We start from the raw sequence: 144,179 nt of genomic DNA on the forward strand, positions 1-144,179 counted from the left end.
AGCAGAGGTCTCCAGTGAGCTCTGCTCCAAGCTTTCTGAGCCACCTCTTCACTGGCCACATGACTCAGCAGTTCCTGAACTACTTAGGCCAGACTTGCCAGTACCTTGATGCCTCTTCATGGAGTCACCCTTGGCTCTCTAACCTGGCAACGTTTACCTTGTCCCATGCCTTGCGGCCTCCAGGTCTGCTCTTACCTTGCATGTTGCTCTGCGGCCTATCTAGGCTTCTCCTTGCCTTGTGGCCTCCAGGCCTTCTCTTACCTTGTACCTTGCTCTGCAGCCAACTCAGGCCTTCCCTTGCCTTGTGGCCAATCCATGTTTCTCCTTGCCTAGTGGCCAATGGGCCTCAGTGTTCTCTATTCTGTGTTGCCTTTGTCTAGTCCTTGTCTGCCTTGTCTGGTCTTATCATGCCCTGCATAGTTCAGTTCCTACTACCTATTCCCTGCCTTGCCATTGCCTTGCTTGCCCTAGTCTGTATCCAGCCCCAGTCCTTGTTCAGTATCTCACTACTCTCCTGTTCCCGTATCCAGTCCTCAGATCCAGTCTCGTCCAGCCAGGGCTGGTGCTAGGTTTTTTGCTGCCCTGTGCGAAAAATTCCTGTGTTGCCCCCTCCCCGATTCATTCAGTGCCTGTCCCGGGCCCATCAAATAAAGCCCAGCTCCATCCTGCAATCTTTATTTTTAAAAACTGACAAGACCCTTATGCCCAGATCCCATGGATAAGGAAGTGTATTAGGTGTCCTAGGCAAACAGTCTTGCACACATGCTCCCTCCCCCCCCCCCCCCCACACACACACATACACACTCCCACACCCTTTACAAACACACACAATTAAATTATGCATTTATAACAAATTTTACATTAAAAAGAACATTCAAAAGTAAAGTCTTCTGAGGCAATAATACTTACAACATGCATAGTATATTTACATGCACTCCTGTGGTGCCGACCAGAAAACTCTACAAAAAGACCCTTGGAGCTCCTATGGAATTAGACTTTTTGCAATACATGCTGGATGTGGGCTTGGCCCTCAGAAAGCCATGATTAAACGGAATTACCATTACAATACTGTAATCCTCACATACAAAAACAACCTTAACAACCTTATCTATGAAAAGGCAACACTGCACATATTACACCAGGCCCTAGAACACCAATAAAAACTCTTATTAGGAAACCAGGCTGCTATCTAGCCCTACACCGAACTTACATGCCAGCAAAATACCTCACCTCAGTCACAACTGCAGAATATAAGAACATAAGATATGCCATACTGGGTCAGACCAAGGGTCCATCAAATCCAGTATCCTGTTTCCAATAGGGGAAAATCCAAGGCACAAGTACCTGGCAAGTACCCAAACATTAGGTAAAACTCGAGATACTATTGCTTATTAATTAATAGCAGTTTATGGATTTTTCCTCAAGGAACTTATCCAAACCTTTTTTAAACCCAATTACACTAACTGCTGTAACCACATCCTCTAGCAATTAATTCCAGAGCTCAACTATGCGCTGAATGAAAATAACTATGCGCTGAATGAAAATAATTTTCTTAGATTTGTTTTAAATGAACTACTTGCTAACTTCATGGAGTGCCCCCTAGTCCTATTATCACACAGAGAGACCCTGACCAAATACAGAATAAAGAGATCAGAAAGTATAAACTGAAACGTGCTGAGAAGCAATGAACTGCAACCCACAACAAGCCAGCCTCTACATGCAAAGCAACAATAGAAAAATAGAAACATGAAATAATAAAATCAAGAAATATAAAACAATAATCATAATAGTAAAGTCATATTCATAAAAAGAATATTTCAAACTAGTTAATGAATACAATATCGAAAATTTCCCAAACACCAAAAATTTTTTTAAAAATCTGATGAATAAAAAAATTAAATTAAAAAATGTTCTATTTCCCCCTAAAAAATATTTAAAAAGAGTAGAATCATCAAATTATACCCAATAATTTAAACTAATAAGGATTTAAAAATCTGCTCTCCATACTTGGGATCTGATTTGCAGTCACCCTGAGATTGTCGTGGTTTGGGGGAGGTAGGGCCGCACAAATTTTATCTTCTCTCTCACACACATGCACAATAACACATTCATTCTCGCACATACTCCCTCTCTCTGAAATACACAGGATGTCATGATTCTCTCTCACCCTCATAGATACATTATGTTTGTGTGTGTGCCTGTGTCAGCCTACATGGGTGACAGGGCCAATCTTTTGCTCTCTCACACACATTTTGGACCTCTTCATCTGCCACGGGCTCCAGGGAACCACAGGCTTCTTCTTCTGCCGCTGGCTTGGAGGCAGTGACTTGGCAGCACTGCAGGAGATCACTTTTGCTGGCAGGGAATAGGAACTCCGTCAGCATGTTACTTTATGCCACTGAGGGACCTTCCTGTACCTGATCTTTCTGCTTGGGGGGGGAAGGAGTGGAAGTTGTGCGTGCACTCATGGGCCTCTCCTGTCTTTCTTCGGCTGCTGGCTGGTTAGGCTCCGCTGCCGGCCTGCCACCTCCCTGGTTGTGCCGCTCCATACAAATGCACACCAGGTCGCTCCGAGCCTGTGTCCAGCCTGACAAGCCCTGGACTAGACCAGCTTCCAGCTGTTTCCAGCTATGATGTTCTGCCATGAGAGAGAGAGAGAGAGAGAGAGAGAGAGAGAGAGAGAGAGAGAGAGAGAGAGAGAGAGAGAGAGAGAGAGAGAGAGAGAGAGAGAGAGAGAGAGAGAGAGAGAGAGAGAGAGAGAGAGAGAGAGAGACTAGCCATAATGTCCTCTCCCTAGATAGGTATTTATATCCCTATGGGAGGCCCACCTAGTAACTCGAGGTGAGGTTTAGGTATTAGTGTAGGGGGTTAGGGGCCACTTTGACATTCAAAGTGAGAAAGACGAACAGAACAGTAGTCTCTTGTGAAGATTTGATGATCTTCAGAGTGAGGAAACTCACTCAAAGATGAGATTTGTGCAATGTTCTCTCGACTTAGCTTGATGGAATCTCTACCTGGGTAACATCAAGCTAGGTCGAGAGAACATTGCACAAATCTCATCTCTGAGTGGGTTTCCTCACTCCGAAGCTCATCAAATCTTCACAAGAGAGCACTGTTCTGTTCATCAAAGTGGCCTCTAACCCCCAACACTAATACCTAAACCTCACTTCGAGTTACTAGGTGGGCCTCCCATAGGGATATAAATACCTGTCTAGGGAGAGGGCATTATGGCTAGGCTAGGCTCTCTCTCTCTTTCTCTCTCTCTCTCTCTCTCTCCCCTAAAACTAGGCCTCTGAGGAGACATCAGCATTAAACCCATGTAATAGGACATTGTAAACCCACCCCTAACTCCCCCTCTTTTTCGGATTTGCATCACACCATACGATATGGTGCTATCGCATGCACATTTTGATAAATGAGGGGGTTAGTTTACTAAATGTTGTAAATATATGATATGAAATCAGTATAGAGAAACAATATCATAAAGAATATCAATACAAGCACACATCACAGTAGGCATTACATAGATTAATGAAGTAAATAAGATTGCAATCACAGAGATAAGAATAAAGAAAAGATATTATAAAAAGAATACTCTCCTCTTAGGTCCTTCCTGCTATGGAATTGTGTATTCTCAAATTGAAGGGACTGTATGAAGCTGGGAATTCCACACATAGAAGCTATTTGCTCTCTTGTTCGTGGCTCATTCAACATCGTACCATTGCACACAGCTTTATATATATCTTATTCTCTCTGATTTTAGTTCAGTGTCTTCAAGTTAGGTGTTTCAATGTGCACCCATAGCTCTGACATTAGCTATCCCGAGTTGTCAAACTATAGCAATTAAGACGCACAGTTACAGTAAGATTTATGGCTATAGCTATGGCTATTAGGGAGATATCCTCTACTAGTCTCTTGAACACTGGCTCTCATCAATGATCTCTCTTAGAACAACAAATGTTAGAGGAACTAAATGTCTCTTGCCTCCTATCTCATCAGCTCATCAGTAACATCCAGAGACAGTGTGCTGAGACAGTGTTTCAGGCTTTAATAATTCTTATGCTGAAACTGTGCTAAGCTATGTCCAGTGTACATATTGACACACATTTATCAATTTATTGGGGGTTGTTTTGATGTATTTATTTATTTAAAATCTTTTCTATACCGTCACTAAGTTAAATACCATCACAACGGTTTACATGTTGGCACATAAATTAAGGTGGTTGAATGTGTACTGTAGTACATTCTAACAGGTGCCGCAAAAGGTACAGTTACAATATATCATAAGAAAAAACAATCAATTGTTTAGTGAAGTAGGTCATGTAAGGTACTAATCACAAGTAAAATTCCTATTCTCTGTGTTTTACAATTGTTTGTTGTGAAATAGAGTTGCTCATTCTGAGAGTAATGCAGTGTGCTTCTGCTCTTCTGCCTATCCCTGTATATTTTCTATTCTCCGGTCTCTTTATAGAATGCTTGTTTAAAAAGCCATGTTTTTAAACTTTTCTTAAAGGTTTGAGATCTCTTTGTAATCTGATCTCTAGAGGCATTGTATTCCAAAGTGTGGGGCCTGCTAAAGATAAGACCCTCTCTCTCACTTGGGTTAGTCTCACCGTCTTTACTGAAGGAATGGGTAAGAGAGCTTTATTTACTGAACGAAGGTTTCTGTGTGGGACGTGCACTCTTAGTGCTGTGTTTAGCCAGTCGGCTTTTTCATCATGTATTAGTTTACATATGGTACATAAGGCTTTGTATTTTATTCTGTGTTCGATGGGTAGCCAATGTAAGTCCGCTAGAGTGTCGGTTATATGGTCTCTCCTTCTCCACTTTCGCATTACAAAGTCTTCTGAAAATCTTAACTAGCTCCCTAAAATAATGATGGATGCATAGCCACAGTAGGCCTCTGGGGCCTGTAACCCTCATTTTTGGCTCTCATCCCCACCCTTAGCAGCAGATTAAGGTCACATCTGAGTCACCCCCTTAACGGTGCAGCAGTTAGATGTCCTGGAAGCACTGAAATCACTGCCAACCCATGATTCCCTGAGCCTTCATGAGGCTAACTAGAATGGGAAACACTTCTGCCCAGGGCCTTGACATGTGAAAGTTTGAGGACATCAAAGTCTTTGTATATCCTCTCTCCTCTCAGCCCTTGCAAAGTTTATGAATGCCTTGGCTGGGTGAAAGCTTGTTATATAACTGCGCCTCAGAAGCCTGATAGATGAATACCTGTATAAAGTAGTTGCCTTAACCAAAGTGAGAGAGTGAGACACAGCGGAGACAGGGTATGAAGAGAATAGAAATACAGGTTGACAAAAATGAAAAGGACTTTGCAACTGCTGCAGGGAAGACCTACATAGGATGGGGTGGTGGAGGGTTGCCCATAGAGCCCACCCATGTTAACCTTAGGCCCTCAAACAATTCACTTCTGGCTATGCCCCTGGTTAATGTCTTAGCTGAATAAAATTTATCTGGATACAGGAGACAGATAGTCAGATCTTGGGGTCTGTCTGGCTAACTCAAAGTTGGCTGGACAAACCCCTTCAAATATGTCGACTGTTCTGGAAGTTGGCCATGTTTCTTGTGAAAACAAGATGGGCTGTCCTTGGCAGAGTCATTTTCCAGTGGAAAATTGGCAGCCATCCCTCCAACAGCACACAAGCTGCGACTGGATAATAAAAGCAAATCACAAGTTAATATTGCAAGTAATTGCTTAAGAATGAGTTAATTGGCATAATTAGCATTAAGCAATCCATAGACACTGCTTCATTTCCAATTCAAAAAAAATCTTTCCGCAACAATTGCTATATTCTCAGGGGTCGATCTTCAGAGGAGTGCACGCGCGTCCATGTGCGCGCAGTTCCAGGCGCGCGCACATGGGCGCGCTGATTTTATAACGTGCGTGTGCCGGCGTGCACGTTATAAAATCAGCGCGTCCAGGTGCGCGCAGTTCCAGGTGCGCGCACGTGGACGCGCTGATTTTATAACGTGCCTGTGCCGGCGTGCACGTTATAAAATCCAATGGCCGCTCTCACATGCACGCCGGATTTTAAAATCCGCACGTGCATAGGTGGTGGGCAGCCCACGACTCGCGTCCACGGGGAGGGGGAATTTTACAAAGCAACGCATGGCGATGCAATCAAGCCCCTCCCAGCTCCAATCAAGGAGCGGACTGGGAGAGAACTTTCCTGCACCTAACTCTATCCTTCCTCCCTCTTCCCACCCCCTAAACCTACCCTAACTATCCCAAATTTTTTTATTTGAATACTTACTGCTCCTCCAGAGGAGAAGTAATCTGCGTGTGTGGGCCGGCTGCCAGCGCGCTGTCCCGGCCTGTCCCCCGCCCTGCCCCTCCCCCCAGACACCGCTTCCCGGCCTGCCCCTTTTCCCTTGGTCTGTACTTCTGCACGTACCGGGGTTTAAGCGCGTGGCTGGGCCCATTGTAAAATGTGCGCAGCACGCGTAAGGCCCGGCCACACACATAAACCCCAAATTTTACGCGCGTAGCCCTTTGAAAATGTACTTGTCAGATTTTTAGAATCTCAACTTTGTCGCATTAAGTAAAAATATCTGCATTTCCCAGACATCCAAGAGCTGCCGCTCTGAGCCAACTGCCACCCTCCTGCATTCATCTTTCTCGCTGTCTTTAAAACAAGCAGTGCAAAGGCTCTTTCGGTAAAGTGGTACTGGCATATTCCTATGAGATTATCTCTGGGCTCTGCCATCCACAGCATTGCTGGTAAATAAGATGAACCTTGTGAACGTCCCAGCTGGGAAACTTTGCATAGTGAGGCTGGGAATTGAAAAACGAAATAGCAACAGTAGCCCATACCAGGATCCCAGAGCACACACATAGGTCTTATCCACCCAATTAAACTGTCAGCTCTTTTTCTTTCTTAAACTACTTTGACAAAAACAAATGCTGTGGATGTTCCGTTGCAAAGCAAATAAATAAATACATCACTCAGAGCCAATACACTCTGTAGTTATGTGTCCTAGGGAAAAAAGTCATTTAAAGAGTAAACATTACAAAGAATATGCAAACAGTGCAGTCCACACCTCACTGAATAAGTGTCACCATAACAGCATAATATTTTACTTAAAACTCCTTATTTTTGTGCCTTTTCAGAATATCATCTGTATGGCTGCTTAGAAAGCAGAGTGTAGGAGGGAGCCCTAAGCATGTGCCTTATGTATAAAGGGATGGATCCAAAGTTAAAATTATGTTAGCATACAACTTTTGTAAATGTGATGTCTACTAACACTTACAAGGTGAATTTCCAAAGGAGTTATGCGTGTAAATGTAACACAATATCATAGCAACTTTCACAGTGATACAAGTAAATCACAAAATAGAGCACAGGCAGCTGAAGAGCAGATCTTCATTAGCGCTCTGCACAGGTCACACTGATACACATAAAGCAGGAACACAGCACAGACAATGAAGAGTGCATCTTCATCGGAGCTCCACTCAGGCATCACACTGACACACATAAAGCAGGAACACAGCACAGACAATGAGCTCCGCACAGGTCACACTGATACACATAAAGCAGGAACACAGCACAGACGATGAAGAGTGCATCTTCATCGGAGCTCCGCACAGGTCACACTGATACACATAAAGCAGGAACACAGCACAGACGATGAAGAGTGCATCTTCATCGGAGCTCCACTCAGGCATCACACTGACACACATAAAGCAGGAACACAGCACAGACAATGAGCTCCGCACAGGTCACACTGATACACATAAAGCAGGAACACAGCACAGTCGATGAAGAGTGCATCTTCATCGGAGCTCCACTCAGGCATCACCCTGATACACATAAAGCAGGAACACAGCACAGACGATGAAGAGTGCATCTTCATCGGAGCTCTGCACAGGTCACACTGATACACATAAAGCAGGAACACAGCACAGATGATGAAGAGTGCATCTTCATTAGAGCTCCACTCAGGCATCACACTGACACACATAAAGCAGGAACACAGCACAGACAATGAGCTCCGCACAGGTCACACTGACACACATAAAGCAGGAACACAGCACAGACAATGAAGAGTGCATCTTCATTAGAGCTCCGCACAGGTCACACTGACACACATAAAGCAGGAACACAGCATGGACGATGAACAGTTCATCTTCATCAGAGCTGCACATAGGTCACACTTATATATGTAACGCAGGAACACAGCATGGACGATGAAGAGTGCATCTTCGTTAGAGCCTCACACAGGAATCACACTGATACACGTAAAGCAGTATGACAGTGTGGATTCTGTGGGGAAGACTTCTAACCTTTATAAAAGGAAATGTCTCCATAAATAAAAAAGAAATAAAGAGGATCCTTTTCAAGCTGCCTGCACTGGCCCTAAGCCTGTGTATACTTTTTACCTGTGGTCTTTGCACCAGTTTTCAAAGGGAATGTTTGCGCTCTTTAAAATCCACTTCTACCAAATCACCATAGTATTTTCTGCACTTTTTAGAAAAGAAATTGTAACCCACTGCCAATGACTCCCCCCGTCCCACGTCCGTGACACAAAGAAGTAGATGTTCAGAGCGCTGCATGCGATAAAACTAAGGGATACTTGCAAGGCCGGGCCTGTGCGCGTGCCGAGCACGTTTTAAAATCGGACCGGCCCCGCACATATCCCCCGGATTGCGCAGAAGTGCGGGCCGAGGGAAAAGGGGTGGGCCGGGGGCGTGGTCTGGGTGGGGCCGGCCGGGACAGCGGCCATTAGGGCCTGTCCTGGGGAAGTGCAGGCCAGCAGCCAGCCGGCACCCGGAGCCTACGACTGCTCCTTACAGCAGCTGAGGAAAAAAAGAAAGAAAAGGTAGGGAGGAGAGGGGAAAAGGGAGGAAGGCCAGGTAGGGCTGTGGGGAATTTCCCTCCCAGTTTGCTCCTTTATTGGAGCGGACTGGGAGGGAACTGGGAAAAAGGCAAATTGCATCTCTGCGCACAATTTCAAAAATGCCCCCCCCCAAGCACAGAAGAGCCCAACCGCCTGCACATGCGTGGGAACCAGATTTTATAACGTGCACGCTGACGAGCGCCTGTTATAAAATAGCCCCGTCGAGGTGCGCATGCTGGGAACTGCACGCACATGGACGCGCGTGTGCCGGGAACTGCACGCACATGGACGCGCGTGTGCCGGGAACTGCACGCACATGGATGCGCGTGTGCTGGGAACTGCACGCACATGGATGCACGCGTGGGTTTTTTTAAAAATCTACCCCAAAATGCAGTTTTGGCCATGGTGTAGCACACATTCACCCTTTGTGGCAAGAAAAGACTTGTGAATCCCAGACAGACACTCCCATGGGACACCTATAATCAGGCAGGCTGTGAGACAGGTCACAGCCTGGCATCAGGGCGATCTCTGGGAATGATGGCTGGGGAGGAAGCCGAAGCAAAACAAATGGATTAATTGCAAGAAAAATAAAACACTTTTTTTTTTTAATAGCTGCTTCAGTCTGTGACAGGGCAGCCAGAGACAGGGCTGGCCTCTGCTGTAGGTCACACAAAATAAAGCTTCTTTTGCAGAAAGGTGCGGCTCCTGTCACGTTTTCAAGACCAGGTGTAGCACCGTACGCTGGCTTACTGGGGTTTCCCCGTCACCAAGGTTAAGGAAGTTAAGGCATGAACCAGGGAGACAGTATCAGAAGGAAAAGGAACTGGTGGAAGGGAAAGTCACTGTTATTACACTCACAGAGAGGGTGGGCTGCAAGGAAGCTCCTCACAGCAGCAGGCTGGGGACAACAGAGACAATCGGGGGGGTGGAGACTGGCTGAGATCTGCAGTATTGTAATAAGAAGGGGAAATGGAATGGCTGAGGCTGTAACAAGGAAACCAGGACACCCACTCTTCCTCTGGAGCCCATGCGTGTAAATTGGCTTTTATAAATTTATCTAAGAGGTTGCAAGGAGAAAAGTGCAAGCATAATTTGAGTACGATTGTGCCTTTCCACACCCTCCCTCTAGGAGGAGTAACCTAGTATTTGGAGCAGTGGGCAACGACCCAGGAGACCAGGGTTCAACTCCTGCTGTCCCTCCTTGTGACCTTGGGCAAGTCACTTTACCCTCCATTGCCTTAGATGCTCATTTACTAAGCATTTCCCCCATGGACACAGAATGGGAGAAAAGCCTTAGTGTAAATCAGACCCTTAGATTTCCCTGGGGACAGGGAAATACCTGCAGTACCTGAATATAATCTGCTTTGAAGTGCTGAAAAAGTGGAATATAAAAACCTAAATAAATAAAAATAGGCATTCCAGTAGGGGAGCGGAAAGCATTTGCACACATGGGGTGGATTTTAAAAGGGTTGCACACATAATATACGCGCTTAATCCTTTTAAACCCGCTCCTGCACGCGCCGAGCCTATTTTGCATAGGCCCAGTGACGCGCGCAAGCCCCGGGCCCGCATATATCCCGGGGCTTGAAAAAGGGGGCAGGGAGTGGGTGGGAAGTGGGCGGGTGGGGTGGTCTGGGGGTGTGGCAGGGGCGGGACTGAGGCATAGCGGCCGTGCCGGGGGATCGTGCGCCGGCACTTGGCCTGCACACGCAACCTACGCCTGCCCAGAGGCAGGCGCAACTTATTTAACAAAGGTAAGGGGGGGGATTTTACATAAGGCTGGGGGGTGGGTTAGGTAGGGGAAGGGAGGGGAAGTGGGGGGGGGAGCGGAAGGAAAGTTCACTCTGAAGCCGCTCCGATTTCACAGCAGCCTCGAAGGGAACAGGAAAAGCCATGGTGTTTATTTTGTAGGTTTATAGATCAGGAAACGCCATTTCTTGCAATATTGGAATTTCTGATTTTGGCTTTTGAGAGGCAATCGGGAGGTGTATTTTATATTTTTGAATCGAGCAGCAAGCACACTTAAGCCCAAATTTTCAAAGCCCAGTGCACGCAAAAACCGGTGGATTCACACATGGCTAGGCCAGGCGTGCGCCGAGCGCATTCTAAAAAACACCCTGGCCACGCGCGTATCTCCCGATGCGCGCCAAAGTGCCGGGCTCCTTGGAAAGAGCGGGCTGGGGGCGGGGTCTGGGCAGGGCGGGGCTGGAGCCAACCGGAACAGTGGCCATTAGGCCCTGTCCCGAGGAAGCCCGTGCTGGTAGCCGGCCGGCGCGTGCAACTTTCTTCTGCTCAAAGGAGCAGGGAAGTTTTAAAATAAAAAAAAAATATAGAGTAGTTAGGTGGGGTTTGGGGTCAGGGTGGAGAGGGGGAAAAGGGAGGAAGGGTAATTAGGGAAGTTCCCTCCTAATCTGCTCCTTAATTGGAGTGGACTGGGAGGGAACTGGGCAGAGCCTGATAGCGTCGCCGCGCGTACTTAAAACAATTCCCCCCGCATGCGAGTCGCGCATCTGCGCGTTAGTATTGTATTTTATAACATGCGCGGATCGCCGCGCCCATTTTATAGAATCGGCACATAGACGCACGCATGTTTTAAAATCTACCTCTTAGAATGTTTGGTGATTAAACTTTATATATTTTTATGTTTTTAGATTAATGAGATCAGTTAGACTATATGAAGCATGAGATACGATGAAAAGGATTAAGAGGTCTACTTAAATCATTGAAGCAATGCACCTTCTAGCAAGACCTTGTGAAATACAGCACCCGTCTGGAGATTTAATTTAGTACATTTTTCTTTTGTGAGGGGCAAGGATATTAAGTGTAATTAGTTTCCCCTGAAGAAGCCTAATCGGAGAAACAGTCGGGCCCGGTGTTGGGGAAATACCGATGACCTTTGTTGAACAGGGATTCTTACTGTGTTCTAATCACTGGCGATATGTATGAGTGTGCGGGGTATAGTGACATCTAATCAATGTCATTATTGAGTTTAATTATTGTAAGATTACTCTTGTATTATAATTAAAATAAAGTGGAACATGTTTATAAATTGAATTTCATTTATTTAACACACAATTCCTTTTTCTGTATATTTTTACATAGGCTTAGACAATTCCCAGTGCGGGATGTTGAAAATTGCTCTCCCTGTTAGCAGTTCTAGCAGATTCTGTTACTTTGCAAAATTAAGCTTTGGGTGACACAGGGCTATTTAAGAACATTAGTTTTCAAGCGTCACCTAGAGGAAGCCCAAGTATGCTCTTCCCAACAGTTCTAGGCTAGATTTGTAAATCAAGCCTAATTGTGGCAAGCTCTTTTTTTTCCTCGTTTTGATATGGCAGGCTCTTTGGAGGCTGCATCTGCAAGACCACATTGTGCATCTCCTGTAGGTCTTTCCTTTTTCTTTCTTGTTACAAAACAGAAACAAAATCCAGTGGTCTGATGAAAATGAACATTTCCTTCACAGCACGAAAATATAGGTTGACAAACAAAAAAAATGTAAAGATAACCCCTTTTTACTGGGTTGAGAATGCGGTTCCTGGCTCGCTTTTGGGATCAGTTGCTTCCTCTTGTGTAGTTGTTGTGCAAGCTCATTTTGCAGTTTCCGATTAGTGCATTTGCAAATATTTGATGCCCTAGTTAGAACTGTGTGTTATTGCTAGAAGATTGCTTTGACATCCTTTAGGGATGTTGTTGTTGTTCAGGTCCCCTACCTTTTCAGGGAGTTTTGCTTATTTGGGTTCTTTTCAGATGGTTGGCGGTGGTATCTTTCATCTTGGATCCAATCCTCTGTTCACCTTGCTCCTCCACTTGAATGCAAGGAAATAAAGGCCAATACATTCAGAAACATAAAACATATGCACTGTCATACTCTTGTACTGGATTCACATTCCTTTATCTATCGACCTTTATTTCTACACAGTCAAGGAGGCTTCAAGGCCAAAGCAGAGTCGTGCCTCTGATACAGTTTTCCTCGTACTACAATATCTCCTGCGGCTTCAGTTCTGCTGAAGGGCTCGTTTGCAATTCACCCACATCTTTCTTAATCAAGGTCTCTTGCTACCTGTTCTGACGAGTTAGGGCAGTGTCAGAGTGCCTTACCAGCAGGAATGTATCCTGTCTCATATCTAGACTTTCCCAGAAGTAAAGGTTTCTCTAGCTATGCTTTATTCATTGGGCCCATGACTATACAGTCAATTAAGAAAACTAATTGCCTAGTATTAGCAGAGCTGTCCCATGCCTCAAACCCTTCTTTAAATGCATGCCTTTAACAGCTATTTTATTTATAGTCAGGGGGAAATGCATGCAGCGACCATTCCGCAGCAAGACAGTGACATCCAGTGTTCAGTAAAAGTAAATCCTGGCTGCAGCTTTACATTTCTTCTGTTTGTCTGGAAAGATGCGAAATACCAAAAACCAGCCTCCCATATTTAAAGATGGCACCTCAGCTACCTGTAGAGTTGGCCTTGGGAATTGTTAGAAAGGGAATGGTGAATAAAACGGAAAATAAAACGGAGAATAAAATGGAAAATAAAACGGAAAATGTCATAATGCCTCTGTATCGCTCCATGGTGAGACCACACCTTGAATACTGTGTACAATTCTGGTCGCCGCATCTCAAAAAAGATATAATTGCGATGGAGAAGGTACAGAGAAGAGCGACCAAAATGATAAAGGGAATGGAACACCTCCCCTATGAGGAAAGACAAAGAGGTTAGGACTTTTCATCTTGGAGAAGAGACGACTGAGGGGGGAAATGAAAGAGATGTTTAAAATCATGAGAGGTCTAGAACGGGTAGATGTGAATCGGTTATTTACTCTTTCGGATAGTAGAAAGACTAGGGGGCACTCCATGAAGTTAGCAAGTAGCACATTTAAAACTAATTGGAGAAAGTTCTTTTTCACTCAACGCACAATTAAACTCTGGAATTTGTTGCCAGAGGATGTGGTTAGTGCAGTTAGTATAGCTGTGTTTACAAAAGGATTGGATAAGTTCTTGGAGGAGAAGTCCATTACCTGCTATTAAGTTCACTTCGAGAATAGACACTGCCATTAGCAATGGTAACATGGAATAGACTTAGTTTTTGGGTACTTGCCAGGTTCTTATGGCCTGGATTGGCCACTGTTGGAAACAGGATGCTGGGCTTGATGGACCCTTGGTCTGACCCAGTATGGCATGTTCTTATGTTCTTATGTTCTTATGTTCTATACATTTCATGCGTGTTTTAGGAGTTGGGAATATGTATTTCTATGGCTTATTTCTTTTGTATTTTGAGAAACAGAAAAAGTTAGACCTTTTTGATTTGAGCATTTTACAGGCATTGTTATTGGTTCTATAATATTAGTAATATGTTGTCACTTTTGGTGAGCCTAGTCTAGTCCAGTTGAACCAATGGCCACATCCATCTAAGCAACTGGAAGAAGAGCATTGCTCCCCATTGGCCGCCCTACATTTTAGTTAAAGCATGCAGCTCTAAAGCTTGTGTTACTATATACTAACTAGAAGAAGGCCTGCAGTGGTCATAAAGGGAAGTGCAAGTTTGCCAAAGAATCCTGCAATTTAAATGTGTTACCTATTTGTATCTTTGGTTTGCGGTTCTCTCAAAACCTTTTACGCAGCCTAAACCTGGGTTAATCGAGCTGCGACATCTACTATTCACCCTGGCTACCAAACCTACTCATTGCCGCAACCACTGGAAGCACAATCTGTAAACTTCTTTTTTTCAAAAGGTTCCTCCTGCTCTGTATCTATGGCAAAAGTGTTTTGGAAATAAAGTCCTCTGTGTTTATCACAGTTTAAAAAAAAAAAAAAAAGTGTTTCTTTCTCCCAGCCAAGCATTTTCCAGTTTCCTGCTGGCAAGCAGGGCGTAGTCCTAGCATCGGGCACTGAAAGTAGTGAACACCCATTCTGAATAATACAAAGCAATAAACGGATTAGGCATTAGGTAACAAGAGCAAGCAGAGGGCTCTGAAGTAGCAGGAGAACCTTCTCTAAGTCAAACTGTGCTGAAGCCCTAGTCAAAAAAGGCAGGGGCATAAGAACAGAAGAAGTGCCAGGGCGTATCAGACCAGTTGTCCATTGATATCCCCCCCAGCATGCTTTCTACAACAGTGGCCAGTCTGAGTCACTTGGAAGTAACCGAATTCCAGCCTCTGACCTGGCACCTCTGTGTGAGGTCACAGCAAAGCAGCAGGAAAAGCGATGCAGTTCCACCATCATCAAGGGAGTGACGGTCTCGCTTCTAGAGATGGACCCTAGCGGATGGGATTAGCTCACTCTTGCAGTATTACAATGGAAGGACACTGGAGCACTGTATCACTCCTTCTTCTCAGCATTATTGTTAGAGAGATGGAGGTTAAGCAAGATATGTAAAAGGAATTATTTCAATGCCCCTACTTCTATTGTAAAATACATCAGGAGGACGACCCTCTATGTTTCAATTTAACAGATAACTCATTTTTGTAATCTTTTTACTTATTTTATTATTTTGGGTAAGAAGTTGAGTGAAAAGTGGCATCCCTAGGATGCGTTTAGGTGGGGGATGGGAAAACAGTCCACATGCATTTGATTCACACTTTTATTTTACCACTCAGCCCCCGGCAGCTGCAGCAGCTATCCAGTCCACAGACCATTGGGATGCAGGCACTTGCAGCTTATTTTCAAAGGGAAGCTACCTTGGTAGGCTATTGAAAATTACCTCCATAATTCATGAGCGCGTCACGCAATATGGAACTATTACAGCGGTAAGAGGGCATGAGAAGACGAATAATTCCAGCTGAACAATGATGACTGGGAAGACTCGGTTAGCATGCATCAGCTTGGAATATCAGTTTGAGTGCCAAAAGAGAAAAAGGGTGGATAAAAACACAAGAATGCAAGCATGAGTGCATGAAATAAAGAGAAAAATAGAATTACTCAGCTTCCCCATGATCAAACTAGGGAAGCCAATATATAGTCAAAGTTTCACACTGCTGCACCCATCTCCCATCCAATGATAACCAACATCCTAAGGGCAAATGTATAAATAGGCATAGCGAAGTACGCTTATTAATAATGATAATTGATCTATAGACAAGAAATAATAAGCTGGCATTAAGAGAAATGGGATCAAAAAGTGACACACCCTCCCAGTTTTATATATAAAGACTAAAAGCTGTCCATATATCACACTCCCCTCTGGAGCTACATTTCTACACTTGGGAGAGGAGCATCTCTACTGGGGCACGATGGCTTTTCAAGCTGGCAGGGTATCAATTAAGAAAGCTAGTGGAAGGGTAGTGGGGAATTATGGAGGAGGCTTTGAAGGAGGCTTTGGAGGAGAAGGCTTTAGCAGCTTTAGTGGCCACGGAGGAAGTGGTGGATTTGGTGGAGGCCAGGGTGGGAGTTTTGGTGGTGGTTATGGTGTTAGCCAAGCTGGATTTGGTGGAGGCCAGGGTGGGAGTTTTGGTGGTGGTTATGGTAGCCAAGCTGGATTTGGTGGAGGCCAGGGTGGGAGTTTTGGTGGTGGTTATGGTGTTAGCCAAGCTGGATTTGCTGGTGGCCAAGGCGGATTTGGCATTGGTTATGCTGGTAATCAAGGTGGGTTTGGTAGTGGTGGATTTGGAGAGGGTGGCTTTTATGGTGGCCAATTTGCTGGTGGTGAAGGCCTCTTATCTGGCAATGAGAAGGAGACCATGCAGAATCTAAATGACCGTCTGGCTGACTACCTGGAGAAGGTAAATGGCTTGGAGACGAAAAATAGTGAGCTGGAGGTTAAGATCAAAGAGTGGTATGAGAAGCACCATCCTGGAGGATCCACTGGTGGACCAGATCGTGATTATAGCAATTATTATAAGATAATTGAAGATTTAAGGGATCAGGTAAGGATTCACACTTATCAGAAAAGCTGCATTGTACATTAAGCCTCATTAATTTAACACAACTCGTTCATGTCAACCTGTGAATTTTAACATTATCAACATTTTGCATCTGATCCATTGCATGCAGTCATGTAGACCAACTCGAAAAAGGTACCGTAATTCCAAATGTGGCTACTCTCAACCATGAATTTGATGCTTTTACTTAATATCTCACTTATAATCACATTAAGCTTTATAGAGGTCAGAACAAATAACATTTAATTTATAAATAATCTGTAATAAAATGTTGAGAGAAAGGCAATTATGCACGAAAATCCTAAGACAGACCTCCTCCCAGTATTATAATTGACAAAAATGATTTGCCGATCTGAGATTAATATCTGGCGTTCTCATTGTAGACAGCTACCTCAGCAAACTACTGTATTCTCAAAGATTGCACTGTAACATTAGTTCTCTAGAACATGCTCTGAATTATTTTAGCTGGAAAAGCGCGATGCAATGAAACGATGATGATGATGATGGGTTGGGTAGGAGGATGTAGTTGTATTTTCAAGCTAAAAAGAAAAACTAGGCTACTAGCTAATCTGCCCTCAGTTACCATAATGTATTGCCAGGAGCAGCAGTATGACATCTTTTGCTCCGTCCTGTCTTCCAGATCTTCAATTTATGCACTGAAAATGGCATGCTGATTCTACACATTGACAATGCCAGGTTGGCAGCCGACGACTTCAGGCTGAAGTGAGTGGAACAAGCCATTGTCATAATAGCAGCTTATCTAATCCACCCCGCCCCCCTCCAGGAAAGATGAAAGCAACCAAATTCATCTTCTTTTTCTGTGAAAGCACTTTTTTACCAAGGCTACCCGAAATTATATTTTCAAAATCCAAACAAGCCCTAGAATAATGCTAGTATTCCTGTCTATGCAAACTTAAACAGCAAAGGGAAGCTTGTGTGTGATGGTTTCATGCATTACTACAGGGATCCCAATCCAAAGGAGAGTTTTAATGAAGTTAGATAATACATTATCCAACAATTTCTGTATGTAAGAAACACCACAACCATCTCCTTGAAAAAGGTTTTATATGGAGCAGAAAATCTGTACTAGACACAATGTTGGGAATTACAAGAAAAAAACATTCAGTAGATGAATCCATTTCTATTGAAAATGCTTCTTCTTTTTTTTTTTTCTTTCCTTGTTCAGGTATGAGAATGAGCAGGTCCTACACCAGGCGGTACAAGCTGATACCAACGGCCTGCGCAGAGTCATGGATGAGCTGACTGTAAACAAGTCTGACCTGGAGATGCAGGTGGAAAGCTTGAGCGAGGAGCTCGCCTTACTCAAGAAGAACCACGAGGAGGTAGGACTATTTCCTGATTGCTTGCAGTAGAGAGATGCAGAGCAATTTGGCAATGTCTCTCCTCTGTTCTCTAGTGATTACGTTAACTTAACATTCACCTGAAATAAATTTAGGAAAAAAAATATCCCACAAATTTCAATTTTTCGAAAAATAAATGCCCTATACTTTTTTTTTTCTCCGGGTACACCTTTTGGAAATGTTCTCTACTGCCCCTGAGAAAGAAATACCTTAACGTACCATCTGCCTTTTCGTTGTCATCCCCACTCATTTCTCTCCTAGATTCAGAAGAGCAATAGCTGGTTGAGACAGAACAATAAGGAGAGGGGGAAGAGCAGCCATAGACCCTGCTTTAAAAGGGGTCAGGGTGAGAGGCACTTGTTTTGCAACCACCTTTGAACCCATGCCCATCCCATTTTTTTATGCATTGCTCTGTACTGATAACACCCATCAAGTTCTGAGAAACGCCTGAAGCTACAAAGTACAGGATTGTTTTGCTCTGCAACTTGGGCAGATCAAATTCAAAGTAAGAAAAACTGTTATCTTGGTTTTAAGCAAAAATACAGAAAGCACAATAAAACCATACCAATAAATAAACCAAGTTTTTAAATTACATTACATGTCTTAAAGCCCACAATTTTTCCCAGCCTTTAAGTTATGAGACCAACTATTATCTTATAATTAGATTCTGGTTATCTGATTGCCACAAGTAAAAAGAGAAATTAGCTACAACATCTCTACAGAGTATGATGCAATGCTATTTCAAAGATGAATAATATATGAAGATATATGGCCAATAATGTGTACATTTTACATGCTCGTGGAGACTGGGTACAATGTCACAATTATGAAGTTGTCATGGCACTGAGTAAATGATATTTAATCACATAATGCAGTCTGCACCGTACTGAATTTTGGGACAGGCTTGTGACTGCTTTATGCACTTTTCTCAACCTTCCTAAGAGTTCAACAATGGGTGGGATCAATGCCCAGTTCATTTATCAAATACGCCCATTCCTGGAATCTGTTAACTGTTCACAGTTTGGCTACCAACGCTCAAAGATTAGCATTATCCTGAAGATCATTGCAGTCGGGGAAACCATAAAGCCGTCTTCCCCCTAGTCACCCATCCAAATAAAACATGTTGGCTCCATCCACTTGTCACTGTCTGAGAGATGAGAGCTTCCTAAGGTAATGGTGGATGGGTGGCTAGGTACTAATATATTATGAAATATTTCTCATGTTATTAAATTGTGACAGTATAAGAACACAAGAAGCTTCAACACCTGCCCTGTACACCAAACCCAAGTTCTTAACTAAAATGTGAATACCTGATGGCCAAGATGAAAAATTCTTTATTTGGTCCCCTTCTCTCTCTTTCTAGGACAAAAAAGGACTGACAGGCACTACTCTTGGAGACATTAATGTAGAGATGAATGCTACAGCAGGCACTGACCTGCTCAAGGCTCTGAATGACATGCGGGATCAGTATGAAATCTTGGCGCAGAACAACCGGAAAGAATGCGAAGAGATTTTCAACAACAGGGTAAAAAGGGTTTCTCTTCTCCTCTACTTTAGAAGGCAAAGTTGAAAACTGAAAGCCATTTCTTCAAAATTAAACTCGCATTCTGTTTACTCTTTTGCTTTGCCCCCTCAGTGCCGTGATCTGAACCAACAGATTTCCAGTGACATTCAGCAAGGTCAGTCAAGCAAGACTGAAGTGACGGATCTGAGGCGTTCCCTTCAGTCTCTGGAGATAGAACTGCAGTCACTATTTGCCCAGGTCTGTGCGAGCTCACTTTGGGGAGCTTCTCCCGTGCAAAGTTCTAGTAACTGTAGAGAAAAATGAAGTCTTTGCAGGCTATCGAATGTAATCTAATCTAATCTTGCACTCGTATTCCACTTTTTCACCCCAAATGGTCTACAACATGTTAAAATACAATATATAATACAAAAGCTTAAATGCAATGAATTAAAACACAAATACAAATTCAGGCAGTAATCATCTATAGTAGCAATTTTCAAAAGCCCAGTAAAACCTATTAGGTGAATTCAAAAAGCTCGGCACGTACCAAAGCCGGTAGGTATGCACGTCTCTTAGGCAGGCGCATGCTGTGCGGATTTTAAAAAGCATGCGCGTATGTACATATGTACTGGTACGTGGACAAATCAAAAAGTGAAAAAAGGGGCAGGGACTGGGCGGAGCATGGGCATTCTGGGAAGTAAACTTGAAAGGTGCACACAAGTGTTCATGTGCACAAGCGCATTCCAGGGTCCTCTACTGCGTAACTTTACTTCTGCTATGGATGGCGTGGAAGTATTAAAAAGAACTAGGCGAGTCAGTGGGCTTATAAGAGTCAGGGTAAAAGGGAGGCGAATTAACAGGGGGGTCGGGAAGTCCAATCCATTAACTGGACAAACTGGGAACAAGAGCTAGTGCGTCAGCGCACGTTGTTTTTAAAATCCCTCCCAATTATTTGGTACAGCCAGCATTTGCGCACATATGCAGGCGTCCATATAACACTGTGTGCACATGTACGCTCATACAGGCGATTTTATATCATGGGCGCATATGTTATAAAACACCCGCATCCATTCTTGCGAGCCAGCATATGCGCATATATGTAAGCCTGCGAGGCTATTTAGAAATTACCGTCCCTATACCTTTAACCACATATATGGTGGCTAATTTTGTAAAAGACCATTTTTGCAGGAAAAGCTCATTGAAAATTGCCCTCCCTATACAAGTTAAAACAATTAATAACAAAAGTCTACACAACAATAATAAAGCCCCAACACCCAGCTGAGCCTCATTCTGTAGTCTCATTGGAGAAAGTCTCAACTGATTTATACCACGTAAGCATAACAAAAAATTGATTTCACTAAACCCATTGTAACCATGACCAAGACCTACATTCCTCTCCCCTGAGTGTACAGGACACTCCATCTCACCTATGACATGGGATGACATAACTGGCCACCAATGCCCTCGAAGCAGCTCCCAAAGAGGCAACCATCGCTGGGATACCTCTTCAGAGATGTTTCAGCCCCATTGTAGGCAAGCTCTTTCAGATAAAAACCTTTTATTGGCCCAACAAGGGAGGAAGTGAAAACCAAGTGTCTGCATAGATTTATTTAGCGCTTTTCAACTTTGACTCTATTACAAATGTCCTCACTCTTACTGGTTCATTAGGGTAGGCCTTAGGCCCATGATCCACATCCCCTCCCACAAATTTGGACCCAACTAGTGAATTTTCACTGAAGTTACCTTGTCTCCGGATGGATTGAACTAGTTAGTTCCAGCTACTTTCTTAAAAGAACTGAAAAGTACTAACCAAAACCAATGCTGTAGTACATGAGCTTTTGAGACCACTAACTGTAGGCCCCTCCTTCAGATCTGATAGGGGCAGCTTTTGCAGTTCAAAATGCCTGGTAGCAATAACCTGTTTTCTAAGCAGCATGGTTTGGTTACATTATTTAGCACTTATGGGAATTTCTGAACTACAGTATGCTAACGTAAAGGTACAAAGGATAGTTTAATCTGAAGGGCTAAACGATAAACTCCGGTTTTGCTTTGTTCTACGCTTTAAATTTTCTGCATGCTTATTTGGCTATTATCCATTCTGTATGAAGTTCCATTTTAGTTCATTATGGATGTTCATGTAATGGAATGGCTTAGCCTGAGTCTAACTGCCCTGGCTAAGGATGTATTTAGAAGCTAGGCCTTATTTTTTGGACTCACGGTTCTCATACCATCCCCACATCACGTAAGTGTACAACTATGAGAACAGAAGGCGTAAACACCAGATATGCAATGCCTGTGGGGAGGGAGTTCTCACCCTGGATCATGTTTTGGGAAACTACATACATTACTCAAAACATGTTTTTAGATGCATAGACAAAAAGGATATAACTAACAGAGATAGGGGAGGGAGATGGCAAAGGGACAGCTAACAAGAAAGAATCCTCATTGACAAAAGCAACTCAGCTGCCCTAATCATACAAAAAGTGTTTGCACTAAATTACTATTATAGCAACTATTGTCTTTGCTATTTCTGTTTCTTCTGCCTTGTTTTCTGGAATGCAGCTTAGCATTGATAATAAACACTGATAATCCTGGTCTCCACAGTTGTGCTGACTCGGTGTGTGAATGTAGCATGAAGTATTTCATGTACCGTATCCTTCAGGAAGGGAGTCTGCAGAATACTGGCCTTGTGTCTTTCAGTGGAGGATTTCAGCAGAGGAAGTGGCTGGGGGGATAGCGGCCCTTTCTTTTCTTCTGTCTTTACCACAGCCACACACAGAGTAAACAAGTAACAGTTCTGCATGTTTTATTTTGGTAAATCATTTTCCTTATTAATTTAGAGGCACACACTGGCTTAAGATTTATTATTTAAAAATAATAGTTACAGAAAAACCCTTTTTCCAATGGACAAAAATTGTGAATTCTCTGTTTGATGGGCTCCTGTTCTGCCTTCACAGAAAAAATCCCTGGAAGAAACCTTGGCGGAAACAGAAGGCCGTTACTGCATGCAGATTGCCCAGATTCAGGCCAAGATTAGCAGCGTGGAGGAGCAGCTGGCAGCAATCAGGATGAACATGGAGGAGCAGAGTGCAGAGTACGAAGAGCTCCTGAGCACCAAGACCCGACTGGAGATGGAGATCGAGACCTACCGCCGCCTGCTGGATGGACAGGAAGGCACAAATACGGCAATGTATGCTTAAATCCCTCCTCCAAAATTTGAATTCCAAAATTATCACAAGTGAAACAAAAGGATGGTACAGCTAGTGACATCCCATTTTGTAGGTTGGTTATATCTGTGCAAATGTTTGTCCCGGGTGGGAGGAACTGGGATTTAGCAGCTATGAGGATAACCTTCAAACAGCTATGCATAGCAGCATATACACATGTATGTGGCCACACATAGTTTCGCCATAGTATTTTATAAACCGGCAATATTATAAAATACAACCATATTTAACCCGCAAAATATGAGTATATAAATGTTTACATGCAATGCACTGAAACCACATCTATCAATGCATTGAATGCATGTACTTTTCCTACCTATTTTAAAAATATATGTGTATATTTTACATGCGATAATAGAGTAGAACTTCTTCGCGTAAGTCGGTCAATTTTAACATTGCCGCGTAAATTAAATTAACCAGTTTACTAATTAGTCCACAGTTCACCTAATCCTTCTCCGGTCACCAAGATCATCCTCGTTCTTCAGCCTGACTTCCCCAGTTCACTCAGATCTTCCAGCCAATACACAATAAACACATTTACTCTCACTTATGCCAGATAATTAGCAGGGGTAAAAATATGCAAGTAGGCTGGCAAGTGTATGTGCAGAAGTGTCTTATAATAGCAGCTTCTGTGTGTGTGTAGACCTTGCCCCCGCCCCCCCAACACACACACAGAAGTCCCCTTTTTTCGGTGGATATATGCACGAATGTGAACAGTTTTGAAAATTTGAAGTTCACGCGTATGCTTCACATACGCATGCACTGTTTGGAAAATTCACACCACAGTGTCAGTATTTTCACTAGCATGATTTATGAAAATGAAGAGGAGGATTTTACAACAGGGCATGTGGGGATGAAGTTTGGACTTCAGCCCGGATTTTCAAAGCGGACTTACATGCAAAAGGGCGCTCTGAAAATTTGGGGAGCCACACATGGATGCGAGGGAGCATGTGTACATGTGATGGTATACAATTTACGTGCACGCTTTTGAAAATCCAAAGTACGCACATAAATGATTTTTCCCTTGCCCCCAACTCCATCCCGGGAATGATCCTTTCCAGTAAGGAATCTCTTCCATGTATACTTTTGCGGGTGCTCACCTCTGTCAAATTTTCAAAAGCCCATTTATGGGCATAATACCAGGTTTTATAGATGGAAATGCTTTTTAAAATTCACCTCATAATGTATGATTTGCTATTACTATTTAACACTAATTCCCCTAAAGATCATGTGGAGCACCCCCTATTAGACCAGTGTGCCACCTTCATCTCCTCCATATTTCTCTGTCTCCAGCAGATGGAGGTGGTGCAAAACCTACGGCCTTCACCTTTTCTGGAGGTGTTGGCAAAGATTACAAAAAAAACAGACTAAAAGCAGACTACCAGATCAAAGGACATCAGGAAAAAAAAAAGACAAGAGAGGAAAGGAGATCCTCCCAGGGTGTTGGCAGGTCCCAGTGGGGCCATCCCTCCTGGTTGCAGGGTGTGAGGAGCCTGACATGGCTTCTGACGTTATATTAATCAGTCCTAAGTTTTATGAACTAATACTATTTTAGTCAGGAACATTTGATAGTCTACAGCCCTAAATATAGGAGTACAAGTGATTATTATAGTCCTAAGTATATGATTAGATATTATTTATTTCTGAGACTAGATATTATTTATTTCTATGTTAGCCATGACTTTGGCTTTTCCTCCTCCCAGTTCTATTGCCCTTGTTTTATTGTAACTTTCATTCACTTTTTCTCTCTTCGCCTATTGTTCACGTTGATGTTAATGTTATTGCACAGATGTTTATTGTAAACCGATACGATATGATTGGTATCATGAGTGTCGGTATAAAAAAGCCCTAAATAAATAAATAAATAATGTATGCCAAATAAACTGGCATGCATGGATTTTTTCTTTGAAATGAACGCATAAAAGAAGAATTTATTCACAAGCAATATATTAGCACCATCCTATTGCTATTTCATCTACGGCAACAACTGCTGTAGTCCTTCTCTTCTGTCATGGAAGTTATCAGTAAATTATGCCGTGTCTAAGATGAGTATTGACCGAGCATTCCCTCTCGAAGCCATGGCCAACTGAACTCCCAACTCATGAACAGCTGAAGTCGCTCAAGAACTTCATCCAAGTTTTAGGATTTCCTACAGGCATATTTCGTTGCCATCATATTCCCACAGTCTCTTCTGGTCAGGGTTTGTGTTGCCCTGGCGCCACTCTGCAACTTGAAAGTATCCATATTGCAACAGAGGAATCGGAAGACAAGTTTGTGAGTTTGGGGGATTTTCACTCTGAGTTGCACGGTTTTGACACTGCCACTACCTTGCAGTTTCTTTCCCTACTACATCATGTTCAACTTGTAGTAGCGTTAGTAACAAAATAAAAAGGCGAATTTTAAAAGCCCGACGCACGCCAACATTTGGGGATGCCCGAATATGTCAGGCTGGTGGGCACCGAGCAGATTTTAAAAGCCGCCCGGATGCACGCTTCAATACCGCTGCGCGCACAATATTGGACGTTCTCAAAAAGGAGTGTGGGGGTGCTCTGGGGAAGCACGGGCTTTTCGGGGTTTTGACCCGAAATTTGCCTGTAAAAACTCGGGTGCACTGGCACGAGCCTCGGTCGCCTGCCGTGTAACTTTACTTCTGCTATGGATGACATGGAAGTGATAAAACAAAGAAATCCAGGCAGAGCAGCAGGGTTTTAAGGGTCAACGCTAATAGGGGGGAAAGGAAAGCAATTAAACCAAGGGCTTTTAGAAGACCTAGTGGGAACATGCTGGGAAAACTGGCAATGGCATCGGCGCGCATCCCTTTTAAAATGTAACCATATGTGCGGTAGATCCGGCTTTTGCGTGCACAGGCACATGTCCACTTAAAATTAGGCGCCTTTGTGCGGATATATGCGCGTATGTTATAAAACAGCCGCGTCCCTGGGCGCAGGCCGACAAACGCACTCAGTGTGCCCGCGCACTGCTTTGAAAGTTACCATCCCTGGGAATGCTTCTCAATGTACATTTTTGTTTTACAGGTCAGGATCTGGAAGTGGGAGTGGAAGTGGGAGTGGAAGTGGAAGTGGAAGTAGAAGTGGAAGTGGAAGTGGAAGTGGTTCGAGCCGGGCCTTGCACCAAGTTACTAAGGGTAATGAGCTTCAGAAAGGGCATGGTCTAGGATTTTCCACACACCTAAGACACTGAGCTGGACCCCAGTCCTCTTTATAAAGTCACACCCAGCTATTTAGTATTTATAAAGCTGGTTTACTGAGATGGCAGAACTACAGAATCCAGAATGCTTTGCTTCTAAAATCAAATAAAATTATAGCATAAGAATAAAAGCAAGCAATAGTAGCAAAATATGTATGCCCTGGTGCTCAAAAGTGATTTGCCTGGTTGAAGAATTAACTTTTAACTCACTCTGCTTTATTGTCCATCTAAAGAGTCCTTTGAATTCTCTGCTATTTAGCGCCAAGCAAGGTCACAAAGGTGAGAAAGATTACTGAGGAGATTTATGATGGAAAAGTTGTGTCAACCCGGGTGGAGGAAGTTGAAAAGTAAGGAAAGGGAAGATGAGCAAGCTGGATCTTCCTCCTGAAGCTGATGCCTGAGAGCTCCGCCCCTTTACGCAGGGATTGCCTATGGTCGAGAATTCTCTTTTCATTTTACTGGGAAAGGTTCTTTCTGGGAACCTCAAAACTAAAGTGCTTTTTATTTCTCTTTGCCTGATGTTTCAATAAACTTTTTTTCTGATGCAAGTTAATCTTTGTGTCTTAAGCGTTCATTGTGAAAATTAAGAAATTAAGTACAGCGGTATACATATCAGAAGCTTTTTGCATACCGGAGCTAGGAAAGACTTTAGCGCGTGCAGTTATCCCTGAAATCATGTTTAACAATTCTTTTTTTTATTCTGCAAAAATATAAACGCAGAAATAACACAGAATGACGTAGCAACAAAGCCCAAATCATGCAACTTGCTATTTTTGAGCAATCAATACTGCATTGCATTTTTCAGCGACTCCCCCACATCTTTTAGTTTTAAACAGGAACATCAGAGAAATGAAATGTCATTTAATATTTCAAATCTTCTGCATTTGTAGTGTAGGCTCCTCTCCTGACCTCTGTAACTGTTCGAGGATACCCATGGGACCGCTTCTGTGACATGAGCCTGCCATTGAGAAACAAGGATCATGTTGGGAACATTCGATTTATTTGCCTCTGTCCTTCCCTGGAATCCTCCCAGACCTAAAGCTTTTTTTCCCTCATAGACAGTAAGGGCTGGATTTTCAAAACATCCAACTGGCTGATTTGGGGAGTTAACCAGTTAAACGTTTCCTTTTAAAGTTTTTACCCCAGTGACCAGCTAAATTTAAGCACCCAAATTCAGAAGGTGGTCAAATTCAACCAGGCCAACAAAGGGGCGGGGGCAGATCCAGGGGTGTTACTGTGAGTCCTGGCTTTCAGGCAACCCCAGCTACAGGAGTGTAAGCCCACTCACCTAAATATAACTGGCTTGTGCTAATTATCTTATCAGCTCAGCAAGCAGCTCTCATTGCATGGGCCTGATAGTGAGGGTCAAAAGAGGGTTGGACAAGTTTCTGAAGGAAAAGTCCACAAATAGTTATTAGCCAGGCAGACTTGGGAAAGCCAGCTCTTGGTATAACCAGTGGTTAAATTTACATAAGGGGGGTTATAATTTGTTTATATAATAAACTTGCCTGTATCCTAATGACCTGTAAGGAGAGAGAACTGCTAAAAATCTGTCAAAAAAAAGCTGTTACGGTTCTGTCTGGATGCTATGAATTCTGCATGTTCAGTGACGCTGTCATGGTCCCTGGAATATTTACTGAAAATATCGGAGAAACTGCTGGCACTGCAACTGTTGTGGCCAGTGCAGCAAGAAAACAGTATTTGTTTTTGCATAGTGCTGTACTAGATAAGAGACACTGAGCGATAGAGTTTTTTACCCTGTAGCTGAAGCTTATTAGAAGCAGAGCAGCTAGCAGTATGCGTGTAATAAAGGCGCAGCAGAACTGACATGGGAGTCATCAAGCTGGAAGGGACCTGGAGGGGATACGTCCTGGTTTTACAGAGCTCAGAAGAACTTTTACAAGTCTTTAAAAATGGATCTGAGCAACAGAAAAATATAAAAATAAAAAAAAGGCAGATTCTAGGTAGAGAAAGCCTGAATGAACTTCCACTTTGGATTTAAAGCCTCAATTAGATGCTGCCAAAATCCATCTTAAAAATGCTCAGAACTTCTAAAAAAAACACAAAATACAGAAAAAACAAAGAAAACCCCTGAGGTGAGCACAGGTGGTTTGGAGCCCCAGAATGAACAAAAATACCACAGTTACAACAGCTTCCCAAAGTGCCTAAGGTGAACCAGATGATCCATATTGGCCATGTCAGAGATGACTAACTAACCTCATCATGTGCTTTTTGGAGGGGTTTTGTGAGATTTCAGAGGGAAAGTGTGGTGTGTCTATTTAAATAAGTTAGTAATACCATTTTGTGAGTCAGTTCTGGAGGGAAATTGTGAAGGGACTAGTGGACTGATACATATACGTTTCTCACTGATAAAGAAATTTAGATTCCATCTCGGTTTCAAACTATTCCTCAAAATTCCCAAACACCCATTCCTACAACTTGATACAAAAATGGGAGGTATCCATAAGTTAAAGCTATGTTAAAACTGGTCCTAAATGCCTCTTAGAACTATTTTTTGCTGAGGTCAGCACAGGAGCACTGATTTCCCTGGCTGTGCCAGTTGATTTCAGTCAGTCTGGGTTTGAATAAGTGAGAGAACAGAAGGCACCTGGCCAGTTCTCTTCAGAGACTGCTCTGAAATCCCAGAAATACACTACAGTGGAGCACAGAGAGGAAGACTCACATCTCCAGTAAGGTTGTTTATTTATTTATTTTATTTAACAGTTTTATATACCGAAATTCTTGTAAGAGGTTACAAATCAATTCGGTTTACATTGTAACAGTAACAGTGCCTCAGAGAGTGCAATTACATTGAAACAAGGGAATACAAAACTAGGATCATGAATTGATGAAAAAAAAACAAGGGTATAACTCAGTAACAATGTTTGAAATAGCGTTATATTTGTTTTACAAAAAAGGTACAGTCCAGGGTAGGCAGTTTAATCATTATTATTAAATTAACCTGGCTGTATTGTGATGAATTTTCATCAGCCATTGATAGCATTATAAGAGTTGACTGGAAATGTGGCAAATGTAATATGGATAAAGTGAATGATTTTCCAATCACTGTACTTACATATGGCTGTATATGCCACTATTATGTCTTGAATTTTAAGAAACATCAACCTAATAAATGAAGGTTGACCGACGTGCCGCAAATGCGCAGTAGAGAGCAGCTCTACTGCGCATGTGCGGGCGAGCACGTCGGTCTTAGGCAGCGTAAGGAAAAAAAAACATGGCGGCGGGTGGCGGCGGCGGCAGCGGGCGGCGGCGGTAGCGGTGGCGGTAGTGGCGGCGGCGGTAGTGGCAGCGGGCGGCGGCAGCGGCGGCGGCGGTAGCGGCAGCGGGTAGCGGCGGGCGGCGGCGGCCAGTAGCGAGGGAGGGAGGAGAGAGAGGGAGGGAGGGAGTGGGAGGGACGGAGAGAGGGAGAGGGAGGGACTGAGTGAGGGGAGGGACTAGGAGGGAGGGACTGAGTGGGGGGGAGGGACTGGGAGGGAGGGACTGAGTGAGGGGGAGGGACTGGGAGGGAGGCACTGAGTGAGAGAGGGGGGGAGGGACTGAGTGAGAGAGAGGGAGGGAGGGAGAGGGGAGGGAGGGACTGAGTGAGAGGGAGGGAGGAGAGGTGAGTGTGTGGGAGGGAGGTTAGGGGGTGGGGACGATGATGGGGAAGCGGGAGACTGAGGAGGAGATGTGAGAGACAGGGATGGTGAGTAAGTGGAAGGGGGAGAGGGAGAATGAGGGAGAGCGTGAAGAGACAGGGATGTGAATAAGTGGAAGGGGGGAGAGGGAGAATGAGGGAGAGGTGAGAGACAGGGATGTGAGTAAGTGGAAGGGTAAGAAGTTGTGGAGCAGAGAAAAAGAGAGTGGAGGAGGGCTGAGAGGGTGGGGAGTGACTGAGGGAAGGGGAGAGAGGTGGGAGTGACTGAGGGAAGGGGAGGGAGGTGAGAGTGAGGGGAAGAAGGCAGTGGGAGACAGAGGGTGAGTAAGACTGAGTGGAGGAAAGGGGAAGAGTGAACGAGGGGAAGGGGGAGAGAGGGAGAAAAAGTGTAGAAGGGTGCTGTGTTAGAAAATGGACTGAAAACAAAATGTAATGTAGCCCGTTTTAAACGGCTTAACGGCTTGTATAATAATAAGTGATCTTGGCTTTCTCTAACAAGAAGAGGACTACAGCTCTCATAATATATGAGAATACACATATCTTCTAATTGCACTGATTTAGGAGAAGCAGACTCTGACTCAGCAGAAGGTCTAATTTACTGTAGTAGTGAGCTGTGGTGAGAGACAAGCTGGATATATGAAACTGTAAGCTTGCTTATAGCAAAGCTGATAATAGAACCCATTGAGAAAGCTAAAACAAAAAAAAGGGGGTGTCAAACAGCAGAGCTGCTGCTAAAGTGAGAGGAACCATTTTCTTATTTATTTTAGGTGGAAATACTCTGACACTGTGAGTCATCACCTTGCACCAGGTTGAGAATATAGGCAGAGTACACAGAAGTACAGATAATAATGCTTTAATACTTATAATATTCCCAATACAAAAACACTTGTTGGCACCTTCTTAGATTATGTATATAAATATACAGCAACGGGTCATGACTACAGTGCACTGCGGTAATAGTGTAAGAGGTGAGTGAGAGAAAGTGTGAAAATAATCCTCACCATACACGGACAAGCATCTGAATTTAATTCCTCTGTGCTAGCTAGAATAAGGAAATGTAATTATCTTTTATTTCCCACAATCAGTTAGCCCAGTTCCTGTTTAGCTGCCATGAATTAGCACCGAGGGAGCACTCTTAGTACACTTGGGAAGATAAACACGGTTAGAATAGTGCAGGAACACGCTATTTTATTTAAAGAGTATAGACAGGTTTCTCACTGTTCCGGAGACACCATACCCAGTACAGCAGGAGGATCACAGTAGGGAAACAACATCCAGGACCCTCTGGCACTCAAGCCACCTCAACGAGCAGCGTTGCAGCAAGCCACGCCCCCTATCAGAGGCAGAGGGTGTGAAGATTCACCCTAAATAAAGTCAGCTAAGTGTCCACTTGCCACAAAGTCTGGCTAGACTGAAACGTTTCAACACCACAAAGAGAGAGAGTACAGAATCACTGCAGCAGCTGCCCTAAGTAATTGTGCCAGAGACATACGTGAAGAACACGTATTGAAGATTAAATTTCTTCATAGCAGCATTAATTACTAAATTCTTGATATAGAAAGAACAGCAGTTAATACTCAAACCGTACCTATCTTATTGTTTTATGGTAAAGTTAGGAGAACCATTTCTTTTCATTTAAAATTAGGGATGTGAATCGTTTTTTGACGATTTAAAACAATCGTCAGATATATTTTAAATCGTCAAAAATCGTTAGAGCCGCGATACAATAACAATTCCCCTGATTTATCGTCAAAAAATCGTAAATCGGGGGAGGGCGGGAAAACCGGCACCCTAAAACCCACCCGACCCTTTAAAACAGTGGTTCTCAACCTTTCTAATGCTGTGACCCCGCAATACAGTTCCTCATGTTGCGGTGACCCCTCGCCCCGCCCTCGCCCCGTGAGGGTGGGGTGAGGGCGGGGCTTTGGTCATATGGGGGCGGGGTTATGGATGGGGTTGGATTTTAGTGCACACTTATCATTTAATTATGACATTTATAATGTGAATGTAACTCAACTCACCATAGGTTCTCACATGCATGGCACACTGACCCATGATCGTCACGGGGCTAGATGTAAAAAGTACAGTTTGTATCCACAGGAACCCCCTGACCCACAATAATGGATGTAAAGCAGAATTATGACATTCCCCATACAACTCACCCCTACAAAAAAGATATTCTGGTTCTAGTGACATCTCAGTAACAGCAACTCAAACTCCTTCTATTTCCAGGCTCAATAGCCCTACTTATGAAAAGACAGCAGTTTACCACCAATGCATGTCCTCTGAGAAAACACAACAAATAAGACCGATACAAACGCTTACATGCTAGCAAAATATCTCATCTCGGTAACAGACACAGAACCGACCTAACATACTCCCAGGATCTGTAGTAATGCACATAAACTAATCCGCACACAGTTACACCTGTATTATGGAATACACTCAAACAGGAGCAACCCTATCTATGAAAAGGCAACACTACAAATATTAAATCAGGTCCTAAAAACCAATACACCTCTTATTAGGAAAACAGAACTAGCAAGCAGCTATAGATCCCCACACAGAAATAATTGTAAAACTATACTAATAAGCAGAATAAATGTTTCAAAACAGCTATGAACATCCAACAATTAAAAACTCATAAAAACTATTAAACATTCTCCAAACACCAATAAAATATTTCAAAAAAGCAGACATCACACAATTAAAATGGCAGTCAAGAAAAATAAACTTAAAAAGCCACCTTTACTTACCCCCTCCAGCAGCTCTCCTACTCCCCTTCCCTGCAAGCCGTGGCACTCACCAGAAGCAGCAGTAGAAGCTAAGCTCTATACTTATGGTCCTCTTCCTTAGTGCCCATGTCTCTCACACATACACACCATACCAGTCATGCCCCCATGACCAGTTTCTGTCTCTCACACACCAATCATCTCCCAAACAGTCTTTGGCACACACACACCAGTCACCTTCCTGAACAGTTTCTCTCATGCCATACACACACACACAGGCTTCCCACTCCCGTGTTCTACTTACATATACGGGCTTCTCACTCTCATAATCACTTTCTCACACACACACACACCAGTCACCTTCCTGAACAGTTTCTCTCATGCCATACACACACATACACACAGGCTTCCCACTCCCGTGTTCTACTTACATATATGGGCTTCTCACTCTCATAATCACTTTCTCTGTCTCTCTCTCTCTCACACACACACACACACACACACACACACACACGCACACACACCAGTCTCTCACTCCCATGCTTGTTCTCTCCACATGCACAGGCTTCTCATTCCCATAATCACTTTCTCTCTGTTACACACACACCAGTCTCTCTCATTTCCATGCTCACTCTCCACGTGCACAGGCTTCTCATTCCCTGAATCACATTCTCTCATATTCACACACACACACCAGTCTTTTTCTCTCACACACACCATCACCTTACCAAGCAGTCTCTCTCTCTCATGCATGCACACTCACCCAGGTTTCTCACTCCCATGCTTTCTTTCACCCCCACAACACCAGGCTTCTTACGCCCATGCTTTCTCACATACCCAGACTTCTCACTTCCATGCTTTTTCTCTCTCTCACACACACACATCAGTCACCTCCCTGACTAATGTCTCACACTCTCACATACACATCAGTCATCTCCCTGAGCAATCACTTTCATTGTCTCTCACATACACACACACATCAGCTCTCTGACCTGTCAATCACACACAGGCTGGCCGGCTGCTTCTCTCTCTTTCTCTCATTCACTTCCTCTTCTCCCCCGAGCACAAGTGGGAGCTGCAGCAACCTCCGCTGGCCAAGAAAGAAGAATCCCATCGGCCGCGGGAGGCTCATGCTGCTGTCTCCTTTCTCCATTACCGGCTGCTTCTATTGCTCGGGGACCGATGCTGCAGCCGCTGCTGCTACTTTTTCGCGCCGCGCAGCTCTCTCTCCTTCCCGCGCACCGCGATTCACTTCCTGTTCCGGGTCACGGGAGGGGGGGGGGCAGGCGCAGGAAGAAGAAAAGGCCCAGCCGCGGGTGCAGAGCTTCTTCTAGCACCGCTGCCGTTCCCGATGGGCTTGAACGTGCTGACAGCCTGGCGGCAACGGCAGCGGGAGAGACCGGGAGCGCACGACACACCTGCCGGTGCTTGGCGGCGCCGCGGACCGGCAAAAAACTCCCACGGCCCGGTCCAGGTCCGGTGGTTGGGGACCCCTGCTTTAGGCGACCCCTGTGTTTTGGGCATTCGACCCCCGCCGGGGTCGCGACCCACAGGTTGAGAACAGCTGCTTTAAAACAAATCCCCCACCCTCCCGAACCCCCCCCAAAATGTTTTAAATTACCTGGGGTCCAGTGGGGGGGGGATCCCGGCGCGATCTCCCGTGATCTCCTGCTCTCGGGCCACGGCTGCGTTAATAGAAATGGCGCCGGTGGCCCTTTGCCCTTACCATATGACAGGGCAAAGGTAGCGCCGGCGCCATTTTGGTTCCTGTCACCCGACGTCACGAGTGCAGGAGATCGCTCCCGGACCCCCGCTGGACCCCCAGGGACTTTTGGCCAGCTTGGGGGGGCCTCCTGACCCCCACAAGACTTGCCAAAAGTCCAGCGGGGGTCTGGGAGCGACCTCCTGCACTCGCACCGTAATGCCAATATTCAAAATGGCACCGGCACTACCTTTGCCCTCACTATGTCATACGGGCGACGTCGGCCCGTATGACATAGTGAGGGCAAAAGTAGCGCCGGCGCCATTTTGAATATTGGCAATATTCAAAAAGGCGACGTCGGCCCGTATGACATAGTGAGGGCAAAGGTAGCGCCGGCGCCATTTTGAATATTGGCAATACGGCGCGAGTGCAGGAGGTCACTCCCGGACCCCCGCTGGACTTTTGGCAAGTCTTGTGGGGGTCAGGAGGCCCCCCCAAGCTGGCCAAAAGTCCCTGGGGGTCCAGCGGGGGTCCGGGAGTGATCTCCTGCACTCGTGACGTCGGGTGACAGGAACCAAAATGGCGCCGGCGCTACCATTCCCCTGTCATATGGTAAGGGCAAAGGGCCACCGGCGCCATTTCTATTAACGCAGCCGTGGCCCGAGAGCGGGAGATTGCGCCGGGACCCCCCCACTGGACCCCAGGTAATTTAAAACATTTTGGGGGGGTTCGGGAGGGTGGGGGATTTGTTTTAAAGGGTCAGGGTGGGTTTTAGGGTTGTTTTGGTGTGCCGGTTTTCCCGCCCTCCCCTGATTTACGATTTTTTACGATTTAAAAAAAAAAAAAACAAAACCATGACGATCAGATTTCCCTCCCCCCCCAGCCAAAATCGATCGTTAAGACGATCGATCACACGATTCACATCCATATTTAAAATACTTGTTAACTGGGAATTAAAAGAAAACCAAGTTGTATTAACTGTGGAGAACTTACGATACCTTTATAATATTTTCATTACTTGTTTCTCACTGTTTAAACTTGTGATAATAAATCTGAGTCGTAGCTCAGGATTTGTAAACTTTCTATCTGCTTACATTCAAGTGTTTTTCCTATTTGGGTTCTGCCTTCTCTCTCTTCCCTTGGGAGACTCGCTGGGTGGGTTCCGGACCCCTATTCCTAATATTGGGAGACCCGGTAAGAAGGAGAATTCCTATTCTATCCAGTCCCCCTCTGGGCAATTAAAACGGGTGACTCTGATACCACCTGAAGCCCCAATGCTGTGCCAACGCTGCCTCTGCCACCGCAGCGGGAGGGTCACTACGAATACACCCCAGAGGGATGGGGGCTTAGACTGGAAATGATAGACAAGAAACAGATCAATTATTGGGGATCTGACAGGTGCTTGGGACCCAGTCTCAGAGGCAGGATGCTGGGCTCCATGGATCTTGGTCTCACCCAGCATGGCATTTCTTATGCTCTGTCTTTTTGCAGTGAAAAATATGGGGTTTTTTTGTAAACTATGATAATTTTGAGGTTCCTATAGGATAAGTTTTTAAATTTCAGACCTGGCAGCACTGCTTGGGGCTGTCCCTGCACAGCCTCGCACATACTGTGGCCTTCTTCTCCTACTCATCCCCTGCTGTCCTGCCATGGCAGTGCTGTGTCGTCATATTCCTAGGCCCTGCTTGCTGCAGAAGACATTTCAGGGGTGCTGGAGAAAGCACTTTTCGAGGTAGGGAGCAGGGCCATAATGTGAGGACCTACCGGTAACTTAGTGATGGGAAAGAACCTGGAAAACAGGCCCTGAGCACAAATTATTGATGTCTGAGATACTGTGATACTGTTCATCTTGTTATTGGACATAGGACTGAGTGGCACTCATTCTTTCAGCTTCATCCATTGGTACAGCAACAGACAGATAAACTGGAGCACTGGGGAGATTCATGTCTTGTCCAAGATTAGATGACATTGGATTAGGGCTGCCACGTAGAACCCCTGGCATGGTAGTCCTAGATATAAGTTCCCAGAGGCCATTTCTCACATATAAGGGTAGATTTCATAATTTTGCGCGAGCGCGTACTTTTGTTCGCGCACCAGGCTAAAAGCAGACGTAAATCTGTGCGCGCCATCACCCGACCCAGGGGCTGGTCTGGAGGCCTCGACCACGCCCCCGGGCCGGCGCCACGCCCCCGGGCCTGCCCCCGAAACGCCGCGTCACGCCCCCGAAACGCCGCGTCATTTACGCAACGCCCCTGACACGCCCCTTTTACAAAGCCCCGGGACTTATGTGCATCCCGGGGCTCTGCGCGCACCGGCGGCCTATGCAAAATAGGCGCGCCGGCGCGCAAGGGCCCTGTGCGCGTAAATCCAGCCGGATTTACGCGCGCAGGGCATTTAAAATCCAGCCGATAGTGTAACATATTGCTCTTACAGCTTCCAATGATGTTTTAGGATCTCATGGTCAGGATTTCCTGAGCAGGGGGAAGAGAAGTCCTTTAGGCCCTGTGCCTTGCAGAATAAAGTCTTTGTATACAGCACTGATGAGTGCTGATGTATCTATGTATTAGGAAACATACTGAAAGCTGATTTGGTCTACAACAGTACTTTTACTGAAATGATCTACAATAATGACATGATCTTTATACATGCACTTTCATGTCTAGATATTACAATTAAGCTCCATAATAAATGTGTGACCTCTTCAGTCCTTTAATTTATTAATGGATGTAAAAGCCAATTACCCAAATTCTTGTAATTTAACTTTTCCCTCATTTCCCATAGTAAGGGCCAGTTGTAACCTTCCCTCCCTTAAAGTTAAGAACATAAGAACATGCCATACTGGGTCAGACCAAGGGTCCATCAAGCCCAGCATGCTGTTTCCAACAGTGGCCAATCCAGGGCATAAGAACCTGGCAAGTACCCAAAAACTAAGTCTATTTTATGTTACCGTTGCTAGTAGTAGCAGTGGCTATTTTCTAAGTCAACTTAATTAATAGCAGGTAATGGACTTCTCCTCCAAGAACTTATCCAATCCTTTTTTAAATACAGCTATACTAACTGAACTAACCATGTCCTCTGGCAACAAATTCCAGAGTTTAATTGTCCATTGAGTAAAAAAGAACTTTCTCCGATTAGTTTTAAATGTGCCCCATGCTAACTTCATGGAGTGCCCCCTAGTCTTTCTATTATCCAAAAGAGTAAATAACCAATTCACATCTACCCGTTCAAGACCTCTCATGATTTTAAACACCTCTATCATATCCCCCCTCAGCCGTCTCTTCTCCAAGCTGAAAAGTCCTAACCTCTTTAGTCTTTCCACATAGGGGAGTTTTTCCATTACCCTTATCATTTTGGTAGCTCTTCTCTGTACCTTCTCCATCGCAATTATATCTTTTTTGAGATGCGGCGACCAGAATTGTACACAGTATTCAAAGTGCGGTCTCACCATGGAGCGATACAGAGGCATTATGACATTTTCCGTTTTATTCACCATTCCCTTTCTAATAATTCCCAACATTCTGTTTGCTTTTTTGACTGCCGCAGCACACTGAACCGACGATTTCAATGTGTTATCCACTATGACGCCTAGATCTCTTTCTTGGGTTGTAGCACCCAATATGGAACCCAACATTGTGTAACTATAGCATGTGTTATTTTTCCCTATATGCATCACCTTGCACTTATCCACATTAAATTTCATCTGCCATTTTGATGCCCAATTTTCCAGTCTCACAAGGTCTTCCTGCAATTTATCACAATTTGCTTGTGATTTAACTACTCTGAACAATTTTGTATCATCTGCAAATTTGATTATCTCACTTGTCGTATTTCTTTCCAGATCTTTTATAAATATATTGAAAATTAAGTGTCCCAAAACAGATCCCTGAGGCACTCCACTGCCCACTCCCTTCCACTGAGAAAATTGTCCATTTAATCCTACTCTCTGTTTCCTGTCTTTTAGCCAGTTTGCAATCCACGAAAGGACATCGCCACCTATCCCATGACTTTTTACTTTTCCTAGAAGCCTCTCATGAGGAACTTTGTCAAACGACTTCTGAAAATCCAAGTAAACTACATCTACCGGTACACCTTTATCCACATGTTTATTAACTCCTTCAAAAAAGTGAAGCAGATTTGTGAGGCAAGACTTGCCTTGGGTAAAGCCATGCTGACTTTTTTCCATTTAACCATGTCTTTCTATATGTTCTGTGATTTTGATGTTTAGAACACTTTCCGCTATTTTTCCTGGCACTGAAATCAGGCTAACTGGTCTGTAGTTTCCCGGATCGCCCCTGGAGCCCTTTTTAAATATTGGGGTTACATTTGCTATCCTCCAGTCTTCAGGTACAATGGATGATTTTAATGATAGGTTACTAATTTTTACTAATAGGTCTGAAATTTCATTTTTTAGTTCCTTCAGAACTCTGGGGTGTATACCATCCGGTACAGGTGATTTACTACTCTTCAGTTTGTCAATCAGGTCTACCACATCTTCTAGGTTCACCGTGATTTGATTCAGTCCATCTGAATCATTACCATGAAAACCTTCTCCAATACGGTTACCTCCCCAACATCCTCTTCAGTAAAACCGAAGCAAAGAAATCATTTAATCTTTCCACGATGGCCTTAGCTTCTCTAAGTGCCCCTTTAACCCCTCAATCATCTATCAGTCGAACTGACTCCCTCACAGGCTTTCTGCTTCGGATATATTGAAAAAAGTTTTTACTGTGAGTTTTTGCCTCTACGGCCAACTTCTTTTCAAATTCTCTCTTAGCCTGTCTTATCAATGTCTTACATTTAACTTGCCAACGTTTATGCATTATCCTATTTTCTTCTGTTGGATCCTTCTTCCAATTTTTGAATGAAGATCTTTTGGCTAAAATAGCTTCTTTCACCTCCCCTTTTAACCATGCTGGTAATCGTTTTGCCTTCTTTCCACCTTTCTTAATGTGTGGAATACATCTGGGCTGTGCTTCTAGAATGGTATTTTTTAACAATGACCATGCCTCTTGCACATTTTTTACTTTTGTAGCTGCTGCTTTCAGTTTTTTTCTAACAATTTTTCTCATTTTATCAAAGTTTCCCTTTTGAAAGTTTAGCACGAGAGCCATGGATTTGCATACTGTTCCTCTTCCAGTCATTAATTCAAATGTGATCATATTATGATCACTGTTGCCAAGCAGCCCCACCACCGTTACCTCGCTCACCAAGTCCTGTGCTCCACTGAGAATTAGATCTAAAATTGCTCCCTCTCTCATCGGTTCCTGAACCAATTGCTCCATAAAGCTATCATTTATTCCATCCAGGAACATTATCTCTCTAGTAGGGATGTGAATCGTTTTTGAACGATTAAAATTATCGTCAGATAATTTTAAAATCGTCCAAAATCGTTAGAGTGCACGATACAATACAAATGCCCCCGATTTATCGTCAGGGGCATTTGTATTGTATCGTTAAATAGGGGGCGGGAAAACCGGCACACCAAAAAAACCCTAAAACCCACCCCGAACCTTTAAAACAAATCCCCCACCCTCCTGAACCCCCCCAAAATGTTTTAAATTACCTGGGGTCCAGTGGGGGGGTCCCGGCGCGATCTCCCTCTCTCTGGCCATGGCTGCATTAAGAGAAATGGCGCCGGTGGCCCTTTGTCTTTATCATGTGACAGGGCAAAGGTAGCGCCGGCGCCATTTTGGTTCCTGGCTCCTGAAGTCACGCGTGCAGGAGATCGCCCCCGGACCCCTGCTGGACCCCCAGGGGCTTTTGGCCAGCTTGGGGGGGGCCTCCTGACCCACACAAGACTTGCCAAAAGTCCAGCGGGGGTCCGGGAGCGACCTCCTGCACGCGGGCCGTATTGCCAATCTTCAAAATGGCGCCGGCGCTACCTTTGCCCTCACTATGTCATACGGGCGACGGACGCTGTGATGGAAGAAGTTACTCCTGCAGTCAGCTTCATAAGGCCCAGGGAGCTCAGTCACAGACATGTCCAAGTCTTTCTTACAGAGGGAGGGTCAGACCATAATGATGTCCTATACTTCAGCCATGCTTACAGGCTCACCAGGATGGCCACACTAGCCAGATTCTGCTCAGGGTCTGAAGAAACAAAAACCTTTACAATAAACAAAGGACAAGATGTAAGCTCCACAGATGAGGATGAGAGGTTGGATGACTTGGCATGCCTAGTTGAAGTATGTTGCAGACTTGAAGGATCAAATAGTTAACGAACTGTACGAGCATGTCCAAGCGTTAATTCAGAAGTTGGAACTGATTCAGAAACAACACTCTCAACAAGGCATGCTGCGACAGTGAACCATGAAAGTATTCTGCACCGATCAGCAGCCCAAGACATGAATTCAAACAAAGATTTGGGAATTTCAGGGAGCCCTGTGGTGAAATTAAGCTATCTGCTGTTTCATTTGCAACTGATGCCACTGATGCGACATGTCCCAACTGGAGCTGAGATCGAAAATGACAGTGAAGTACTTTTGCAGAGCATGGTACATTTTATCATCAAATATATTCTCTCAGAGTCTTAGCCAAATCTATCAAAACCGGCCCTTCCGTTCATTGCACTATTTGGCAGCACATATTCCTACAAGAAGGTTTTTTTCAGGAATGAAAAACATCAAAATTAAATCAAGATCCCTCAATTCAAATAGACACATCTATCTGGATCACTCAGCAACTCTACATCTAGTGACTATTGTGCAAGCACAAATCATGCCAGATATCTCGCTAAATCAGTGTTTAATACAGTGATGAGCAAGTAAGGAAATAAATGAGTCCTCTCATTTGAAACTTGTTTATAAAATGCACATTTACATTAATAACAACATACATTTCTAATATCCCCTATCTTTTGGGAAATTGCTAAGCAGCTCCTGGGAGTGGGAAAAACAATTGTAATGAGGCCACTCACACAAAAAGGTTGGACATCCCAGTTCTAGAAGCACCATCAACAGATTAATAGGGAATTCAGTCTTTATTATCTAAACACAGAAAAACAGAATCATTGCAGATTTTCCAAAACGGATGTGCAAAACAGTTTGATTCAAACTCAAAGCAGTCAGATTTTAGCCTCAGTTCAAAAAGATCTTCCAGTCTAACAATCAGACAAACCATAAACAGAACTTTGCTATTTCTCCCTCACCAATCCATTTTTTTGAGAACTTTTTAGTCTGTTCTCAGATCACAAGCCAAAACCCTGCCGAAGCTTTATAACTGCAGTATTTGGACGCACCTCTAATAAATATTTGTAGAGTATGATCCATCCCATTCACATCAGAGAGGGAAATCTGCCATCCCTTTGCAAGCACCCAATAGTTTTGAGGCAATAATGGTACGCTGACAGTTGTTGTTCATGTTGAAGCCATAGAACACCTGTTTTCTTTGGACAGACTGACCACAGCAATGACAAGAATGCCAGCAACGTAAGTTCAGGTAACTGAGAACACCACTGTGGACATCAGTCTTCTGGAGCCACTCCTTGCCACTGCATACACTCCAGTCATCTCAGAGGGCCACAGACAAGAAGTCAAAAAGCTGGAGAGAGGTGTGAAAATTTGATTGGGAAGAGGCTTCCTTGTGAGTATCCCTTCTAGTTCCTACTTGATGCCATCTGTGAGGGTCTTACAGCTCAATTGCTGCAGGCATCTATGGTGCAACAACTGTCTTGCAAACTGTTTTTGGCCTCTGAGACTATAGAGGACATAGAAAGAACACATGCAGTGCAATGTTTCTGCAGAATCATGGCGTCGATTGGAACTTGTGAGATGGGCCTTTGTTTGCAATAGTTACAACCATTTGCTGTATAACTATACAGTGTACAACAATGATTGAAAAAGAGTTGTCATTGGTGAACCTTTGGTTTAAAAATATACTTTCTTATCTACACAAATGTGGAGCTTTTTTTTAAGTGCTAGACTGTCTCTCCTCTCACTGCATCCTCTCTCTTTTTCGTTCTCTCCATCTCCCCTTATCCCCATCTCCTGCTCGATCAGCCCCATTTCATCCATCAGTAATTCCCAGTGCATCTTTTTATTTGAATCCTTGAAATAGTGTGAAAATTAAAACATTAACACCTGGTCCAAGACCGGTGTTAAATTGTTGGCCTTAGCAAGTTTGAGTTGGATAGCTCATAGAGGAAAGTGTACCGTGCTATCAATCAGATACTCATTAAGCTCTCATTTTCATATAATTTATTTATATTTGCATGCATGCTAATTATAGCACATACATTGTTATTATTTATTGGTTTTTATATACCGGTGTTCAATATAGAATATCACATTGGTTTACATTGTAGCTGTTCAATATATAATATCACATCGGTTTACATTGTAGCTATGATCAAGAAGTTGAGGTCTTCTTGTTGTACATTATAACATCAACATACCATCATCTAGTTCATATTTAACATTGTGTTTGTAACTGCATTATAACTTCAGTAAAAATGTATTGAACATTGTAATTAACTCTTATTTCACATTGTATTTGTTCTTATTTAGCATTGTTATCAAGTCTTATTTAGTATTGTAACTTTAAACTTACTAATTTCTTACAAAGGGGATTAAACTGTAACAGTAACAAGAGTATGGCCTATGTAGAGTTTTGTTATTATGGTTCTGACAAATTCTTACCCAGGAGATTGAATGAAAAATAGTCATGACATGAATGTTGAGTTAAAACTGTATGTCCGAAGGGTTATCCTATCGTGTGATGTCCTCAGAAATGGGTATTAAACGTTTTGTTGCGAAGGCTTTTTGGAAAAGCCATGTTTTTAGTTTTGTTTTGAAGGTTTGCATTGTTGTCTCCAGTCTTAGCTGTGTTGGTAAGTTATTCTAGAGGGTAGGTCCGGCTACAGATATAGTGCGTTCTCTTATCGTGGTCAGGTAAATTGCTTTTGGAGAGGGGATGGGATGAATCCTGTGTTGTTGGAGCGGAGGTTCTTTTCTGGGTTGTGGAAGTAGAGGGATGTGTTCATCCAGTTGAAGTTGTCAGTGTAAAGAGTTTTGTGGATGAGGGTGAGGACTTTGTATTGGATTCTGGATTGAATGGGCAACCAGTGTAGGTTTTTAAGGATAGGTGAGATGTGGTCCGATCTTTTACTGTTTGTGAGTAGTCTTGCTGCTGCGTTTTGGAGTAGCTGCAGGGGTCTGAGAGTGGATATTGGGAGGCCAAGCAGGAGGGCCTTACAGTAGCCCAGTTTGGAGAATAAAAGCATCTTCTAAGATTGGTTTAGCATGCACACTAATCCATTAGTGCAAGGCACGTTGGGGTTCATATTCAGCTGCTAGATGTCTAATAAAATGTATCTGGATAACTCTAGCAGGATATTCAGCAGCATGAATACCTAGATACATTTACCCAGCTAACTTTAGGACTGTTCTATGCCATGACCAGAGTAAGCCAGATAAATTATCCATCTAACTAAATATCTTAATTCTGAATAACTTATCGGGTTAATTTCATCCAGAAAGGCCCCAGAATACCTCCAAGTTATTCAGCTCAGTTTTATCTGGCTAACTACTTAAACAGATTAGGGATGTGAATCGTTTTAGGACGATTAAAATTATCGTCCGATAATTTTAATATCGTCTTAAACCGTTATGGAACACAATACAATACAGATTCTAACGATTTATCGTTATAAATCGTTAGAATCGTGAGCCGGCACACTAAAACCCCCTAAAACCCACCCCCGACCCTTTAAATTAAATCCCCCACCCTCCCGAACCCCCCCCAAATAACTTAAATAACCTGCGGGTCCAGCGGCGGTCCGGAACGGCAGCGGTCCGGAACGGGCTCCTGCTCTGAATCTTGTCGTCTTCAGCCGGCGCCATTTTCCAAAATGGCGCCGAAAAATGGCGGCGGCCATAGACGAAAAAGATTGGATGGCAGGAGGTCCTTCCGAACCCCCGCTGCACTTTTGGCAAGTCTCGTGGGGGTCAGGAGGCCCCCCACAAGCTGGCCAAAAGTTCCTGGAGGTCCAGCGGGGGTCAGGGAGCGATTTCCCGCCGCGAATCGTTTTCGTACGGAAAATGGCGCCGGCAGGAGATCGACTGCAGGAGGTCGTTCAGCGAGGGTTCCGGCGCCTCGCTGAACGACCTCCTGCAGTCGATCTCCTGCCGGCGCCATTTTCCGTACGAAAACGATTCGCGGCGGGAAATCGCTCCCTGACCCCCGCTGGACCTCCAGGAACTTTTGGCCAGCTTGTGGGGGGCCTCCTGACCCCCACGAGACTTGCCAAAAGTCCAGCGGGGGTCCGGAAGGACCTCCTGCCGTCCAATCTTTTTCGTCTATGGCCGCCGCCATTTTTCGGCGCCATTTTGGAAAATGGCGCCGGCTGAAGACGACAAGATTCAGAGCAGGAGCCCGTTCCGGACCGCTGCCGTTCCGGACCGCCGCTGGACCCGCAGGTTATTTAAGTTATTTGGGGGGGTTCGGGAGGGTGGGGGATTTAATTTAAAGGGTCGGGGGTGGGTTTTAGGGGGTTTTAATGTGCCGGTTTTTCGATTTTTCGATTTTTCACGATTTTTCACGATATTTTACCCCCCCAAACGGCAACAATACGATTCCCTCCCCCTCCCAGCTGAAATCGATCGTTAAGACGATCGAGGACACGATTCACATCCCTAAAACAGATACCTCGGAGACGGGTCAGCCCATAGGAATTTTCAAATCGTGACTTTTATCTGGCTAAGTCTGAACTTAGCTAGACAAATGGCACTAAATATCAACTTTATTTGTTGACTGCACTAAATGGTTTTAGCATGCAGATTATATTTTAATTCATGGGCTCCTAAGAGCTGTCTTCATCAGTTCAAGCACCCTGCCAGCGAGGAGTGCAAAATGTGCTACTGCATTGCCTTTAACCTACTAGGTAGAGGTTTTAAGAGAAGGAAAATGTACCTAAAAGAGTATGACGTATTTAAATAAAAGGTTACTCTGCTTTCTTCAAAAGACTGAACATATTATCCTAAGTGTTTAACAGTACTCCACCCATCTCCACCCTGGCATACAAGCATCCCGAGGGCATCTTCATTTCTGCTGGAATGGTCATAACACAATAGATTACTATTCATTAGAAAATGTATCCAGTTATGGCAAGTGTTAATATGTTGGCAATCATTATTTTTGCTGTGAATGAAGGTGGATGGAATTCAGCCATGAAACACTCCCTGGGTTCTGTATATAAGGACGATACCAATTTCAGAATCCTATACTTTTCACCTAATTATATTTCCAATACTTCTGTTCCACTTCGGCATGAAGCCAATGGCAATGCACAGGCAGACTTCCTCATACAATGTTGTTACTTCTGGTGGAAGTGGAAGCTTTGTTGGGGGTATGGGTAGCTCAGGTTTGAAGTTTTCTGGGGGCTCCAGCTTGGGTAGCATCTCTGGAGGAACTATGGGTAGAGGCTTTGGTGCTGGCGGTGGCTCAATCAGTGCTGGTTTTGGCAGTGGTAGTTTGAAGGGTGTCTCAGGTGCTGGTTTTGATGTTTGTGGCATCAGTGGTGGCCAAGACGCTGGGTTTGGTGTTCTTGGCTTTGGTGGTGGCCATAGTGCCGGATTTGTTAGTGGTGGCTATGTAGGAAACTTTGGCGGAGCTGACAGTCTTCTGTCTGGTAGCGAAAAGCAAACTATGCAGAATCTCAATGACCGTCTGGCTGTCTACCTGGACAAAGTGCGTGCTTTAGAGGAGGAAAACACAACGTTTGAACTTAAAATCAAAGAGTGGTATAAGAAGAACTACTCTGAAGGTTCTCCTGGAGCTCAAGACTACAGTAAATATGAATCAATAATCAAGGATCTGAAAAAAGAGGTAAGAAATATTCTGTAGCTGAAATCTTGCTAGAATTGTAAGCCCACAAAATTGTGCAGATAGTTCAATAAGATCAGCATATAATCTACTAAAAATATGATGATGACACAATAAATTATAGCTATTCTGCTTTTCATTTTGCTTTATTGACATTAACTATATTTGTTTGGCATCAAGATCAGTAATATTTCATAGAAGATGGTTTCTCCATGTTGACTCTGCATAGCCTAATAGACTCTTTGCAAACTCAGTACTGGGACTTTTTCCAGATCTAGATCTCACCATAAAATACAATGAACCTCGTGTTCAGAGATCAGAATTATATATTTGCAACTGTATGTCGAATACTACAACATGGATTTTGTGAGGCAAAAGTTTTCAAGACATATATTAATAGGTAATCAGGGTTTTAATCAGCAAAGATTAAAGTTCAGATAATTTAAGGCAGGAATTAAAGAGATTAAAATAATATTTTTTACAAAGGCAGCTGCTGTAATATTAAACATTTGTTCTCTATACATTTCTGTGTATTTCCTTACAGAGATAAATATAGTGTTATGGGATGTATAATGAGTCAGGGGCTCCCAGAATCATTGGATTGTATTCTAAGACCAAAGCTGAGAGTGTTGCAACCTCTGAAAAGTGCTTTTTAATGCTTCTAAACTGAAAAACATTTTTACATGTGTTTAAGCAGAGGTCCTCTGCTGATTGATCAAACATATAGTGAGATCCAAGTCACATGATCTCCTTTGTTCTGTCATGGCATTCTAGTTATGATTTTAAAAGAAAATTGGGTTTGGAGGCCTAAAACAGAGACACAGTGCTAATCAATTGGGTCCCTACTGATGTATATTTGAAAGATACTCAGAATGATATCCACAGCTTCCTGTGTCCTAGATATTGGAAGCCATTATTGGCAACGGCAAGACTGTGCTGCTCATCGACAATGCCAGGCTGGCAGCCGATGACTTCAGGGAGAAGTGAGTAGCAATTGTCAAAGCGATAAACCTGAGGAACCAGATCACATTTATTAGCAGCAAATGAATCGATTAAAGAGATCTTTTATTAAAATGAAGTCCAAGCGTTTCTTTTTCAGGTATGAGAATGAGTTGTGCTTGTGCCAGACTGTTGAGGCTGATACCAATGGCCTGCGCCGAGTCCTGGACGAGCTGACCCTGAGCAGGGCTGACCTGGAGATGCAGATAGAGAGCCTGCAGGAGGAACTGGCCTACATGAAGAAGAACCATGAACAGGTGACATCTTTCAGCTTCTGAGACTCATCCTATGCTTGACCTTTACCCACATCATTTTCTGTCATCAGAAGGGTTCATCCCATTCATATCCATGGCAAAACTCATTAGAAGATAACAGCTAAATAAAACTGCACTCAAGAACACAAAAGAAGCCTTCAAATAGGACAGCTTCAAAGATGAAAGGGTAGAAGATTGCATGTGGAGGAAACTATTTACTTTCCAATGGGGTAAAGAATGTGATTAGCTACATTGATTGATAGGCCTTCAAATCAGGGAAAAATATATTTATATATTGTAGTGCATTTAGACAATTAGAGTATGAGCTGCCAGCAAGATTGTTCACACCCAGGGCCATTGAGATCTTGATTTTAAGTTGCCACTCCCTGGGAGCAGTAATTTAATGATACCCATCACATTGTGACTAATTGCTTTATGAAACTAATGTAAAGATGCATATATTATACATTGCTGAGGTATAGTGTACTTCAAGTTAGAAACCTTGAAGATAGCCTTAGCTGCAGTTTATGAATTATATCTGCTTTATTATACATTTTATGGAAAAAGAAAAAATATATGCATTTTGTAAAATTGGATCTCAAGCACCTATTCTGACAGCTCACAGCCCATGTTTTTAAAATTAGCAGTACATTGCTCTTCACTTTCAGTTACATAGAAACATAGAAATGACGGCAGAAGAAGACCAAGCGGCCCATCCAGTCTGCCCAGCAAGCTTTCACACTTATTTTTCTCATACTTATCTGTTACTCTGACCGCCGAGGTCAGGGCCCTTACTGGTAACTCCCTAGTTCCAATTTCCCTCCACCCCTGCCCCTGTCGCAGAGAGCAGTGCTGGAGCCGCACCAAAGTGAAGTATCAAGCCTAATTGGTTAGGGGCAGTAACCGCTGTAAAAAGCAAGCTACTCCCACGCTCATTTGTTTATCTAGCCTATGCAATTTAGTCCTTGTTGGTTGTTGTCTGAATATAAATCCTTTCTTCATTCCCCCTGCCATTGAAGCAGTGAGCTGCGCTATATATGTATTTAAGGTGAAGTTTCAGGCTTGCTTGGTTCAGGGTAGTAACCGCCGTAACAAGCAAGCTACTCCCACGCTTATTTGTTTACCCAGCCTGTGTAATTTAGTCCTTGTTGGTTGTTGTCTGAATATAAATCCTCTTTTCTTCATTCCCCCCTTGCCCTTGAAGCAGAGAGCTGCTTAGATATGCATTGAAAGTGAAGTAGCAGGCTAATTTGGTTTGGGGTAATAACCACCGCAACAAGCAAGCGACTTCCCCGGTTTTTTGTGAATGCAAATCCTTTTTCCACATTTCCTCTTGCCGTTGAAGCTTAGAGCAATGCTAGAGTCGCATTGACAGTGAGTATGTTTATTGAATAAGGGTATTAATCATCAGGTAGTAGCCGTCATTCCCGCAAGCCACCCCCATTCCTCTTCTCTTCATTCACATTCTCAAGACTTTATGGATCCACAGTTATATACAGGCCTGGATTTGCCAAAAGGCAAACTAGGCCTGTGCTTAGGGTAGCAAAAATATTGGGAGTAGCAGAATTGCTTCTTTTCAGCTGTGCTGAATCTCACTCAGCAGAACAACTCAGCTCCACCTTCTCCCCTCCCCTCCTAGACAGTATGCAGAGAACAGGAGGGGAGGGGGCGAGAACAGAGCACAACCCCTCCCCTCCTGTCCTCTTACTACCATTCCTCTCCTGTAGCCAGATAACTTTCTTGCTCGCAGGGCTTACTCCGTATGGACCTTTTTATTTTTATAAGGTAATATAAAAAATGGAAATGTTTGACAATATGCTTCAGATTCTTTCTGCAGAATCTACCACTGAACTGTGGCAGAAAACCATAGGGGCTATGCTTCAGATCTTCTGTGTCCTGTTTTCTGACCTCGGGGGGGAGTGGAGGAGCGACAGCTCCCACAGTGCCTAGGGGGTGTTTAAATGTAATTTGTAAATCAGACCACTTGTCTTACAATATTTAATCAAGGAATTTTTAAAATTAAGTATTTATCAAAGTTGGGATATTTAACTTGAAGATTAATAACTTTTCCTGTATTGCACATATGCTATTTTCAAAATTCTGCATTTATATAGCACTGTTTATCTGCATATTATTATTATGTGGCCAATTCTGGCGTAGATGGCCTGGTAGCACATTCCTGGTGTGCAGACGACATTAAAGTGGACCATTTCTATTTTATTTTGTAACTATAGCTGAGCGAGCTGAGGCTCAGCGAGATAAAGTGACTCTCTCAAGTCCATACAGAGTCAAATTGTCCATCTTCACCCACAAGCGCTTCTATCTTCCTCTCCTCTGGCATCTGCAATGCTAAAACCGCACAACGCTTCTTGCATTACGCTGCTTTGCAGTCAAATTCTGGAATAAAATTCCACAGGCATTGCACATGGGGACCTGCCAACTCACCTTCATCAAGACATGTTCAGCCAGACCTTCTCATTACCACCCTTTTGCACCTAAGCACTTGTAACTAGGGGCTTTTCCTAAGGTTTCCTGGTACTCTAATTTCTTCTCTCCCTTCAGACTCTGTTAGTGACCTCCTAACCTTTACCACCCTCTCCTCACTCCAATTATAATAACTTTTGAGTTTTCCTATGCCAGGTGATTGCTTCCTACCCCACCCACCACTGCTGTAATTTGTTAGTGTTCCCTGGCCTTGCATTCTTCACTGCCTACCCCCCTAGACTATTAGGGGGGGTCCTTCTTCCCCATTCACACCGTCCCGTCTGACTGAACCCATCTTAACTGGAGATCCCCCCTGCAAGCCTCCCTCTGTTACCAACACTCAGCCCTGTGACAATGTGCGCCTGCCATTTCTTGTAATCCACCTTCAGGCCGAGTCAGAAGGGATCGCGGGAGAACGCTCTCCCGCCGCGCGCCCAGCCAGCTCTCCTGGACGTGCGATCCTATATGTAAATGAAGGGGTCGCGCTAAAAGGAGGCGCTAGGGACGATTACGCGCCCCTAGCGCCTCCTTGGCCCAGGAGAGGTGGCTCTGTCAGCGGGTTCAGGAAACCGATGCTCAATTTTACGAGCGTTGGTTTTCCGAACCTGCTGACAGCAATCAGTTAGGGAAGTGGATGCCGGTAAAACTGAATTGTCCGTTCCCCTAATCGGACCGGCTGGCACATTTTTTAATATTTTATTTACTTATTTATTTTACATTTTTGGTTCCTCTGACTTCATATCGCTAGGATGTTAAGTCAGAGGGAGTAGAGAAAAGCAGCATTTTCTGCTTTTCTCTACACTTTTTTTGGGCTGCTCATAAATTAACGCCTGCCCTTGGGGGGGGTTGGCTGCACATTTTACTTTCAGAACGCCAGATGACTAACTAAAGGCCTCATCGACGTGCATTTGCATATGATGAGCGCTATTGGTTTTCACAGGGGTTGGCCGCATGTTTTTGAGGCGCTCAATCCCTTACAGTACAAAGGGTAACAGACACGCGCTGAAAACACGCAACCAAACACGTGTTAAACAGTGCGCATGGCCAAGCACACTTTATAGAATTGGCCCGCTTGTGCTTTCTCTACAGGAAAAGTTGGAAAATTGAAAATGTGGCAGAGTAGATGTGAACTTCCGTAACAGGATGTGACTCATAAATCAGTGCCTTGGTCATTAGGCCACACCTTTCTCAACCTGTCCTTGAGAATAAGATGACTGAGTATTGTGTAAATTCTGCTATTAAATCCTTCCTATGACAATCGTATAAACTTATATAGATCTTTTTTTTCTCCTAAAATGTCGCCCTATTCTGATCATGATAAATCTTCAGTTTTTACACAATGCCAAAATATGAAAGAAGGGAAGTGCCGCATCCTAACTGCTCAATCTGTTTGCAGGAGATGAAATCTCTCTCGGGTACGGCTGTCGGTGACGTGAATGTAGAGATGAATGCTGCCCCAGGCATCGACCTCACCAAGCACCTGAATGACATGAGAGCCCAGTACGAAACTTTGGCTGAGAAGAACCGGAGAGATGCCGAAGAACAATTCAATAAAAAGGTGAAACCCCTCCACCAGCCTGTCCTGTAAAGCAAAACTGAACCAGATTTCCTCCAAAGTGTCATTTCGTGCTTCCTTTGTTTCAGACCATCGAGCTAAGAAAAGAAATCTCTGCCGGGGCAGAACAGATGCAGTCAAGCAAGACTGAGATCACAGACCTGAGACGTACCGTTCAGGGACTGGAAATCGAGCTGCAGGCCCAGCTGGCCATGGTTTGTCATAAAAACACCATAGTCCCTGGAATAAGATAATATAATATTATCCATAACTATAGCAGCTAGATTCCAAAATAAAGTAGCTCTTTAGAGAAGTAGCCAGATTGGCAGATGTTGTGCCGGAAAACTGCAGAGCTGCATGATTCTGGAGTTGCAAATCTTACAAACAATTTAGCTCCAATATTTCATTTTGAATCAGCACCTAAAACTGAACCATGATAGCAAAGCCCTAACATCTTAAGCTAACCTTTATTGGTGCAGCTCTTGCTGATGTTAAAGCAGTAAGCTGTTCTTTTTCTTGCCAAACAGAAACAGTCCCTTGAAGAAACCTTGGCAGAAACTGAGGGGCGTTACTGCCTTCAGCTCTCACAAATACAGGCCATGATTAGCAGCGTAGAAGATCAACTGGGCGAACTACGGGCTGACATGTCCCGCCAAAATGCAGACTATGAAATGCTCCTGGGCATCAAGAACCGGCTGGAGATGGAGATTCAAACTTACCGCCGCCTGCTAGAGGGCGAGGGAATGTAAGTGTGGTATGACTTTGGAAGATGAGAAACTTCCAGTGCACAGTGGTTGGCTTACTTCTGGTGTTCAGCAGGTTAAGAGCACCAGAGACAAGGGTCTGTTCTGTTATGTCCAAAATTCCACATAGAGCACACATAGCATCGGCAAAAACCAGTCTCTTTCCCTTACTCTCTGAGTTAAATATCTATCAAACCTGTGGAAAGGACTCAGCGCACTCTGATATTCTTTTGCCATGCACAGCTAGCCATGAAAGTTTCTAAAAGCATGTCAATGACATCTCTTAGGTTATCACTGATATCCATCGGAGGAATATCATTTTTGAGTGGGCAATAGTGAAGAAGTGGTGAATGTTTGGGCCAAAAGATAAAGCAGAATTAGCAACTTTGTCTTTTGTAGCTCCACTTTAAGTAACACTGAAAGAACTATTTTGGAAAGCAATTCCTATTCATTCCCTTTGTGAAAAGTCTGGAAAAGAAGTTCATATTACCCTGTTCAATAAGTACAGTACCCTTCTGAGTCAGGGTGCCCAGATTCCTCCCTGATTCTCCCCTTTGCATGATCCCTGCTGACCCTAAGCACACCCTCAGACACTGCTCTCTGAAGATGTCAGTTTTCTGCTTTTCTGGAACACTCAGGCACTTAATATTAATTTATTCACTTCTTTGCTGTCTGCCAATTTGTCCTTATTGTCTTCTGTCAATGAAAGGACACAGACAGCTGACGGTGGAGGGACCACTTGGCTGCTAGTGAGGGAGCAGCCCTGCCTGAGGAAGTAAGGACCTCTCTGGCTGGGGTTGACTGGGGTGGAGAGAAATTTGGAGGACCCTTGGGCAGTTTAAATGGCTAAGAGGGGGTTCGGGAGTGGGTGAGTTCTGCTCCGTTCCAGCTAATCTTTCTTTAAGGTGAGAGAAAGGAAGGACTAATTATATGATGGAAGTAAGGAGGAGGCTCAGAACTATAGGGTGGTTAGTCTGACCTCTGTGGCAAATAAATTAATGCAATCACTGCTAAAACAGAGGAGAGTGCAGTTTCCGGTATCCAATGGATTGCAAGGTCCGAGGCAGCATCGTTTTTCTAAAGGTAAATTTTGTCAGATAAATCTGGGTGACCAGAGAGTTGGATCAAGAGAAGTGCTAGACGTAGCGTACTTGGATTTCAGTAAGGCCTTTGACCCGGTTCCGCACGGGAGACCCATAAATAAATTGTGCGCCCTTGGTGTGGATCCTAGAGCGACTGACTGGGTTAGAAACTGGCTGAGTGGAACAAAGAGTAGCGATAAATGGAGGAGGGGGCTGTTACGAGCAGTGTTCCTCAGGGATTGGTTCTTTTCAATATTTTTGTGAGCAACCTGGCAGAAGGACTGTCGGGAAAGGTTTGCCTTTTTGCCAATGATACCAAAATCTGCAACAGGTTTAGACAGCCAGGAAGATATGGCAAACATGAGGAAGAATCTAGCAAAGCTCAAGGAATGGTCTACAGACTGGCAGTTAGGTTTTAATGATAAATAATGCAGAGTAATGCATTTGGACTGCAAAAACCCAAGGGAGAGATACAATATTGGAGGTGAAATTCTTCTAAGCACAAAAGAGGAGCGGAATCTGGGGGCTATTGTATCTGATGATCTTAAGGTGGCGAAAGTGACAACAAAAGCCAGAAAGATGCTTGGGTACACAGGGAGAGGGATGGTCAGCAGAAGAAGGGAGGTGATGCTGCCCCTGTATAGGTCCCTGGTGAGACCTAACTTGGAATATTGTGCACAATTCTGGAGACCCCACCTTCAAAAGGATAGAAACAGGATGGAGTGGGGCCAGAGGGAGGCTGCTAAAATGGGCAGTGGTCTTCGTTCCACAGCCTAGGGGGATAGACTTAAAGATCTAAACATGTACACCCTAGAGGAAAGGCGAGATAGGGGAGATATGATAGAGACACTCAAATATCTCAAAGGTTTCCATGCACAGGGGGAAGCCTCTTTCAATGGAAAGGAGGCTCTAGAACAAGGGGTCATGAGATGAGGTTGAAAGAGGGTAGACTCAGGAAATATTTTGATACAGAGAGGGTGGTGGATGTGTGGAGCAGCCTCCCAGTGGACCTGATGGAGACAAAAACAGTATCAGAAATCAAGAAAGCAAGGGATGAATGCAGGGGATCTCTAAGGGAGTGGTGGGAACTGTAAGGGCTGGCTAAATTAGACAAATGGGCAGACTAGTCTTTTTTTGCCGTTATATTTCAACGTTCCTATGTTTCTATGATTTGGGCTGACCACATTGGCCCAGAGTAGGAGAGAGGGAGGGAAATGTCACATTGAGGTTGGAGAATTTATTTATTTTTTGCGCAAGTTTTTTAAGTAATGACATGCCCAATGGCTGCTGAGTATAAAAAGCTGTTTAATGTGCTTTTCTTCCTCCCGACCTATTTGCATGTCATAGCTTCCTGCATCCTATGGGGACGGCTTTTTTAAAAAATGCATGTAAAATAAAATCCCTGTGCTAAAATCTAACTCTGATTTTAGTGTGGGTTTTATCACATGGGCCCCTTAGTAGGTCTCCCCTTTTCTCCATTTGCACTGACAAGCAAGCCCCATGTGACATCCTTACTTATTTACCCCCTTGCAAACTGCAGGAGGAACCAAAGACAAAGAGACCTGAGCATGCGCACCTCCGTCTGCTCACACTGTTTAGCCTGCTCTCCAGGGCCGAGGATTTCGTGCCCTAGTCAAACCTTTGGTCACGCTCTCTGCTCCCCAACTTGCCTGTTGGTGGCAGCGTCGGCACGGTGCTCCCTCTTATTGGCAGCAGTGACTCCTTTTTGGGCAGTATTAGATCTGCCTCACACTGGCAGGAGTTTGCCGCCCTCAGAATTTCGGCACTCTGGTGACTGCCTGGCTTGTTTCATGGAAGCACCAGCCCTGCTGCCCTCAGTATGTTGGTAATATCACACCAGGTCCTAGCAGATGATGACCTCATTTAAAAAGAGGTGATTATAAATGGATGACATAGTGAACCTTTTCAGATGGTCTCCAAATCCAGTAAAGGACTGGATTTCCCTGCTCCCGTTTGCTTCCTTGTTTATCCATTCTGTTGGCTATAGAGAGGAACTGAAGACTCAATTTTACTCTCCTGATACTTTCTGTGATATGTGATTTTTTTTTTCTTTTCTTGTGGCTTGAAAATAATAGCAGCTGAGACGTAGCTCAAACTGTTTCATGTATGATCCAGTGACAAAGGATGCTTAAACGTTATTTTCAGCGTGATAGCAGGACTATAATGGATTCATAAGAAGGTTTGCAATGTGTAGGGCAATTTTCAGAAGCTTATGAAGGGGCTAAAGCTTGTGGGAACAAAGGACCCATGGACTTATTCACAAATTTTCAAAACAGACTTATACAGACATACATAAGAGAAGGTACAGAGAAGGGCGACCAAAATGATAAAGGGGATGGAACAGCTCCCCTATGAGGAAAGGCTGAAGAGGTTAGGACTTTTCAGCTTGGAGAAGAGACGGCTGAGGAGGGATATGATAGAGATGTTTAAAATCATGAGAGGTCTAGAACGGGTAAATGTGACTCGGTTATTTACTCTTTCAGATAATAGAAAGACTAGGGGGCACTCCATGAAGTTAGCATGTGGCACATTTAAAACTAATTTGAGAAAGTTCTTTTTTACTCAACGCACAATTAAACTCTGGAATTTGTTGCCAGAGGATGTGGTTAGTGCAGTTAGTGTAGCTGGGTTTAAAAAAGGATTGGATAAGTTCTTGGAGGAAAAGTCCATTACCTGCTATTAATTAAGTTGACTTAGAAAATAGCCACTGCTATTACTAGCAACAGTAGCGTGGAATAGACTTAGTTTTTGGGTACTTGCCAGGTTCTTATGGCCTGGATTGGCCACTGTTGGAAACAGGATGCTGGGCTTGATGGACCCTTGGTCTGACCCAGTATGACATGTTCTTATGTTCTTGTGCACATGTGGCATGTCACCTTGAGCAGGTATAACTTACTGTACCTATATTCACATGCATACTCATGAAAATTACACGTATCCATATAAATGGCTTCCCCATCTCAACCACCCAGAAGTGCAATGGAACATCTCTTTGGTTGGGAGGGTCAAGTGAACAAATCTCCATCCCTCTTCCCGGCTCTGCTCTATGTCCCCGTACCCGTACAGACTCTGTATCTCTCTTCCCTGCCCTCTTGCTCCCTCACTACCTTCCTGCTCTTTCCTCCCCTGCTCGACCCCTTCTCTTCCCCTGTCCCACCCCATCTCTCTCTCCTAGCCCTACCCTCCTCTCACTTTCTCTTCATTTTCCCCCATACCATTTTAATCATCAGCAGGAGGAGGAGCGTGGTGGTGTCTCGAACCATGTCCTCTTCTTATGTCATCTGGCCTGACACTCTACAGAGTGCTATGTGAGTCAAAGCAGCAGTCAGGGCCAGAGCTGCAGAGATGAAGGAAATGGATAATACACAATGCTCTTCTCCTCTTGATGCCCAGCCCGTTCCAGATCTCCCAAATCAATTCTAAAGGAAGGGACAGATGTTGGTCAGCCACGGCCATTGTAGCCCACCCATTTCAAAGCCTATTCTGCCTGCACAGTGCCTCCCCCTCTCTTCCCGGAATCCCTTCTCATTCGTCCACAGAGAGGGTGAAGGGGTTCATGCAAAATCTTGTTTTGCACATACTTTTCTTGGGTCTACCCTGGGTTAATTTTCAAAGGCTGATTTAGGCATATGAACCAGGATTTATGCACATAAATCCTTTTGAAAATTCCCCCCATTGAGAGTAAACTTGATAAGGAAACATATTCTGCTAGTATAACATAGTCACAGTGCTAATCTTTAAAAAAAATTGTTTTGAATCCAACATTCAGCCAAACTCATCTCCAAGTTCATTGTTACTCTTCTAACTCCTAATCAAATGAAATAGTCTAACAGTTCACTGTATCATTTCTTTTAACAGAAGTTCACAGTCTGGGGGATCTTCATGGTCAACTGGGGGAGGTTCTGACAGCTATAAACGAGGTAAACAACTTCATTTTTTACAGAGTCTAGTTTTTTGGCATTTATTGCCCATTAATGCCTTACCTACAATGGCAGTCCATCGTCAGTCCAGTTGACAGGTATCTGTTGAAGTATCAGTCGTATTAAAATAGCCAATCGTCAGAGCAACAAATCATAGGGTAATTTTCAAAGTCATGTTCCTGGGTAAAATGGTCAATCTGAAAGCTGCTTTTCTCAAATGTGATGATCGAGGGCTTAAAGGAGCACTTAGGGAAGACAAGGCCATCGCAGAAAGACTAAATGAAATGAGGAAGATGTTGGGGAGATACTCCCATTCCAAGGACGATTTTCAAGGGTGATGATTCAGATGAACTGATCCAAATCACAGTGAACCTGGAAGATATTATAGGCCAGATTGATAAACTGAGGAGTAGCAAATCACCTGGACAGGATGGTATGCATCCTAGGGTACTGAAAGAACTAAAAAATGAAATGTCAGACCTATTACAAGTAGTTTGTAACCTGTCATTAAAATCATCCATTGTATCCGAAGACTGGAAGGTGGTCAATTTAACCCCAATATATAAAAAGGGCTCCAGAGGTGATCTGAGATACTATAGACTGGTGAGCCTGACTTCAGTGCTGGGAAAAATTGTGGAAACTATTATAAAGAATAAAATCACAGAACATATAAATGGTTTAATGGGACACAGCCAGCATGGATTTACCTAAGGAAAGTCTTGCTGCATAAATCTGCTACATTGTTTTTGAAGAAGTGAATAAATGTGGTTAAAGGTGAAACAGTTGATGTGGTGTATATGGATTTTCAGAAGGCGTTTGACAAAGTCCCTCATGAGAGGCTTCTAAGAAAACTAAAAAGTAATGGGATAGGAGGAGATGTCCTTATGTGGATTGCAAACTGGTTAAAAGTCAGAAAATAGAGAGTTGGATTAAATAGTCAATTTTCATAGTGGAAAAAGTTAAACAATGGCATGCCTCAGGGATCTGTACTTGGACCAGTGCTTTTTAGTATATTTATAAATGATCTGGAAAGAGGTACAAGTGAGGTGATCAAATTTGCAGTAACTCAAAATTATTCAGAGTAGTTAAATTACAAGCAGATTGTGATAAACTGCAAGAGGACCTTGTGAAACTGGAAGATTGGGCGATCATATGGCAGATAAAATATAATGTGGACAAGTGATATATATATAATGTGGACAAGTGATATATATATATATATACCCCATGCTGTAGTTACACAATGTTAGGTTTCATATTAGAAGTTACCACTTAGGAAAAAGATCTGGGCATCATAGTTGATATTACATTGAAATCGTCTGCTCAGTGTGCTATGGCGAACAAAAAAAGCAAACAGAATGTTAAGAACTATTAGGAAGGGAATCATACCTATAAGGGAGCTTGGACCGACGTGCCGCAAATGCGCAGTAGAGAGCGGCTCTGACGGACGAGCTGCGCATGCGCGGGCGAGAGAGCATGTCGGTCACAGTTCAATGCGGAGCCAGGCTGAGGCGGACAATATGGCGTACGGATGCAGCGGGGAGGAGCAACGGCGGCGATATCCGTGCGTCAGGTGGGCCAGCAACGAGCCCGGTGGTGAGGCGGCACAAGAGAGGGACCCTCGGAGACCTCCCATCTCAGTGTCTGCGTGGGGCCACGCTTAACGGATCCTGGGATGGCGGGCCAGCGGCCCAAGCTGCTGACAGGGTTGTGGATGGGGTGGGAGGGCAAGGAAAGGGAAGAAAAAGAGGGAGTGGAGGAGGGCTGAGGGAGAGGGAAGGGAGTTGTGGATTAGGTGAGAGGGGAAGGAAAGGGAAGATGAGGGGATGGAAGGAGAAGGGAAGAGGACATGAGTGCGTAAGTGGGAAGGGTAAGACGTTCTAGAGAAGAGAAATAGAGGGAGTGGAGGAGGGCTGAGAGAGAGGGAAGGGGTTGTGGAAGAGGTGGGAGGGGAAGGAAAGGGAAGATGAGGGGATGGAAGGAAAAGGGAAGAGGATATGAGTAAGTGGGAAGGGTAAGAAGTTGTGGAGAAGAGAGCGGCTCTGATCTGACCGATGGAATCTTGCCTGTTTGAACGGGCTTAACGGCTAATGGTAAATAAAACAGAAGATGTCATAATGCCTCTGTATCGCTCCATGGTGAGAACGCATCTTGAGTACTGTGTACAGTTCTGGTCACCGCATCTCAAAGAAGATATAGTTGCACTGGAGAAAGTACAAAGATGAGCAACCAAAATGATAAAGGGGATGGAAAGGCTGACCTATGAGGAAAGGATAAGATGTTAGGAATGTTTTAGCCTGGAGAAGAGACGGCTGAGGGGGGATATGATAGAGGTCTTTCAGATCATGAGAGGTCTAGAATGGGTAAATGTGAGGAGGTTATTTACTCTTTCAGATAACACAAGGACTAGGAGGTACTCCATGAATTGTTATGCTTGACGGACGCCAGGCTATTCCTGTTTCCCGCCATGCTCACCTCCCGACAAGTCGAGCGGGTCTGCCGTACTCCTGACACCAACACTGCCTTGCTGCCACTTCCTCGCAGCACTGAGACCTCTGCTGGCTCGCTTCGTGCGGCTGGCGCCGACACTGCCTGCCTTCCATGGCCTGGATGTTGCCGACATCTCCCTGCACCCGATGCCTCTAGGCACGCACATGCGCCCTTCTTGGACATTTAAAGGTTCCATGGCAGAAAAGCCCCACGGCCCTTCCTGATAATCCCAGTAGCCCTGCCGTATAAAAGGGCTTCTCAGATATTCCAGCATTGCCTCGGCAATAGGTCATACTCGTTCAAGTAGCTGATTGCCACATTGTTCCTGGTTTCTGTTCCTGCTTCATACCTGCGTCCTGTCTTCAATTCCTGGTTCCTGTTTCTGTGTCTTTGGTGGTCCTCTGTCCTCATCTGGTGATTCCTTGTCCGTCTTCTCCCCTTACTGTCCTGCCTTGCCTTCCTCCCACTGGATTGACTCTTCAGCTTTGGACTGTGACTTGGACCCTGGCTTTATCATCATTTTGGATTCTTGGCTGGCCTCAGACCTCCTTTTGACTTCGTTGGATCGCTGCCCGCTCTGATCTCGGTTTGAGCTCATTTCTGCTGTCTACTGCCGGCCTCGACTTCTGCCTGACTTCTTCTTCTCACTGGCCTTCTACTTCTGTGACGGATCTTTCACCGCCCAGAGGCCTGCGCCTAAGTCCATCCGGCCCCGGCACCTCTGAGGAATGTGGGCTGGTACTGGTGAAGCTCCCGTTGGGCCTCTGCTCCAGCCAGCTCTGCCTACTGATGATGAGGACCTGCAGGGAGCACTAACCTCACCTCGGCCCAAGGCTCCACACTTCAAACACGAATTTAGCAAGTAGCAAATTTAAAACAAATTGAAGAAAATTCTTTTTCACTCACCGCATAGTTAAGCTCTGGAATTCATTGCCAGAGGATGTGGTTAGTGCAGTTAGTATAGCTGGGTTTAAAAAAGGTTTGGATAAGTTCCTGGAGGAGAAATCCATTAACTGCTATTAATCAATAGGGAATAGCCACTGCTTGTTGCTGGGATCTATTTAATGTTTGGGTACCTGCCAGGAACTTGTGACTTGGATTGGCCGCTGTTGAAGACAGGATACTGGGCTTCATGGACCCTTGGTCTGACCCAGCAGGCCATTATTTATGTTCTTATATGTTCTAAGTTCACATGGCATGCCATAGCCCGTGCACTTTTATGAGGAGATGTTCCTGTGATCATGTTCAGTTCAAGTCTTCCATTGCCCAGGTTTTATGTCTTCCAGGTTTTATGTCTTCCATTGCCCAGGTTTTATGCTCCCTGTTTAATGTAACTTTACTTTCTACCTTGATGTTAATTGGTTTCCCCTCAGTTACATTGTAAACCGGTACGATAAGACCTTGTCTTGAGCATCGGTATAGGAAAAGAAATTAAATAAATAAATAAATAAATAAGTGGGGAGATGGGGGGAAATAGCACACATACCTGGGATTTCCAGGAATACACGCACTATTTTGCGCAAGTTATAACATAGCCATGTCCTTGGGTGTAAGCCAGCAAACGCTCGCACATGTGCACCCACACGCCCGATCCTGAGTAACCCCACCTCGGAAGGCCTCCACTACAATGCGGGTAAAAGCACAAGCCTCGTAGAATCATGAGTCTAACTTTACCTGCATACAGGGCAGGCAACGTGCCTGCCCGCGAAATTATCTATTTAGGAAGTCTCTGGCGATTATGAAATCAGCACAATCATGAGAAAAGTCAGGAATGGGATTGGGTCCAGCAGAGGGGCAAAGGAATCCCAAAACCAGGTGATGGTTCTCAATAATGATCATTATTATTATGATTCTTTGCCCAGTGTGTTGTGTTCAGTGTCGCTTACCAGAGCACACTCTCAAGCTCTTGAAAGCCATTGCGTTTAAAGGCACAGGCTTGTTTTATGGCACGGGGTATGTGTTGCACTAAGAGTCTTATTATGGGGTTTCCTTCTTAGACTTCATCTCCTTTTCAGCAGCTAACCATTTGTCCTTTGGTTTCAGACCCAACCAAAATCAAGAAGACTAAGACAATAACAGAGGAAGTGGTTGATGGTAAAGTTGTCTCCTCCTGTGTCAAGGAAACCGAGGCGAGAATGTAGCAGTGCCCGTTTGTTACAGAGGGTGCTTTCCTGAAATACCAAACTGGACCTGCACCAGGACACGTCTGAAAACAAGGCAGCCTTCTCAGAGACTTCACTTCAAATACCCTGCTTTTTCTTCCCTGCTGAAAAGATGTCAAAGAGAACATTGTTATGATTGTAATGAGCCAGACTGATGGGAATAAGCACTGGATAAAATCAGGAGCTGGTTCTGTTTGCTGGTGTCCATAAATAAAAGGTTTTTCTGCTGCAAGCCACATACATTTGGGCTGGGTTTTGGCTCACATTTCATGTTAGTTTTTAACAATAACAAAAATTAGAGTTACCAGTTATTCAAAACAAGCAGTCAGAAGTAGCTAATTCTTAGCTACTTCTGACCCACTTGAAAACAAGATACAAGAACCACACTAGCGAGTTTGTTTTCAAAGAAAGTGCTATGTGATTCAAATATTTGCACACTTGCTAGTTTATAAATACCAAAAGTATGTGCATATTTTCAGTTTCACACACATATTTACCTGAGCAAAAAAAGGGGTGGCCTATGGGCCTTCCAGGGAGGGCCGAGAGGCATGCATGGACGTTGCTATTTTCTAACAGGCCCGTTTAATAAAAAGTGCGGGAAAGCCGGCGCTCCGAGGCGAGCGCCCGCTCTCCCAACACGCGCCCAGGCACCTCTTCTGGGCGTGCGATTCTGTACTTAAATTAGGGCCTGCGCTAATAAGGAGGCTGTCAGTGGGTCCGACAACCGACACTCAATTTTACCGGCGTCTGTTGTCGAACCCGCTAATAGCCAAGGGTTTGGAAAATGGACGCCGGCAAAATTGAGCATCCGTTTTCGAACCCGCCAACCGGTGGGCAGATTTTTTTTTTTTTAATTTTTGATGCCTCTGACCACTTTTCCTGGTGCTTTCAAAGTTAACGCCAGCCCTTTGGCCGCACATTTTACTTTCATTATTCCAGGCAAATAACTAATAGGCTCATCAACATGCATTTGCACGTGATGAGCGCTATTAGTTTTCGTGAGGTTGGCCATGCATTTTCCATGCGCTATTAATCCTTATAGTATAAGGGGTAATAGGAGTGCGTCTTAAACGTGTGTCCAAACAGATGTTAAATGGTGTGCTCGGTCAAGTGCACTGTGCCGTATCGGCCTGTAAGAGTTTATGTGAATACATTAGGCAATTTATTCGCACAGTTTTACACCGGCTAGTTTTATTTATTTAAGGATTTTTTTTTATACCGACATTCGCATGGTAACATCATATCGTTTTCCAAATAACATGAATGATAGCAACAGCGCTTTACAATTGAACTAGAGAACAGGGTAATTAGGAAGAGAACAGGTAGTAAGAGAACATAACTACAATTGAGGTATTAGATTATAAGTGCAAAACATATGAAATGGAAGCAACAGTGCTGAACAAATGAACTACAGAACAGGGTAATTCGACACAATTGGAAACTAATAATTAACTAATGCAGAAACTAATAGTTAACTAATGCAGTTGACAGCAGAGTCATCAGTTGTCTGCTATTTTTGGATGGGAGGTCTGGGTGAACTGGGGAGAATTCAGGGAGAGCCTTTTGGAATTGGAGATGGACTGGGTGAACTGCTGGAGGTATTGGCAAACTGGTGATTTCAAGTACACATACACATTTTAGAATATAACTACTTCTGCATATAAAGCAGGGTTTTACGTGAACAAGTATTTCTTTCACACGAAAAATATACACATGTATGCTCATAAAATAGAGAAAATGCATGCTTTCTTGCAAATATTCCCACCTGCTGAAACATACACACGCATGTTGGGGTGAAGGATGTATGGGTATTTTAGAATCTGCACAGACAAGGTGCATGCAGATGCTATAGCAGATCACTTCCATCTTTCAACGTTACCCTTTAAGGTTTCTTTTTGGTTACATACCTTTTCCATACAAAGAATGACTAGATATTGTTTTATCACAATATATTTGGGGGTTTTTTAGCCTGCTACAGTTTTCACTGTAACCTTCCCCAAATTCTTCAGTCAATAAATCCTAGAGACCCCCAATACAATGCAAAGTTCAGAATGACTGTTTCAGGAGCAGACATCACGAAGGTAAGGGTGGTCTTTGTGAAATAAGAGACGGTTCCTGAAAGACTCTAAAAGAAAGGAAAGCAGAGGTTCCAAGCAGCACTTGTTAGGATTTGTGTGTAAGTGGGTCCTGGGCCGAGGTGAGAGATGGTACCGCGTGAGCCTCACCGTCGGTAGGCGAGGTCTCAGGTGCTGGGTGCGTGGAACAGCAAGTACTGGAGAGAGAACAGCGTAAGTGAGCCGAGAGGACAGGAGGAGCTGGAGAGGGTGACCCCAGGGGGTGGAGCCATGGAGCATCAGCGTTGTGAGCTGACGTCAGGCAAGCTCGGAAGTCCTTGAGTCTCAGTAGCGTAATAGGGTGGCACTGCCCGCAGAGCGGGAAGTGTAAATAAAAGTCTTTAAATGCACAGCGGTGTCACGAGGTCCAGGTAGTGGGGAATACCTGAGAAGGCGTCCTCTTGTAGAGATGATTCAGTAATGATCCGCAGAGCGGAGAACACCGGTGAAGATTCCTCAGTAGTGGTGATACGGAAGTGGTCCGCGGAGTGGGGTACACCGAAGAGGTTTCTCAGCAGAGATGATGTAGCAAAGGTCCGCAGAGCAGAGTACTCACTCAATGAAGAGGCGAGGGTTCCAGAGCAAGTCCCAGGGAGAGAGGCAGGTAGTGGTCCAAGGTGCAAGGCTCTCCAAGGAGCAGATAGCCAGAGACAAGAGAGGGCCCCCGAGGAGTGGGTACCTGGGACGTCTCACGCCAAGGAAGTAGAGCTGGAATGGAAGTCCTGAAGTGAGTGTAGCGGATTCAGCAATGAGGGGACTCATTGCCAAGTCATAGTTAGGCAGGGCCAGCCGGCTTAAGAGTCCAAGGAAGCTGACGTCATCCGAGGGGGACGCCTCCAAGGTTCCTGCCATGACGTGCATAAGACTGGCCCGACAGCATGCGCGTGCGTGCGCCTAGGGTATCCTGAGGGTAAGAAGGTGGTGGCAGCGTCCACGGCATCCAGGGGGGCCCGGGAACAGAGGCAGGTAGACCGGCGATAGCTGGCGGAGGCTGCAAGACCACCCATAGGAGCAGGGAAGAAAGAGGTGAGCAACAACGGTCGCAGCCGTCTGCAACCAACGAGCATAACAGCACTTTTTAAGTACCCCAAAATATTATGGAAGAAAGCTGACTTTTAGCTCTTGAATTGTCTCTCATGTTCAAACCGAGAAGTTTCATGCTATTATCCTTCAAGGTGGACTTTGGAGGGCAGTGATCTGGAGGGCACATTGCCCTATCCCATACAAATGAATGGACTCATCCAGACCAAAAGCTGAAAGTGTCGGTGTTGCTATGCTTAGGCCAGAAGAATGAGGAGGCCACTGTGTGGCGGAGGAAACTTCAGTAGGTGGGACGGGGGAGAGAGCTGGGGTCAGGGGGGGCAAAAGGACTCCACCAGTACAATATAAAGAAGTCTCCCAACAAGACAGAGAATGGAAATGAAAAGAAAAATCAAATTCTCTCTATATTTTATGAAGATATGAAAAGAGGTTGCATTAAAAACACTCCTTGTCATCCCTTCCCCCACCACCATGTTTCTTTTAAAGGAAAAGGGTGCCCCCTTGTGGAACGAATAAGAAGATCATTTTCAAAAGGATTTACCCACCTAAAACTAAGTTCTTGAAAACTGCTACTTTTACACACATAACTCCTTTGAAATTTCACTGATTTTTCAAAAGATTTACACACATAAATGGGTTTTTGAAAGTTGGCACAATCTGTTAAGAACATAAGAACATAAGAACATGCCATGCTGGGTCAGACCAAGGGTCCATCAAGCCCAGCATCCTGTTTCCAACAGAGGCCAAACCAGGCTACAAGTACCTGGCAATTACCCAAACACCAAGAAGATCCCATGCTACTGATGCAATTAATAGCAGTGGCTATTCCCTAAGTAAACTTGATTAATAGCCTTTAATGGACTTCTCCTCCAAGAACTTATTCAAACCTTTTTTGAACCCAGCTACACTAACTGCACTAACCACATCCTCTGGCAACAAATTCCAGAGCTTTAATTGTGCGTTGAGTGAAAAAGAATTTTCTCTGATTAGTTTTAAATGTGCTACTTGCTAACTTCATGGAGTGCCCCCTAGTCCTTCTATTAATTGAAAGTGTAAATAACCGAGTCTCATCTACTCATTCAAGACCTCTCATGATCTTAAAGACCTCTATCATATCCCCCCTCAATCGTCTCTTCTCCAAGCTGAACAGTCCTAACCTCTTTAGTCTTTCCTCATAGGGGAGCTGTTCCATTCCCTTTATCATTTTGGTCGCCCTTCTCTGTACCTTCTCCATCGCAACTATATCTTTTTTGAGATGCGGCGACCAGAATTGTACACAGTATTCAAGGTGCGGTCTCACCATGGAGCGATACAGAGGCATTATGACATTTTCCGTTCTATTAACCATTCCCTTCCTAATAATTCCTAACATTCTGTTTGCTTTTTTGACTGCTGCAGCACACTGAGCCGACGATTTTAAAGTATTATCCACTATGATGCCTAGATCTTTTTCCTGGGTGGTAGCTCCTAATATGGAACCTAACATCGTGTAACTACAGCAAGGGTTATTTTTAAAAGCTTAGTGCATGCGATAATTAAGAGATGCATAAATAGGTTGGGCTTTGCACACTGAGTGGATTTTAAAAGCTGCCCGGGTAGGCACGTATCTGCCCCAGCGCGCACACCTCCAAAATTCTCACAGAGGGGCGGGGCCTGAGTGCGGCATGGGCGTTTCGGGACACGAACCAGAGGCGTGCATGTAAATACTTATGCGACCCGGCACGTGCTGAGGTCCCCTGCCACGTAACATTGCTTCTGCTATGGAGGATGTGTAACTTAAAAAATAAAAGGATGGAGCGGTGTCTAAGGGGTTTAAAGGGTCTGTGGTAACTGCGGGGAATACAAGCTCTCAAACCAGGAGAGTTGGAGGACCTATCTTTTAACTGGGTGAACTGGTGGACACGCTGGTAATACTGGGAATGGTGTCAGCACGGGCCCCTTTGAAAATCCCTTGATTTGAGTGCACGTGTATGCATTCACTTAAAATTTGGCACACATGAGCGTGCAGCCAGGCTGTTTTATAACATGCACACATATACACACGATCTTATAAAATAGCTGTGGGCCGACTTATGTGCAGCCACGTGCTGGTTTGAAATACACGTTCCTTACCTTTAAAGTAAAATCAAACACAGAGCTGGCAGAAGGTTTAATGTAAACTGGGAAAACACTCTGGAGTGAGGTCAGCTTTGACCAAGATACTGTAATTCTGATCATTCACCAACTGGGAGATGCTCACAGAAAGCATGGCCCATTCCATGTACTCGCTGCCCTATTCAGGCATAGGATAGCCCTGTTTTATGTCTTTTTCTTAGACTGAGAATTGGCTTGGCTGAAAATTGCTCTGTGCTGACTTCTAGCTGGGCTGAAAAGAGCTCTTTGTGTGTGGGGGGAAGGGTGAAATGGTCTTTAGGGTCCTTGGGTGTGTCCTTGGGTTTGTCAAAGATCCACCCACTATATTACCCTCTCGACTGCCTGCGTTAACAGGAGGTGCAAAGCCAGAGGCTGCTTTCAGCGCACGCACTTCACAGCTGCTAATTTACCAGCAGGCCAATACTGTAAAACCTCCGGGAGAGCTGGCGCTCCCTGTTGAGCGCCCGCTTTCCTGATGGGCGCCCAGGCACTTCTCCTGGGCACTCGATTCAGTATTTAAATGAGGGGTCGCGCTAATAAGGAGGCGCTAGGGACAATAGCGCTTCCCTAGCACCTCCTTATTAGTGATAGAGGTCGCTATCAGCGGGTCCGACAACTGACACTCAATTTTACCGGCATCAGTTTTCGAACCCTCTGACAGCCACAGGTTAGGAAAACGGATGCCGGTAAAATTGAGCGTCCGTTTTTCTAACCTGCTGACTAGCAGGCAGATTTTTATTTTTTTTTACATTTTAGGTTCCTCCAACTTAAAATCGCTAGGATATTAAATCGGAGGGCGTACAGAAAAGCAGTTTTTTTCTGCTTTTCTGTACACTTTTCCGGTTGCTCAGAATTTAACACCTGCCCTTGTGCTGCGGCTTAGCAGCACATTTTACTTTCAGTATCCCGGGGACTAACTAATAGCCTCATCAACATGTATTTGCATGTGATGAGCGCTATTGGTTTTCGGGAGGGTTGGCCGCGCGTTTTCGATGCTCTAAACCCTTTACCGTATAAGAGGTAATAAATGCGTGTTGAAAATGCGTGGCCAATCTCATACTGAAGGGTGCACTCGGCTGAGCGCACTGTACCGTATCGGCCTGTGAGGAGATGGGACCCGGAACTCTACCGCACTTACAATAACGCTTGCCTGTCAAACTCACTGCATCGGGTCATACACCTTGACCAGGGTGTGACTTTATTGATTGAAAGCAAATGCACACACCCGTGAGCTCTTTTGATTTCACAGCAGGATGACACAGTTTCAAAGGCCTTGCTACACAAAATGTTTCTGGCTGGCTACGCGTTGGGTTGTCTTTCTCACAACGCACTCAGACTGAATTCTGCAATCAGCCCCCTTTTTTCTCTGGCTAAGCCCTTGTCATTAAGAAAGCAGTCAGATTATAGGGGTGGTGGGAAATGCATGTGTGGAGAGGAGGAAGAGATGAGATGGGGATTTAGCTATTCACTGACCGGCCGATGCAATAAAGTACGTCCAGCCTAGGGCACAGATATACGCATGGTTGGATGCGCACTTTGGATGTGCTAGACTAGCACCGATGCACTAAGGACTCAGATTAGTGCGTCCAAAACACACACCCAAACACATACATAGCCGAGAGTGTTTATCACATGTAAATTCCATGTAGATGAGATGATTAGCTATTACCCCCAATGCAGAAAATCTCTGCGCATCCAACACACACTTTTTAACGAGGCAAAATTAACTCCAGCCCCGGAGCTGGAGTTAAGTCAATCCATGAGTCTGTTTTTTAATATCAGTTTCAGTTTTTCTTTCCAGTTTAATCATCTTTTCCGGGGCATTTTTCTTTCCTTCGCTTCCTGGATGGAATAAATATTTCTACAGATTCGTGGTGTACACAAGTTATTCTTTCTTATGTTGCCAGGTTTATCTAATTGTAATAAAAAAGAAAGTAACCCCGGGCCTGCATCACCTGATGCAAAATGAACTCCAGCCCCTCCCTCCACGTGGCTCAAAGCACCCCCCTCGGACCCCGGCAGAGGAGAAGGGAGGACACACTGAGGACACAAGGCCGCCATCCTCCTCCTCCTGTTTGGCCGATAGGAGCTGGTAAGTGAGGGAGTGCGGAGGCGGAGGGGAAGGAGAGAGGTAACCGGGAATCGTGGGGTAGGAGGAAGAGAATGAACTGACTGGGGATCAGGGGAAGGGGGAGAGACTGAGCGAACCAGGGGAAGTGAGGGTGTAAACTGGGGGTTAGGGAGTGACTTGAAGGGAGACGTTTGTGGGGGGAAACCAGGGTGAATGAAGGGGGCTCATGGATGAACAAGGGTGACCCAGAGGTTTGTGGGGGAAACTAGGGTGAGCGTTCTTGAGGGCGGATGAAGGAACCAGGGTAAGTGGGAGAGTGAGTGAGTGAAGTGGGGATGAGGGGGAGTGAAGCATGGTAAGTGAGAGGATTGAGTGGGGGAGAAGTGAAAGAGGGAAGGGGGGGGGGGGTGATTCTTCTACCACACATCTCAGTTATGCATTTCCTACACTTCACAATATTGTCCCATCCTTGGATGGGATTTTACTGGTAGCGCACAAATAATACTCATCTATCTCTCAACATTAATCCAGCACCGAAAAAATAAATCATCGTTTTCAGTTTACTTTGCTCAGTATTTGCAGTGTACCTGGCGTTCTGATTCAGCAAAACGCGCAGCTCCTTGAACATACAAGGGAAGCCGCATCCTGTTTGCTGTGCTTTGGTGCCCCCTGCTGTAATCTGACCTGAAATACAGTTTACAGATTCGGTAACATTTCAAATGGCTGCTTCCTTCACCAATGTCTTCCCTTTTTCTTGCTATCAAATATTAATTAATATTTCCTGGTCAAAAATCAGGTTACTGTCTTTTTCTTTATCGTTGTTGCTGTCCTTTGCTTTAGGCACCTCGTATTCTTTATCTCTTTGTCTAAAAATCATCAGTATCAGCGTTTATTTATTACAGACTTTTCCAGCACATGAGATCAGAGCATGTTTCAGAAAAAATAATCAATGCAACAGCAAAAAGCTTAAAAGTGAGCAAAGCGAGAGATACACACACCAGAGCCAAATAAAATAAAAAATAAATAAATACAATAAATACACAGATTTATTCAATGCTTGCTTAAGAAGGTAAAAAGTCCACATATTTCCATGAAAAGGGCAATTTTATAACTATGTGTGTTCGGGGGAGGCTGTGGACACCTTTTACATGCAGATTTTACCCTGAATTTTCGAGGTGATCTTATGTGGATAAGTTTGCTTTGAAAATTTGTGAGTGATTGGCCTGTTAAGCACACAGAATAACTCTCACAAAGTTACACCTGCTCGTCAGAGGGCAAGACTTGTGCATGCAAGCTTACACTCACAGGAGTAACATTTCAAAGAGGTTTTGTGTGTAGAAATAGCACGTACGGATGTAAGCAGCGGCGGATTCCCGATGAAGACCGCCCGGGGATTCACCACCCAGGCCGGCCCAGGAGATACTACGTGGTCTGCCGAGCGTGGCTCTGTCACGGCCGCACTCAGCAGACCATGTAACTAGCGCGACCAGCCCACCGGGGGATGCCCGATCCCCCGAAAGACCGATCCGCCCCTGGATGTAAGTAGCACATTGAGAGTTCGTGCATATTTTTCATTTCATGCATACATTGTACCAATGGAATAAAAAGGGAAACTCAGAGCATTTTGGGGTAGGGTTGCTATTTTATTTAGGTGTTTTATATGCCATCGTTCCAAGATAAAAGATTACAACGGTTTACAAAATCATCATTTGGTTTCAGGGGCAACATTCCCATTCTAGGTCAGCATTCTTATTCTGGGTCAAAACGGACAGCTGTCAAAAATAAGACAGCCGAAAGGTTTAATAAACTTGTGACCACTTCTTTTTTTTTACACTGGAATCCTTCTTCTGCCCAATTACTCCAGTTCTCAGTTTATCAAATTGAAATTAGTTCAATCTTCCTTTCTTCTTAGATTAAATTCCCAGTTCTGCCCAGTAAAGGTGGTTAGAATATGGTTCCAATATTTTATTAGGACTTAGTGCCAAGTTTAACACAATCCCTAAATCCTCTGGAATTTTTTAGCTCCTAATGCAGCACTGGGTGGGCACTTCACTCTCTCTTGTATTTTACTTAAGATAGAAGCAACTGATTCATATTTACCCAGTCAAAGTTGAATGGGTAAATGTGAATTGGTTACTTTTTCAAATAATACAAGGATTAGGGGACACTTCATGAAGTTAGGAAGCAGCACATTTAAAACAAATCGGAGAAAATTATTTTTCTTTCAATACACAATTAAGCTCTGGAATTCATTGCCAGAGGATGTGGTTAAGACAGCTAGTGTAACTGGGGTTTAAAAAAGGTTTGGATAAGTTCCTAGAGAAGTCCATAAACTGCTATTAATCAATAGGGAATAGCCATTGCTTGTTGCCAGCATTAGTAGTTTGAGTACTTGCCAGATTCTTGTGGCCTGGATTGGCCACTGTTGGAAACAGGATGCTGGGCTTGATGGACCCTTGTCTGACCCAGCATGGCAGGTTCTTATGTTCTTACGTTGTAAAGTCCTTCTTACCTTTACTTTGCATCCTCCAGTTTCCTTTCCTTGGTGCCATCGGCCAAGATTTTTTCCTTCAAATGAATTTCTCCACACTTCTGGTTCTTTCAGAGTCCTGGGTACCAAGAGCCATCATCTCTCAGTGGAACAAAAAAATAGTATTTGTACTGAAAAGGGGGAAAAATCAAGCAAGAAGCAGAAAGGGTGGAATAAAACGTTCTTGCCTCCAAACAGAGGAGTTAATAGAAAAAGACAGTTAATTAAAAACTGCAACTTCTCTGCATCAAGTCCCTGTCAGGCCTCTCCTCTGAAGGAGAGATGGGTCTTCCTTACCCCAATCCAGCCTTGAATACAGGGAGGCCCCAGGCCCCCGGCTCTCACAGGATTAAAAGAGTCTTAATATCAGGCTGACCCCTAAATGGGGAAACTTCCTTATTCCTTTCTCATAAATTTGGAGACAAATTTAGCAGACAGGAGGCAGGGAGCTTCTACTTCAACAAAATCTAAACTAAAAATCTCTAAGGATAGCGGGGGCTTGGGGATGATAAACAGCCAGTACACACCATCTGCTGTTCCCACCTGGGGGAGCAAGTCCCAAACTGCTCTCTGCTGATTTCTACACAGAACTTCCCCATTCAAATGATAGATGCCTTTTAGTGGGGGAAACCAAAGAGTCCGCACGCCTGCTTTATGGGCAGAAGTGCCTTTGACACCAGATCCATAGTGGATAAAGCCTCAGGTTTTCCTATTATGATAGAAGAAGTCACAACGGCAGCTGAAACGGTTAACACAGTTCTTACAGTCTGCCATCAGAAGCAGCATGGGGGTAATTGGGGGGCAGGAAGAAGGAAAAGCCATTAGTTTGAAACATTTTCTACAGCATTGCCAGGGTTGAGGGGGTTGAACCATGGCTTTGGGATTTATTTCTTTATTTGTTTTTTCTATACCGACATTTGATATGGAATATCACATTGGTTTATAGAGTAACTCATGGGATAATATGACAACTTATTATTTTTACATCATAACAGAATATAGTCAGACAGCGATTCCAGCACAGAGCTGCAGGCTACGAGCAGTACGCCTTTCCTGGGAGAATCAGCCACGCCCCTGTGGTTATCTAATTGGACTGGCACTGGGTATGGCGCTTATTCCCAGCAGTACATGAAGTATGCTCAGAAGGCACACAGAGTTGCTTCGACAGCCATCTTGATGGCTGCCCTGGGGAAGTGCTACCCATTTTTTTCCCCTGATTTCCAAGCCATGCCCTAGTCTAAGTATCCAAACCTTGTTCGAGTTGAAGTATCCTGTTACAAGCTTCCTGCACTTGGATTTGTGTACAGTATTCCTGCACGTAAACCTTCCTGCTTCACAGTTCGGTCTCCAGAGTCCTGCGTGTGTCCAGTTCCAGTGTGCCTGTTCACTGTGTCTCTTTGGTGATTCTCCAGCTCCTGACCTTGCCACTGTGCCTCCACCTTCCCTCTGGGAAGGCCCTGAATTCCAAGCCCAGATACCCGTGACAAGCATGCACACTGCCCAGTACTATCCAGTAACGCAGAAGTAAGTGGTCATCAAGACAGATGCACATGCTGAAAATCAGGTCAGGAAATACCCGATTCCACTTTGAAATGACAACGCCTATTTCATTTGTTGGCTATCAGAGTGACTAAAACTAAACAGCAGCTTGCAAGAGAAAATTAAAACTCAATGTGCTTGTAAACTTGAAATGAGCAGTGGAAATGATCAAAGACGTGCAACAGTTAGTTACATGTGTTTTGTTTAAACTTGCATGCAGATAAATTGGTGTTGCTCCCGCAGGCCAGCTGCTGGATAATTTCCTCCTTTCCTTTCATGGTTTCTCATCTTTCTCACTGATGTTGCAACCATTCCATGGAGTCTTCCATGAGACAGCGTGAATAAGTATTATGATTCATGTTGTGTCCGTCGGTCCTAGGCAGCTTCGCCCCATATGCCTCACCTTGCTCATGGCTCCTCCCGCTTACCTTGGGAAAATGGCTACCGCCACGTCACCGGAATGGCTATGGTGCTGCCTCCCGAGTGGTCGAAGATATGGCAGCTGAGATTCAATGCCAAGAAGTGCAGAGTCATGCATATGGAGAGTGGAAATCCAAATGAACTGTATTCGATGGGGGGGGAAGGGTGATGTGCACGGAGCAGGAGAGAGACCTTGGGGTGATAGTGTCTAATGATCTGAAGTCGGCGAAACAATGTGACAAGGCGATAGCTAAAGCCAGAAGAATGCTGGGCTGCATAGAGAGAGGAATATCGAGTAAGAAAAGGGAAGTGATTATCCCCTTGTACAGATCCTTGGTGAGGCCACACCTGGAGTACTGTGTTCAGTTCTGGAGACCGTATCTACAAAGAGACAGAGACAAGATTGAAGCGGTACAGAGAAGGGCGACCAGAAAGGTGGAGGGTCTTCATCAGATGTCATACGAGGAGAGATTGAAGAATCTAAAAATGTACACCCTGGAGGAAAGGAGGAGCAGGGGTGATATGATTCAGACTTTCAGATACTTGAAAAACTTTAACGATCCAAACACGACAAACCTTTTCCGTCAGAAAAAAATCAGCAGAACCAGAGGTCACGAGCTGAGGCTCCAAGGAGGAAGACTAAGAACCAATGTCAGGAAGTATTTCTTCACGGAGAGAGTGGTGGATGCCTTTAATGCCCTTCCGGAGGAAGTGGTGAAGTCCAAAACTGTGACGCACTTCAAAAGGGTGTGGGATAAACACTGTGGGGTAAATTTTCAAACCGCGCGATTTGGCGTACTTTTGCTGGCGCATCAGGCGCCAGCAAAAGTACGCAAAATCGTACTTTTAATTTGTTGGCTATCAGAGGCCACTCCGATTTTGGAGCGGCCTTGGAGGGAACTTTCATTTGCCCTTCCCCTCCCTTCCCCTCCCTTCCCCTACCTAACCCACCCGCCCGGCCCTGTCTAAACCCCCCCTTACCTTTGTCGGGGGATTTACGCCTCCCGGAGGGAGACGTAAATCCCCGCGCGCCAGCGGGCCGCTAGCACGCCGGGACGCGACCTGGGGGCGGATCCGGAGGGCGCGGCCACGTCCCCGGACCGCCCCGGGCCGTAACCACGCCCCTGAGCCCGCCCCCAAAACGCTCCCGACATGCCCCGAAAACGCCGCGCGGATCGGGCCCGGCCCCGACACGCCCCCCTCAGAAAACCCCGGGACTTACGCGAGTCCCGGGGCTCTGCGCGCACCGGTAGGCCTATGTAAAATAGGCACACCGGCGCGCAGGGCTCTTAAAATCCGCCCCTGTGGATCCATCAGGTCTAGAGGACGCGTATAAAGAGCAGGCAGCAAAACACTGCCCGGAGCGGCAGTAGCCACAGAGGCATTCACGGAGCGGGATGCCAGTGGCCAGTGGTTGGTGTTCCACCTTCACGGAGCAGAAGGATGGAGGGCTGCCATCTCCCAATTAAAAAAAGAAAAAAAAACAAAAAAAAAAACAAAAACAGGGATGGGTTCGTGGGCTATAGGTATTACCAATTATTAGGCTTATTCAATTACCAATTATTAGGCTTTTCAATATTTGATGATAGTTAATGTGACTTTCAAGGCATACATCACTTTCAATGCATATCCAGCATAGCTCCCTGCTTCAACGGCAGGGGAGAAGAAAAACTAATACTTCACACATATAAGAACATAAGAACATAAGAAAATGCCATACTGGGTCAGACCAAGGGTCCATCAAGCCCAGCATCCTGTTTCCAACAGTGGCCAATCCAGGCCATAAGAACCTGGCAAGTACCCAAAAACTAAATCTATTCCATGTAACCATTGCTAATGGCAGTGGCTATTCTCTAACTGAACTTAATAGCAGGTAAAGGACTTCTCCTCCAAGAACTTATCCAATCCTTTTTTAAACACAGCTATACTAACTGCACTAACCACATTCTCTGGCAACAAATTCCAGAGTTTAATTGTGCGTTGAGTAAAAAAGAACTTTCTCTGATTAGTTTTAAATGTGCCCCATGCTAACTTCATGGAGTGCCCCCTAGTCTTTCTACTATCCGAAAGAGTAAATAACCGATTCACATCTACCCGTTCTAGACCTCTCATGATTTTAAACACCTCTATCATATCCCCCCTCAGTCATCTCTTCTCCAAGCTGAAAAGTCCTAACCTCTTTAGTCTTTCCTCATAGGGGAGTTGTTCCATTCCCCTTATCATTTTGGTAGCCCTTCTCTGTACCTTCTCCATCGCAATTATATCTTTTTTGAGATGCGGCGACAAGAACTGTACACAGTATTCAAGGTGCGGTCTCACCATGGAGCGATACAGAGGCATTATGACATTTTCCATTTTATTCACCATTCCCTTTCTAATAATTCCCAACATTCTGTTTGCTTTTTTGACTGCCGCAGCACACTGCACCGACGATTTCAGTGTGTTATCCACTATGACACCTAGATCTCTTTCTTGGGTTGTAGCACCTAATATGGAACCCAACATTGTATAATTATAGCATGGGTTATTTTTCCCTATATGCATCACCTTGCACTTATCCACATTAAATTTCATCTGCCATTTGGATGTCCAATTTTCCAGTCTCACAAGGTCTTCCTGCAATTTATCACAATCTGCTTGTGATTTAACTACTCTGAACAATTTTGTGTCATCTGCAAATTTGATTATCTCACTCGTCGTATTTCTTTCCAGATCATTTATAAATATATTGAACAGTAAGGGTCCCAATACAGATCCCTGAGGCACTCCACTGTCCACTCCCTTCCACTGAGAAAATTGCCCATTTAATCCTACTCTCTGTTTCCTGTCTTTTAGCCAGTTTGCAATCCACGAAAGGACATCGCCACCTATCCCATGACTTTTTACTTTTCCTAGAAGCCTCTCATGAGGAACTTTGTCAAACGCCTTCTGAAAATCCAAGTATACTACATCTACCGGTTCACCTTTATCCACATGTTTATTAACTCCTTCAAAAAGTGAAGCAGATTTGTGAGGCAAGACTTGCCCTGGGTAAAGCCATGCTGACTTTGTTCCATTAAACCATGTCTTTCTATATGTTCTGTGATTTTGATGTTTAGAACACTTTCCACTATTTTTCCTGGCACTGAAGTCAGGCTAACCGGTCTGTAGTTTCCCAGATCGCCCCTGGAGCCCTTTTTAAATGTTGGGGTTACATTTGCTATCCTCCAGTCTTCAGGTACAATGGATGATTTTAATGATAAGTTACAAATTTTTACTAATAGGTCTGAAATTTCATTTTTTAGTTCCTTCAGAACTCTGGGGTGTATACCATCCGGTCCAGGTGATTTACTACTCTTCAGTTTGTCAATCAGGCCTACCACATCTTCTAGGTTCACTGTGATTTGATTCAGTCCATCTGAATCATTACCCATGAAAACCTTCTCCATTACGGGTACCTCCCCAACATCCTCTTCAGTAAACACCGAAGCAAAGAAATCATTTAATCTTTCCGCGATGGCCTTATCTTCTCTAAGTGCCCCTTTAACCCCTCGATCATCTAACGGTCCAACTGACTCCCTCACAGGCTTTCTGCTTCGGATATGTTTTAAAATGTTTTTACTGTGAGTTTTTGCCTCTACAGCCAACTTCTTTTCAAATTCTCTCTTAGCCTGTCTTATCAATGTCTTACATTTAACTTGCCAATGTTTATGCTTTATCCTATTTTCTTCTGTTGGATCCTTCTTCCAATTTTTGAATGAAGATCTTTTGGCTAAAATAGCTTCTTTCACCTCCCCTTTTAACCATGCCGGTAATCGTTTTGCCTTCTTTCCACCTTTCTTAATGTGTGGAATACATCTGGACTGTGCTTCTAGAATGGTATTTTTTAACAATGACCACGCCTCTTGGACATTTTTTACTTTTGTAGCTGCTCCTTTCAGTTTTTTTCTAACAATTTTTCTCATTTTATCAAAGTTTCCCTTTTGAAAGTTTAGCATGAGAGCCTTGGATTTGCACACTGTTCCTTTTCCAGTCATATTATGATCACTATTGCCAAGCGGCCCCACCACCGTTACCTCTCTCACCAAGTCCTGTGCTCCACTGAGAATTAGATCTAAAATTGCTCCCTCTCTCGTCGGTTCCTGAACCAATTGCTCCATAAAGCTATCATTTATTCCATCCAGGAACGTTATCTCTCTAGCGTGACCTGATGATACATTTACCCAGTCTATATTGGGGTAATTGAAGTCTCCCATTATTACTGCACTACCAATTTGGTTAGCTTCCCTAATTTCTCTTAGCATTTCACTGTCCATCTCACCATCTTGACCAGGTGGACGGTAGTATACCCCTATCACTGTAGTCTTCCCTGACACACAAGGGATTTCTACCCATAAAGATTCAATTTTGTATTTAGTCTCATGCAGGATGTTTATCCTGTTGGACTCTATGCCATCCCGGACATAAAGCGCCACACCTCCTCCTGAGTGTTCCTCTCTGTCATTGCGATATAATTTGTACCCCGGTATAGCACTGTCCCATTGGTTATCCTCTTTCCACCATGTCTCTGAGATGCCAATTAAGTCTATGTCATCATTTACTGCTATACATTCTAATTCTCCCATCTTACTTCTTAGACTTCTGGCATTAGCATACAAACATTTCAAAGTTTGTTTTTTGTTTGTATTTTTATTCTGCTTTTTAATTGATAGGGATAAGTTAGAATTTTTTTAGCTCAGGTGAGTTTTCAGTTACAGGCACTTGGACTACTTTTCTAATTAGTGGAACCTCACTGTCGGGATGCCCTAATTCTAATGCATCATTAGTATCCTTTAAAGATACCTCTCTCCGAACCATGCGCTGCTGAGCGACTGTCGGCTTTCCCCTTTGTTCTAGTTTAAAAGCTGCTCAACGGCAGCTTCAACGGCAGAGAACTATGCTGCTTACCCAACTAATCAAACTTAACATTTCACTTGGAAGCAGCTCCATCACTGCTCTCTACATTAATAGTGGGGGTGAAAGGGAAATAGAACCTAATGTTACTAAGAGCCAAGAGAAACAGATAAGTATGAGAAAAAAGAAGTGTGAAGCTTGCTGGGCAGACTGGATGAATCGATTGGTCTTCTTCTGCCGTCATTTCTATGTTTCTATGTTTCTATGCTCCTCCCACGGGCCTACTAGGGTGCATGCGCACGCGCTACCCTCATCTTTATTCCAACATTGGCGCGAACCTCGGGGGCGTTCCCCTCAAGTGACGTCACGCCATCTGGGTATTTAGCCTGCCCTTACTTGCTAGCTAGTTCAGTTAGCAACGATTGGTCTTGGCCGGTCAATGCTACTCTGCTGCTTCTTTGCTGCAACTGGAAGCTCTTTCTCTGCCCCTCGGGGTACTGACTAACCTGGGTACCCACTCCTCGGGGGCCCTCTGCTTTATTTCAGGTGCCTTACGGGGATCAGGTACTCATTCCTCGAGGGCCTGCTCTCCCTGCCTCCATGCCAGTACCATCTACTTCAGCCTGGTGGAATCGCATACCTACAGCTACCATCTAGTGAGTAATCTCTCAGTCTGCCTCATCTACAGCATTGCCTTGCTGGGAAACCTACACCGGAATTCCCCTATACCAACGAGGTGAGAAGGGTCCTCTCTGCCGAGGTTCCCGAGACTGCTACATCCAGACTACGTCACTACTGCCACCTCTGGTGGTATTCATCAAGCTGTACAATAAGAGATCTAATTCTGTGTTTGTGCGTCCTGAGTCTAGCCCAGTACTGTGGCTCCCCACGGGGCCCCTCCCCGTGGGCATGGTCATCTGCCACATTACCCAAGAATCCACCCAAAGATTGCTAACTTCATGGTTTCGGCTCAGCTCACCGCATTGCAGGCCATTCCAGGCCTGGCCCAGCGAATTTCCGAACAGTAGAATGTGCTGGAGAATTTGACTGCTGCACTCACAGATGAACATACCCACCACCTCAGGTAAAGAAGTTACACCGCCAGAAGTGACAGTCAAGACTAATGTACCTCTATCTGCTCCCACACGCTTCTCGGGGGAAGTTTGGAGATGTAGAGGTTTTATTAACCAGTGTTGCTTGCACTTTTCCCTGCAACCTAGCCATTTTCCTACAGCTTATTAGAGATGTGAATCGTGTGCCAGATCGTCTTAACGATCAGATTCGGCTGGGGGGGGGGGAAATCTGATCGTTAAGATATGTGAATTGGAATCGTTTCCGATTCCAATTCACATCGCTAATTTAGGGAGGCCCGCGCCACTAAAAAAAAAACAAAAACCCCACCCAACCCTTTAAATCGACCCCACCCTCCCAACCCCCCCAAAACCTTTTAAAATTTACCTGGTGGTCCAGGGGGGCCTCGGGGGGCCTCGGGGAGAGATCCAGGGGGACCTCGGGGAGAGGAGAGATCCAGGGGGGCCTCGGGCGCCGGCCATCTTTACTCATCAGCCCCTATTATAGAGTATAGTATAATAGGGGCTAATGAGTAAAGATGGCCGGCACCATCTTTAAAGATGGCGCCGGCCATCCAGTGCTCCTACCATGTGACAGGGGCCGGCCAATGGCACGGATACCCTGTCACATGGTAAGGGCAAAGGGGCATCGGCGCCATTTTTTTTTAGAACAGGTGATGCCTGGGAACGGGAAATCTCTTCCCGAGGCCCCCCTGGATCTCTCCTCTCCCCGAGGCCCCCCTGGATCTATCCCCGAGGCCCCCCTGGACCACCAGGTAAATTTTAAAAGGTTTTGGGGGGGGTCAATTTAAAGGGTCTGGTGGGGTTTTTTTTTAGCGGCGTGGGCCTCCCTAAAAAAAGGGTTGGGAGGGTGGGGGAGGCTAAGGGGGGGGGGGGGTCAATTTATTTATTTATTTAAAAGTTTTTTATATACTGCGCATGGGATCACTTACGTGTCCGTCTAAGCGGTTTACAAGTTTACATACACAATAAGGGTCGGGTGGGGTTTTTTTTTTATCGGGCCATCGGCGCCATTTTAATTAGTGGCAGCCAAAATGGCGCCGATGGCCCGAGAGCGGGAGATTGCGCCGGGACCCCCCCACTGGACCACCAGGTAATTTAACATTTTGGGGGGGTTCGGGAGGGTGGGGGAGGGTAAGGAATTGGTTTTAAAGGGTCGGGGTGGGTTTAGGGGTTGTTTTGGTGTGCTGGTTTTCCCGCCCTCCCCCAAATAATTCCCATGCCCTATTTAACGATACAATACAAATGCCCCTGACGATAAATCGGGGGCATTTGTATTGTATCGTGCACTCTAACGATTTTGGACGATTTTAAAATTATCTGACGATAATTTTAATCGTTCAAAAACGATTCACATCCCTACAGCTTATCTGAACGGAAGAGCATTGGCTTGGGCCTCTTCGCTGTGGGAACGCAAGGATCCTATTCAGCATGATCTTGATGGATTCCTCGAGTTGTTCAAATCAGTTTTTGATGACTCTGCCCAGTATACCACTGCAGGATTTTCATTGGTTCACCTGAAGCAAGGGACTAAACCTTTAGCTGACTTCGCTATCGAATTCAAGACACTGGTGTCTGAATTACGTTGGGACCCTAAATGCCTGAGGACCCTCTTTTTTTGCAGGACTGAACTCTCATTTGAAAGACGAGCTCGCTGCTCGTGAGATGCCTGAGACCTTAGCTGAACTAGTGAATTTGGCAACAAGGATTGATCGCCGACTTCGTGACAAAGCTCAAGAGACCAAGAGTCCCAGAAGACCCTTCCAGGGTGAAGCTCGAGTTAAGTCCACACCCAGGCCTGTTCCCTCGGGTCCAGTTGCTGGCGAAGAAGAACCTATGCAATTAGGCCGCAGCCATCTGATGTCAAAGGAGAGAAGAACACGGAAGAAATTGGGGCTGTGCATGTATTGTGGACAAGCTGGCCATGCTATTCAAACATGCCCTATATGTCTGGGAAACTGGCAGACCTAAGTTCTGTGGGAGGACTCTTCTTAGGTCTTACTGCACCTTCTCCTCCACTCTCTCTTCCTGTATCCTTGATCTGCAGACCCTTAGAGTATCAGACTCTTGCCCTAGTGGACTCAGGGGCAGGAGGTAATTTCATTTTACAACGATTAGTGGAGCACTTGCGGATTCCCACTACCACCATGATGTCTCCACTACTCTTATCTTCAATTCATGGAGAGCCCTTACCGGGCGAAGTAACCCAGCTCACCGAACCAGTATGTCTATGGACCAGTGCTCTCCATTCTGAAACCATCTCCTTCTTTGTTTTAGAGAAGGCCATGCACCCTATAGTACTGGGGCTACCGTGGCTGCAGCAGCATATGCTTCAATTCAATTGGGCTACTCTGGAGCTTTCACGTTGGGGTCCAGACTGCCATGGTAAATGCCTAATGGAGGTCAACTACCTGCCTGCATGGTCAACTACCTGCCTGCATGGCCATCTACCCCATTGATGCCGGGGTTGCCGCCTCAATATGCATCGTTTCAAGATGTCTTTTCTAAAGAAGCTGCAGATGTACTACCGCCACACAGACCCTATGACTGTGCCATCAATCTGAAGCCTAACACTGAACCACGCAAAGGATGGGTTTACCCTCGCTCTGTGGTAGAGAATAAAGCCATGTCCGAATATATTCAGGAGAACCTCCAAAAAGGCTTCATTAGACCCTCCATCTCCTGCTGGCACAGGCTTCTTCTTTGTGGGTGTTACGCTCTCCTCCTCCAGAGGGGAGGAGTTAGCAATCTGCCGTCATTCACCCCGCCAGGAGGGCGGAGTTAGCAATCTATTACACTCTCCTCCTCCAGAGGGGAGGAGTTAGTGATCTGCTGTCATTCACCTCACCAGGAGGGCGGAGTTAGCAAACTGTTCTGCTTTTCTCTTGAAAGGAGGAGGAGTAGCAATCTGTCATGATCTGCTCCTCCAGAGGGGAGGAGGTAGCTATCTGTAGTACTGACCCCGCCAGGAGGGCAGAGTTAGTCATCTGTAGCGAACTGCTGTTAGATGCTCCTGTAAGGGAAGGAGGTAGCAAGCTGTTATGGATCAACTCCCCAAGGAAGAGGAGTTGGCAATAATGTTCTATGATACTCTTCTGAGGAAAAGGAGCTAACAATAGGATATTGCACTTCGCTACTGAGATAGCAATCTATCATGCCTTCGCTACGGAGTAGCAATCTGTTATATATAGGCTGCTGGCAAGTCCCATAGAAAGAGAAGGTAGCTATCTATATAATACTTCCATGAGCGGTGTTAGTGGTCGGTAGTGGTTGGCTCCCACAGTGATAGTAGTGTAAGGAATGACCACTAGGAGGAGATGGTGAATCCCTGGGCCGATGGCAGATGACAGCGCCCCCAGGAGGAGATCCTGAGAGGAACCACCGGCTAGGCTAGAATATGAAGTAAACACAAATAGTTCTTTATTAAGCTGGAAGCTGGACCACCAGAAGTGGCAGTAGAGAGTCGAGGTGTCCAGTAGGGCTGAAGTCCTTCTGATACTGGAATATAATCTCTGGGTCGCTGAGCTGTAGAGAGAGACTAGAAGGAGTGGGTAGACAGGGTATACTGAATACAAGATGGTACACTCACAATAGTAGATGTCTGCAGTAGTCTCTATGCCACAGAGAGTCTTCAGCATGTTCAGGAACCGGAGCCGTAGGTGAGCACTGGTTCCTCTAAACAGTCTGTAATAAGAACTCACAATAGCTGTATATGAAATGGCTTCTAGAGTAGAAGAGAGTCTGTAAAGGAATGTAGGAACATGGGCCCTCGTGGAGCAAGTACTGGTTCCTATCTGCAATCTTGCCAATGTTGTTGCGGTCTCCACCGCTTCCCCCTTGCTAGCTGTGTTCAGGGCTCACCTCCGAGGCCGGGAACGCCGCCTCCGTGGCTCTGCTGAGCATTCAGGGCGTCCGCCATTGCTGGGCCGTCTCGCTGCCGCCCCGCGCACGGGGACGCACGTTATGGACGTACGCTCACCGGAAGCCTGACCCCGCCTGAGCTCGTCACGCCACGCCCCAAGCCCGATATAACCGGCGTCCCTCAGTCCTCTCATGGCCTTGCAACGAGGGTCGCTACAGTGTGTAGTTCTTAGTTGCACTTCCATTGTTCTACTTCAGCTACTGACCTCTGCTTGTTCCTGACTCTGCTTCTGCCTGCCGCCAGCCACCGACCTCTGCTCATTCCTGACTCTGCTTCTGCCTGCCGCCAGCCACCGACCTCTGCTCGTTCCTGACTCTGCTTCTGCCTGCCGCCAGCCACCGACCTCTGCTCGTTCCTGACTCTGCTTCTGCCTGCCGCCAGCCACCGACCTCTGCTCGTTCCTGACTCTGCTTCTGCCTGCCGCCAGCCACCGACCTCTGCTCGTTCCTGACTCGACCGCTGCCTGCCGCCTGCCTCAGTCCACGGCTTCACTGCCGCAGCTGCTACGCTCCTGTCTTCTGGACAGTGCCTCCTGCAGGCCTGGGCAGGAACTACTACCAGACTGTCTTGGGTCCTGTTACCTTCTACTTCCTGCCAGGCTCTGGCCTACTCGCTGCTGGCTTCCATCTTGCACCCCTGCAAGTTCCAGTCAAGACATTACTGATTCTGATCCTGCTTCCGCTTGCTCTGTGCTCCCTGGCCTATTGGCTCTTGCTACTGGACTCTGTGCTTACCCTTGCCCGGGTCTTCCTAGAGAGACTATCACTGTGCAGAAGTCCCAAGGGACTGGGACCCTACGGGCTCCTCCTGGGGGGTCCTGGTTCCCGGGTGAAGAGCTTAGCTGCACTCCCAAGTCCCAAGGTTCTGGGACCCTACGGGCTCCTCCTGGGGGGTTCCCAGTTCCCGGGTGAAGACCTGTGCCTGTGGCTCTGCCTCCCGAGCTACTCTACCCAGGGTGGTTCGGCTCAAGGGTCCACTCTCGAACCGCAGCTCCCAGACTGCAACAGATTGCAAGGCCATGGACTCGGCGGAGTCCCCCAGCTTGCAGGCAATCCCTGGGATGGCGCACCGCCTGCAACAGCAGCAACTCTGTATTGACACACTTGCTGCCACCGTGGATCAACTGGCCTCCCGCCTAGAGGCGTCTACTCGCCAAAGGTTGTCTGTATCTGGCGCCGCACCCAATACCCAGTTGCCAGCTCCCAGCAGGTATGCAGGAGACAGTAAGACCTGCCGCGGGTTCCTGAACCAATGCCAGATCCGGTTCACCTTGTTACCCCACCAGTTTCCCACAGAGGCAAGTAAAGTGGCATACATTTTTTCTCTACTGGATGGCAGGGCCCTAGAATGGGCATCACCGTTGTGGGAACGCTCAGACCCTCTGCTACAGGACCTCCAGGAGTTCCTCCTCCAGTTCCGTCTGGCGTTCGATGACCCTGCGCGGCGGTCTACAGCCGCCTCCGAGCTTCTGCATCTCCGACAGGGCACACGCCCTGTGGCTGAGTACATCATCCACTTCAGGACTTTGGCTATGGAGCTGGATTGGCAAGATGACTGTTTAAAAGGAATTTTTCTTGAGGGTCTGGCTGGCCGGATTAAAGATGAACTGGCGGGGCGAGAGATTCCTAAGGAGTTAAACGACCTAATGGATATTGCAGGCAAGGTCGACCGCCAGCTCCAACAGCGTGATAGAGAGACTCGGTCTAGTAGCAGGAGTCAGTCACGTGTCTCCTGCAGGCCTTCTCAGCAGAGGCGTTCTCCTGCGGTTAACTCAACCCCCGAGCCCATGCAGCTGGGCAGGTCACCACTTACTCCAGACGAAAGGAGCCGTCGACGCTCGTTTGGCCTCTGCCTATACTGCGGTGGTAAAGGACACTACCTGTCGTCTTGCACCGAGCGTCCGGGAAACGATCGTGCCTAGGTTATACCGAGGAGCTACACCTAGGCGCTACCGGATCCGCTCCTCTTAGCACTCTGCCAGTAACCCTCAAGTACCCCGGTGGGGAGGTCCAGATCCGGGCCTTTATTGATTCAGGGGCCGAGGGGAACTTCATTGTGGCAGACCTGGTGAACCAATTGGGTTTGCCCACCGAGCGTAAGAATCCCCCCTTACGCATTTCCTCGATACGAGGGACTTTGTTACCTGGACATATCTCCTGCTCTACGAAGCCCGTAACCCTACAGACGGGGCTATTCCACACTGAGGAGATTTCTCTACTCGTCCTGGAGAGAGCCGTGCATCCCTTAGTGTTGGGACTGCCCTGGCTTCGCCAACACTCACCCGTCATCAAATGGGATGACTTCCAGTTGGTTAGTTGGGGTCCTGCCTGCTTTGACCGGTGCTTGAAGCTTCCTCATCCTCCCAGCACTCTGCATCTCTGCTCCACGCCCCTTTTGCCCAAAGCCTATCAAGGATATCAGGACGTCTTTTCCAAAGAGATGGAACATAGGCCCTTCGACTGTCCCATTGATCTAGTTCCTGGCTCTACGCCGCCTCGCAGCCGGGTGTATCCCCTCTCTCTCCCAGAGACCAAAGCGATGTCACAATACATCTCTGAGAACCTAGCCAAAGGATTCATTCGTCCATCACGCTCCCCGGCAGGAGCGGGGTTCTTTTTTGTGGGCAAGAAGGATGGGTCACTACGACCATGCATTGACTACCGTGGTCTCAACGCTATTACTAAGCGGAACCGCTATCCGCTGCCACTCATCCCTGAACTATTGGACCGTCTTCAAGGTGCCCGCATCTTTACCAAGTTGGACCTGAGAGGGGCTTATAACCTAGTACGCATCCGACCGGGAGACGAATGGAAGACGGCGTTCAACACACGTGATGGGCATTACGAATATCTCGTAATGCCCTTTGGACTTTGTAACGCACCCGCCGTCTTCCAGCACCTCATGAATGAGGTCCTCCGAGAGATGCTTCACTCCCATGTGATTGTCTATTTGGACGACGTCCTTATTTTCTCTAAAGATTTGAACTCCCACCGTCAACATGTCTGTCAGGTCCTTCAGGCGCTACGAGAGAATCACCTATACGCCAAGCTGGAGAAGTGTGTGTTTGAGGCGGACTCTCTACCCTTCTTGGGATATATTATATCGGCTACCGGTTTTCGCATGGACCCGGAGAAGGTAGCCGCCATTACTAAATGGCCTCAACCCTCAGGTCTTAAAGCCCTCCAGCGCTTCCTGGGGTTTGCGAACTTTTACAGACATTTTATTCCCAGATACTCTCACCGTGTGGCTCCCCTTACCGCCTTGACCCGGAAAGGGACTGATGTCAAGCATTGGCCTGAGACGGCCATCAAGGCCTTCTCTGATCTTAAGGAAGCCTTTCTCTCAGAGGTCTGTCTCTGCCACCCAGATCCGGTGTGGCCATTCATCGTGGAGGTCGATGCATCCAGCATTGCTGTAGGAGCTGTTCTCAGCCAGCACTCCGACTCTGGGCAACTCGTTCCGTGCTCGTATTACTCCCGAAAGTTCTCACCCGCAGAGATCAATTATTCCATAGGGGATAAGGAGCTGCTGGCAATCAAGCTCGCCCTCGAAGAATGGCGGCAGTGGCTCGAGGGCTCCTTACATACAACCACCGTTTACACGGATCATAAAAACCTGGAGTTTCTGACTCAGGCTCAACGACTGAACCCCCGTCAGGCACGATGGGCCCTGTTCTTCAGTCGATTTGATTTCATCGTGCAATATCGTCCAGCGGCTAAAAACATCCGGGCTGACGCCCTGTCTCGGGCCACCTGTGCCGAAGAGGAGGTTGACTCTCCGCAGTTCATACTGGATCCCTCCAAGATTTGGCTCTCTGCTCTGACTACCGTCTCGCAGGACCGCATGGCGCTCTCTCGCCGGGACCAGTTGACAGCACTACGATGGGCCCATGATTCCTTGGTTGGAGGACATGCCGGACGTGACAGGACGTTGGAACTGATTAACCGGTACTACTGGTGGCCTACCATTCGGCGTGATGTCGCCTCTTATGTGGCTTCTTGCCCCACCTGCGCTCGCCAGAAGCCCAGCCCTGGTTCTCCTTTTGGCCTGTTACACCCGCTTCCGGTCCCGACCGAGCCGTGGACCCATATAGCCATGGACTTTATCGTGGACCTGCCCCCCTCTCAAGGACACACGGTTGTATGGGTCACGGTTGACCGTTTTTCCAAGATGGTCCACATGGTTCCGCTACCCAAGCTTCCCACTGCACCAGAATTGGCCCTCCTGTTCACCCAACATGTGTTCAGGCTCCATGGCCTTCCACAGGACATAGTTTCCGACAGAGGCTCGCAATTTGTGGCTCACTACTGGAGAGCCCTCTGCAAGTGTTTCCAAGTGAAGCTTAGCTTTTCTACGGCATTCCATCCACAAAGCAACGGACAAACTGAAAGAATGAACCGGACTCTTAAGGCTTATCTAAGGGCCTTCATTAATGAAAGACAGGATAACTGGGCCGAGCTTCTCCCCTGGGCTGAATTTGCCTATAACAACCAAGTTCATGCTGCCACGGGCAAATCTCCATTCCATCTCGTATATGGAAAACCCCTACGACCACCGCTTCCGCTAGAGGCTCCCAGTGCCTCTCCTGCTGCTCAGGTTACAGCCCAGCAACTCCAGGCCTTGTGGCACGCAACCCGAAAACAGATCCTACAGGCCAATGCCAGGGCCAAACGGATGGCCAATCGCCATCGTCGACCCGCACCGGTATTCCAGCCAGGAGACAAAGTCTGGCTCAGCACCCGAAACTTGCACCTCCGTCTACCTTCACGACGATTCGCACCGAAGTTCTGCGGTCCCTTCCGAGTGGCTGAGCGAATTGGGCTGGTATCTTACCGACTTCGGTTACCCTCTTCGAACCCACCACAGTACATGTATAGGCCGTGCTTCTTCCGAAATCTTCTCTCCTTGGAGGTCAAACGTCCATGACCCAGTTGCATCAGTTCATCTGTATCAGCAGCAGATGTTACTGGAACCATCCGAGGTGCATTGGAAGCACTGGCCTGTTTCAACCCAGGTAACACCTTGGGCCGATGTTCCTTCACCTTGTCCCGGAGCCGGTGATCAATCCGAGTAGCCAAGGCTATAATTCGTCCAGCGACAGGTGTCTGGCGAGCGGCCAGCTCGTCCTTCAAACGGGTATCCAGGCATCTGCAGAAGAGTGTCTTGAGACATTTGGGGTCCCAGCGGAGTTCTGCCGCAAGAGTCTTGAATTCTATGGCAAATTCAGCCAATGATCTGCTGCCTTGTTTCAAGTCCACTAAAGCAGAACCGGCAACAGAGGTTTGCGCAGGGTCATCAAAAACGGATTTAAACAAGTCCATAAATCCTTCCATGTCCTGCAAAATGGGGTCCTTGCGTTCCCACAAGGTAGATGCTCACGACAGAGCTCTACCATCCAAGTATGAAAGAATGTAGATGGTCTTAGAGAGTGTCGTAGGAAATAAAGATGGTTGTAAGGCAAAGTGCATGCAGCACTGGTTCAAAAAGCCCCAGGTCTTCTGGATTTCTCTGGAAAAGCGGATTGAAGCTGCCAGTGGTACAGCAGTCTTTAAAGTTACCTCCTGTAACTGACCTTCATGGTTGGGAGCTGTGCCTTGAACCTTCTGTGTGTGTAGCTGATGAAATGCTGAAGTAAGTTTCTCCAAGGCGTCTTGCTGCTCCGCAATGCACTGGGCCAGGCCTGGTATTGTCTGCAAGGTGCTGAGTTGTGCCGGATCCATGGAGTAATCGAATCCTGGAGTAAGGCCGGTCCACGTATTCAAGCCGGATCCATGGAGTTAGCAATCTGTAGTATTCTCCTTGAGGAGTTAGCAATCTGTAGTATTCTCCATGAGGAGTTAGCAATCTGTAATAATCCGCTATGCTGATGGGAGGAGCAATCAGATAAGGGAGTTATCAATCAGTAATAATACTGGTGTTAGTTGTGGGTGGGTCCTTGGGCCGGTGGCAGATGACCACGCCCCTGGGGGAAGATCCCAAGAGGGACCACCGGCCAGGCTTAGAGTATGGAGACAGACACACACTAGTTCTTTTATTAAACAGGTTTTTGAAACCTCCAGAGGTGAGCTGAAGTGCCCGGCAGGGCTGAAATCCCTCAGATACTGGAACAGTGATCCCAGGATGGCTGAGCTGTTGAGAAACTGTAGACAGTGAGTAGGCAGGGTATGCAGAGTTCATGAACAGAACTTAGATGACAACACTCACAATAATGGTCTCAGAAAGGCTCAGCAGCTGGAAAGGGTAGGTCCTCGAGGAGCGAGTACCTGGTTCCAGGGAAAGCTCTGAGAGAGCAATGGCAACTCACAATGATGTAGGCAGTGATAGCTTCCAGGCAGAAGCGAATCAGCAGAGAGTCAGGAACGAGGGCCCCTGAGGAGTGAGTACCGGTTCCTGTCTGTAAACCTGAAAGGCAAAGAGAGAGCGAGGCCCCCGAGGAGCGAGTACCTCTGGTAAGTCTGAGGAGGCAGAGTAGCTTGGAGGAATCCTTTTCCATTCCATTCCTTGCTAACTCAGTTTGTTAGCGATAACAGAGACCTTTAAATATCAGAAGTGGATGACGTCATCTCAGGGGGACGCCCCTTAGGTTCACGCCCTTGCTGGTACTTCAATTAGAGCGTGCACGCGCCCTAGGCTTCAGGCAACATGGTGGATTTGCAGCATTGGGCCGGTCCGGGGACGCCGGGGGGAGTCGGCAGGGAGACGCCGCGGCAGCCAGCCATCCTTCAACCCTGGAGGGAGTCGCCACAGAGGTAAAGAGGGCGGAGTGAAGATGTCAGGCAGCGACGGTCGCAACACCCTGGGCCGAGATGAGAGGTGTCTCTGCCCACAGGAAGGAGCCCTGTGAGCCTCACGGTCGATAGGCGCGGACTCCGCGGCATAGGACACAGCTGTAGATAGAGGCTTTATTATGAAGGAAGGAAAAGCAGAGCCCGCAGAGCGGGGAATGCAAATAAGTACAGATCTGAGCAATGGGGTATGCCTAGGGTGATACCACTGATATGAAGATCCGGTAGTGGCCCGCAGAGCGGGGTATGCCAGGAAGTTCCTTCAGATGAGTAGAGATTACCTCAGAAATGCAGATCCGATAGTGGCCCACAGAGCGGGGTATGCCGAGGATGTCTGTACTGTAAATAATGGTGATGAGAAGACTGAGGTGTAGGAACCAGGAAGTAGATCTTGTAGCTGGTGCGGCAATACCCTGCAGCTCAGGATATACTGGAACAACTTCTACTGAAGAGTAAACGATAGTGGCCCAAGGCATGGGGTACACCGCAGAGAAGCTTCAGTAAAGTTGATATCACTGAAGTCTGTAGTCAAGTGCTCACAAATGGTAGTTCCAGGAGAAAGTCCCAAGAAGTGAGTCAGGTAGATATCCAAGGCAGGAAGGTTCTCCGAGGAGCAGATAGTCAGGAACGCGGAAGGGCCCCTGAGGAGCGAATACCCAGAGCGTCCACACGCCAAGATAGGAATCATGAACTAGACATCCAAGAATAGAGCGGATTCAGCAATGAAGCAACTCCTTGCTAACTTGTAGCAGCAGAGGGCTGGTCAGCTTAAATACAGCAGCGAGTTGACATCATCCGGAGGGGACACCCCCAAGGTTCCTGCCATGTTGTGTACAAAGGAGGCCCTTGCGTGCGTGCGCCTTAGGTGATTCCGGAGACAAGATGGCAGTTGGCAGCACCCACGCCATCCCAGGGACGTCGGGGAGGACGGCATTGGTTGGCGGAGGCCGCCATTCTTCCTAGGATTAACGTTGCAGGGAAAAGTGAGGTGAGCAACTGAGCATGAGAGGTTGCAGCCGTCAGTGACCATGTGCAACAGTACCCCCCCCCCTTCTTAGGACCCCTCCCCGGGGGTTTTGGTTTCCTAAGATGTGACAGGTGAAATTGTCTGATCAACTCCTTGTCGAGGTTGTTGCTTGCAGGCTCCCACTATTCTCCTCAGGTCCAAATCCTTCCCAGGATATGAGATACTCCCAGCATCTTCCATGTTTCCTTACATCAAGTATATCTTCCACCTGATAAGTAATGTCCTCTTCTTCCGTGAGAGGTTGAGGTTCAGGTGTCTTCCTCGAGAATTCCGACAAGATGAGCGGTTTTAGAAGGGAGATGTGGAAGGCATTGTGGATTCTTAAAGAGGATAGTAACTGCAGGCTGTATGTGACTGGACCCAGGCGGCGGAATATCGCAAAAGGCCCTATGTATTTATTTTTATTTTTATTTAAAGCTTTTTATATACCAGAATTCGTAGGACACATCATGTCGGTTTACAGGTAACAGTGAAAGGAAATTACAATGAACAATGATAGCAGGATAAATAGATAACAAATGAGAGTACATTTTTATAGATGGTCAACGAGCAAAGTAAAATTTGGTTGAACTAAATGGATTTTTAGGTTATCCATATTAAAATTAAATAAACATATGAACTTATAATCTATATTAGGTAGATATATGAACTTATGTACAAATGATGGCAGGGGGTAAAGGGGCTGGGAGGGAGGGAGCGGGGAAGGAGATAGCGGAGGTGGGGGGTGGGGAGGGGGTGCGGGGATGGATGTGGGGCAAGGAGAGCTTGGGTGATTTGTACTTGGGCACAAATCGAGCAGAAGGCAGTTTTAGGCAGATGAAGCAGGTACTGAGCCATACCTTGTCTCCGGGTTGTAACTGCAGAGCTGCTCTGTAATGGGCATCATAGAACTTCTGAGCCTGTTGCCCAGCTTTCTGGAGAAGTCCTCTAGTGTGTTCCCAAAGCTGATGTAGTTCTTGCACCAAAGCCTGGGCTGCAGGAGATGATACTAACAACGGCAGTGGTAGAGGAGGTAGAGGTTGACATCCATAGACGAGTTGAAGCTGACTGATGAGAATTCAGCACAAATTCGGCCTAGGGGAACAACTCCGACCAGTCACTTTGTCTGGAATTGACATAAGCCCGGAGAAACTGTTTTAGTGTACAGTTTGTCCTCTCTGTCTGTCCGTTGGCTTGCGGATGGTAAGCAGATGTAAGATCCAGGGATATGTCAAACTTTTTGCAGAGGGATCTCCAGAATTTCGATGTTAATTGAACCCCTTGGTCAGAGAGGTTGTGTTTTGGCATGCCATGCAGACGGAAGACATGACGGATGAATAACTTCACTAATTCTGGAGCTGATGGTAACCTGGGTAATGCCAAAAAATGAGCCATTTTAGAAAAGCGGTCTACAGTAGAGATGTGAATCGTGTGCCCGATCGTCTTAACGATCGGGTTCGGCTGGAGGGAGAAAAAAATCTGATCACTGGAGATGTGAATCGGAATCGGTTCCGATTCACATCGTTAAATTTTTTTTTAGTGAGGCCCGACCCTTTAAAATTTACCCCTTACCTTCCCCCCCCCCCCCCCCCCCCGAACTCCCTCAAAACTTTTTATGAGTCCCTGGTGGTCCAGAGTGGGGGCGCGGGGACCGATCTCCCACTCTCGGGCCATCGGCGCCATTTTGACTGCCACTCAAAAATGGCGCCGATGGCCCGATGAAAAAAAAACCCACCCGACCCTTTAAAGATGACCCCTTAGCTTCTCCCACCCTCCCGATCCCCCCAAAACATTTTTAAATTACCTGGTACTCTAGTGGTGGTCCCGGGAGCGATCTCCCGTTCTCGGGCAGTCGGCTGCCACTCATAAAGATGGCGCCGATGGCCCTTTGCCCTTACCATGTGACAGGGTATCCGTGCCATTGGTCGGCCCCTGTCACACTACACTGGGGCAGGCCAATGGCATGTCCCTGAAGATTTCATTCATCATGTTTTGAAATACGGCCAGGGCGTAGCAAAGGCCAAAGGGCATGACTAAATATTCTAAATGACCATCGCGGGTATTAAATGCTGTCTTCCATTCATCGCCCTGATGTATTCGGACGAGATTATATGCCCCTCTGAGGTCCAGCTTCGTGAATATTTTGGCTCCTTGGAGCCTATCAAAGAGTTCAGAGATCAATGGCAATGAATAGCGGTCCTTCATGGTGATCTCATTTAAGCCGCGGTAGTCTATACATGGGTGAAGGGATCCGACCTTCTTACCCACAAAAAAGAATCCAGCTCTGGCAGGGGATTTAGAAGGCCGAATGAAACCCTTCCCAAGTTCTCTTGAATATAGGCCGACATAGACTTAGTCTCTGACAGGGAAAGTGGGAACATCTTTCCTCTGGGAGGCTCGGAATTGGGCACTAAGTTTATGGTGCAGTCAAAGGATCAGTGAGGTGGTAGAGTGTCTGCCGCTTTCTTGGAGAATACATCTTGGTAAGATGAGTACTGCTGAGGTAGGCCCGGAAGGGAGGTGGTGGTGGTCAGGCAAGGCATAGGAGTTACCTCCTCTAAGCATTTTCCATGGCAAGCCTTTCCCCATTGGGACAGTTCTAGGGTACTCCAAACGAATTGGGATGAGTTCATTTGTAACCATGGCAGTCCGAATACCACCTGATGTATAGCCTTATCCAGGACTAGGAAAGAAATGGTCTCCGAGTGAAAAGACCCCGTGCGGAGAAGAATAGATTGAGTAGAATAAGAGACCAGGTAATGGCTCGCCATGTATAGATGACAATAGCAGTGGGGTAGGTGTCTGAACAGTGGGGATTCGTAGGTGCTCTACGAGTTTGAGTATGAAGTTCCCACCGGCACCTGAGTCTACTAGGGCTAGTGTGTGGAATTCGAGGGCATCCGAGATAATGAAGACTGGAAGTGTCAGTGGAGGAGATGGGGAAGTTAGACCTAGGAGGAGTCCTCCGGCGGATCCTAGGTCTGCAAGTTTCCCGGACAGATAGGACAGGAGGGAACAGCGTGGCCAGGTTGTTCACTGTACATGCAGAGGCCCAATCTCTTTCGGTGACACCTCTCCTTAGCTGATAGGTGGCTGCAGCCTAGTTGCATGGGTTCTTCCTCCTCGATGCTGGGTGCAGAAGTAGTCTGAGTAACAGGCGCTGGACGGAAGCGTGAAACCCCTGGTGGCATCTTTTTAGAACTCTTTACCTCTTGTAACCGCTCATGCAGACGACGATCAATTCGACCAGCAAGGTCAATTAGAGAGTCCAGAGTATCAGGAAGTTCTCGTGCTGCTAAATCATCTTTGATGCGAGAGTTAAGACCTTCCAGGAAAATATTTTGCAGGCAGCCCAGGTCCCAATGTAGCTCCGAGGACAAGGTTTTAAACTCAATAACATAGTCAGTCAAAGGTTTGGTACCTTGTTGTAGATGCAGGAGTGCAGATCCAGTGACAGTCTTGCGAGCGTAGTCGTCAAATACAGAACGAAAGAGAGCAAGTAAGCCAGTCAAATCTTTGAGAATTGGATCATTACACTCCCAGAGAGGTGAAGCCCAGGCCAGAGCTTTCCCGTCTAAAAGAGACAGTATGTACATAGTTTTGGACACTATGTCTGGGAAGTAGGTAGGTTGTAGTGAAAAGTGCATACAGCACAGATTCAGAAAGCCCCTACATAATAGGGGCTGTAAAATGAGGGGGTGCTGGCAAGGGTACGGAGAGCCGTGTAGGCAACACACGCGGAGAGGAAGTGGCCTTAGGCGTTGATGTAGAATTCAGCTGACAGTTTAGCTGATTGAAGGCATTAGCCAAAGTCTCTAATGTCCTTTGTTGCTCGGCCAGACATTGGGCCAGGCCAGGGATGGCCTGGATGGTTGAGACCTGAGCTGGGTCCATCGAGTTAGCAATCTGTTATGTTTTTGTAAGAATGTGAACCCTGGGCCAAGATGAGAGGTGTCTCTGCCCTCAGGGAGGAGCCCTGTGAGACTCACCGTCGGTAGGCGCGGTCTCAGCACGTAGGACACTGCTGTAGATAGAGACTTATTATGAAGGAAGGAAAAGCAGAGCCCACAGAGCGGGGAATGCAAATAAGTACAGTTATGAGCAATGGGGTATGCCCAGGATGATACCACTGATGTGAAGATCCGGTAGTGGCCCGCAGAGCGGGGTATGCCAGGAAGTTCCTTCAGATGAGTAGAGATTACCTCAGAAGTGCAGATATGGTAGTGGCCCGCAGAGCGGGGTATGCCGAGGATGTCTGTACTGTAAATAATGGTGATGAGAAGACTGAGGTGTAGGAACCCGGAAGTGGATCTTGTAGCTGGTGCGGCAATACCCTGCAGCTCAGGGTATACTGGAACAACTTCTACTGAAGAGTAAACGGTAGTGGCCCGAGGCACGGAGTACACCGCAGAGAAGCTTCAGTAAAGGTGGTATCGCTGAAGTCTGTAGTCAAGTACTCACAAGTGGTAGTTCCAGGAGAAAGTCCCAAGAAGTGAGTCAGGTAGATATCCAAGGCAGGAAGGCCCTCCGAGGAGCAGATAGCCAGGAACGCGGAAGGGCCCCCGAGGAGCGGGTACCCAGAGCGTCCACACGCCAAGATAGGAATCAGGAACTAGAAGTCCACGAATGGAGCGGATTCAGCAATGAGGGAACGCCTTGCTAACTCGAAGCAGCAGAGGGCCAGTCAGCTTAAGTACAGCAGCGAGTTGACATCATCCGGAGGGGACGCCCCCGAGGTTCCCGCCATGACGTGTACAAAGGAGGCCCTTGCGAGCGCGCACCTTAGGTGATTCCAGAAAAGAAGGTGGTTGGCAGCGCCCATGTCGTCCCAGGGATACTGGGGAGGTTGGCGTTGGTTGGCGGAAGCCGCCATTCTTCCTAGGATTGATGGTGCAGGGAAAAAAGCGGTGAGCATGAGAGGTCGCAGCTGTCTGTGACCGACGGGCGCAATACATATATTGTAGCAATTTTCAAAAGCCCACTTACTCGAGTAACGTGCTTTTACAGGTATAAATCCCAGTTTTACACTTATAAATGCTTTTGAAAATCAGGCCTTCAATTTTCTTTATTCCTGATCCTTATTTTAAAAAATCATCACTTACGCAATGCAAATAAAGTATTTTTTTAACGGTTTAATTAACAGATGAAGACGTATGCTTCTTGGATACAACATACTCTGCTTACTTTGCAGACTTTTTCTGGGCAATCAGTCATTTGCTTGTAATGACAGGAAGTGTGTAGGTCAACAGAAATTTCTTTTCTGTACAAAATAATTAGTAAAATACTGCAAAGTTTCAGAATTAACGTACTGTAAGCATCAGTCTGTGCTGTCTTTAAATAACCTAAACATCTGCAGTACTGAATAAAGAATTTGATCATTGGGTTTTAATTCAAGCAATGGAACTACTGTACATGAATAAAAAAACAAACTATGACTTACAGGACTAAGGACTTGCATTAAATTTCGACACAAACTAATAGTAGATGCAGAATGTTTGGTCCCCGCACCATTATCTGCAACATGGTATGGGTGTTTCCCTACATTAAGAGATCAAGCCACTTAATCTGTTTGATCTAAGCTTCTAGCTGTGTTTTCCGTTTTATTATGTACTCTGTGAATGTAAGACTGCAAGAAAAAACCTGATCTAGCATTACACACATCTTCCTGTAAGGAACACAGATTAGTACTTTTTCCTCTCTCAATCAGCATTACCATTAGTAAGATGCTGTGTTAATCACAGACGCTAACCATAAACTCTCTACTGTTCCACTTCGGCAACAATTGTACACACTTCCTGGAATCTAAAACGTAAAAAAACAGCTATCTGATTTGCTCATGTGGATCTATGTTCATTCTAATTGTGCGGACTCTTTGCTCACAATGAGCATTGCTCTAAAGAAACCATCATTGCAAGAGTTGAATATATATCTGCCAATAGGGTCTGTAAATAGGATAACTGCAATTCTCATTTTCACGACCAAGCCATGCACTGAGATATGTGCTATGACAATCACTAGCCAATGCAATAACTGCACCAAATTCGGTTCGGTATTGCTTCATAAGGGTAATTTTCAAAAGGAGCCATGTGCATAAATTGTCTTCTGCCGGGAAAAGTGCACACCAAACATGATTTCAAGTGACATTCTAGGCTAGGGGGTGGATTTGAAGAGGTGAAAGCATTTATGCCTTAGATTTCAGAAGATTGAGCATTTATGAAACTTGCTTGTACTGTATCTTCATCTTTAGTACCAGATTCTGTAAGAGGTATATTCAGTGCAAGCTTCCCATCTCCCGATGAAAAAAAAGCAATGTACAGGAAGAGAAGCTCAGGCAAGAGAATTGGACAGAAATGTATAAATGTGTTTAAAAGATTAAAAATGGATTAAAATAATTAATGTGTTCAGCTGTCCTCCACCCTGCTCTTATGCCAACCTAACAAGCACCCTGAGGGCCTATATGTATTAACAGAAATGGGCATAAAATGGTTAAATATTAATTAAAAACAAGTCATCCAATTATTGGAAAGCATTCCCAACATGTGAAATTTTGTTAATTGGAGAGGTTGAATTCAAAAATGAAACACCCATTTAATTTTGTATATAAAGGCTTGAAGCCTGTCTGCCCTGCCACCAGCTCCCCATCTCTGCTACATTGCTTCTCTTAGAGGGGTTGCAGCTCTACACGGTATACCATGGCTCTCAGACAAAGTGGTGGATCTACCAGGGTATCGATGGGAGGTGGATCTACCAGGGTATCAATGGGAGGTGGATCTCCCAGGGTATCGATGGGAGGTGGAGCTACAAGGATATCAGTGGCAGGTGGTGGTAAAGGAAGCTATGGAGGAGGTTCATGTAATGTTGCTGGGGTTTCTGGAGGGGGCTTTGTTGATGGCCACGATAGAGGTTTTGGTGGATTTGGAATTGGCCAAGGAGGTGGATTTGGAGGTGGCCACAGTGGGGGTTTTGGTGGAGGGCCTGGAGGTGGACATTTTGGTGTAGAGTTTGGAAGCGGCCAAGGTGGTAGCTTTAGCGGAGGATTTGGAGGTGGAGCAGGTGGAGAGTTTGGTGGTAGTGAGGGCCTCCTTTCTGGAACTGAAAAGGAAACCATGCAGAACCTCAATGATCGTCTGGCTGCCTATCTGGAAAAAGTACATACTTTAGAGAATCAAAATTCTACGCTGGAGGTTAACATCAAGGAGTGGTATGAGAAGCACCGTCCTGGAGGCTCTACTGGTACAGGAGCACGTGATTACGATAAATATTATGACATAATCGAAGACTTAAAGAAGCAGGTAAGAAATCAAAGTATAATCCTCCATTTTGTTTCAAGATATATTGCACAGCTCAGAAGTATTGTCTATTGCTTTCCAGATACACTAAGATGTTTCCAAATAAGGAAATTCAATCACCATATGTACCGTAAATTCTGAACAGAACTAACAAAATATAATACAGAATTTTTAGTTAATCCTCAGACTTTGTTTTTCACACCTTGCACTCATACTAAAACTGGGAAATTTCTAATGGAAAATTTTATGCTAATCACCATTCTCCTTTGATAAATTAGAAATTTATTGGTGAAAAAAGTATGCTTCATAGAAAGATATTTTCTTTCATACCTTTTGCTGATAAAGGTTTTGCAAAGCTCTCAGAAATTGTATACTTCTGCTGCCATGTTGCTTTCACTGATATTTAGTCATCTAAATAAGTGACTTACAAACTGTAGACTGCTACCCAAATACTTGTAAGTAAATCATAAGATAGAGTCCATATTTCATATTGCAAAACAAAATTCAAGATAGGCTTTAAACAATTAAATATCAATTGTATTTATTTACTTTATTTACATATTATTATATTCCATGATTTCCCATAAAGTGTTCCAAGTGGAGTATTGACAGCAAATAATCAATTCAAGCTAAAATGCAATTAACATAATCCAAAATCATGATTTATTAACCACTTTTTTGAAAGTAAACTTTCACTCAAGGTGGAATGCAGTAGTGTTAGTTACTGGTAATGGTACACATGTGAATAAATGACATCGGTACAGTTAAAATGAAAGACCATACAGGATGATGTTACATGACATTCTTATAACATTACACACATATCTAAACTACCATAAATATTATTATTATAAACACATTACCTGATAGTTCCAAAGTTCACAGGGGGTATACAAGCATAAGTAAATAATAAATAGTGCACATGATAGTAAAAAAAAAGTCTATTCTAGGACAGGTGTTAATAGAAACAGACTCACAGAATAGAAAGGGGTATAATAAACAGAATTTGCCTGTGAGTTAGGGGTTTTGTCTGAGACCAGCCATAGTGCACATGACAGATTTTGGGCAGGGGTATCTGTAGGCTTCAGACTGTTGTTCCCACTATGCAAATCTTGGCCCAAACTTACAGGAATTATACAGCTGCAGTTATATTTCTTATATGACAATATGACAACGTCCTTAAACCACACAGCCTGATGGTATTGGGTTTTGTTGTGGGTCCTCTCATTTTGCCACAGTTCTTGAGTGTGTCCCATGATTTTATTGTGGCTTTTGGGTGCATGTCAAAGAGAAACAAAGAAACTGATACGCAATGAAATATAGCATTACTCACTAAGCACTCTCCTTTTTCAGATCTATGACTGCACTGTAGAAAATGCCATGACTCATCTGCATATTGACAATGCCAGGCTGGCAGCTGATGACTTCAGACTGAAGTAAGTTTAGAGATCTCCAAGCTCACATAGTAGATTTATTGAAATAAACTCCTCAAAACTGTATTGCAAACTTAAATCTCTGTTTAAAAATCCCACACTAGATAACATTCTCATTGAGACAGATGTATACAGAGAGTTTTGGAGGGTGGGGAGATCTCTCAAGAAATCAATTGTTTGCTGTTGTAAGAAAATAATTCCTTCAGGCAATATGTACATAATTGTAAAAAAAAAAAGATTTAGAGGTGAATTTTAAAATCTCAGTGTGCGCCAAAATCAGGAAATATGCTCACAAGTCTGGCTCATACGCAGCCCTTCAATTTTAAAAGCCACCCAGATTTGCACGTATGTCCCACTGCACCTACATCTGGACGGGATATGGGCATGTCAGGGTGTGGTCAGGAGATGTGTACCTGCCTGGATGCACTCCTGGAGTGGAGGAGGAGCCTAGTGATTACAGCAGTGGGCTATGAACCAGGGGACTAGGGGGTCAAGTCCTGCTGCCACTCCTTTGTGACCTTGGGCAAGTCACTTTACCCTCCATTGCCTCAGGTACAAACTTAGGCCTGGATTTATCAAAATGCACTAAATATCACATGTGATAGGAAAAGGGTGTGTTTTATGGTAATAGGCAGTTTATTGCAGTGTGCTATCTTAGTGCAAACTTGTATAAGAAGGGAGAGGGAGGGAGAGAGGGAGAGAGAGAGCGAGACTATCCATAAAGCCATCTCCCTAGATAGGTATTTATACCTCTATATGAGGCCTACCTAGTCACTCGAGGTGAGGTTTAGGTAGTAGTGTAGGGGTTAGGGGCCACTTTGACATTCAAAGTGAGACGTACAAACAGAACAGTGCTCTCTTGTGAAGATTTGATGACCTCTGGAGTGAAGAAACTCACCCAAAGATGATATTTGTGCAACCTAGCGTGATGGGTCCATCGCAGTATGCGTTAAAGGTGTTTTTTGCATGTGAAAATGCCATATAGCAGTTTGATAAATGACCCCCTTAGATTGTAAGCCCTCTGGGGATAGGGAAATACCTACAGTACCTGAATGTAATCCACTTTGAAGTGCTGAAAAAAGCAGAATATAAAAAGTCTAAATAAATAAAATGCACCCAGTGTCCCTGCTGTGCAAGTTTCCTTCAGCTAGGGATGAGGTGTAAGGGAGTGTAAGCTATTCAGAGGGTTTGGAGGACCTAACTGATAATCGGGGAAACTGGTGAAACCCCTTTAAAACAAATCTCCCGCTTTATGAGGCACAAGTGGGTTTGGCGTGCCTAAACACACCCCTATTTAAAATTAGGCACAGATATGTGCTGGAAGTTATAAAATTGCCGCATCCCTGGGAGCGCACCGGCACACACACGCCAATGTGCACCTGCGCACTGGAATGAAAGTTACCATTCCTTTCTACAAGAAATTTTTAGTTTATAACCAGTAGATTACTGACATTGATTTTTAAGTAAAAGACCATTTTGATACTTTGAAAGGCTGAGGGACAGTGCATGTGAGAATAATGTTATATATGTAGATGTATTCTCAAGCTGTTCAAGTATTTGAACCTAGGAAATAATCTTTTTAATTAAGAATGATTAAAATGGATCTTATTGATATCATTTATTCTGAATTGTGTTTTGTAGGTATGAGAATGAGCTGGCCATGCGTCATAATGTTGAGGCTGACATCAACGGCCTGCGCCGAGTCCTGGATGAGCTGACCCTGGGCAAGGCTGACGCGGAGATGCAGATAGAGACTCTGACCGAGGAATTGGCTTTACTCAAGAAGAACCACGATGAGGTAGAAATCCGCCTTTAGGGGTAAAGTTTTAAAGGGCTGCGCACATGTTATAAAATCCGATACCCACGTACATGATTTCGTATCGGGGCATACAGTAGGGGAAATATTTTGAAACACACAATCAAGCCTTTGCTCAGTTCCCTATCCCCCTACCTCACCTCTCTCCCTATTCCCCTCTCCACCATGACCTCAAAACCCACCCAAACTTAACCAGTTTTTTTTTTTGTTTCACAACTTACCTGCTCTGTGCAGAAGTACGCTGTGCGCGCTGGCCGGCTGCTGGTGCGTGCTTCACTGGGATAAGGCAAAATGGCGCTGTCCTGGCCGGTCCCCGCCCCCAGCCTGTCCCTTTTGATTCGAGTTGGTCTTCGGTGCATGATGGAGATGCGCGAGTGGCTGGGGTCCTTTAAAAATCCCCGCAGCATGTACGCGGCCCGGCCACAAACATATCTGTGTTTTTACACGCGCCGGCATTTTAAAGTCTAGCCATTAGTGCTCAGCTTTTCCCCAAGTGACTTACAAATAGCCTTTTGAAAGACACACACGTGCACACAGATTGAAGTGACTTATTTATGGAGAATCAGAAAACAAGTAGTCTTTCAATAAACAATGGGGAATAAACTAGAGAAGAATCTCTGCAAATGAAATACATCCACAATAATTAACATATATAGATATATATGTAAATCAGATGCCAAAATTTTAAGACATTGAATTTTGTACTTTTCAACGTATCACATGGAGAGGGATATTTAGGTTGAGGAGCGATATATATATATGGTTTAACTAAGGCTTTTCCATTGTCTGTCTATGCAAAAATGACAAGATGAATCAGATTTTTACGGCTGAATTTTAAATCGGCCACGCACGCAAATTCCAATAGTTATGCACGGGGCTGGGCCCTGTGAGTGCCGTGCGCATTTTCAAAAGGGCCCAGCCACCCGCGTAACTGCCGTTATGCGCACAAGGACAGGGCCCTTATAAAGGGGCGGGGTCTGGATGGGGAGGGGCGGAGCGGAATGGAGGTCGGCTGGGAGAGCGGCCATTAGCCCCTGTCCCGGGGAAGCGCTCCCGGCAGTTGGCTGGCGCGCACAAGTTGCTTCTGCGCCAACGGAGCAGTAAGTACAAAAATTATTTTGCTTAAGTAGGGGTTAGGGGTCAGTGTGCAGAGGGGAAAGGGTAGGAAGGTTAGACAGGGTAATAGGGAACTGGGGGAGGCCTGATTATGCTGCTGCGCGTACTCTTACAAAATTCGACACACACCCCCCCATGCACGCCGCTTGCACCTGCGCGCGTGGATTATAAAATTCGGCGCGATGTGCGCGCAGCCCACGGATTTTGTAACCTACGTGTGCCAGGAACTGCGCGCACATGGACGGGCGCATTTTCCTTTTAAGATCTACCTCTTAGTGTAGCAAGTCTGAATTAATGCGTGTGATGACGACAGCCATTTTCTCAAACTTACTGTAAACTCATAGTTATTGGGTTTGGCATCTGATTTAAAATTCATGCATTTAAGGAAGCACATTTGATCCTGTGCTCACCTACACTGATATTAACTAATCCTTTTAAGCCCTTCTTTAACAAGTTGCATTTTCCTCTTTTCATACAGTTCTGCCATATCCCTTGAAAGAGAGAAATTTCGTAGCAAGGCAGGAAAAAGCTATTGCTGTTTCATTCAATTGTATTTAATGGACTAGCTCTTTCCCTTTATCAGGAGATGAAAGGTTTGCAAGGAACTGGTGCCGGCCAGCTCAATGTAGAAATGAACGCTGCTCCAGGCATTGACCTGACCAAAATGCTGAATGACATGAGAGCCCAGTATGAAAACCTTGCAGAGAAGAATCGCAAAGAAGCCGAAGCCCAGTTCATCGAAGCTGTAAGTCTCTATAAATCAGCCCAAAGCCCAAGCATCGGTCATTGTATGAATATTGGATTTAACTAACTAATCTTTGATCTCTCTCATTCCATTCATGTCTCGTAGAGTAAAGCCTTGAAAAAGGAGATGTCTGCAGGTGCTGAAGAAATGCAATCCAGTAAGACCGAGATCTCCGAGCTGAGACGCACTCTCCAGGGCCTGGAGATAGAGCTACAGGCTGCACTCGCCATGGTGTGTATGTAACAGCTGTGTCCATCAGTCTCACTTTGGCCACTTCAATCTATTCCCATTCAACCTCATACACTTATCACACTAGCAAAATGTTTTCTACATTTAATGTTAGCTTCTCTCACTCGCTATAAAAGTGGGAAGATGGATGCTGCATTGCAACAAGATATGATGTGCAGAGGAGGTGGTACGCTTGAGCCGCAGATGGGAAAGTGATGATCGTTACTGCTGGTGGAAACAAGGATGCTCAAAGGTGCCATTTTGAGAGGACATCTAACTCTCAGCCAACAAGGGAAAGTGCTAATTGTTCAAGGAAGAAGGGGGTATAAAAAGAGGGAGAAAACGGAAAATTAAAAACAATATATATAAAGAAGAGGGGAGAAGGAGTATGTCTGTGGACTCAAATTTTATCACAATATATATTACAATGCACTCTTTTCAAAATAAGGTCAAACAAGTTTAACAACTTGTTTTCAAAATGTGTTGAAATCCATAACTGTCAAGTCAAACTACTAAAGTGATATTTTTGATGTCAGGTAATTTGAGGTAAGAGAATGAGCTGCATTTTTCCAGGCCCTACCATATTGTTTTCTGATGTGTTTCACATCTTCTTGCTGTTTTATATCTACCGACAGAAAAAATCTCTTGAGGAAACCTTGGCGGAAACAGAAGGTCGCTTTTGTATGGATATTTCCAAACTACAAACCATGATTTCTATGATAGAAGAGCAACTTTGTGAGATCAGAGCAGAGATGGAGGAGCAGTCTGCACAGCACGCAGAGCTGCTGGACATCAAGAGCCGGCTGGAGATGGAGATCGAGACCTATCGCCGCCTTCTGGATGGAGAAGCCGTGTAAGTAAACTAAACAGTATGAAAAATAAATGTCCTCAGTAACCTTTCAATGGTGTGACACAATGATGCCTTCCTTCATCTCAATGTTCTGTCCCTTCATTTCTAGCCACATTTCCCATTACATCCTCGCATACATCCTATGACCAGTGCAGATCCCTCTTCTCTCTGCCACCTTTATCTTCTGAGTTCATTCCTGCTTCCAAGGCTATTCCTTTGCTGTTCTTTACATAAGGAACCAAGGCAGTGTCCCACATTCAGGCCCCACTCACCCTACCCCATTCTTTTTTTATTTTATGATTTTGTTATTTGTGCTGCATGTAGCTTGCTTGCTGACCCTCAGAAGGAGGAAGAGGCCAGACCAATGACCAGTCGTGCGCTTTCTCCTTTCCCCTGCTCTTCAGCCTCATTGCAGACAACCTCCAATGGGCCATAGGGCTCCCTGGTATGGCTGGGGGCTGGCTCAAAGCTGTCTCATGTGCCACTGGCCTGGCACCCTTTTCAATCCTCCTCCCTCCCCCCCAGAAGCATCATTAGCCGTCTACATGGGTGGAAGACGTGACCTGCATCGAGCAGCGGAGAGGAAGAGGGCCATATGGTTATTGCAGGTTCACTCTGTGAATGTGGAAAAGAAAAGAACAAAGTCCCCTAAGGCTCTTCCCCTCCTGACAGGATCCGCACCTCAAGACCTACAGCAGTATCCCCCAGGACCCACTACTTAAGAAAACACTCACACACCCTTAATCTCACACTCTCTGAGTAGGCACACAATAGATATTGGGATGTGTTTATTACTAATATTAAGCTAGTTTCCAGAAAGCCAAGTAGAATGCATAAGTATAGCAAACTGTACAGTTGCACTGATAATTAGGTAGTAGAAATACTTTTCTAATGTTTATGACAGCTGAATTTCTTCTGTTGGTGAGGAATCTCTTTCACTGTTTGTCCCTCTGATATTTCTCTCCCATGCCTCCTACTATTTGCTCATCTGAAACTGTGTTGTAAGAAACGAGGACAGTGTTCCCAAAACCCAGACTAGGCTTTCTCTTGCCATTCTAACTCCCTTATCACAGGTCCTGCACACCTGAGGTTTACTTCTCAGCTTCTCACATTAGGTATAATCAGGTGATGTGTGTCACTCTGTAACATACACAGTAACAAAGTAATGATGGCAGAAAAGGACCAAATGGTCCATCCAGTCTGCCCAGCAAGCTTCTTATGGTAATATCTACCATGCTGTGTAGGTCGCCCCCAAGTTTCTCTTAATGGTAGTCCGTGCAGTTACCCCCAATCCTTATGATAAGGGAGAAATATTTACAATCAAAAACCCAAGCAACTGTCAAACCCATAAAAAAAATTACTGCTAGCAACATTTTTACTGGGTGAGGAGCCTTCCAGAAAATTCTGGCAATGCTGACTCGTTTTGCTTTTGGACTGGGCATTAGAAGCAGTCCTGGGCTTGTTCCCTTATGTCTGCATATCAGTACACCCAGAATGTAAAGGTCGGGGCTTGTGTTGGCTGCTGCCTGAATCCCCCCCCCCCCCCCCCGCCATCAAAGGGGAGAGTGATGTTGCAAGACTAATTAGTTGAGGGTAGTAATCCCTGTGCTTCTGATACTGTCGTACCTAGTAGGTTATTCCCAATCACTCCTGTATTCATTTCTATCCTCTAGGCGTTAGAGGTCCACAGTGTTTCTCCCATGTCCCTTTGAATTCTTTGACTGTTTTTGTCTTCTCGCCACCTCCTCCAGCAGGGCATTTCAGGCATTCACCACCCTCTCCATGAAGAAATATTTCCTGACGTTGGTTCTGAGTTGTCCCGCTTAAAATTTCATTTCTGACCCCTAGTTCTACTGTTTCCTTTCCAATGGAAAAGATTTGAAGTTCATGAATCCTTAAAACCTTTCCTCTGCACCAGGGTATACATATCCTCATAAATCATTTAATGGAAACGTTGCACCATTTTGGTTGCCCTTCTCTGGATCACCTCCATCCTGTCTAGCCTTTTTGAGATGAGGTCTCCAAAACTGAACACACAGTACTCCAGGTTAGGCCTCAAAGGACCTATATAAGGGTTATTCCTCTCCCTATGCAGCCCAGCATTCTTCTGGCTTTAGCTATTGCCTTCTAACATTGTTTCACTGTCTTCAGATCGCTAGACACTATCACCCCAAGGTCTCTCTCTTGGTCCGTTTACAACAGTTTTTCATCCCTCATCACATACAGCTCTTTTGGATTACAACACCCCAGATACATGACTCTTCACTTCTTGGCATTGAATCCCATCTGCCAAGTCTTTGACCATTGTCCAAGCTTTTTTAAGTCATGTTTCATTCTCTCTACTCCTTCTGGCATGTCCACGCTGTTGCAGATCTTAGTATCATCCGCAAATAGACAAACCTTACCTTCTATCCCTTCTACAATGTCACTCACAAAGATATTGAACAGAACTGGTCCCACACCAATCCTTGAGGCATTACACTTAACTCTGTTCTCTTTAAAGTAAGTTCAATTTACCATTACTCGTTATCTTTTATCTGTCAGCCAGTTTGTAATCCATGCCAATTTCTTAACACTCTCTCCCAAGCTTCTCATTTTATTCACAAGCCTCATATGCAGCACCGTGTCAAAAGCTTTGCTGAAATCCAAGTAAATCGTATCGAGCACTCTTCCTTGATCCAGTTCTTTAGCCACCCAATCAAAAAATTAATCAGATTTGTCTGACAGGACCTTCCCTTAGTGAATCCATGCTGCCTTGGGTCCAGCAACCCTTCTGGTTGTTGATAGTTCTCTATCCTTTCCTTCAGTAGGATCTCCATTAATTTTCTCACCACCGAGGTGAGGCTAACCGGCCTGTAGTTTCCAGCATCCTCTCTGCTCCCACTCTTGTGAAGCGGGACCACCACCGCTGTTCTCCAATCACTCGGCACCACTCCTGTTTCCAGGGAGATATTGAACAGGTCTTTCAGCAGACCCGCCAGCCCATCTCTGAGCTCCCTCAGTATCCTGGGATGAACCTCATCCGGCCCCATGGCCTTGTCCACTTTCAGTTTTCCTAGCTCTTCCCATACATTCTCTTCTGTAAACAGAGTTTCTACCCCATCCCCATCTACAGTCTTGTCAACCAGCAATGGTCCTTCTCCAGGATTTTCTTTAGTGAACTCTAAACTGAAGTATTTGTTTACTATTTCCATCATTTCTTTATCTCTCTCTACACAGTGCTCCTTGTCACCTTTCAGTTTCACTATATCACTTCTGGCCTCCCTTCTTTCTCTGATATATCTGAAAAATGTTTTGTCACCTCACTTTACTTCTTTGGCAATCCTTTCCTTTGGGATCCTTTATACTTCTTGAGCACTGTTCTTTTTGTCTTAATTTTTTCAGCCACCTCCTTTAAGAACCAGATTGGTTTCTTTTCTTCTTAGTCTTGTTTATTTTCCTAGCATATAGATTTGTTTCCTTTGTAATAGCTCCTTTTAAATTGGCCCACTGTGGTTTCACCTCACTTATTTTCTCTCAATCTTCCAGTTCTTCATCCAGGTATGTCCCATGTTGACAAAGTTCGTATTTGTGAAATTCAAAACTTGAGTCTTTGTGTGACTTTTTTGTATCCTGGTCGCGATAGGGATAGGATTGATTGATTAATTAAGGCCTAACTTCTAAATACATCCTTAGCCAGCATAGTCAGAATTAGGCTAAGTAACTCCATTACAGTGGTGAAGACCAGCATGCATCCCCTTCAACTAGCCCAAGGTAAGCCATGGGCTGGCAAGGCACAGGTGTGCAATTACAAACTGTGCAAATGCATGTGGATGGTGCTACACATTTTTACCAGATTCCAAGTCTTTCTGTCTTTAAGTACTGCAAGTAGACTCACTTCTTAACTAAAACAGTCCCTTAGTCTACATATTGGGTCGGATTTTAAAAGCCCTACGCATGCCAGGCCTATTTTAAAAAGGCCTGGTGACACGCGTAATGCCCCGGGACGCGTGTAAAGTCCAGGGGCTTTACTAAAGGGGCGGTCTGGGGGCAGGACGTGGGCGGGGCAGGGTGGTCTGTGGGCGGGGCGGGATGGGGCCAGAGGCCTCCAACACAGCAGCCATTGCTGCTGTGTCAAAGGATCACATGCCGGCAGGCTGCTGGCGTGCGCAACTTGTGCCTACCCGGAGACAGGCGCAAAAGGTAAGATAATTTGGGGGGGTTAGAGTAGGGCTGGGGGGCGAAGGTTAGGTTAAGAGGAAGGGAATGGGGGAGGCAGTGCGGCTTGGTGCGTGCAAGGTACACAATTGCACACCCCCTTGCGCGCACCGACCCCTGATTTTATAACTTGCACATGCCTGCGCATGCAAGTTTTAAAATCGGGCATTCATGTGTACGCGCCGGGTAGTGCGCGCACATGTACGCTGCGCGTGCTTCTTTTAAAATCTATCCCATTGTATATCTTTTCCTTTGTAAGCCAAAGCCATCACATGTGGTAATTTTATCTGAATTTATTTAAAATAATTTAGCAACTGTTTACTCCAAAGATCATGGCAGCAGCGGATTCCCGATGAAGACCGGCCCGGGGATTCGCTGCCCAGGCCGGCCCAGGAGATACCACGTGGTCTGCCGAGTGCGGCTCTGTCATGGCCGTGCTCGGCAGACCACGTGACTAGCGCGACCGGCCCACCGGGAGATGCCCGATCCCCAGATAGGCCAATCCGCCCCTGGATCATGGTGGCTTACAAAACCAAAAAAACATGCAGAAGCATAAAAACTAACCAACACTAAAATCCTTACATGACAATAAAAAATAAGCAGAAAGAATTGAGCACATTACATGATGATGCTAAAGGCCTGCTTGAAAAGCCAAGTTTTTCAAAGTACTGGTATCTGACATAGTTTGAAGCTGCTCAGGCTTCTTCTTCCATAGAATTGAGCCTGTAACAGAAACAACATGTTCCCTCTCTTCCACTAAATCAGCTTGCTGAGAGAGTTGGAATTTCCAAAAGGCCTTTGTTTGCTGATCTAAGAGAATACATCAGAATATAGACAAGAAAAAGAGAGCATAGCTATGGTACTGACGAATTAATAAGTGACTGATGAATTAACGTTTAGAGGATAACTTTCAAACAACTGAGTGTGCCAGCATATTTGCACGTATATGGCCATGTGTAGTTTTACCATAGTATTTTATAACCTGCGTCTCTCATATATTCGCATCTTATAAAATAAGCATACCTTTACCCTGCAACATACTTACGTGCAAATACATGCAATGCACCAAAAGCATGTATATCAATTAATTAAATGCATGTATTTTTCTTACCTATTTTTCAAATATACGCACCTATATTTTACATACAATGATAAAGTAGGACTTACATACATAAGTTAGTCAATTTTTAAGATGTGCATGTAAATGAAATTAACTTGTTACCAATTAATCCACCAATTCATCAAGAGCTTCCTGATTCTTCAGTCTGAACTCGCCCCAGTTCATGCAGATCTCCCACCCATTCAGTACTACAGAATAAACACATTTAATATCACTTATGCCAGATAATTAGTAGGCATGAAAATGCCTGAGGAAGTTGGAAAATTTGTCTTAAAATAGCAATTTACACACATAAGTGTTGGCCATGCCCCTGAATACTTTTTTACATGTATACATTGTGCACATGAAAATGAAAGTATGAGCACATTTTTTAATTTTATAAAATACAGAATATGCGAGCAAAAGCTACTTGTGCATGTATATGATCATTTTTATGTGTGTAACATTTTGAAAATTCACCTATAAGGCTTCAAATGTAATTCTTCAATGAATAGCTAACAAATGGAGTGAAATCAAAGTTGGAGTTATATGATCATAAGTACTTTTCTCAGTTAAAATTCGGACAGCAGAATTCTGAAAAATCTGTAATGATCTAAGAGTACTCTCTGGAAAACTAACCAGCAATGAGTTCCAATAGTCCATCCCTAAAAATAAAAGAGTTTGAAGACCAGTATGAAAATCCTCTGGTTCTAAAATCGCCTTCAAATGCTGTAACATTCTCAGTTTAAAAAAAAACAACTAGTTTTTATCAAGCTTTTAATATGTTGTCTTCATTGATAACTTTGGATCTAGCAGATAGATTTACCTCAAACTCAAAAGAAGGTAAAATCTCATAGACTGGTTGTCTACTCAGGGTTATAGTCTTGGTCACTTATTACAGTCCTGTGTTGCATTACAGAGGAAGCAGTAGCCACTATGGGCATCAGCAAGGAGCAAGCTCGGGATCACAAGGAAGCTCCTCTAGAGGTAGGAAATTCCAGAGGGTATTTGTACCGACCTCTGATCACTTCCGATCACTTGCAAAAATATGATTGGTACATTTTTTGTTTTGAGTTGCCTTTTTTAATTATTTGCGTGGACACTAAGGTGAATTTTCAAAACATTGCACTTGTAAAACATAGCACATAAGTAGCCTCTACCTATGTAGTCCATATTTTATAAAAGTCAAAAATACGTGTGTATGTTCACCTGTACATGATTAAAAACCGGGTGGTCTAGAGACTTTTCAGGACAGGGCCAACAGTTGTGTGTGTGTAAGTTGCTATTTTAAAAGACAGTTACATGTGCACATTTTCCGACTTACTAGCACATTTTTACACCTGCTAGTTATCTGACATAAATAATATTAAATGTGGGTGGGAAATCTGGGTGGACTGGTGGAGTTCAGGCTGAAGATTCATGAGGGTCTCGAAGACCTGGAGAAGGGCGGGGCAAACAGGTGGAGTAATTGATAAATTGGGGAATTTCCTTGTCGCATGCATGCTTCAGAATTGGCTGACTTATGTGTGCAAATTTACACTTACGCAAGTAAGTCCCATTTCATGTGTAACATGTACGCATGTATGTATTTAAAATAGGTGGGTATAGAGTACATGCATTCAATCCATTGATATACTTGGTGGTGCAATCGCTGCTGGCTAGCGCAGGACCGCCCCCTGCTCCGCCCCGCCACCCCCCCTCCCCGTTTTCACCAGGATTCACTAAGACTTGCGGCATTCATGAATCCAGGCCAAAGAGCATTGTCTATAGCTGGTCCACTATTGTGGAATTCTCTCCCACACGAACTTAGAATAGAACCTAATATTAAAATATTCAAAAAAGGTATCAAAATGTGGCTTTTTAAACAAGCCTTCACATAGCATCATTTCACTATTTCCATTTTAATTTCTGTACATATGTCATTTGTTTACCAGTATTTTTTATAAATTTTTACATTATTTCTTTAGTTTTAATATTTATTTATTTCTGCTTAGTTATTAGAATATTAGAGGTCATGATGACAAATGACTTATGTACTGATAGATTTATATATTAGAAATTGATTGAATGATGATGTTTTATTGTTGCTGATGTATTTTGACTTTTTTGTTTTTATTGAATTGTTTATCTTTTATTGTCATGTAAACTAATGTGATATTTTTTGAACATCTGTATATAAAAATGAATAAATAAATAAATACACTTCTTATTTTAATATCCAGAACCACACAAAACCAGAAGGGTTAAGATAATCACTCAGGAATTGGTAGATGGCAAAGTGATGTCAACCAAAGAAAAACAAACTGAAGAGGAGGTAAAGTAAGATGAAACAGCAAGAATCGGCAGACACTTCTTCTCTTGGATGGTAAAACTTCGGCCTGGACATGCAAAACTCAAGAAGATATCCAATCTTGGGAAACTCTTCTGCCCTTCAGTTTCATGGGATGCATCTCTCTCCTTCTTCTCCTCACTCTATGCAATAGCAACTGTGTTCCAATAGATGAATACATTATTCATCCTGTTCATTCTAGACAGGTTTTCTTATGCTCATTTAACTAAATTAGAGTGGCCAGCCCAAAAAGGGACAGTGTTTAAACATAAACGTCACCCGAAATGAATCTATGCCCAAGCAGGGTCGACAACAAGCTCCATGTCATATGGGACAGCTTTAGCCAGTCCTGGTTTTATCCCCACTGCAATCTATCAGGTGAAATTTCAAAGGTGTTATCCTTGCAATTGTAACATACTACTGTAGCAATTTTCAAAAACCATTTACCTGCATTAAGTGCACTTAAAGCAAATAAAACCTATTGATAATTCATTGGCATTTTTCAAATGCCCACTTAATTGGGTAAGGTGCATTTACACATGTAAAATTCCGTTTTAAGAAGTGTATTTTAAAAGCCCAACGCACGCTAAATTTAGGGGATGCACAATTATGTTGGGCTGACGAGCACCAAGCAGGTTTTAAAAAACACCTGGATACACGCTTGTACTTCAGCATAAACTTCTCAAAAAAGGGAGCAGCGTGGGCGTGGCCTGAGCGGGGCGTGGGTGGTTGAAGACTTTAACCAGAAATTTGCAAGTAACTAGTCACGCGATCTGATGTGCGCCGAGGTCCCTTGCTGTGTAACGTTACTGCGGCCGACGTGCAAGCGATAAATTAAAGAAAACAAGGCACAAGAATGGGGTTTTAAGGGTCGGAGCTAACCAGGGGCAGGAAAGCTAATAAACTAGGGGGCTTTGGAGGACCTCGCTCTTAAACAGGTGAACTGGGAATAAACAGATTCTAGTGGCAATGGCATCGGCACCCGCCCCTTTTAACATCCCCCCACTTACGTGGTAGAAGCGGCATTTCTGCGCACTTCCATGTGCCCACGTAAAATTGGATGCAAATCTGCGCGCGGCCAGGCTGTTTTATCACATGCGTGCATATACGCACATTGTTATAGCCGCGGCCCTGGGCACGGGCGGACAAATACGTGCACATGTGCACCCCCACACCGGTTTGAAATGTCACCTTTAAGTATGCAAATAGTTTGAAGATCAGGCCTTACAGATTTTCAGTTCTGCATTCCTTAGGGAAAGGGGAACTACAAGTTCACAGATGCACTGGCACAAAGCCAGGACTGGTTCAGCCTGTCCCATATGACACGGAGCTTGTTCACAACTCTTTAGCGTTAAAAGGACTTTTTGTTTCTTTGTGTATAATGAAGCAAATGGCAAATACACTACAAGAAGGCCAACTGGGATGGAAGAGAAACTGTTTCCCTTTCAAAGGGGCCATAGAAATCCCTGGCTTGCCTTGCACTGTTCTTTCCTTTCTCATGATATATTTGCTGATGGAGAATGAAAGGTATCTTTTGAATTGCTGCATTCTGATTATCCAATAAAGTTTCTTTCTGAAGCAAAATACAATTATTGTGCCTGTCTCTGTCACTGAAGACTTGGGAATTAAATCTATCAAACATGACTTTACTTGGCAGAGACTGTAAATACTGCTCTGTTTCTCATTCTTTGGGAGCTCATGGCATGTTCTGCATCTCAGTACAACTACATTGCTGTTGCTTGTACTTCAGCATACAAGAAATGAGAAGGCCCTCAAAGAAGGAAGACAATGATGTTGTTCAAGCAGCAGCTTTTCAAGGGTACTGACAACTTTTATGGAACTTACTAGACGTGAGATGCAGATTGTACAAACATACAGGCCGATACAGTAAAGCGCGGCTGCAGTTACTCCGTTTCTAACCCACTGTGTACTCACAATTTCGCCGCGTAAGTCTAACCCGCAATTCACTATCTGTTTTTACCGATCCTTACCACTTCTTTAACTCGACGCGTATCCTTTTCCGCCCGCGGCATGTATATGTATGTAAACGATCCGATTAGCTATTCCCTCCCATACAATAAAGTGCGCCACGACTATCGCCTTTTTAACCTGCTATCTTGCCGCGTCTTTAACCTACTAATTTACCACCTACCCTGACCCTCGCGTTAGTGTGGTGAACTTAGCCGCCCAGTCCCAAACCAACCCAATCCACAGAAAAAAAATGCTTCTCGCACTTAGCCGCCCAGTCCCAAACCAACCCAATCCACAGAAAAAAAAATGCTTCTCGCACTTAGCCGCCCAGTCTCAAACCAAACCAACCCAATCCAATCCAAGCCTAAGCAGAGAGAGACGAAATTTCACAGTCCCAAACTTTCCCCCAGCACCTGCTCACCTGCCCTGACCGTGGCCACGCAAGCCCCCAGCAGCAGCAGTAGAAGTAGAAGGGCGGCGAGAGAGAGCGGCTTCAGCAGCCTCGCCGGCGAAGGTGAATACGTGCACGCTTGTAGGTCCAATATGGGCGCGCCATGACCTCCGACGTCCAGCCGGTCTCGGCGTGTGCGCATGCGTCTTCGCTGCCTTGAGCACCCATATTGGACGTACAGGGGTGCACGTATTCATCTTCGCCGGCGGGGCTGCTGAAGCCGCTCTCTCTCGATGCGGTACCGGGGGCGGGGGTCCGAAGCGGGGAGCGGGCCTGAGAAAGCTGGCAGCCATCGCACCACTGCGGTGCGCTGGCTGTCGGCTATCACACCGAATAACTACACCATAAAAGGTATAGTTATTCGGCACGAAACTGGCGGCGATAAGGGTCCTTACCTTTCGCCGCCAGCAACGTCTCCGCAGTGTTGGCCCCGGTGCCGCCCCGACTCCTCCTCTTCTGGTGCCTACTCTGCCTCGATCACCCTATCGCACTTGTGCAAAAGCTATTGAAAATGACCCCCTAAGTTTTGCTTTATCAGATTGTGTTCTATGATATAATATAAAATATACCCCCATTCGGCCACCGCACACACTTTTCCACTCCACTCATTATTTTATAGACCTCTATCATATCTCCCCTCAGCTGTCTCTTCTCCAAGCTGTAGAGTCCTAACCTCTTTAGCCTTTCTTCATAAGGGAATTGTTCCATCCCCTTTATCTTTCTGGTCACCCTTCTCTGTACCTTTTCTAATTCTGCTGTATCTTTCTTGAGATGTAGTGATTAGAACTGCACAAAGTACTCAAGATGAGGTCGCACCATTGAATGATACAGAGGCATTATGATATTCTCTGTTTTATTCTCTATTCCTTCCCTAACAATTCCTAGCATACTATTTGCTTTCTTGGCTGCTGCTGCTGCACACTGAGTAGAAGATTTCAATATATTAACAATGATGACACCTAGATCCTTTTCATGAATGGTGACTCCTAATGTGGAACCTTGCATTGTGTACTGTAATTTGGGTTACTCTTCCCTAAGCGCATCACTTTGCATTTGTCCGCATTAGATTTCATTTGCCATTTATATACCTAGTCTTCCAATTTTGCAAGGTCATCTTGCAATTTCTCAGAATCCTCTTGTGATTTAACAACTTTGAATAATTTTGTTTGAACTGCATGGTGCTTGTACTCTTGCAAATGGGATTGGAAGTTACAGATTCATATAAAGCTCCACATTACTGGTATCAGCTATTCCAGGGGTGGCATTGGAGAAACTACAGAGTGGTGGAGCAAGGTGGGAGAGAACTGGCTTACTGGTGGAGGGAAGCAGGTATGCTGGCTGGCTGAGGAAGCTGGCTAGCAAATCTGGGAAGGTTGGCTGACTAGAAAGACTGACTGGCTAGTGGGGAGGGAATTGCTGGTTGTATCTGCAGGCTAATGGTTGAGGGACTGGCTTGCAGCTGTGGGAGAAGATAGGGGTGAGACAGGGGATGGGGCCAGGGGCGGATTGTGGGAAAATAGTGGCCCGGGGGATTTTTCTCCATACTGGCCCATGGGTACCCAATTACATATACAATATAATTTATATATATAATTTACATATATAATTTACATATATATGTACACCCCCCTATATTTCGGCATGGTCCTCCTGTATCAACACAGTACTATTTGCCAACACTCAAAGAATAACAACCCCACCTATGAAAAAGAATACCACAAATATTACACCAGAATCTAAAATATCAATACACCTCCTATCAGGAAAACAGAACAGGCCAAGCTACTACAGATCCCTACAGAGAAACCACATGCTAAAAGAATGCTTCATCTCAGTCTTTGCATGCAGAACACAAACTCTCACCAAATACAGAATAAAGCCACATAAAGTATAAATAGAAATGTGCAGACAAAAACTAAACTGTAAAACGTATCACGCCAGACTCTATACAGTGCAACAATGGAAAAACAAAAATGTCACCATTCCTCATGAAACAATCAATAAAATCAAGATATATAAATCATGAATCATAATTATAAAATCATACTAATAAAATAATTTCAAAACAGCTGATGAATAGAATATCCAATAATTAAAGACTCAAGCAAATTTTGAAACCTTTACCAAACACCAATAAAATATTTCAAACAGCAGACACATCACATACTACCCAATAATTAAAATGGTAGTCAATCAAGAAAAATGAACTTAAAAAGCCATCTTTACTTTACCCTCTCCAGCAGTTCTCCTACTCCTTTCCCTTGCAGGCCACACCAGAAGCAGCAGTAGCTGCTGAAGCTGTCCTCACGGTCCTCTTCCTTAGGGACCACAACCAGTCTCTTCTCTCTCTCTCTCACACACACACCAGTCATACCCTCAAGACCAGTTTCTGTCTCTCACACACCAATCATCTCCCCAACCAGTCTCTCTCTTTTACACACACACACACACACCACACACATACCAGTCATCTCCCTGATCAGTCTCACACATACAGACGTCACCTCTAGCCAGTCTCTCTCAATCACACAATGCTCTCGCTCCCTCTTACACACAGGATTTCAATCACACACATGCTCTCTCTATTTCATTTACACACAAGCTCTCAATCACACACATGTTCTATCTCACTTACAAACAGGCTCAATCACACACATACCCTCTCTCACACAGCCACAAGCCAGCCAAAAACATGCTCCATCTCTCTCTTGCACACACACATTGACTCACACAAGCCCCCTCCCTGACTCACATATACACCACACACATACAGAAGCACCCTCCCTACCTCACACAAAGCACCTTCCCTGTCACACACAGAAGCACCATTTCTTTCTCACATACACACACACACACACAGAAGCACCATTCCTTTCTCACATACACACACACACACACAGAAGCACCATTCCTTTCTCACATACACACATACACATACACACATAAGCACTGTTCCTTTCTCACATACACACAGAAGCACCATTCCTTTCTCACATACACACACACACACAAACACCATTCCTTTCTCACATACACACATACACATACACACACAAGCACTGTTCCTTTCTCACATACACACAGAAGCACCTTTCCGATCTAAGGCCCCCAGCTGAACAGCTGGTCTCCGGCGGCGGTTAGCAGCACCGGTGTTCACTTCTTCGGCCCCCACCGGCTTGGTCTCCGGCGGGGGCTGGCTGGGAGGCACTGAGGCTGAGGCTAAGGCTGGGCTGAGGAAGATACTGCAGTAGCCACGCGGTCGAGACCACGTGACCAACTAGACCGGCCCACCGGGGGAAGCCCAATCCCCTGATAGGCTAATCCGCCCCTGGATGGGGCTGCCTGGGAGGAAATAGATGACATGGTAAAGCTGACTAGTTGGGAGTCTGGCTTGCAGTGGGTGGGTAGTATTGGTTGATTGACTTGGAATAGATGACAGGAAAATTTGGTTGGGAGGAGCTGGCTAGCAGTTTGGCTTGGGAAGCCAACTATCAGGTCAGGGCTGGGGGAAAAGTCTGACTAGGTCCTCACTTGAAGGCTGGGAGAGGGACAGACTGTCTTGGAGGGAAGAGAATTTAGTTATTTACCAGCTGCTGTGCCCCTGCTCACTTTGCTTGTCAATCCCACTGATATGGGGATGCGAGTGGTATGAGGTAAGAGGATGTGTAGGTGCAGCCCTGCTCCCCCTCTTCTCCGTTTGTGTGGAGGTGGTGGTGTAGATGACATGTTTGGGGGTGGGAGTGGTGTAGGTGGGATGTAGAGTGTTTGTGTGTGTGTGCACACTCTTTCTATCTCACACTCTCCATTTCCCTCCTTCCTCCCCCCATATGTGTATGTGGAGGGTGATGTAGCTGGGGAAAGTGATGTGAAGGCAGGGAGTGATGTAGGTTTTGCATGGGGCAGTGGTGCTGATGTAAGGGGGGGTGTGTAGGTGGATGGAGGAAGGTGGGGATAGGTATGCTGGGGTTAGGGGGTGATGTCTGTGTGTATGTGTATGTGGGCATCCCCCCCCCCCCCCCCACACGCACACACATCCTCCACTTTGTCTTGCTCTACCTCCCCCCCCTAGACACATGCACACACACTCCACTTCCTCCTCCTCTTCTCCTTCCCTGTGTATGTATGTGTGTGTGTGTGTGGGGGGGGGGGTTGGTGAGAGTGGTGTAGTTGGAGAGTGTGAGGGTGCTGGGATATGTGTGTGGAGTGGGTGAGTATGGAGGGGGTGAGTTTGTGTGGGGGTAGGGGAACGAGGATGTGGATGGGAATGGAAGGCTGTGTGCATACACAATTTCCCTGTCATATTTTCCACTTCTCCCCCTCCATGTTCCCTCTCCTCCCTCACCCCAACCCCCTTCCCTCTCCCTCACTCCTGTAACTCACCCCTTCTCCTGTTTAACTCCTCTAACTCATGCCCATTCTTCTCCTGCCACTGGTGCTCCCTAGGAAAGCCCACCAGCATTTCTAAATCCATCGCTCCTCTTTTCTCTACCTCTGGTGGGGCCTGTGAAACCCCAGAAGCCTTTCTGTTGCTGCCCCCCAGCCCACCACTTCTACAGTTCCTGGCCCTGCATTCGCCGAGGTCTCCTGAACAATTTCAGCAGCACGCTGGCCTGTCCTTCTACTTCATATCAGCATTGCTATGTGTGCGCGTGTGCAGATGCACTGCGCTGCTCACCTTGGTTTGAGGGTGTGCAAGTGGAGTGTGGTGGCACAGAGGATTTGTGGATGGGTTTGTGTGAGAGGGTGCATATGTGGGTGGGCATTGGTGGTGTTGGTGAGGGTGGAGTTGTCAATGGTGTGAGTGTAGCTTGGGTAGTGTGTGTTGGTGTTGCAAATGGGTTTATGGTGTAGATGGGAAGGTGAAGTTGGAAGTGTGTGGAGGTGAAGGGTGTGAGTGGTATGTGGTATTGATGGGAGAGGTGAGGCACTGTGTGAGGGGAGTTGTTACATAGTTTGCAGTGGTGTGAGTGGCTGTGAGGATTGTGTGTGAGAATATATATTTTTGTGGTCTGGATGCTGTGTGGTGTTGTGGGGGAAGGTGTAGGCGTGCAGAGGGATGAGTGTTGCAATTGGGTTTTGGGGGTTTTTTAAATTCTTTATTTATTAGTTTTCTCAATAATTACAAACAGAAGAGTAGCATCAAACATAATTATCTCACATCTCTTAAGTTTAAGTGAATAACAGAAAAGAAAGAAAAGCAATTTTCCATAGCAATCTTATTTACAATAAACATACTTCTACTGCTAGTAAAGTCATAAAGTAATTGGGAGATCCAAGAGTTTACAAGAACACTTGCATATAGGAACTTTATAAAAAAAGAGGAAATTAAGGAGGAATTGCCATTCTATCCCTTATACATCACCTGAAAAGTCAGGGAATACTACTATGCGATTATCCAACAAATACCGTAACTGTGTTGGTTCAAAGAAAATGTATTTATTATCTAGTTTAATTAGACATTTAAAAGGATATCTAATATTTATTTGACCACCCCTTTGCCTAGCTTCCTGAGACCATCCTAGGAAACGTTTTCTATGAGTCTATGTTGCTCTTGTGATGTCAGGATATATCCAAACTTTTTGTCCGTAATATAACTTGCTTCTATTACAAAGAATCAGTCTCAAAATTGTATCTCTATCAATAGGAAATATAAAAGATACCAATACCGTTCCAAGAAATTCAGGCTGATCTTCTGAGGAAGCCTCCAAGAAAGCTGTAAGATCAGACCCTATATTCTGAGTTTGGTTGTCAAAGGTAGATTATTCAGGTTCCTTGCTGTAGAGGCAAAGTAGATCTTTGAAACAGGTGATATAGCTTCTATAGGTATTGAAAGAATGTCAGGGAGGTACTTTTTAAATTGATCCTTTAAAGGTATCAGCTTAACATTTGGTAAGTTTAATATTCTAAGATTCAGGTACCTCAACCTATTCTCAAGATTTTCTATTCTTTTCGTATTAATATTATCTCCTTGAATCAGTTTTGTTTGTACTTCCTTTACGGACGTTCTTTGCCCAGACATTTCCTCAATTTTAATATCATGTGTCGTTACCATCGGTTCAATTCTTTGGATCGAATTCTGAGAACTATTACTAGCAATAGCTATAGAAGAAATTGAATTTTCTAGCGCCACCAGTGCACTCCATATTGTATCCTTTGGCTTGGATAGTTTCTGCATAGTAAGGTTTTGTCTTACCCCACTCTCTCGGCAAACGTCTTCTATCCATCTGGAATCGCTTGCCGTGTCCTCTCCCCTCATCTGCTTGTTGGTCAATCCACTCGGGCCCAGCATGATCTTCTCTGCCCATTCTACACTCGCAGCCTCCATGCTGCTCGCCAGAGCCCCTGCCGATGCAGCTAGATCCGCCGTACTCACTCCAGTTCCCACTTCCACTGTCAGATCCCCCCCGGCTGAACTCTGCCGTGGTTCTCTAGCCAGGTCCCGGGTTTTACCTTGGACCGGGGGAGGGCGTTTCAGGTGCTCCCGGGCTCAACAAAGCTTGTTTGTCCTTGAGGGCCTGGATGTGTTCTATTCCTGGGCCCTCCGCAGATTGTTCACCGGGTGCCAAGACAATAGCTGGCGCAAAAAAACCCCTCTGTCGTAGGCTGGGAAGGGGTAAATGCAGGTGGTGCAGAGGAATCCATCCAAACCCTGCCCTTCCTCTTGATATGCGGCATATTTTCAGACAAGCAAAGAGTAAGTAATTCGGACAGAGGAGCTTACAGGTCGCCGACCTCTCCCTGTGGCACCATCTTGGATCAACTGTTGTTGCAACTGGGTGTGCAGGGCTGTGCAGGTGGAGGTGTGGGGAACATGTATGGATGATATGTGGTGGTGCTATGAGGGGGCGAGTGACTGGGGGGAGGTGTACAGGGGTTTGAGTGTTGAAACTGGGTGTGCAGGGCTGTGCAGGTGGAGGTGTGGGGAACATGTATGGATGATATGTGGTGGTGCTATGAGGGGGCGAGTGACTGGGGGGAGGTGTACAGGGGTTTGAGTGTTGAAACTGGGTGTGCAGGGCTGTGCAGGTGGAGGAATGGTGGGGCATGTATGGCTGATGTGAATGGTCTCCGGTGATTGAATAGGTGGTGTGAAGAGGTGAGTGGATGTGCATGGGGAAGGGGGCGTGTTGTGACAGGGTTTTCAGTGGTGTGCATGGTGTTACGTGACTCTGGTTAGGGGAGTGTGGAGGGGATGTGTGTGAGGTATATGTCTGTGGTGTGTGTGGGAGGGTGAGTCACCAGGTTGGGGAAGAAGGTTTGCAAGGGAAGGGTGGTGAGGGTGCTTGTGTGGAGGTGGAGGTATGGGTTACATTGCGGGTGGTGTGGGGTGTGGGTATCAGTGATATAAGGGATGAGTGTGTAATGTCTGGTGATGGTGTAAGCAGAGTTGTTTTCTGGTGATGCGTGCGGTGTGAATGGTTGTGAGGAGATTACATGTGAGTGAGGATTTCGGGAGCAGAGTCTCAAGATATGTTTTTGTAGTGAGGGGATGGTGTCAGCGATGTGACGGGGTGAGTGGGTATTTGGGGGGTGGATGGTGTTGGTTGCATACATTGGGGGGTGTGGGGAGGACTGTTGGATGTGGAAGAGTATGGGGGAGAGTTCAGGGCTGGGGGCACTCTTTTCTCATTGCACTCCACACTTTGTCATCCTTCCTACTGTCTCCCTCCTGTCACTCTCTCTGCATTTGTCCAGTCCACCCCCTCCCTTCCTCCTCACTCTACTCTCTTGACCATGCGAGCAGCTGCTTATGGCTATTTCACAGGGAGGGGGGGGTTGCGGGCTGGTTCTCTGCCTCCTGCTGCACTCCCCTCCCCTTTTATATTGTCACTGACTCGGGCATGTTTGAATGTTTCGTTTACCTGCTTCTCATCTGCTGCTGGAGCCTGCCCTTTCCGCTGGTCCCTCCCTGGGTGTAAACCTCAGCAGCGTGCATTTACCTTCCGTCCAGCAGGTCCTCTTCTCTCTCCTGCTCAGTGTTCATTTCTCCTGCTGGAGCCTCCCCTCTCATACTATTTTCCAATCCATGCGTGCATTGGAGCATGTGCATGTACAATGGTGCTGAAAATTATTACCTGGAGTCCCTAATATTCTTATAGTACAGAGAGAAAATAATTATAATTATATTTTGTGTGTCCAAATAAGATTGTTTCTAATCAGTGGATCATAGAGTAACACATACATAATCTTAATTTGCATCACGCTAACAACAAAAGTCGACAAAATGTAATTACACTAAGGAGAGTTAAAAAGTGTTAGAAAAAGTCAGACATCAAGTATTTGAGCCAAAGGCCTGAGAAAACAGTAAACCTGTAACTTTCTTCCTAAATACCAAGATGACATGAGAGGGAATTCCACACTAGTGGCCCTGCAAATGAAAGACCCTACATGTCTCCTGAAAAGAAGGAATGTATAATAAGGCTTTTCCATTCAATTGCAGGGGCCAGGAGTTAACATAAAATGTCAACACTTAGCTTAATAGGGGGGACCCTCAGCATAAATAGGTGTGGCGGTAATTTTCAAAAGAGTTACATGCATAAAAGCAGCTTTTATCGTAGCAATTTTCATAAGCCAATCTGTGCGCATAAAATCCAGTTTTATGCTTATAAACCCTTTCAAAAATTAACTCCTTTGTGAATTAGCACAAGAAATGTTGGTATCAGCTGAAATATGGGTAACCAATGGAGATGTTTTGGTTAGCAAGGAATCCACAAAATATGCACCACCTTGGAAAGACAAGGGAAGCCACATCACGTTTGCTATACTTTGGCACCACTTGTTGACTCATGACCAGAAACATAAGAACATAAGAACATGCCATACTGGGTCAGACCAAGGGTCCATCAAGCCCAGCATCCTGTTTCCAACAGTGGCCAATCCAGGTCACAAGAACCTGGCAGGATCCCAAGGAGTAGATAAGATACCAAACTGTTTATCCCAGGGATAAGCAGTGGATTTCCCCAAGTCCACCTTAATAATGGATTATTGACTTTTCTTCAAGAAACTTGTCCAAACCATTTTTAAACACAGCTACACAATGGAGGTAACTGTGAAATATGTGCAATTGCATCCATGAATGCGCATATATGGGCGCGCAAGCACAAAAGAGGGCATTTTGCAACATTTACGCAAGTATGCGCACGCTTTGCAAACCGCACATATGAACACGGTCGATTATTCGTGTATGTGCATGCATGTATATTCACTCACAACTATGCGCACATAAACGTGCACACTCACGCATGCACGCTAGCGCAAGGATGGAACTTCCTGTTCTTCTCGGGACCGCTGCAACACAAAATGCCTCCACCAGTGCTCCATTCAAATTTTACCACCAGGGACTTTGCCTGCTTGGAGTTCCTGGTGGTAGCCAATGAAAATAGGCTTTTCCCGCGTGCTGGTATGAGGCGCAACCTCCGCAGGAGTATGCAGGCCTGGGAGGTCCTGCAGGTTACTTTTAATAGAGTAGCCTCCCACTTATGTGGGGTAAGTGGTGCCTGTAGGGGACCAGTAGGGGCTGGGGGTGGGTAGGAGGGTGCATGTGGAGGGACCAGTCGGGGCTGGGGGGTAGGTAGGGGGGTGCATGTGGCTGGACTAGTAGGGGCTGAGGTGGATAGGGAACACATGGGGTGGGCCAGTAGGGGATGGGGGTGGGTAAGTGGTGCATGTTGGGGGGACCAGTAGTGACTGGGGGGGGGGGCCAGAAGGGGCTGGGGTGGGTAGCTGGTGCATGGGAGGCACCCAGTAGGGGCTGGGGGTGGGTAGATGGTGCATGGAGGAGGCACCAGGGTGCCAGAATTGTCTAAAATATAGCACCTGAGTAAAAATGTTTGCCTATATAAAACATATTTTTGCCTATATAAAACCCACCCACAGAGCAGGTTATACCTTAGACCTCATCTTCATTAACTCAGGCATCTCTAACGCTACACAACCGGTCTGCGAACCAGTACCCTGGTCAGACCACGCCCTAATCTCGACCACCTTCTCGCTGACACAAAGAAATAACAATCAAGCCCTTCAACAACAATTCACTTACAGGAAATCATGCACCTCCGATGACATCCATAATCACCTAGTATTAGAACTCCCCCTCATAGACGTCTCCACTCCGAATTCAGCCCTTCATTCATGGCATAATATAACAAAAGCGGCAGCAAACAAACTCTGTCCTCTGACAACTAAAAAACTCAAACACAACCATCCTAAAAGACAACCTTGGTTTAATGAAGAACTTCAAAATCTAAAACTCTCCCTCAGACGGAATGAAAGCAAATGGCGCAAAGCACCTACAGCGTCCTCCCTCTCCGCCTACAAACTTGCCCTCCACCGCTACAAAAGCACCATGTTAAAAACAAAAAGAGACTTCTACGCACATAAGATCCATCACATGATTTTTGACGCTAAAGCCCTGTTCGCCTACGTCTCCAACTTAACTCAAATCCAAGCACCGGATATACCGCTTAACAAAGCCCAAGAAAAAGCAGAGGAGCTGGCCCTCTTCTTCAGCAACAAAATCACTAACCTTCTAATAAAGCTGATACCCAACACCTCTTCCCTTCACAATATCTATCTACACCCCAACATAAACATCTCGCTCAATTCGTTCAAACCTATCACAACTTCAGAGATCCTGAGAGTACTGAAAAAAATGAAACCCTCGTCTCACCCTTTTGACCATATCCCGTCCAAACTACTTCTTGTTATTCTAGACACCATCTCCAAAGCCGTCCAAACTACTTCTTGTTATTCTAGACACCATCTCCAAAGCCATGGCAGACATCATCAATTGCTCCTTATCACAAGGAATCTATCCAGACGACCTTAAAATGGCTTCCATTAAACCCCTCCTGAAAAAACCAAACCTAGATCCAGAAGACCCTACCAACTTTCGCCCAATCTCCAACCTCCCTTTCATTGCCAAGGTCATGGAAAAACTAGTTAACACTAGATTATCAGACTACCTTGAGGATCACAAAATTCTTTTCCCCTCTCAATATGGCTTCAGGAAATCATTAAGCACCGAATCACTTTTTATTTCCTTGACAGATTTCCTCATCATGGGCCTTGACAAAGGCCAGGCCTATCTATTGATTCTCTTGGACCTCTCAGCCGCCTTTGACACGGTCAACCATGCTGTGCTCCTTAACCAAATATCTAACATCGGCATAACTGGCACCGCATTGGCCTGGTTCAATACATTCTTGAAAAACAGAGGCTACAAGGTCAAAATACACAACAAAGAATCTAAGCGTTACCCTTCATCTCTAGGAGTCCCTAAAGGCTCATCCCTCTCACCTACTCTCTTTAACATCTACCTTCTCCCTCTCTGCCAATTACTAACCAGCCTGAACCTAAAACACTATCTTTACGCTGACGATGTCCAGATTGTGATCCCCATCAAAGAATCCATCAAAAAAACCCTAGATCTATGGGAAACATGCCTTCGAGAAATTAGCTCCCTCCTCTCCAGCCTGAATTTTAATCCTAAATTCCTCAAAAACGGAACTCCTTCTCATATCCACGGAGAACGGCTACATCCCCACAAACCTTTCAGCAAACCTACAAACAGCCCAAGTGAGAGATCTAGGAGCGATCATTGATAATCGGCTAAACCTAAAAGCGTTTATAAACCAAACCACCAAGGACTGCTTTCATAAACTGCACGTCCTAAAAAGAATAAAACCACTGTTCCACAACCATGACTACAGGACAATCTTACAAGCAATAATCTTCTCTAAGTTAGACTATTGCAACTCTTTACTATTAGGTCTCCCATCATCGCATACTAAACCTCTCCAGATGGTGCAAAACATGGCAGCCAGAATACTTACAAATACAAGGAGAAGAGATCACATCTCCCCTATCCTCAAAGACCTACACTGGCTGCCGATTCATTATAGAATATTATACAAGTCCATCACCACAATATACAAAGCTATCCAACAATTCACTCTGCTCAACCTTCAAATCCCTTTCAAAAAACACACATCCTCCAGACCTATAAGAGAGTACTATAAGGAATCTCTTCAGGTACCTCATTCCAAAACCTCCCTTCATATAACCTTCAGAGACAGGGCTTTCTCCACAACAGGACCTCCTCTCTGGAACTCCATCCCACCGGAGCCACGGCAGGAACCTTGCCTTCCAACTTTCAGGAAAAGACTCAAAACGTGGCTATTCAAAAAAGCCTTCCCAGACCCGGATTAAATCATAACTCACCTCTAACCATCTTCCAATAACTACCCATATGCAGAAAACCATTACTTCCTATCACTACCTCCACGTAAAAAATCTACAATAAGTTCAGATGGACAATACCTAGCAAATACCATAATCTCTTGTTAATGTACCTCGTCAAATCTTTGTAAATGTACCTCGTCAAAGTTGGTTAATATATTCTGTTAATTTTCCTATCACTTCTCTGCTCCAAGTTGTACTTGTCCCTGTTTTATTGTAACTGTAACTGCTCAGCACATGTTATTTACTTCGTTCACTATATCTTTCATCACACCCTTGTTTATTGTAAACTGGCATGATGTGATACTCTCACGAATGCCGGTATAGAAAAAACTAAAATAAATAAATAAATAAATATTTTAATATACATATATAACATTATACAGGTGCTATATTAGGGCCTGTTGCATGGTTCTTCATATTCCACAAAGCTGTCCCCTCTATGTAAATGGATATTCTCGCTGCCTGCACTACACAGCTACCTTAATAGTGACCTAGGGTATTAGGGTCCTTCATGTAGGTGCATTGCATCACTTCTATGTACAGTAATGGAGTACAAAGAACCATGGTACCCATTTCAGACATTAGTAGGATACACGATGACATACCATTATGGAAGTCCCTGTTATAGTGCACATTCAACTTTTTCATCCAATTCCTTCCTAGAGATCGAGGACCTCAAGAAGAAGGTCTGGTGGCTGCGCCTACACAAGAGGAGGTGTTTGGACCAGCTGTGGGCTCAGTGGGCTGGGGCTGGAGGTAAGTCCCTCTCTAGCCATATTCATATGGTCTGTATAGGTCCTGTTTTTATCAGCAGACACACATGGGCCTACTGCTCTGCATGACCCTGGCTCTGCTTTCAGCTTACCAAAATTTGCATTCACACACTCACACACACACACACTCACACACTCACACACACACACACACACACACACGCACACACACATCGAGAATGCTCTCAAGGTCACAAGAAAAGCTGTCATGAGGAGTTCATTGAAAGCAGTGGTGGACTCACCATGTCGTACCGGCCCGGGTATTTACCGCCCAGGCCGGCCCAGGACACGTCACGTGGTCTGCCGAGTGCAGCTCTGTCACGGCCGCGAATGGCAGACCATGTGACTGGAGCGATCAGCCCACCGGGGGATGACCGATCCCCAGATAGGCCAATCCACCCCTGATTGAAAGGTACCTTCTGGACTAGCTGGGAAAACTTCTGGTTCTTCACAAACATTTCTTTGCATGCAAATGATATGGGCCCTATCTAACACAATTGGTACATACAGCCTCATGGCCCTAGATGCCTTGCTATTTAGAGCACTACCCATCACTTCAAACCCTGTCACAGAGTCAAACACACAGCTCATTGCACATGCAAGGCAGCATCAAACAAAAGCCAGCTGAAATAAGTATTCTGAATGTCCAAAGATGTATCTGTCGGTTAGGCACCATATAAGGCTGTCATAGACTCATACCTATTAGCTTTTCCCTTGCCTTGCACTTTCCCAACTACAGCAATTCCTTCTAACAGTCAGGCTGATACAGTAAGGACGCGGTAGAAAAAGTGCGGCAGTGCCGGGCGCCCGCTCGTTTGCCGCACGCACAGTTCGGATCACATACCGCTCGATACAGTATTTAAATGGCATGCAAATGCAAGCCACGTCCAAAGCGCGTCCAAGAAGCGTCCATGAAGCGCAATCCATTTTACTGTATAGAGCGCTATACAGCGCCTATACAGTATCCTGGGTGCGCTGGTACCTGTCATTTCAAATGACATTTCAAATGACATTTGAAATGACAGGTACCAGGAAGTGGATCCCAACTTTAAGCAAAAGAAAAGGATCAGAGAAGTATCAGCCGGCCATTAACAGCAAGGGTCATGATTTAGCAAGACAATTCCCCTAGGGGAAAAAAATACAATCAAATCAGACCAAAAGAAAAACGTATTAGGAAGGACCTGTTGTTTCTAAGCATAACCTAAACTCTTGCCTGCCCAACCTAAAATCCAACGCACCAGGAAAGCCACTCTTCAGATGGCGACTAATCCCATCACTGGAAGGACGAAAGATTTTTTTAAGCGTCCCAGTTCCTCTCTCCGCTATATCAATGCATTCTCCTTTCCACTGCAATGCGAACAGTATTCTGAAAAATAACTTTCAAACCCAGGGTGGTGGAGCATTGTTGTGCTTGATAAAACCTGCACTCAACAGGATCGGGCAAACTTTCCCCCAGCCCCCACTCACCTGCCCTGGCCGCGTCCATGGGTGCCGGTCTCCGGAGCAGCCCCAGTCCTCTCTCCCCTCCTCCCGGGGGCAGCCGGTGGCGAGAGCGGCTTCAGCAGCCCGGGGCGGATCGGGCGCTCCCCATGCGAGGCGGCTTCCAGCAGCCCCCGCCAATGATGGTGCATGAACGCCCGCCGTGACCTCGGACGTCCAGCCGGGCGCTCAGGTCACGGCGTGCGTTCATGCACCCTAACCGGCGGGGGCTGCTGGAAGCCGCCTCGCATGGGGAGCGCCCGATCTGCCCCGGGCTGCTGAAGCCGCTTTCGCTCTCGCCGCCGGCTGCCCCTGGGAGGAGGGGAGAGAGGACTGGGGCTACTCCGGAGACCGGCACCCATGGACGCAGCCAGGGCAGGTGAGCGGGGGCTGGGGAAAAGTTTGCCTGTGAAATTTCGTCTCTCTGACCTGACGCTCCACACTAACGCAGGGGTAAGGGTAGGCAGTAAATTAGTGGGTTAAACACACAGCAAAACTGCAGGTTAAAAAGGCGATAATCGGGGCGCTCGTTACTGTATGGGAGGGAATAGCTAATCCGATCGTTTACATCTCATATACACGCCACGGGCGGAAAGGGTTACTCGTTGATTTAAAGAAGCGGTAAGGATGGGTTAAAAGGGATAGTGAATCGCGGGTTGGACTTACACAGCCAAATTGTGGGTACAAAGCGGGTTAGAAGCAGGGTAACCGCGGCCGCGCTTTATTGTATCGGCCTGAGTGTGACCTTGCATGTATGTATGAATGAGTGAGAGCCTGTGTGTGTCTGACAGTTTGTTTGTGTGTGCATGTATGTGTGTCTGTATGGGATCCTATGTGTGTGCGTGTGTGTGTGTGAGATCCTATGTGTGTGCATGTGTATGTGTCTGTGTGAGAGTATTTGTGTGTGAGTGGGGGGGGGGGGAGAATGGGAGCTTGAATGTGTTTATGTGTGGGTGAGAATGGGAACTTGAATGTGTGCATGTGGATGAGAATGGGTGCCTGGATGTGCATCTCTGTATACATAAGAATGGGTGTGTGTGGGGGGGGGGGGGGGGGGTGAGAGTGTGAGAGCTTGTGTGTGTGTGTGTGAGATAGAGCATGTACAGTGAGAGCTTGTGTGTCTGTGTAGAGAATGTGAGCTTGGGGTGGGGGAGAGAGCATGAGAGAGTGAGAGCTTGTGTGTGTGAGGGAGTCTGTGAGAGAAAATGTGTGTGTGATTGTGAGGGAGGAAGGGAAGAAGACAGAAAGAGAAGAGAGACACTGTAAAGGAATTAGGAAATGAGTGACAAATGAAAAATGGGAAAAAGAGACCAGGACCAACTGATTAGAAAAATACAAAGATCAGACAACAAAAATAAAAAAAAATTATTTTGAGATTTTAGCAATTTGAATATAACCACAAAAAATCTACCCATATGAGGGAAACTGTAAATTACAGTGTAGAATACAATATAATTATTAAAATGTTGGGAATCGGTATCAGACTACAGAGTGCTAGTGCTACAATCTCCTGGGCCTGCAAAGGGCTACAACCCGTCCCATGTGTACGCACCGGTTTCGTCATTTACTTCATCCCGTTTAAAATAATTTTCTTTTGAATTTTTTTACTGCTTCAAGATAATTCTGTCATTAAATATCAATGTGTAAATGCTACCCTATTATTTCCCATCAAGTGAAACTTCAATTTCGTTGTTGGAACTTATCTTAATTTCTTCAAAACTTGACTGCTTGATTTTATATTGTCGCCCACTTCGTTGACTCCTATTCTTAAATGCCCAACATTGGCAATGTTTCGGCATGCGATTCACGCCTGCTTCAGGGTACTTGAATTACTCTTTGTAGCCAATCCTAGCTTAACATCAGCAACACACTCGTTCAAAAATGGAGCCATTTTAAGATAAGTTGCAACAACGAAATTGAAGTTTCACTTGATGGGAAATAATAGGGTAGCATTTACACGTTGATATTTAATGACAGAATTATCACTGAAGCAGTAAAAAAAATTCAAAAGAAAATGATTTTAAACGGGATGAAGTAAATGACGTAACAACCGGTGCGTACACATGGGACGGGTTGTAGCCCTTTGCGGGCAAGAGCCCAGGAGATTGTAGCACTAGCACTCTGTATTCTGATACCGATTCCCGATATTTTAATAATTATATTGTATTCTACACTGTAATTTACAGTTTTCCTCATATGGGTAGATTTTTTGTAGTTATATTAGTAATTGAGGATTGATGCCAATTAGTTTACACACATTTTGGTGATTCTCAAGCAATTTGAATATGCCATCTTTGGGAATGTGCATTTCTTATATTTTTATATTTTGCTCTTCAGCATTCCCCTGTTCAGAGTCTAGTTTCTCAGGCTTTCTATTTTGGTTTTATTTGCATGTTTCTAATTTGTAGTCTCTTATTTCTATTGGGCTGATACAGTAAAGCGCGGCAGCGGTTACCCTGTTTTTAACCCGCTTTGGACACACAATTTGGATGCGTATGGCTAACCCGCAATTCAGTATCTGGTTTTACGCATCCTTACCGCTTACTGAAATGGACGCGTATCCGTCTCCGCCCGCCGCATGTATATGATATGTTAATGATAGATTTAGCTATTCCCTCCGATACAGTAACGTGTGCCCAGATTATCGCCTTTTTAACCAGCTTATTTGCCGCATCTTTAACCTGCAAATTTACCGCCTACCCTGACCCTGGTGTTAGTGTGGTGTTCGGTCAGCTTCGTACCGGACAGCGCCATGGACAACATGTATATTATTGCTCTGGCGCTATTTTTCATTCGGTTGAGAAGCAGAATGAGAAATGCTCGAATGAGAAATGCTCAAAATGCTCGGCAGATTGGAGAGGCGAACAGGGGAGCCCAGCAGCAAGGAGAACCCATCCGACCGGAGAACCCAGCAGCAAGACCGGAGGAGGTATGTGATATGTTTCGGTTCAACTGTACCATCCATCCATCTCTGGGCATTTCTAAGGCTCCGGACATGGATGCCTTTACCGACGCCGGAGAAATGGGCGTCCGTAAAGATAGGCGTCCTTAAAGGCGGAGACATGGACGCCTCTATGGACGTCAGAGAGATGGACGTCCGCTAGGCGTCCTGAGGCTCCGGGTCCAGCGGAGACATGGACGCCTCTACGGACATCGGAGAGATGGGCGTCCGCTAGGCGTCCTGAGGCTCCGGGTCCAGCGGAGACATGGACGCCTCTATGGATGCCTATACAGAGTCTCTACGGACGCCTATATGGAGTGTCTCGGTCGGCTATACGGAGCCTTCCTCCTGCGTCTAGAATAAGGCTGTAGTAGATGCTGAAATAAGAATGCATAGCTGATTTAAGAATACAAACTTGAGAATAACAGTGTTGCAGATCCATGTATGTATGTACACCTCCCTCTAACTCATGTCCATGCTTCTTTTTTCAATCTGTATATATTTTCTGTTTTCTCTTTTCTGGTGTCGCGCCACCGGTGCTGCACCTGTTTTACATCCCTGGGCATGACAGAAAGGGAGCTTACATCCTGGGCAATCTTTTCCCAAATCCTTTTCTTGCTGCCCCACGAGACCTTTGACTGGAAGAGAACTTTATATTTCTCGCAGACGGCACTGCACAATAGTTCTTTCTCTTCATCCATAAAGTGAGCATTACAGGTTTGCTTTCTGGATGGCTAGCTCGCACTTGTGCCTTCCTGTTGTTCCAGCTCTACGATAAGCTCCTCTACCTCAGCGATTGTGCGCTTTCCTGGCATAGTTATACCTGAACGGTAAAAAAAAAGAGCCCGTGATTAATGAACAGCATGACGGAAATTAAATCAGTACTAATAAAATATACTAGAAAATATTGAGGCCCATGTATGGCATCAAGCAACAGCCAGAAGAGCCTTCCACTACTGGTTGCCGGTCTCCGGGCTCCACCTCTACCCATGCAATGCAATGTTTTCCGGGGATCATTGTCTGAATCGGAGAAAATAACAAGGGGAAAATGGGTTAATGACTGTGAAGAAAATGTACCAAATGACAGCAAAGGTACAGGGCACAATGGAGAGCATACAGCCAAGAGTCTAAACCTAAACATCAAAAACAGAATAAATACAAAGACGAGGGTAATATATACAGGTAACAGTGAAAATAACAAACATCAAAACAGAATAAATGCAAAGACGAGGGTAACATATACAGGTACTGCAAATAACAAACATCAAAAACAGAATCGTCGCCAAGAAGAGTGGCACGTATTCAGCAAACACTCACCGTGAAAATCATAAACTAACAAATTATTACCGGAAAGAAGAGGCAAACAAAAATATTGCAAACAGGAAAATGAAAAACAGACCTGCCACCATGGATACCGAGGCCATGGAGGGTAGCGAGAAAAAGGCAGGAACATCCATGTTCGTCGGCCATTTTACTTTCCAACATCCATGGCCAGCGCGGTACCAAAGGGACGCCTAATTCTAGGCTTCATGCATGAACGCACAAGCCTAAGCACATAGCAAACTAGCATAGCGGAACCAAATGGACGCCTAATTCTAGCTTCATGCATGAACGCACAAGTCTAAGCGCATAGAAAACAGTGGCATGGCGGAACCAAACGGATGCCTAATTCTAGGCTTCGGCCTTCAGCGCCTGAAAAGTTCCGCCGTGGGAAGATGGCGAACCAAAGGGACGCCTAATTCTAGGCTTCATGCATGAACGCACAAGCCTAAGCGCATAGAAAAGAGTAGCATAGGCACACGGAGCAACACAAGGGATGCCTAATTCTAGGCTTCAGTGTACGACGGAAACAAAGAAGCGTGCATTGCTATGCCTACCTGCTGAAAGCCTTTACGATCTCCCGATAGATATCCGATGAAACAGTTGTACACGGTGTGTCCTAGTCCAAAATGAATTTGAAAGGGACTTTTCCATTCAGAGAAGCGACTTATATACACGTTCATGGTAGGATTATGACGCTGTGCTGACCAATTGGAAACTCCAGTTCTGACCAATTAGAAACTCCAGTTCCAAAACCAATTGGAAACTCCAGTTCTGACCAATTGGAAACTCCAGTTCCAATTCCAGTTGGAAACTCCAGTCCTGACCAATTGGAAACTCCAGTTCCAAAAAGGCGGGAAAAATGGTGGGAACGTCCATGTTCAGCCTTGAATGCCTGAATAGTTCTGCTGTAGGAACATGGCGGAACTAAAGGGACGCCTAATTCTAGGCTTTGAGCGCCTGAAAAGTTCCGCAGTAGGAACATGGCGGAACTAATGGGACGCCTAATTCTAGGCTTCGGCCTTGAGAGCCTGAAAAGTTTCACTGTAGGAACATGGCGGAACTAAAGGGACGCCTAATTCTAGGCTTGAGCGTCAGAAAAGTTTGCAGCGGTAGGGACATAGCGGAACCAAATGGACGCCCAATTCTAGGCTTTAGCCTTTAGCCTTAGACAGTTTTTTACAGTACGGACATGGTGGAACCAAAGGGATGCCTAAACGGGCAGCAGAAGCAGATGGCAGGGCGCTTGCACGTGTAGTGCCAGGCCCGGACGGCCATTTTGTAAAAGATTTTCAAGATGCCGAGAGGGCGGATGCCTAATTTCACCGCTGGGGATGTCTGGCTCCTGGCATCCCTAATAATCGCCAAGGAGCGCAAGCTGTTCTTCAGCTTTGGGCGCCCCCGGGACCAGGACAGGGCCAACGAGGCCTGGTGGGTGCTCAGGGCCCAATTCAACGCCCAAGCTTTGTTTCCGAGGGAGGTAAGTTCATAGGCCTCTTTTTCTTGTTATCTTGTAACATGCATGAAAAAAAACAAGTAAAATAACATATATTTGGGGGGGTTGTTTTGTATTGCTGTGTGTGACAATAGGAAAACTGACACTTGACTTGTTTGAACCAAGGAAATTACATTTATTTGGGTGGTTGTTTTGTATTGCTGTGCGCAACAATAGGACAACTGGTACTTGTCTTGTTTGAAGTATTTGGGTACTAGTTTTGTATGACAAAAGAGAAATAGACACTTCCCACCTCACTTGTTAGACTTGTTTGTTTTCAATGTAGTTTTGCCTCAAAAGCAAAATGTTTTAGTTCAACTTCTGTTTCCTATTTCTATTGTATTACCACCAGGTCGAGGCACTGAAGAAGAGAGCACGCAGGATCCGGAGGGAGGAGCCGGAATACCTGAGGGCCCTGTGGGCCCAGCGAGCGGAAGGTACTTGCAGTTAGCAAATGTCATGCTTCACCTGCAAGCAATATGGTCTTGTTAAGAAATGCCCTGAAGAAATTAAACGATTCTTGATCTTTGCATGCGCAGCTGTGAAAATTTTACTAAATTTTCTTTTCAGAGAGCAGCACTGATGACAGCTCCAGTGGGGAGGAAGATGCTCCGCCGGGTCAACGCCACGATGAGCCTTTCATAGCATCGGCAGTATGTGGATGTTTAATGCCATTTGACACGCCTGTGAAATGTGCATTTGTAAATGTCATACTCTCTGTAATGGTAGAGGTTTTGTTTAAAATGTTGCTAAGTTCTCCCTCCTACACTGTTGTGGATGTTTTCATGTGCGACAGCGGTAACGCTTTCATTTTTTCTCTTTTCAGATACATCGTCAGAGACCGAAGCCTCTATTGAGCCGCCCCCTGTTATCCCGCCCCCCCAAATTGAGCCACCCCCTGTTATCCCGCCAACCCCCCCCCAATTGTGCCCCCCCTGTTATCCTGCCCCCACAAATTGAGCCACCCCCTGTTATCCCCCCCGTAATTTTTACGGCCCAACTCTCTCCTGCACCACCCGCCCCACCTGCCATGGGAGACGCGGAGGACATCGTCATTAACGTTGTCGCCCCTGGCTCTCCTGGGCTGCCCGGGGCGGGTCATCGGCCAGAGGGCGGCGTAGCGTCCGGGGAAGGGCCCTCAAACCTTGAGGCGCCTGGACTCTATTATGTTCCTCCTGGCACAGTTTACCAGCGGCCAGGTGACCCGGGAGGGAATGGCAGGGCAGGCGGTGACGATCCTGCACGATCTGCGTCTTGGCCAGTGGGAGATAACTGAGCTCCTGCGAGCAATCGCAGGAGCTCAGTCCCTGCTGCTCATGTCGCGGGCTCCTGCAGGACGGGCACCGCCTGAGGACCGTCAATGACGGTGCTCCTCCTTCTCCCCCATGGCATGGTCCGTCCCCTTTTTTCCCAATGCCCACCCCAAATGCCCACCCTTATGAAAATGTAAATATTTTATTGTAAATAGTTAAATTTGTAAATAGTATTCATTTATATTTCAAAAAATTTTTTTTTGTTTCAAAAAGTTGGTTTGCGTTTCCTTTACACAATTCATTGCATGTCACTTATGTGTTGATACTGTGGCCATAATCAAGAACAGAATGACTGCCAAGGATGAGGAGAACATGCAGAGCATACTGGCGGAAAAGAAAGGAAAATTTACCGGAAGAGGAGCACATGGAATTCAAAGGGAAACTGAACCGAAACAGAAGAGGAGAACATAGAATACAAGAGGAGAACATAGAATACAAGAAAATCGACAGAACAGAAGAGGTTCGCATGGAATACAAAGGGAATCTTTACCAAAACAGAAGAGGATCACAAGGAATGAAAAGGAGAAATCAAACCAACAGAACAGGAGAAGACAAGAGAAAATTTACAGAACACAAGAGGATCACATGGAATACAAAGGGAAACTCTACCAAAACAGAAGAGGAGCACATGGAATACCACGGTAAAATGGACCAGACAGGCAGAGGTCAGGTACACCTGTGCATGGAGCGGGGATTGTTAGAGCAGAGGTCAGACACAGCTGGATATAAGATAGGAGTTAGAGCAGAGGTCAGGTACACCTGTGTATGGAACAGGGATTGTTAGAGCAGGGGTCAGACACAGCTGGATATAAGATAGGAGTTAGAGCAGAGGTCAGGCACACCTGTGCATGGAACAGGGATTGTTAGAGCAGAGGTCAGGCTCGGACGTCTGAGGTCACGGTGTCCGTTCGTTGACCTTCCCGCTGCCTTGAGCACCCGGCTGGGCGTCCAGGCCGGCGACTTTGGACATCCGGCTCGGACGGACGGCCGGGCGCTCAAGGTCCATGAATGTCCGAGGTCGCGGCGTCCGTTCGTGGACCTTCCCGCTGCCTTGAGCGCCCGGCTGGACGTCCAAGCCGGCGACTTTGGATGTCCGGCTCAGACGGGCGGCCGGCCGGGCGGTCAAGGTCCATGAACGTCCGAGTTCGCGGCGTCCGTTCGTGGACCTTCCCGCTGCCTTTAGCGCCTAGCTGGACATCCAAGCCGGCGACTTTGGATGTCCGATGACTTTGGACGACCGGCCGGGCGCTCAAGGTCCATGAACGGACGTCCAGCCGGGCACTCATGGCAGCGGGAAGGTCCATGAATGGCGTTCAAGCCATGAGAAAAGAACCATCCACTTATCTGGTAGAATGACATTTCACATGACATTTGAAATGACATTTTGAAATGACAGGTACTGGCGCACCCGGGATACTGTATAGGCACTGTATACAGTAAGATGGACTGCGCACGGCTACCGCTTCATGGGCGCACTTTGGACGCCACTTGCATTTGCGTCTCATTTGAATACTGAATCGAGCAGCTTGGAACCAAATTGTGCGCGCGGCAAACGAGGGTGCACCCAGCACTGCCGAACTCTTTCTTAGACGTCCTTACTGTATCGGCGCGTATATTAGGTAACGATCGGTCTCTGTTTTGCATGTGTGTGTGTGTGACTGAAGTACAGTATTTCTGCTAGCGTGTAGTTTCTCTGTAGTAGTCCAGCTTGTTCTGTTATTCCAGTAGGTGATGTATTAATGTTCTAGGGCCTGGTGTAGTATTTGCATTGCTGTTTTTTCATAAGGTTTCTATTATTTGAATCCTGAGAGTCAGTGCTGTGACTGTATGATATGGCAAGGGTCTAAACGTCTCTAGGGGCGATCCGGGTAACTATAGATCAGTGAGCATGAGTGCAGTGCCGGGAAAAATAGTGGAAACTATTCTAAAGATCAAAATTGTAGAGCATATAGAAAGACATGGTTTAATGGAACACAGTCAATGTGGATTTACCCAAGGGAAGTTTTGCCTAAAAAATCTGCTTCATTTTTTTGAAGGGGTTAATAAACATGTGGATAAAGGTGAACCGGTAGATGTAGTATATTTGGATTTTCAGAAGGCGTTTGACAAAGTCCCTCATTTATTTATTTATTTATTAAAGGCTTTTATATACCGACTTTCTTGATACAAATCAAATCAACTCGGTTTACATCGAACTAAGCAGTAACTATAACCATCCAGTCAACAAGAGATAATTTAAAGGAGCATAAAGTTACATTATAACAAGGATGCCTTAACTGGGAGAAGGAAAAAAGAGAGGGAGAACGAAGATAAATTACTATATACAATGGAATATGGGAGGGAGGCAATGAGCCGACCTCATGATGACTTGTGAGTATAATTAGTGTTTGTTTATTTACATGAGTGATGGAATAGTTCTAAATCAGGCTGTTGGGCTATTGGCGGGGAAGGCTCGGCAGAACAGCCAAGTCTTTAGTTTCTTTTTGAAAGTTGGTAGGCAAGTTTCCTGCCTGAGGTCCGGAGGCATGGCGTTCCAGATGGAGGGACCTGTGATAGAGAATGTCCTGTCTCTGATATTTGAGTGGTGTACAATTTTGATTGGAGGAACATGTAAGGTTCCCTTGTAGGCATCCCTTAAGGGTCTGGCCGTCGAGTGCAATTTGAGAGGGTGTAAAAGATCAAGTGGGGTCTGATGGTGAATATTTTTGTGGATAATTGTCAGTGATTTATGGAGAATCCTGAAGTTGACTGGGAGCCAGTGAAGATCTTTTAGAATGGGGGTGATATGCTTTTTCTTAGAAGCTTCATGAGAGGCTTCTAAGACAACTAAAAAGTCATGGGATATGAGGCGATGTCCTTTCGTGGATTACAAACTGGTTAAAACACAAGAAACAGAGAGTAGGATTAAATGGACAATTTTCTCAGTGGAAAAGGGTAAACAGTGGAGTGCCTCAGGGATCTGTACTTGGACCAGTGCTTTTCAATATATATATAAAATATATATATAAATGATCTGGAAAGGAATACGATGAGTGAGGTTATCAAATTTGCGGATGATACAAAATTATTCAGAGTAGTTAAATCACAAGCGGATTGTGATACATTACAGGATGCTTACAGAAATGAGTAGGTCTGGAAGAGGATCTAGCATGCCATTAGCAGCATCTACCACGACAACTGCAGCATTGGTGAGCTGATGCACAAGTGGTGGGAGAAGCAGGCCAGGATGGTGGCTGAGAGACCAGGCAGCCACATTACCTTCACCCTATCTGAGCAGCTGCTGCTCGACACTCTATCTGAAGCTGCTGTGACAAGGGACAATAGATCAGAAGTTCTAAGGGACTCATCTGCTCTTTAAGCTCCAGGTTCACCTCCTCCCCTCATGACAGGAGGAGGAGGACTGGATTGGGGAGAGGTAGTTGCTTTGTGCTCTGGTCTCAGCTCTCTTCTACTGTTTCCTGCACAGGATGGGTTGGGGGAGGCTAGAAGAGGAAGCAGAGCTGTTTTTCTTTGCTCTGTCCCTTCTAACCTCACCCTTCCCCTCCTGTTTTCTGCCTTAGGAGGGGAAAGGCTGGAACAGGAAGCAGAAGACTGTTCTCTACAGAGTGAGATTAAGCACAGCTGGAAGGCAACAAATCTTCAGATGGCCTGCTGCCCCCTCAGAAGTTTGCCACGCTAGGCACAGGCCTAGTGTGCCAATTGGCAAATCCAGGCCTGGCTGAGGGAGGAGTTGGCCATAGGGCAGCTCAAAGCAATCTGCTGCCTGAGGTGAGAGATGAGATGGTGCCCTGCCCCCCCCCCCCCCCCCCCCACTGTAAATATTACATTGGTTCCTAGAATACCAATACACCACCTACCAGGGAAACAAAACAAACCCAATTGCTATAGATCTCTATACAGACACTTTATGCTAGCAGAATCTCTCATCATGGTCACACTCACAGAGCAGAGAGAGACCCTCACCAAATACAGAATACAAAATAAAGGAGCACAAATTAGACAAAAACTGAAATGGAAACCCCAAGAAGCCAGACTCTGTGTATTAACAATGGAAAAACAGAACCACCATTCCTCATAAAACAATAAAATCAAGAAACATAAAGCATCACTTATAATAGTAAAACCATACTAATAAAAGAATATTTTAAAACTACTGATAAATAGAATTTCTATTAATTAAAATCATATACATTTTTTAAAAATTTCCCAAGCACCAATAAAATATTTCAAAACAGCACATATCAAATAACACCCAATAATTAAAACTAATAAGGATAAAAAAAAAACCCTGCTGTCCATTCCTGGGAACTCAGTCACCCTGATAGTGTCGAGAATTAGGGGGTTGGGGGGGATTGTACAAACTTTATCCTCTTTCACACATACTCGCATGTCCATTCTTTCTGACACATACACTGTCACATACACACCCATAACCTCTCTCTCTCACACAGACACTGTCACATACACACCCATAACCTCTCTCTCTCACACAGACACACACTCTCAGGCTCTAAGACCTTCTCTCTCCCCCCACCCCTTACACACAAGCTCTTACTCCCCTGGATTCTCTCACATACACACACACACACACACACGCTCTCTCACGCTTACTGGCTCCTGCACATAAACAAACACATTCACACAAACAAATCCCCTGGCAGGCTCCCATTCACACTGTCGTCCCCCCCCCCCCCCACACACACACACACACACACACTGAAGGCAGACCCCCTCTCTTTCTTTTGACAGCAACCTCGGAGCCTCTCTTGTTCCTCTGCTGTCGCTGTCACTATTGCCGCATGGCTATTGGGGAGGCACTGATTGCTGCTACTGGCACTGAAGACCATTCTGCTGCTTCCTCTGTGCAGGCCCCACGGTATCAAAGATTTGCAGGCTTCCAGGCTCCTCCATGATGATCTCGTACATTGCGAGATCGGCATAGAGAAAGTGCTTATCTTGCACATTCCCAAAGATAACATATACCAGTCACTAAAAATTAAAAAAATTTTTTTTTACCTTTGCTGTCTGATCTTAGTTTTCTAATCAGTTGGTGACAGGCTTTGTTTTCTACCTTCCTTTTCTTGTTTTTTGCCAATTCCTTTTATAGGGTCTTTTTTTCTGTTTATTCTCTCTCCATCTGTCATCTACCCTTCTTCTCTCAAACACACACTCAGGTTCTCATTCTCACTCGCTGTCTCTCTCACACATACACACACATAGGCACAGGCTCTCATACTCACATCCTATCTCATGCACATACAGCTCTCACTCTCACATGCTCTCTCATACATACACACACACTGTCTCTTTCATATTCTGTCTCACTCTCACACATACACACACAGGCTCTCTCACACTCACATGCTGTCTCACACACACACAGCTCTCACTCTCACATGCTCTCTCTCATACATACAATCACAGTCTCTCACATGCTGTCTCACTCAAACACACAGGCTTTCATTGTCACATGCTGTTTCTCTCACACACACACACACAGAGGCTCCCACATGCTGTCTCTCCAAACATTCAGGCTCTCACTCCCACACAGTCTCTCTACTCAGTCTCACACACACACAATCTCTCAACTCACTGTCATACACACATACATTCTACAGGGCCTCAGCCTCTCTCTCACCTCTGGGCCTCCTCTTCACTGGGCGCCATGGGATGGGCTCTGTGGCAGTCCTGCTGCCTGGCCTCCTCTTCTCGGGCTGTTGCGAGGTGGGATCTGTGGCAGCCCTGCTACAAATGCTGCTCCTCTTCAGTAAGCGGCCAATGCTGCTGCTCCTCCTCCTTCCTGCTCGTGCGGCTCTGGCAATGTTTTTCTTCTGTGGCCGCACAGGCAGGAAGGAGGAGGAGGAGCAGCATCAGTCACATACTGAACAGGAGCAGCATTTGGATGTGACCTTTTTCTTCGGGCTGTAATGGGTTGAGCTCCCCCAGGGACCTGTCCATCTTCCTGCTGTGCATGCTTGCTCAGCTGCCGGTGGGATGAGGTCCACCGGTGGCCACATGGGTCTCTCTATCAGCCATCAGCGTCCCCACCTGCCCCCCCCCCCCCTCAGTATGCCACTACGGGGAACCATCCGCAGCTGACCAATGAAATGCTGACCACCAACCTTTTAAAAATAATGATGCTGCCATGCCCATAGCAATAACCTTTTTTTTTTTTTTTTACTTATATCCTACTCGATGGCAGGGCGAAGCTGCAAGGCAAGAGGGCACAATAGTTGCACCTTAGCTTCAGCCCTGCCGCATGCTCAGTGAAGCTGTGCAGCACGAGGTGGTGACGTGGGTAAAGAGTCCACATTTATTTATTTATTTCTGACATTTATAGGTCACCTATAACACTGTTCTAGGTGGCTTACAGAATCAACATTCAAAAAATAAAACAGAACAGATACTATTAAAACAACATACAGAACACAGCAGCTTCCTGACCAGTATTATCAACTAAATATGCTCACTCACTAAACACCTGTTGAAATAACAATGTCTTTAACATTTTCTTTAAAGTTTTTGTGCAAGATGTAATGGGAAAAACTTCCCACAAGGAGTTCCATAAAATAGGTCCAGCAATCGAGAACGCCCTTGCATGGGACTCAGCCAAACAGAGTCTGGATTCATCTGAGGGATGTCTTGAATCCTTCTTTGAGAGGATCTCAAAGCACGCGTAGTATAAATGTGCAACATTGAGTTCATCCATGGAAGAGAGATTACACGGAACATTCTATGGACAAGAAGTGCGATTTTAAACTGTATCCTTGATTCTATAGGCAGCCAGAGTAACTCGGAGTAATGTGTAGACATACTTCCATGTAATGAATAAAGCCTCAGTCTTTCCTATTGTAATGGAAAAATTCACAAGAGCAGCTGAAGAGGTTAACACAGTTCTTACTGTCTGGCATCAAAGGCAGCAGGCACAGCCAAGAAGGTAGCTTTGGGGCAGTAAGAAGGAAAGACAAGGGTTTGGAACATGTTCTGCAGTGTGCATACCGCACGGTCCTGTCCAGTAACACAGAAGTAAGTGGTAGCCACAAGGCAGATGCTCATGTTGACAATCAAATCAGAAAATACCCGAGTTCACTTTGAATTGGCAATACATATTGATCTGTTGGCTTTTAGTATGGCTAAAAATTAAATGGTAGCTTGCAAGAGAAAATTAAAAATCTCTGGGCTTGTAAACTTATAGAGCCCAACTGCCAAAACTGTCTGTGGTACACTATTTGTGTGCATAAGCGGGCCCTTTGAGATTTCTGCTAGTATTTTACAATCTGTCTTGTGGGAGCTGTACAGTTTGTATCTCTGTCCTGAAAATATGTGAGTATGTTGCAGTATGAGCGTATATTTGTAATGCAGAAACACGCATACATTCTCTACTATATACTACCGAGCAGGAGCCAGGGGTTTTGGCTCGGCATTCCAGGAGCAAGGCCTTGCAAGCCATGGCAGGCCTTGGGAGGGTTACTGCCTTGGGACAGGATCAGCCCATCAGTCAGTGACGGGGACTGTGAAAGCAACCGGTTCAGGGTGCATTGCATTAACGGTTCTGGTAATAGCTATGTGGACATGTGCCGGCCCGGCACAGAACCTTCATAATGGAAGGAGTGGTGGGCGGTGGTAGTAGGGTATTCTGAAGGTCAAGGCTCAGCACCTGAGGTTATTTCTTCTTGTTATTATTATTGTTAAGAAAGCTGAGGCCATATCTGTTCCAACTTGAACTGGGGTCTTTGTCATTTGTATTGGTTGTGGGTCCATTTAACATTGTTAGGATGAGGGTGGAGCCAACTGGGATTTGGAGTGGACCAAGGTCCTGGATGCCCTGGTTACTGAAGTGGTGTACAATAAAACATACATAATAAAAAAGTATAACATAATCAAACAACCACAACATAATAAACAAAAGGACAGTAAATAC

The 144,179-nt window shown here is 45.3% G+C and overlaps 2 protein-coding genes across 2 annotated transcripts; both read left to right on the forward strand.

Moving 5' to 3' along the window:
• Positions 1 to 16,022: 16,022 nt before the first annotated feature.
• Positions 16,023 to 61,882, forward strand: LOC115073649 (keratin, type I cytoskeletal 9-like). Its single transcript, XM_029572249.1, has 16 exons — positions 16,023 to 16,710; positions 17,366 to 17,448; positions 17,912 to 18,068; positions 19,450 to 19,611; positions 19,723 to 19,848; positions 22,548 to 22,780; positions 25,853 to 25,962; positions 26,284 to 26,371; positions 45,312 to 45,939; positions 46,837 to 46,919; positions 47,036 to 47,192; positions 51,070 to 51,231; positions 51,318 to 51,443; positions 51,756 to 51,973; positions 56,933 to 56,994; positions 61,528 to 61,882. The coding sequence occupies exons 1-16, from the start codon at positions 16,078 to 16,080 to the stop codon at positions 61,623 to 61,625; spliced, it is 3,126 nt and encodes a 1,041-aa protein (XP_029428109.1). The 5' UTR covers positions 16,023 to 16,077; the 3' UTR covers positions 61,626 to 61,882.
• Positions 61,883 to 97,930: 36,048 nt separating this feature from the next.
• LOC115074018 (keratin, type I cytoskeletal 10-like) lies at positions 97,931 to 112,236 on the forward strand. The gene is made up of 7 exons (XM_029573086.1): positions 97,931 to 98,462; positions 99,813 to 99,895; positions 101,534 to 101,690; positions 103,408 to 103,569; positions 103,675 to 103,800; positions 104,433 to 104,650; positions 112,166 to 112,236. Exons 1-7 carry the CDS (start codon positions 97,956 to 97,958, stop codon positions 112,188 to 112,190), a joined length of 1,278 nt encoding a protein of 425 aa, XP_029428946.1. The 5' UTR covers positions 97,931 to 97,955; the 3' UTR covers positions 112,191 to 112,236.
• The last annotated feature ends 31,943 nt before the right edge of the window (positions 112,237 to 144,179 follow it).

Source organism: Rhinatrema bivittatum, chromosome 12 (assembly GCF_901001135.1).
Source record: "Rhinatrema bivittatum chromosome 12, aRhiBiv1.1, whole genome shotgun sequence".
NCBI lineage: Eukaryota > Metazoa > Chordata > Amphibia > Gymnophiona > Rhinatrematidae > Rhinatrema > Rhinatrema bivittatum.

Excerpts from the sequence above, each read along its gene's own strand:
- LOC115074018 (XM_029573086.1), top strand. The coding sequence starts at position 97,956 with ATGGGAGGTGGAGCTACAAGGATATCAGTGGCAGGTGGTGGTAAAGGA. Across the intron at positions 103,570-103,674 it reads AAGCCCAGTTCATCGAAGCT|AGTAAAGCCTTGAAAAAGGA; the intron begins GTAAGTCTCTAT and ends CATGTCTCGTAG. Across the intron at positions 104,651-112,165 it reads CTTCTGGATGGAGAAGCCGT|AACCACACAAAACCAGAAGG; the intron begins GTAAGTAAACTA and ends TTTAATATCCAG.
- LOC115073649 (XM_029572249.1), top strand. The coding sequence starts at position 16,078 with ATGGCTTTTCAAGCTGGCAGGGTATCAATTAAGAAAGCTAGTGGAAGG. Across the intron at positions 25,963-26,283 it reads CTTGCACCAAGTTACTAAGG|CGCCAAGCAAGGTCACAAAG; the intron begins GTAATGAGCTTC and ends TCTGCTATTTAG. Across the intron at positions 47,193-51,069 it reads TGAAGAAGAACCATGAACAG|GAGATGAAATCTCTCTCGGG; the intron begins GTGACATCTTTC and ends ATCTGTTTGCAG.